At 42.2% G+C, this 112,198-nt stretch overlaps 6 protein-coding genes across 21 annotated transcripts; 3 read left to right on the top strand and 3 right to left on the bottom strand.

The window, feature by feature from the left end:
- Nucleotides 1–3,576: 3,576 nt before the first annotated feature.
- CELF1 (CUGBP Elav-like family member 1) lies at nt 3,577–43,449 on the bottom strand. 15 transcript variants are annotated; one of them, XM_033147880.1, is made up of 15 exons: nt 43,271–43,449; nt 29,238–29,351; nt 23,629–23,816; nt 21,855–21,937; nt 21,074–21,122; nt 19,780–19,914; nt 19,524–19,603; nt 18,995–19,156; nt 18,373–18,454; nt 16,100–16,228; nt 14,261–14,374; nt 13,947–14,132; nt 12,956–13,111; nt 11,060–11,228; nt 3,577–6,414 (listed from the first exon to the last, which is right to left on the bottom strand). In XM_033147880.1, the coding sequence occupies exons 2-14, from the start codon at nt 29,306–29,308 to the stop codon at nt 11,101–11,103; spliced, it is 1,563 nt and encodes a 520-aa protein (XP_033003771.1). In that variant the 5' UTR covers nt 29,309–29,351; nt 43,271–43,449; the 3' UTR covers nt 3,577–6,414; nt 11,060–11,100. The 15 variants fall into 15 exon arrangements, with proteins under 15 accessions (XP_033003771.1, XP_033003765.1, XP_033003778.1 ...); XM_033147874.1 differs by lacking the exon at nt 3,577–6,414 and adding an exon at nt 30,321–30,407 and having other exon boundaries at nt 9,722–11,228; XM_033147887.1 differs by lacking the exon at nt 3,577–6,414 and having other exon boundaries at nt 9,722–11,228; nt 14,261–14,371.
- Nucleotides 43,450–43,615: 166 nt separating this feature from the next.
- Nucleotides 43,616–47,783, top strand: PTPMT1 (protein tyrosine phosphatase mitochondrial 1). The gene is made up of 4 exons (XM_033148015.1): nt 43,616–43,853; nt 45,715–45,795; nt 46,550–46,741; nt 47,450–47,783. Exons 1-4 carry the CDS (start codon nt 43,635–43,637, stop codon nt 47,663–47,665), a joined length of 708 nt encoding a protein of 235 aa, XP_033003906.1. The 5' UTR covers nt 43,616–43,634; the 3' UTR covers nt 47,666–47,783.
- A 96-nt stretch (nt 47,784–47,879) lies between these two features.
- KBTBD4 (kelch repeat and BTB domain containing 4) lies at nt 47,880–58,968 on the bottom strand. Of its 2 annotated transcripts, none has more exons than XM_033147853.1 (4): nt 58,818–58,968; nt 56,887–57,528; nt 52,305–52,411; nt 47,880–49,424 (listed from the first exon to the last, which is right to left on the bottom strand). In XM_033147853.1, exons 1-4 carry the CDS (start codon nt 58,834–58,836, stop codon nt 48,564–48,566), a joined length of 1,629 nt encoding a protein of 542 aa, XP_033003744.1. In that variant the 5' UTR covers nt 58,837–58,968; the 3' UTR covers nt 47,880–48,563. The 2 variants fall into 2 exon arrangements, with proteins under 2 accessions (XP_033003744.1, XP_033003754.1); XM_033147863.1 differs by lacking the exon at nt 58,818–58,968 and adding an exon at nt 58,402–58,426.
- A 59-nt stretch (nt 58,969–59,027) lies between these two features.
- NDUFS3 (NADH:ubiquinone oxidoreductase core subunit S3) lies at nt 59,028–66,655 on the top strand. The gene is made up of 7 exons (XM_033148014.1): nt 59,028–59,198; nt 60,630–60,692; nt 61,126–61,223; nt 61,748–61,897; nt 63,022–63,147; nt 64,579–64,698; nt 66,386–66,655. The coding sequence occupies exons 1-7, from the start codon at nt 59,156–59,158 to the stop codon at nt 66,551–66,553; spliced, it is 768 nt and encodes a 255-aa protein (XP_033003905.1). The 5' UTR covers nt 59,028–59,155; the 3' UTR covers nt 66,554–66,655.
- Nucleotides 66,656–69,651: 2,996 nt separating this feature from the next.
- Nucleotides 69,652–77,393, top strand: FAM180B (family with sequence similarity 180 member B). The gene is made up of 4 exons (XM_033147838.1): nt 69,652–70,279; nt 74,618–74,685; nt 76,540–77,041; nt 77,180–77,393. The coding sequence occupies exons 1-3, from the start codon at nt 70,192–70,194 to the stop codon at nt 76,996–76,998; spliced, it is 615 nt and encodes a 204-aa protein (XP_033003729.1). The 5' UTR covers nt 69,652–70,191; the 3' UTR covers nt 76,999–77,041; nt 77,180–77,393.
- A 923-nt stretch (nt 77,394–78,316) lies between these two features.
- On the bottom strand, nt 78,317–97,638 carry C1QTNF4 (C1q and TNF related 4). The gene is made up of 2 exons (XM_033147823.1): nt 97,344–97,638; nt 78,317–79,899 (listed from the first exon to the last, which is right to left on the bottom strand). The coding sequence occupies exons 1-2, from the start codon at nt 97,621–97,623 to the stop codon at nt 78,776–78,778; spliced, it is 1,404 nt and encodes a 467-aa protein (XP_033003714.1). The 5' UTR covers nt 97,624–97,638; the 3' UTR covers nt 78,317–78,775.
- Nucleotides 97,639–112,198: the final 14,560 nt, after the last annotated feature.

The following is a 112,198-nucleotide window of genomic DNA, read 5'->3' as shown; positions in this document are numbered from 1 at the left end:
GGAGCCTAAGGCTGTCAGTGGTTACTAGTTATGGTGGCTATGACTGTCAGTGGTTACTAGTTATGGCTACACCATATCTGTGACAGTATGCCTCTTAATACCAGTTGCTTGCAATTATGAGTGAGAGGGCACTATTGTGCTCATGTCCTGGCTGTGGGCTTCCCAAAGGCATCTGGCTGGTCACTGTGAGAAAAAGGATGCTGGACTAGATGGGCCTTTGGCCTGATCTAACAGTCCTGTGAGCAAAATCCTGGCATTCTTGGACTCCAGTGGTTGACTAGTTACTAGCTGAATTAGGGCCACATGCATAGCGGTAGAAAATTCTAGTAGCATGTTCACAAGAGATAACCATACTAATTGGTCTAGAAGAAACCAGAAGAAAAACATACAAGTTTCTCCACCTCTCACAGCACAGCGACATTAATGAAAATGGCTGAAATGTGAAGGCCAGCTTTTTCAGTAGGTGGTACTATGTACATGCAGAACTCTTTACCTTAGTGCAGGGGTGGCAAACCCTCAGCCCATAGACCACACACAGCCTCCCCAAAATCTTTTTGTGGCCTCCAAGATGCCTTTTTTTGTGGGTTAAGAGCTGGAAAAAAATTCGCATCAGGCAACGCCTTTGACCTCTGACAAGTGTTTGCTTGTAAATCAGAAAGAGGGGGCACATTTGATCTCTCCATAGCTAGAGCAACTGTGAACAACAAAACAATCTTTCTTGAAGCTCAGAAGGATTGAACATGCAGCCAAGGTAGGACGACAGAAAATGAATAATACAGCCAGACTGTTTTAATACACAGGCCTGGTTTCAGTTGATCTTTTATACAAGCAATACAGCTTCACATTGGTAATAACACACAGTGAGCATAATGATGCTTTGTTCCCATTTCTCACTGAAGGGAAATGGGTCATTCAGTTGCTTCCTCCATCTTCTACTCACCCTTCTTGGACTTTAAACAGCTATTCATTTTTTTGCTGTTTTGTGCACCACAAAAAGGTGATACAACCCTCTGCTGTATGCTTAAAAGGCTGCACTGGATGGAATGCATGACTGAATAATTACTACCTTTATAGTCAGTTACAGTAATTAAATTGACAACACTGCTTTAAAAATGCTTAAAGGTGTTGATCCAGTAAGAGGAAAAACTATTAATACCTCCTAAATTGTTCAAACAAGAAGACCCTGATTCTAAGAAAAGTAAGATGTTTCATTTTAACTGTACTTTCCTTAAGGGCATGATTCCTTATGTCCCAACTGGCTTCTAAATGAAATTCTGCCTAATGCTCATATTTTTATGCAAGTCATTTTGTTGTAAAAGAGTCTACTTTGCTTTACGTTTGTGGGGAGCACCCACAATGTACTGAAATCCATTTTGTAAAAGAAAACAGCTGGTTTAACATCCATGTTCAATAAATTGAGAACCTGGTAGTGATTTGAAGCAGAGGGTGCAGTAATCAGCACAATAAAAATACAGGTGGTCTCCAGACCAAGAAATTCAATGCAAATCAGAATTGTTCACTTGCAGGATGTATGATCCTATTTGTACATGAATACTGATAGCGGTTATGAACTGGCTAACTACTTGCTAAAGATGAGAGTTATAGTAGAAAGCACTCTGAAAACAAATGTGAGTTGCTGTGGTATTATAAGAAGCAAATGCAGTATCTGAAATGAGGGAATAGATGGGGAAAAACAGCAAGCAACAGAGTGTCATTATACAAGTTTTTTCGTGTATCCATACCAAGGATGTGCTTGTTTGTTAGAGATGCCTGACCTAAAGTTCTTGATAGAGGCGATGCAGAAAATTGTAGAGAAACAAGAACTCAGGCCACAACGATTTTTTAAATGATTCAAGTTTTTCAAGTCTCTTATGGATAGATTTATTTCTTAAAAGTTTATATGCCAGGTGAAAGTTTTAGAACTCTAAGCAACCAGTACACATCGACCTTAAAACTTTAAGACTCTATTAGCTGAAGAAGAATCTCTGAAACAGGGCCTTGTCCTGGCGCATTAATTTCACCTGGCATATAAACTTTAAGAAATAAATCTATCCATAAGAGACTTGAAAAACTTGAATCGTTTAAATCATCGGTGTGGCGTGAGTTCTTGTTTCTCTACAGAGATGCCTGAACTGGCAAAGCAATTATTATGCTATACACTGCCTCATAATAATAATAATAATAATAATAATAATAATAATAATAAGAAGAAGAAGAAGAAGAAGAAGAAGAAGAAGAAGAAGAAGAAGAAGAAGTTACAGCAGAGTTCATCCAGTATGATCAGGGGGATGGAGTATATTTTCTTGTAAGTAAGGGTTTAAGCATCTGTAACGTTTTACTTTAGATGGTTATAAAATCATCAGTAGACATTAATGAGAATTATAAGATCATGAGAGTTAGGACATTAAATCACTCAAAATGAAAATATTCAGTCATAACCAGCATACAGTGGTGCCCCGCTAGACGAATGCCTCGCTAGACGAAAAACTCGCTAGATGAAAGGCATTCGCTAGCGGAAGGCTGTCTCGCAAGACGAAATTGTCAATGGGCTTGCCTCGCAAGACGAAATTTCCCCCCCGTCAAATTGCTATTCTTACATTGGTGCTTCGCAAGACGAAAAATTCGCTATATGACAGCACTTGCAGAACGAATTATTTTCGTCTTGCGAGGCACCACAGTATTTGAAAAAATACTGCCTCATGTGATCAAGCAGTGTTGTGATGGCCTATTATAATTGCTTTAATACAAAACATGGAGAACTGATACATCAGTGGCTACTAGCAGAGGTAGCTTTTACGTCTATATTTAGAAATGCTATACCCATTTCTAATAGGCTGTGGAGATGAAAGACAAAGGAGGAAATATCACTATCTTGCTTCACTTATGTACTTCTTTGTGGCATTGGAATGGCCATTGTCAGAATATAAAATGCCAAGGCTTAATGAATCACTGGACTGAAATAATCCGGCATACAGACAGGGAAAGGTAAGTGTGTGAGTGTATATGCGACCACATTCACACCAAGTATTCCAACTGCTGTGGGTAAAGAGCAATGCCATTCTTTGTATCCCTCCAAACCAACTCTGGGGTATGACTGCATTTGATGTACTAGCTTTCCAGAAAGCCCTAGACAGAACTCATCCTTAGTCTGACAAACTTACCATTCATGAAAGGAAGTAAACCTCACACACAGATAGGAAAAGTGATCAGAAAGAGGTTAATTTAAATTAAGAGAGGAGGACAAGGAAAAATAAAGAACCAAAGGACAGATTACAAGGTGTATTATGAACACTAGGCCACTGCTTTATACAGATGGATGTAGCCAAGGCGAGGGGCAGCTGCCCCCTAAATCAATCAAAATCAATAAACATCAATATATATCTGAGGTTCTTCCTTCCTAACAAAAGCCTGCTCCCCCCTAACATAAATCCTGGCTACACCCATGTTTATACAATTAAGAAATTTTATTCTGTCTTCTAGTCTTGGCATTCAGAGCAGTCCTCCTTCCCATATTCTAGAATTCATGTACCCAACTAGCCAGTCATGTGTAAGCAAAAACAAGAATGACACAGAAAATTCTTCTCAAACAGTTTAATAGCAAATAAACAAAGGGAGGTACCACACTTGGCATATACAAAATGACTTCTTGTCTGTGTGTCTGTGCAATTAAAACGGCATTAGGTTCCCCAGTGGGACAAAAAGAAACCACACACAAAAGGAAGAAAATTCCTTAATACATACTCGCTTGTTCCAAACTTTAACAAAACTTTCATTTTTAAATCCACTACACAAACTCCGTGATCAGAAAAGCAACATGTGCTTCTGTTTTTAAACCATTAAAGTAAAAGCCATAATTTTCTACAGGGTACAACACAATTTCACACAAAAAGGACATTTTGCAAATCAAACAAGAAAAAAGGAACAGCTCAAACAAGGAAAGAAAAGCATTGCTACAACAGAATCACAAATTTGAGTTGATTAAATCCTGTTACTGCAGAACAGACTCTACATTTGGTCATAGTGGCAATTTGTTTTCTTGTCACATTTGTGAATCACTTTACATTGTTTTCTAGTAGAAAAGGCAAAAAACTGTACAAAACCCCTAGTGTTAAATACAATGTGTGTACCAATAAAAAAGCCCACAGGTTTGTTTCCAAAATGTAAATTTTCTTTTCTTTTTTAAATTATTCACAAAAAGCAGCCAGAAATAAAAGGCAGCTGCTGCGTTACTGTCTCAAATTCATTAAAACCACCACAGAATAATTAAAACAACCAAAGAAAGAAAGGAAAGAAGAAAAGGAACATCCAACGTTTGGCATTTTGGTTTTCTCCAGAGATTTTTTTCCCCACAGGCTCCCCCAGAGTTCCTCATGAAACTATATGCGCATTGTAAAGAAATGTATTGGCAAAATTAATCAATACACTGCAGGGTCTCACATTCCCTGCCATCAGACATCCCTGTGCATTGCGACTGTGAGCCCAAGAGCAACTATCTCACAGCTGTGTATACCCAGATATTGCAGCCATCTCTTTGCAAGCAACTCTCACCCTCAAAAGGTGACGATCACAAGGTTGAGGGAACAGCTACCTATGCATATTTATCTAACAAGCATGGAGAAATATTACCCACCCAACAATGGAGCAGGATTTTTTTTGTCCTAAAGACTAGAACACTCCATATGGCCTAGAGACAGGTCTCCCATACATCCCTACTCTATGAAGTTTTGCTCACATTCCTTTCTCCTGTCTGAAGTTCCTTTATAGCTTCCCCAACCCTTTGCCCCTTGTGATTAGGCACCTACCACAGGAGTTTCTTGCAGGTGCTGTGAAACCCAGTACTAAGTCTCAGCTTCTACAGTAGGTTGTTTATGCAGGAAGGCTGAAGCATGCTTCCCAGAGAAGGATAATCCGTGCTATTTCTTCATCAGGCCAGAAAAAAAGAAAGAAAGACTGCATGACTCCTTACCCAATTTAAGAACTTAAAAAAAAATCTCTGTAGAGATCATCCCCCAGCTAAGGCCCCTGAGAAAAGGAGCCGGGGTTGGTACCCTGTTCAGGCAACAGCTATTAGGCTGTTATATTGTGCTTGTCGCATGGGGAAAGAGTCAGCAGTTCTGTGCCTAAACTTACAGATTCCTTCTATGGGATATGCAGAACGTGATACTTCAAGTGTAAAGACTGGAGAGCAATCAAGCTTCCATCCACTGAGCTTTAATGGTGCCAAACCTCACAAAGCAAGCCACATATTAAAACAAGAGGTACAAATTAAGGCTACCCCAAAAGAGCTTTAGCTCCAATGGATCTTAGGAGCAATATTACTGCAAACACCCCACACCTTTCCTTCTATCCCTGCCGCCGCCACCACATGAACAGTGCAATCAAGCCCCCTGAGACCTTTCAATAGCTGTGATGATAGAGCAAGGTGCAGATATCGTGTAAAGCAGTCTAAATGCACAGGAGATGTCATTACGTGACATATGACCACAAGTCTGGCATCCAAAAAAGGATAGATCTGAAACCTATTGAATTACTCAGTTTTTGCACAAACTATAGAAAACAGAGGTGAAGGGTGTTTATATACACAAGGTTGTGAAGAACACAGCAGGAAACATGCAAAACGTTTACAAGGGCGTTATTTGAGTTTTTAAAGAAAAAAAAAACAAAATCTCACATTTTAATGAGGATACTGTAGTTACAAAAAACTAAGCATGCTAGGGTTTAACAAAATACAACATCAACTTTGATTAAATTTCACTGCAGACAAAGGCTGATAATCACACAGGAAGGAAAAAACAGTAAGTGCCAGGGCAAAAATGCAGCTACAATCAGGAGAAAGTGTAGTTCAAGTGTTTTCTGCTGAGGCTACTCAAGTCAAAGAATACATGCTGTCTCCTCAAGCACAGAAAATAGATTCAGCAAAATGTGACCAGAAGCCTCCTAAAATTTTAAAGTCGCATCATTTTACCTTTTCCTTCAAAGATTTGTTTTAAAACTAAGCACACAGAAAAAACTAAGCCTAGAAAGTGATTGGCTGTATGTTCACAGAAATACAATACTCCACGAGGTATGCTAGCAAGGCTGCTCTGAAGACAGTTACAAAGAATCAGAATCACAAAATCAAGTGGTTATCTTACGAAGTTCTAGAAAAATAGAATTCTTTTATATTCAAATGCAAGTTTAAATATTCCCCTTCAGCAGTCTTTCTAGCAAAACCAATTTGGCAGCACAAAAAAGAAAAAAAAGAAAAGAAAAGAAACAAACATAATAAAAATACACATCAGCATCAAAAAGTCAACACAAGGTCAAAGGTGAGAGTTCAAGCATCAGAGAAGCTGAAGAGACAAGGATTTGGACGATGTACTTGAACGCCACATCGACATGCTTTAGGCACAACGATGAACAAACGGCAGGAATCTAGAAAAAAAAACAAACCAGAAAGAAGGAGACCCACTGAGTTACACAGAGCAGTACATCCAAACAGAGAGAGAAAGAGAGTGAGAGTGAGAAAGAGAGGACAAGAATGGGCACTGTACAATGAGACCTCTTGGGGAGGGGAGTTGACAGGGAAGGGCAGCACATGCCAACAACAAACAAGTAAAAGTTCAAGTGCATAAGACACCAAATAAATATCAAAACTACCAGAAACCAGATAGAAGTAGAGGCCTGGGATTTCCTTTTAGACACTAGCTACAGAATGGACTATGGCTTAGTGGCATACAGACAGCTGTGCATTCACCACAGCCCTGAGCCAGTGTTCCTGCTACCTCTGCTTGAGGAAGACAACACAGAACTCCCCCTCTGTTAGATCTTGAATCCATAAAATGTGGTTCCAGGGTGATTTTAAGAGATGGGTTTCACAGGAGGAATCACTGGGGTTGATGGTTGATTATACTTTCTTCTTTCCTATCATGCGACATACATAGGCAGTAGTAGCCTAAGAAATCCATCCTCTGTTTCAGCTATTCTTTAGGAAACAAGGATACTGGCTGTTGGTTTTAGAACCAAAAAATGACATAAGATACATAAATAGAAGTGAAACCCTTATGAAATAGGAAGGAATTAAGACTTTATTGCAAGTCAAGACTTGCCTCAGCTGAGCCCTTTTTATTTAATACCTACAAATAAACGTTTGCAACTTTTTCAATAAATAAATCCTTCTCCCTGACTTTGTGAGGTGGAATTCTGGGCTCTCATAAGTTCTACAGTCACTGTTACCAGTTTGAGTGGAAGGAATTTTGTCTGAGCATCTTGACATTTTCTCAGAATTGATAGAATCTCCAATAAGGGCACAACACAAGAGATGTGATTTGCATGACAAATACATTTAAGCATTTTGTTAATGACATGGAAAACTGTCTGAGGCAGCATGTGATTACTGGAAAAAGCAGGCTTCTTAGGTTTACCTAACTTTTATTCCAATTATAATTAAAGGCATATAATATTCTGATTAAAAACATATGGTTGCATTTCATTTCAGTGTTAAAAAGTTTATTTTTCTATTTGTGTGCATGAATTCCCAAATGAAAACTGAGCTTCTGTTTACAAGTGCTAAGCTATTCTACTGTCTTAGATTTTTGATCTTAACATGTACAACAAGCAGAATCTGAAAAGTAGATTCTGTCTCTCCCCGCCCCCAAGGACACACTCACAAGGCTGAAGGATATACATATATTTACTCAAGTTAAAATGTTACAGAGGAAATGCAGTGTTTTGTGAGGCAAATTCATCAGCAGTTGTTGAGAGCCTTTTTTATTACAAGAATAAGGCTTTTTTGGGGAGGGTGCTGATATGCCACAGGAATGCCAAAGTCTGCCCAAAATACTTTTCAGTTCAACGTTTCTTCTTTTATTGATTCCAGATTTGTCTCTGCATGTTACCAGACACTCAATTTATTCTGAGAACTTGTTTTAATCTAAAATACATCTATGGTTGTTTTAGGTTAAACACAACTTAAGTTGATACATAGCAGCCTGCATTTCTTAATAAAGAACAACTAAAATTGGTTGTGCTTTCCAATTTGATTCCTTTGTCAAATTGAATCAAACATAGATAATAATCTGGTGTCCTACAGAGAGATAGGCCACAAGGTAACATTCAGGGTTTTATGTCAAAGGATCTGTTCAAACTTGGAAAGGAAAAAGGATGGAGGAAATTAAAAACTATGCAGAACCACCCACAACGTGACAGATAGGCCCTAATCCTAAAAGTGGAAAGCTGAATTTGTGTGTGTGATTTCCTTGCCAATAGAGAACCTACTCCAGAGACTTAGTTTTATTACTTGTTTTGAAAAGTATGAATGGGCAGATCAGAATTAAACTGAGGGAGGGGAGAGGCATGTGGGGTTAATGTCCTCTAGTTAAAAGTAATTCAGAGCACCAGCATGGAAGGTGCAGCAATTTTGCCAAGACACACCAGAGTCCTGATTTCTGGAATTTAACCTGGAAAGCTTACTTTGGCAATTCTCATGTGGGATGAGAGCACTTGCATAAATCAGATTACAAAACCATCTATACCCACTTGCTGTCATGTTAATTTAACAGGAGGTGATTTGCCTCACAGTTTCCATGATGAGAGCATATATACTGTTTAGGAATATTATAGACACTAAATAAAAGGGCGACCAAACAGGTAATTCACAGAAAACTAACTTGGGTAGTCAAAAGAAAAAGAAAAATGTAACTGAGGGAGCAGGGGAGAGGAAGTACTGGGAGAAGTGACTATAGAGAAACTTGAGCACAGCTTTCCCTCTCCACTAGTTCACAGCATTAATTCTTTTCCTACTTAGCAGCTTTTCCAACTGCAGACAGGTCACTGAAAGTCAGTAGTTTCACTCATGCACATTGCTGTATGTATGTGTAACACAATCACATTCAGGATTATGCAAAACCCTGTTTTTTCCAGTGAAATAATTTAGATAATAAATATTCTCCACCCTGGAGCAGTATAAAACTTCTATAAAAATAGAAACAACATTCTTGGTTATATCAGGTTGCAAATGGAGCAGCTGCTCCCAACCATGACCCCCCCGAAAAGTATATTTATTTATTTTTTAAAAAAATCCCATGACAACTCTGGAAGCCTCAACACTCCAATTCTCCCCCCAACTCAGAATATCAGGACACAACTTTTCCTAGTGCACAAAATTCAAATGTATACAGTTCACCTAAATGTATGCATATGCTTCTGAATAGACCCAAATACTGAACACAGAAGGGTACCATATGCCAGCATAAATGGGAAATTTGGCAATCTGACCATTCAACGTTTTTGCCACCATTCTATGTGCTTTATAATACTGACAGTTTGCATCAACAATACTTCCAAATTCACGAGAAAAATATTACTTGAACCTGAGAAGGAAGGCCCAATACATCTTATACTTCTGAGGTTTGATACACCAGGGGACCCAGTCCCTGGTTATGTTTGATTTCCAAGTTTCTGGCACATTCTTAAATGGCATTTCAGGCTCAACAAGCCTTGTGGCTCTTCCTGACAGAGTGAACTGAAAGCCTTTAAAAAAAAAACAAGAAAAAAACTGCTCCCTGCTCCCCTAAACACATGATTCCCAAACACAAAATTTGTGGGTTGACTGGGGTGCTGTGAAAAAAAACATTGTAATCAAATGGGGCCAAAGAGACGAATAAACTGAGGACACAGGAATGCAGTGAATCTATATATAACACCGTTCATTTCCTCACAGGTAGAGGTGGCTTTTTGTAGCTTTAGAGCTAACTTCTACACTGACTTCTTGCCATGGCTGAGGCCAGAATGTCAAAGTTCCCTTTAGTCCCATGTCATCAGTGTGTACAAAAAAACCAAAACCACCCTTTAACATTTTGGCAAATTCATACGTGTGGAAAAAATTAAGCGTGTATTAGAAGGGGAAGAATTCTGAATCTGAGTTGTGAGTTAAAATATACTGGGTATAAACAATAGCAGGATCAAGATCCTGTGCAGCAGATTCAGCCCTTTGTGTTTTATATTGGCACATGCACTCAAAGGAAAACTGCAATGTAGCAAAATAGCAACATACGAAAAATCAATCTATATAAGCAAAAAATGTGATCTTTGGGGCAGAATTATTCTGGATGTTCAGCTAAAGAGTGTGCGCAAAAAAGCAGAATGTCAGAAATCAAAGAACCATGAGCTTATTTAGAAGCCATCTGTCAGTTTAGTACTTAGGATTTAAATAGTGCTTTATGAACATTGATTCTAGTAACATCTTTATGTACAAGATGTAAAACTGGGGCAGAAGCCGCAAAGGAAATTCAATCAAGACAAAGAATTTGCAGCAGATCATGAGCAAATCGTGTGACTAAGATGTATACCTCCATTATAAATTGCCTAGTTTCCATTAAACAACAAATACTGGAAAATTGGAAGTATCCAATTTTTAAAAGGTTGTTCTGGCTGGAGTGTAAATGTTTGCTCTAGAAACATAATTGGATCATTTTGTAAGCTGACCACACACTCATAATTACTGCAGTTTTCCTTTAATACATGAATCTGTTCGCCCAATTACTTTTCTCCCACCCTAGTGACTGATTCAGTATAACATTCTCCCGTAAGGCATTAATTAAGTAAAGCTGGGCAAATGAGGATTTGGCAATGTTCCTTGAGGGTCTGTTCACTAACCAGCCACCAAGTGATTTGGATTCAGATTTTCTCCCTCCCTCTTTTCATGAATATAACTTGGGGTCTGGCAATAGGTCTTTTCTCCTTCTTAAGTCTAAGTCATGCAGTGTCAGTTCCAATTGCACCTGGTATCTCCCCATCTCCCCAAGGTGACTGGCATTGGTCCTTCTCAAAACACACTGGTTACAAACACAGCAAACTTAAAAAAAATAATAATCAGCAATATGGCACCTAAACTCCAAAGTAAAACACTGGAAACAGAATCACAAACTCGTCCTCCATCCGAAGAATTCTCAGTAGAGGCTGCAGCCGAGTCTTCAGGGGAAGATGTGCCAGTTAGAATGACATCAATCAGCTTCTGTGACTGTAAAAATACAGCCTTAAAGAGTTTTTGAATCACCAGGCGCACTCCTCCCCAACTTACCAGAAGATCCTTCTCACTCCAGTTCCAGAGGGGAGGGGCGCTCAGTATGGCTTGCTGTCATTCTTAGAGCGCTTGAGCTGTACTTTCAGTCGCTTCATGCCAATTTGAAATCCATTCATTGACTGGATGGCAGCCTGTGCAGAGACTGGATTGTCATAACTTACAAAACCTAAGAAAAGGAAAACATACATTTAAAACATTTATGGTCAGAGTGGAGTGGGAATAACGTATTCCGTTTTTGAATATTGACATCATCATCTGTGCTTGCATTGGTACTGCAACCATGAAGTGTATGAACTGTTCATAGGTTTATATTTAGAGAATATAAGACGGCTATGATTTTTTTAAATAAAAAAAATCACAAGTGAAGCCAGTTTCCTTATGACTCAAACGAAAAAGTACTCAGGTGCTTTTCTGAGCTATTGTAAATGACTTCTTACATAACAATGATATTTCAAGTGTAAGTGTAAGTTGCAGAGTTTGAAGCTCTGCTCCAGCTGCTTCTAAACATTAAGTTCAGTACGGTATTTATTAGCCCAGTACAGACAGGGATTGTGACCACCAGACAGGGTGCTGTGTTAAGAAGAGCTGAGATGACTAGTGGCAGACAGCTGGTAAAACGTTAAGTGTTAGTGAGTATAAATAGGGAAATGGCTGAATTCAGTACAATGCTGAAGGCTACAACCATGTAGTGTGTTTGGAGATTGAACAAATAGGCATTTTAATCACCAAATTGCAGAGCATAGGAGGATTCTGTCAAGTTCCCTTTAAAATTCTGTTCCCAGGAAGGCAAAACACATCAGCACTAAATATACCTGCCTGCAATTATATACCCAGTTAAATACATGCAAGTACCACCAATGTCAATGGGAATTGCATAGAACTGAGTAAGTAGTCAGGACTCAAAGCCACAAGACTATAAGATAATGTTAAGCAAGGCCAATAGTGCACTGCAATAGAAAACTAACAGTTTATTACGTAGTGAGGTGTGAGTGTGAGTGAGATATGGTGGTAGTGTCTATTTTCTCTTTTGGAAGCAGCCCCTGGTGCCTCCTGGAGTGCCATTCTCAAAGGCCTCTGACAGACTACTGTGGGATGGAAGGAACTGAAAAGCTCCGTGAAAACATAGAACACCATATGCTGATCCAAAAGGGTTTCATAAACCTTGTTTTGCTACCTACCTAGGTCTGGAAAAATCTAGGAATTGTGTTGAAAATGCCAAAAAGAGGACCTGTCTGATAGCACAGAAATTCTAGTATTAAGAAGGTAATTGAAAGGGTAACTAGGATAAAGTTTTGATGTCATACTAAACATGTACCAGTTATTAACTGTTCTTTTCATGTTTACTTCTGCTAGAATAAGTTATGTTACATACCGGAGGACATCACCGGCCTCCACAATGAATCTACACATAAGCCACTGTGTCAAAACAATCTACATTAGAACAGAAGGGGGGAGGCAATGATGTGATAGGTTGGTTCAAAATTGGCAGAACAAGACTCTTACATCTACAAAAGGTGTTTCATGTGTTTGAAATAAGTTAAACACATGAAGAAATATTGGGGTGGGTTGTCAAGCATAGGTCAGGCCAAGCTTTATGGTTCGTGGGCTGCATACCAACTGGTGAGTAAAGATATCAATGAACTGGTGAATATCAAGTTATCAAAGAGGTTTCATCAGATATTACTTCATGAAGGGGCAAAATCCTACAATGTAGCAAAACAAATCTTTATGGTCTGAATCTCATTAAGCTAGGTATCGAGAGATACAAGTAGTTCATGTTATTCTATCATGCTCACACAGCAGTGAAGAGCTAGGCACACAAAAGTTGATTTTATATTATTTTATCTTAAGGAAAGGAATTAAGAACATTTATGCAAAATATACCCAACATACCAAAACATTTGCTCAGATTAGTCTGCTTGTCAATGAAAACCTTGGCGGAGACAACATTCCCAAAAGGCATGAACATCTGCAGCAAATCTTGGTCCCCAAACTCCTGGGGGAGGTGGTAGATGAACAGATTGGCTCCCTCTGGACCTTGAAAATATCCATTTAGAGAAAAATTCAAAGAAAGCACAACTCTTTGGCTATTAATATTGAAGCAGAGATCAAAACCCATTCAATTCTCAAGAGCTAGGGATAGTTCCAGAGTACTAAGAGTCATTCAACTCAAACTTGGCTCTGTCAGTGAAAAATCTGTCCACTTCCTGCCAAAAAGCTGCAGCTTTTAAAAGTATGTCTTTTCAGTCTTAGTTTCTAAATCATGTCTTCAGCAGGTAGGGGGAAAAAATCTCACAACTTCATACAAATGTGAAATGAATCTTTACAGCTAATTATGTGGGCACAAAACTAGCTTCCAAGTTCCTACACCTTCCTTTCAAAGCCAGTCATCAATGATGCATTTACCATGAGCACACCAATATGCTCTCTACATTTTCAATAAATTCAGTGTCCTACCACCTTACTAGACTGTTGTACAGACTGAAGTTATTGTGTATGAAATGCACTGCTTGAAATATAAAAACTATTCCCTACTTTCCCAGGAATCTAGAACTGTTAAAGATTCTAAAAGAAGGGATAAAAACAAAAATTATGAAGGGTTTCAAAATTAAATGCACCTGTTAGCCCAGTGAAAGGAATATGTATGTATGTATGTATGTATGTATGTATAGAAAGAGAGAGTGTGTGTGTACCTGGATGTGTAACAATAGTCAAAGGCTAGTAGAAACAGTCTATGTACATTAGCCATTTGAGGCCAGGGAGCCAAAATATTTGATATTTTAACATAATGTTTGTCTGTGGTTTCTATTGTTTCTCTCTCTTGCAAAAGTACAGGACTCTAGCTCCCACAGGACCAACCTTCCCGCCACTGTCTTTCACCTACCTTCCTTTTGACTTCCAGCTGCACCAATACTCTGCTGCGTTAACAGACTCTGGTTGTAAAGTGTGGGCAAAGCTGCAGCGGCATATTGCTGGATCCCAGAGTAAGCCTGAGTTAGGGCCTCCATAGTGCTCCCTGTGCCATTTGAGAGACCACCACTGCCTAGTCCACCGTTTAAGGCTGCCATTCCTAAGCAGAAAATTTGAATAAATATCAGTGATTGATTTGTCAACCAGTTTTAAAATCATGTTATTATTAAGGGAAGCTGAGAGGCAACCGGAACAAAGGGCTCATTCTTTTCTTCATGCTAAACATACCTGCTAAAGAGCCAACGTTGAGGCCTGCAGTAGCCCCTGCCAGTGTTTGTAGTGCTCCAAGAGAAGCCATTGGGTTAACAGAGGAGCTGCTATTGGAACTGGGTGATGATCCTGCTATTAAAATGAAAGCATTAGACACCAATAGCTGCTTCCAACACAATCACATCTTACTACTTTCTCCAAAATGTTCATTAAAAAATGTTGCATTGAAGGTTTCAGTAATTTATACCAAGGATAGTTAAAATACCAAAACTTAAAATTCCCCAATTGTGTACAGCAGTGTATTTTGATACAAAATGGAAGCCCTGGAATCTGACCAGCTGTAAACTCATATGACCTCAGAAAATTCAGATTTAATCATGTTTTACTTTATCGTATGGAACTCTGAGCATATTAGTACATGTTAATCTTGGGGGTGCAAACCTCAAAGCCTGTTTCACTGGTAACACTAAGGCAGGCAGGGGTCCACAAATGTTGGCATAGTTTACAAGCCAGCTATTATTTGAGGTCATCAACAATTTTCTCCTCAGAATCTCTGAAATGAACAGATGCCTTGAGAGATGGAGTCTCTCTCATTTGTATGGTGTATGGAGAAAATAAAAAACCAGCAGGACTGCTGAGAAGGGACCTTTGTTGTTTGGTAACCTGCTTGAAAACCACAGTAGAAATGAGACCTCTGGGTAGGGACCTGCACAGTATTGGGTGCCTTGCTCAACAGAGGCTGGGCATACTTGCCCTGATCAACTGGCAGCTACACATGTTGATGCATGCACAATGGAAGCTGATCTGACATGAATTTGTACCAGGCTGCATTACTGACATTTGAGTTCTACTACCTCAGAACAGCTGACTGCTCAGTAGTTGATCATGATATACCCAATCAGTTCCCAAGTACTCCCCCTTTCCTACACTCTAGCACAGAGGTGGGGGATGTCTGGTACAGGACCAATGTGGCCGTCCAGGCCTCTCTATCAGGCTGTTAGGGCTCTTCACAGGTCACAGACCTTCAAAGCCTTGCTCCACACCCTCCTCTAGTTCTTCTTGCCTAGCTGGAATGTGTCCTTAAACTGTAATAATACCTCTTGCTTGACTGGATGGAGAGATGCATGTGTCGAAACATCTGACCTTTTGCGTGACTGGACTGTAGCCTACTGTACAAAGATAAAGAGTCACATCCATTATCCCACTCATCACTGGTATGCAGGCCCCAGAAGGCTGCCCATGAGAGAATGTGACCCTCAGGTTGAAAACCGTTTCCCACTCCTACTCTGGCATCAGGCTTGCTAGATAACTGAGACCACTTTAGTTTCCATTCTCTCTCATGAAGTCCTTGAATGAAATCCCTTAATTTCCTTCAAAGTCACCATTCATTTCCATGTATCAAAGTACAGCACTGCACTTAGGAAATGCCAATATGTGGCCTAATGTGCCTACATCTGTGATCAGAATGCAAATTATCTTCTCCCAACTAATTATGATATGCAACCCTTCTCTCAATTCCACTTGACCCTGCAATAATCTAAAGCAAGCTGAAAATTGGAGAATCAGAACACAGGAGAACACCTTCTTGTGTGGCTTCGATGTTTGAGGACTACTTCACATATTTAGCAGAAATGCATTTTATTTACAGATGCAACATATACCCACTTCTATCACATATGCTGAAGGCACCTACACTGATTTGTTTCATGTTGTGTAAACAGCAGAAAGGTGCTTTGGGGAGGCAGAACTAATCAAGTCTCCCCACAAAAAAGCTTATGATTTAATGAGTAGCTGGCTCATTGTGGTGTGGCCTTAAGATATGCAAAACTGTATTATATCAAGACATGGCTCTCTTACCTGAACTGGTGAGCACACTTAGAGGGCTGTTAGAAGAATTGAGTGCAGTGGTACCACTTGGCGTGCTCTGAGCTGCGCTGGCTGCAGCTGCTAATGCAGCTAGGTTCTGTAACTGCATTGCATTCAATCCTGCAACACATCAATGAATAGTGTTTCTGTTCTGGTACCACTAAGCACTAAATCACTGGTGAACCCAGCAGCCTATTTCTCCAACAGCATTCAGAAGTTGCTTTATGGAGGAGAGTGAAGCCTAACATTCTCAAGCACCACAAATTCCTGATGCAAGATTTTTTTTAAAAAACTAATATTCTCACCTACAGGGCAACAACGTAAGGAGAGCCTGCTGGATCAGGCCAATGACCATTTCATCCAGCATCCTGTTCTCACAGTGGCCAACCAGGTGACTGTGAGTAACCTGCAAGCAGAACCCGAGCGCAAACACACTTTCCTCTCATGCAATTTCCAGCAACTGGAATTCAGTATACTGCTTCTGACCATGAAGGCAGAATACAGCCATCATGGCTAGTAGTCATTGAAAGCCCTATCTTGCATGAATCTGTCTAATCCTCTTTTATAGTCATCCAAGTTGGCGGCCATTACGACTTCCTGTGGGAGTGAGTTACATATTTTAACTATGTGCTGAGTAACAAAGTACTTTCTTTTATCTGTCCTGAATCTTCCAACATTCATAGCAAAGGCAAAGGTCAGACAAAAGCAGACTTTTGCAGTTAGTAAAATGATAAGGAAATGCACTAAAAAGTGTGGGATTAATGGGAAGATATTTCACCACTCTGCAAGCAACTCAAGATGAATGCAGGATGAATGTTCATTGACATAAAAACTCATCACAAATAAATCAGAATGAATGATCAATGAAGTCTAGACATTGTCTAACATCTGCGTAAGCCTGGTGCAAGCAAATCGGGATGAATTGTGGGCACTACAATTTAAGGATACTGACAGGCTAGAACATGTGCAGAGGGCAACCAAGATGATAAAGGGTCTGGAAATCAAGCATTATGAGGGCACTGGGAATGTTTAACCTGATAAAGAGGAGACTGTGAGAAGATATGATAGCCATCTTCAAATATCTAATGGCAGGTTACATGGAAGATAGAACAAGCTTATTTTCTCCTGCTACGGAGGTTAGGAACTGAACCAATGGATTCAATTGACAAGAAAGAAAATTTCACCTAAACACCAGGAAAAACTTTCTGACGGTAAGAGCTATTCTACAGTAGGACAGACTCTCACAAGAGGTGGTGGACTCTTTTTCCTTGGAAGTTTTTAAGCAGCAGTTGGATGACCATCTGTACATATATGATCTAGTTAAGATTCCTGCATTGCGAGGGGTTGGACTAGATGACCCTCGATGCTCCTTTCACCCCCCAGGGACTTAACCTAAATGGTGCAGGAGTTCTTGATCATGCTGTCCTACATTTCCCAGTTACAACTGCCAATGACTTGAGATCCCTTTGAATGCAGCACGTTAAAGAGGAACTCTGTAGTATCTCGTCTGGAAAAAGCAGAACTCAAATTATTCTGATTCATAGAATTGCAGAGTTGGAAGGGATCCTAAGGGTCATCTAGTCCAACCTCCTGCAATACAGTAATCACAACTAAAGCTACAACTAAACCAAGACACCTACATTAATTTGTTTCATATTGTGTATACATTCAATGCTGACCACACAGTTGTATGTTCTTCCCCTTATTCACTGTATTGACATTAACCTGTCATCCCACCTCTAATTCAGTTTTCTGGTGCTTTATTTTTCTGTGAATATTCTTAATTTTATAGGTTCATTAGTAACAATGAATTGATGCCATTTTCTATTTTTTAAAGCTATATTTATGAAATACAAGTAAAAACAAATTAAGTTACTCTAGAAAATTTTCTATTGCAAACTCAATCCCCCCTCCCAAATATAAAATAAAAAATTCCAATTGATTCCCCCCCCCCAGAAAATCCACACTACTGTGCTAGACATATGTAGATTCTAAAATTAAAGAAGCACAGCTTGAAATTCACTGTATAAAGTGAAGCAATATTTTTCCTATTATTAAAATCCCTAGAAAGAATGAAGAGGCACTGGAGAGAGAAGAGTAAAAATTCAACTCCGGACTCTTCTCTGTCATAAGCAACTAATAGCTATCTTCACTGATATTAGTATATCATACCACACTTTCTTAACAGCTTTCTCATGATTCTTTTTCAATCTGACATTGAACCTACTTTCAGATTCCAAGGGGCAAGGGAAGAAAACACTCACCTCCCATTGGGTGGAGGCTGCCCAGTGTGTTCAGATTTCCAGAGGAGGCAGCTGCTGTCTGCTGAAGGAGCTGTAAATAAAGCTAGACATTACACCAAAAACAGAACAAGAGTGAGAATGAGGGCTGGCTCCACTTCTGGGAGACACCGCACTACACCACAGCCAGAGCGCCGTCCTAAGTGGAATAGCCACTGTTCAAACATGACCATATCAAGCAACACACAAAGCAATGGCATTCCCAAATACCATTAAAAGGGTGAAATCTCACTGCCCACACAACTGCATGCAAAATGTTCTCTCTCAATTCATGGCTAGTGGGTCACTGATTGTGTAATTGCAAAAATGCCTCACACCACAGAAAACACTACACACATACTAAACACAGAAAATAAAGGATCCTTTCTGTATTTATGCCAAATGAAAACCTTGTGACAGATCCCTCCTCACCAACCTGAGCATATGAATGCTGTTAAATTATGGCAACTTAATTAACTACACTCACCAACTTGCCCATGAAACACTGAGTTTTGCAACAGAACATCAGCACAAGGATTCTTCTGCTACAAGTAATTATTGTGGATAAACCGAATGATTTTGCACAGAAACTGCCAGGGAAACTCACTGCTAAGTACTGGGGTCCAAGTGTGTTCAGTCCAGCCAAGTTTCCCCAAACTGATGCAGCACTGATTTGTTGCATCTGCTGCTGGAGCTGCTGTGCAATTCGCTTCTGTTCTTTATCCTTTTGGGTATCTGCAAATTTCACTACGATGGGAGAAGAGCATCCCTGCAATATCAATTCACATAATTAAACTTTATACATTACCTCCAAATGCCACAAATAACTCTGATCATTTAGAAAAAAACACACCAATCTTATTAAAGCAATCTCCTAGCTTCCAGAGTTCCAGCCCAGTTTCCCCATGTTTTAAAGTTAATGTATCTTATCTAATTTCTCATAAAATTGGAGATATGTGTGGGCATGCCAGCAGTGGGGGTTCAAACCAAGAAACAATACCGCAACACTTTGAAAACTTCAAAGTTGTAGAAATCTGGCATTGCTGCACATACAGAACCTTCTGCTCTTTCCAACCGTTAAGGCCTGTGAATGCTCAATGCAAACTATCTCGGTTACTCTAAATAACGTTTCTTACCTCCATGGTCTGTGCTTGGTGCATTGCTTTGATTGCTGTTTGTGCCATAGCTCTTGTTGTAAAAGTCACAAAAGCACAACCTGGGAAGATAATAGGATCAAATTCACTTGCTAAGTTTACACAAACCTTTTACAAAAAAAAGCGCAGGTGGACCTTCTGCTGACTTCAAAGATTTAAAATGCTTTCCAGTAAGATACTTTGGGTGTGAGAGATCTCTAAAACAATCAACAGTTTCATACCAGCTCCTCATGCTTACCTCGACTTAGGCCATCAGGACCCCGTAGAATTCTGCATTCTTCAATCTGCCCAAAGGAGGAAAACATCATTCTGATATCATTTTCATTGCACTTCTTTGATATCATCCCAATGAACAGTTTTCTGTCTTCCACAGCTAAGAGAAGAACAAAAAGGGAAGTCACTTATCTGCCCTGACTAAAGAAGTAAGCAAAATTATATAAATAGATTTCTTCAGAGTTTATCTACAAGCACACCCTCACCGTATGCACCCAAAATTTTCTCCAGCTGGTCCCCCAAGCCCTTGGAAGCAGATCTTGAGGGGGCAGGGGGGCTGTAGGGGAAAGGAAGTCAAGTTCTGTTCTGTAGTGTAACTCCACTAGCAGAACAGGAGCACTGGATACTGTCACTTAGATTAAGAACTGATTACATAGAGAGATCTTCTCATTGTACAGTGCTACTTGGCATATTTTTGTTGGCAATATTAGTAAACTGTTCCAGTACACAAAAATGTAAAACCATATTTAAAATTTAAACAATGAATTTCAACCATGAACAACTTGTTCATTCTCGAACAAGCTGATAGACAAATGAGCACATATTTGTATTTTATAGAATTATATAATTTGTAACAAAGAATGTATTACACATCAATAAACCACAGAAAATGAAAAGCTTAAGTAGTCTACAGTGCAAAAAACACTGACCAGCTTTTATTACTAAGAAATTGATCATCCTTTTAATATAAATATAAGACAGTGATTTCTCCTTTAATATAGGTGGATTTTACAAGGTAATTTCCAGTATGAAACAAGCTTGCAAGCCTGAATACAATGCTCCATTTTAAAAAAAATCTTCATATGATGTAAGACAATAATCTTCTTTCAGAACAGAAGGGTTTACAGTAAGAGAAAAGAAAGTTGTGTATATAGAGCAGCCTTGTAATTCTAGATGCAAAACTATATGCCAGAGATTATCTTCATTCACTAGGCAGCACAGATAACAAAATCATTCCGAGAAAGCAAATATATTGCTTTCCCCCTTTTCTTTTAGGACCACAATGAAGCCTTTGCAATGAATATGTTTTTTAGAACTTGAAGCTGAACCTGTAGAAGTATTATTAGCATTTCCTCAACCAAGGGAGAGGGATCAGCTTCTTTCACTTCTTAAGTGCAAAGCAAAAGGCACTGCACAAAGGCAGTAGTAATATAGGATGCTTTAGTAACTTGGATGCTTTTTTCTAAGTCAAAATCAATGAACTTTCCATATAACAGACTGTTATTAATTTGAAAAAAGCCTGTTTTACATACACTTACCATTATTCTTTTCACTGTCGGCTGGCTTCATTTGGATGGGATGGTGCATCTGTAACACAGGTAAAGCAATTAGAATTGGGAGTGGTGCAGAGGTGGAAATCAAGTTTGGGGAGTAAATCATCTCCAGCCACAACTATACATTCCTTTCAAAGCTGTTGTAATCAGGGAACCTATAAATCCATTTTTACAGATACTAATTCAGAGGACAGAGAAGACAGTACAGATGTCTTCCCACTTATGCACAATCAACTCACACGCGGTGCCGGGAAATAATTCAGTAATTCAATTCAAACCGGAAATGGCGGGAGAGAGCTGGAGAGTCCTCATGGAGACTCTCCCCGAATCCTGAAGAGGACGTCAGTGAAGGCAGAGGAAGCACCTGAAATGCAGCAGGGCTTTGTTTATGCTGCTCAGCGTTCCCACCTAACAGCTGATGTGCAGAATAGCTCAACAGCAGCTACCCCTTTCCCGTATGTCCTCCTGCCAGCCTAAGAGCTTCAATTCTAGCTGTGGATACATTATTTTTGGTACTGACTGAAGAGAGAGCAGCAGAGAAGGTGTTTAGAGGGTGTTTAGAGGGTACTCCCCACTTTACGTTTTTTCACTTGTGCACGTGGGGGCCCAGAATGTAACCCCCATGTAGGTGAGGAGTCGCCTGTATTTATATCAGTCAAGCCAAGGGACTCCACATACCCCATCCCAGAAAAGATGGCATCCTGAGTGTGGATTCATGCAGAAATATTGAAAGAGCAGATTAAATAGATGGTGCCTATTGTCTTACCCCTGGGAGAATCTTCATGTTATGAAGAGCATTCTGTGCTTCTAGTGCAGCTTTACGGGTATAAAATGTAACAAAACAGCATCCTGTAATGCAAACAAGTTACATGATGCATAACATATAAAAATCATCCATTCCAGCATATATTATTTGATAGCGGAATGCATTAAGCCAAAAGGTGCCACTAACTGAATTCTGAATCTTTGATGGGTAAGATTCATATCAAAATTAATGTTTCTAATGCCTTCACCATTTAACATACTTCAGCCCCAATTATATAAGTGACTTATGTATGCACAAGACCCAAGGTTGAAGGTATGCAGAACTTGAACTAACAATAAATCAACTATTTGAATAGTTATAGTTAAATATGCAGGAAACTATGATATGTAATGGGAACCATGGAAGGAGAAGGGAAGTCATTGGATGTTTCAAAGTTTGTAAAATGTTTAACTTGATGTGTAGAAAACCCAATAAAAATTACACACAAAAACAGAAATCAACTATTCTTGTATAAAGTAAAGCATAAATGTTTGAGCCCATACAAATATACTTTCAGTTATTTTACTATGGAATGTAAAGTAATACCTAACCACCATATTTTAAAACTGTTGGTGATATCCAACTTAAATCCATTTATTTCAATGGGTGTAAAGGTACTTTTATCTTCAATGGGTGTATGGAGAGTATGACTAAAGTTCCATATTACCCTGTGTGGAGATGACTTCATGTATTAACCTTCATGCTTGAAGAATATAAATAAGTTAGGCCTTATCTAACATATAGCAGAATAAGATGATAAGATGTACTGTGCAGGAGAATCACATTTTTGAACAGCTTGCCATTGGGGGGGGGGAATCACAAGGTGTGCTACAAGTAGAAAGTTGGTACTACAGGGTCCTGAATACAATAGTATCTTTTCCCAATTTGCAGGGAGCTTTTTTTAGTGAGAGAGCAAAAGTGTCCCCTTTATCTGCATCTTGAAGCAACATCCTTCACTATGAACATTTGGATTTTAAGGTCTCATTCTATTGCATGACACTTTAATTTTCAGAATTCACAATATAACAGATAACCCCCCCCCCCCCTTTTTACTATTGCAAGTTATCTGCTCATGGTTGCACCTTATTCTCACTCATCAGATGCTTCGTAGTAACACTAAGAGTAAACCTTTCCCTACAATCTTACCTCCTGGCCCAGTCACTAGTTCAAGGCAGAAGTAGATGAGGGGTCAGGAGCTTACACCTCAGGAGCTTACACCTTTTGTGGCAACGTCCTAAAACTCTTGAGAGCCTTGTTTCACACTTTGAGACTGAATTGCACAGGTCAAAAGACAGATCAATCTTGTAGAAAATTTTTCAATGGACATCAAGTGGACACTCCTTGCTTGTGAATCTTATCAGCAAGACACCCAAATGGAATAACAGTATGTGAATTATGCCTCCAACTTAGGGCTACTTCATACATTTATGTTTTTTTCTGGAGAAAACCTATAAAATAAGCAAACTATGCAGGTACAGCTCAATAATAAAACTGTCAACATGTAGTGACATGCCCAAGTTTGCATCTGCATGTGAAGAACAACAAACATCTAAACTAACCTTCCTACTATCTGCTTTTCTTGCTACCATACCAAATACAGTAATATGAAGATCATGCATGGATTGTGGTATCAAAACAACACAAAGACATGCTTTCTCAGAGTAATAAGTGTCAATAAGACGTATAGTGATTTTGGATCAAAACCTCCAGTAAAAAGAAAAGAGAGAACTCTCACCTTTGCTCTGAGGAGGATTTTGGCTCCTGTCCCGCAGGACATTTATTTCATAGACAGCACCATACTGTTCAAACAGATCTCGCAGATCTTTTTCAGACCAACTCCGTGGGACCTGGCCCACAAACATCTTGATGGCATCAATGTCCGGTTGGTCAGGGTGGTCTAGTGTGCCATTCATTTTCTTTGAGCTGCATGAGTCAATGAGAAACATATGGTAAGTGTTCTCCTAGACTCTTTCCCAACCAACCCTTCTTCAAATGTATTAGAAAGATAATAATTAAAACTCAAAGTGTTGCTTATCTGAGATATTCAGAGAACATATTCTGTCCACTGAAAACCAGGCACGTGGTAGGAAGAGAGAAGAGACACTTGATTGCCTTCAGATGTCTCAGATGAATTTGCCGTTTTTTGTCCCAGAAACGTTAGCATCTTAGAAATAGAATGTATTATAGTCTTGTATAAAGGGTAAATAATCATTTATTGAAAAAGGAAAACTGAGCTAAAAGTTGGTGTACTTAAAACTAGTGAATTTAGTAGTAAGTATAAAGATAAAAAAATTCATCACTCCCTCTAATAGCAAACTAAAGTGCTGGGTGTCAACAAAAATGGGACCCAAAACGGCCTCTGAGAAACAAAAGGGAGGTGTCAACCTGCCTGGGAGAACCCAATGTTTGCAGACATATAGAACTTTTAAAAATTCCTGAATGGGAATCCTAAAAATAGACCAATGGTTTGGTTTGGGTATAATACTCTGCATGGAAGAAAAGACCAGCTGAAACTCTGAAAAGCACTCATATTGAGAAGTGATGACACACTGCAACGTTTTGCTGCAGGTGCCACATATATATACTAATACCAAACTCAGCATCATCCTTACTTAGGATTCCTCACTTAGGATCACCGAGTTTACTATTTGCACATTCTTGAACTATGTATGTATACTTTGGCAATTCAATGGACTGAGCAGACATCTAGGAGCAATGATAGGTGAAGATCAATTCAGCATCAGTTAGAAAAAAGGAAGATGGGGAACAGATATGCCTCTATGGCAGAGGTGGGGAGCCAGGAAGAGGTTTTTGCAGACAATGCTCACCCATCAGCTGCTGGCAAAGATTAAGACCCTTTGTTCTTTGAAGAGAGGCAGAGAGCGGCTTGGCCAACTGCTCTCTGAAGCACCTCCACCCTCATTTTAACACTGCTCCAGCAAGGGTTCTCCACCAGTCAGTCATGTGATGTCATCTAATGAGTTGATACTAAATCCTGTTGCCTAGGCAGCAGGATCCTGTTCCCTACAGACAGCAGAGTGGCACAGCCAATGCAGGATAAAATCCTGTCCTCCTGCTTATCAACGGATGTTGGTAAGATGGGCGGGCAGGCATGGTTTGGGGTAAACAGCCTCATGAGCCAAACTGGACCAGCAGCAAGCCAAACTTGGTCTGCTAAGCAGAAGTTGCCTGCCCCTGCACTATGAGGTCACATTCAAACTTGTTTCACCTTTCAAGCTTAAAGGCAGCATATTTTGGGGGGACGAGAAGAAAACAGCAACATCCATTCACTGCACTGCACCACTCAGATTTGTTGCTAGATGAGTAGCTTCCTTCCTGCTCCCCTAGCCCCAAACCTCAGTAGTCAGCACTTTAGGGTAATTGTGCTACAATGGTAGATTGCTGAGTTTCAGGTTTAAATGAGCAGGGCATTGTACAAAGGAATTTGAATTTCCCATTTGATCATTCCACTTATAGGCATTCAGTATCTTCCTATTTAAACCAGTATTTCATAAGCCACAGGCATTGTGACATGTTTTTTTTTCAAAACTGAACAAGAAGTCAAGAAAAACAGCAACCTTGCTTTAATATCAAAATGAACAGATTCAACCTAGTAATTTAACTGTCATCATCAAAACATTTAATACTTACATTAATTACAAAAATAAATTAACTTATTGTAAAACATTGAATTTTTAATAATAATAATAATAATAATAATAATAATATAGTTATAACTTTTGACCATGTCAAGTAAGATTTCTACTGACTGGAATAATTCACTGAACAGTTCTTGTCTTTTTACTTTTACCATAGAATGCCAGGGCCAGTGTACAGTTGCAAAATTTAAAATAACAAAACCCACAGTGGCGTTCTTAGCTTTACTGGATCACAGTCAAACAACAGTCAGTCAACTGACTGTCAATCCTATTGATAATCTGTGAATTTGAGACAAAGGAAGAAGCACTATTCAGAATACTGGAACATAGACTGTAAATAATATATTTACTGAGACTTCCAGGTTCTTCCATTCTGTGGAATTTTGTATGAACATATGGACTGCCCCTACTAGATGTTGCTTCCACCATGGACTTATTGTTTAGGAAGTTGAGTTTCAGATCTCAGTGTCAAAGAATTAGGCATCTGGACCACCGGCCACCAAAAACCTGCCAAAGCTTTCCCTTGCCTATGTGGTTTCTCTAGATAAGGACTAAGGAATCTGCAACCCTCCAGCTGTTGCTGGACTACATCTCCCAACATCCCTGACCACTGGCCATGCTGGCTGGTGCTGATGGAAGATGGAGTTCAATGACATCTGAAGAAACACAGATTTTCATACCTACTTTACAGTCTAGCTACAGGGAGGAAAAAGGAGAGTAAGGTTATGGTGAAGGGACAGGAGGTAGACTTGTATTAACATCATACTGCCCATAGGCATACACTGTTCACTCCAACTTCATACAACATACACAGGGCTAATCTTGCAGAATCTGAAAGTCATGCTGCAACAGCAAGAGAGTAACTTTTTGTAGAGTTTTAACTTCAGTTGTTATTTTTGTCACTTTCCTTCTTGTGAACCACGTTAAGTGCCATTATTTTCAAGTGATTATTATCAGGCGATGGCTGACCCATTTATTCATAAACTCTATAAAATGTTTTTAGTTTTACCCAATACTGAAAGTAAGAATTGCCTCCAGGCAACCAGACAGCAAGACTTTACAAAGTGAAAAGCATTTATGTTTCTTTCAGGCTGCTGCTGTTATAGTTTATACAGATTTATCTTTTCCACTGCAAAGTTTTATAAATAGATTTGGGTGGTTTTGTTCTTTTTCTTATTTTATATATGTAACTTATTTTAACCCCTTTCCTATCAAAAATGGTATGATTTTGGTGTTTTATTTTGCTTTTAAAGGGTTTGTGACTGTATGTTTTTTATTTTTTAAAAAAATTCAGCTAATATTTCAGAATAAATTCTTTTTTACTGCTAGTATGTTTTATGGACTTGTATGCTACTCTGCCGTAGATATTGTTGTATGAAAGTATCAGTAAGTGTGGATATGCTTCATTTAACTTGATCAGTGACTCCTCAGGGGACCACACCTTTAAAAGATTTTTTGAGAAAGGGACAGAGAGAGATGAATAAAACCAAATTTGGATTGGGTGTGCAACACGCATTCCCTGTTTGTGGACTGCCTTCAATCCCACTTCTAGGACATCCTCTTATAACTTGATCTGTGTGATCTCACTGCTACCTCGAATGGTTACCCACCATTCCACATCTAAGAGAAGAATAAGAAATATCAGAACAAGGCAGGCCAGTTATTTTTCAAATAAATAAAACTGGATTTTTAATTATGCAGACTTTACGTAATTAAGATGGCATCTTATAGTGATCCAAAATGCCAAACTGAATAATTAAAAACATTTTGAAAATGAATCTTGGAAAAATGAACTTGATTTCCTCATATTAATCCTTGAACTAAAGGAACTAAGGATTTGAGGTAAAAAGATTTGAAGTATTCACCATCAAATAGTTATTTTTTATGTTACAGGTCCGCTTTTCTTTAAAATGCATTTCAAATTCCTCTCTTTCAAGAAAATTAAAACTGCAATAGGTTGTAATAGAGCAATTTATGCAGTTGCCCTAGAAGTGTGAAACTCAGTCCTGAGGGACATGCAAATGTGAATTATCTTTACTGATTATCAAAAAACCAAGGAAGGCTTTTTCAACAGGGCTTTGAAGCCTAAGAGATAATATTATTGCTCTTTCAATATTTTATCTCATTGCTGTGCTGCTCCCTAACATTATATTTACAATGAGTTTGTTTTATGTGCTATTAATTTCTTATTTTTATTTTTAATGTTAGAAATTACCGTAAGCTTCCCAGCATTTTTCAACAGGGAAATATTTGATTTTTTAAAAAATTAATCTGAAGCTGTAAACTCAGTTGAGAGAAAATAACTTAACTTTTTATTCTTAAGAAAAGAGAGAGGGGCTAAGTTCTATAAATCATATCTAAATGATTAATAAAATCAACAGCCCTTATTTTCACATATTGGTTGTGATACGGTACATCAAAGTACTGAAAGTGCAGCTGATACAGATAGCTGATTCTCAAAAGGCTTAAGCATCAGGATTTCTGGCATCCATAAATTAACAAGTGTAGCCAGTTGTGCAAAACTGGCTGGATTACAGACTCATAGGGTTGTATCCAATGCAAGTACTACTAAGAGTTACGAATGAAACATAAACCAAAGTCATCAATAAACATAACTAATTTAGGTTCATTAATTTCAAAGGGTCTACTCCAAGTATAATTAATTGGATACAACCCCCAAACAACATGTTATGGATGTAGGTATAAACAGGTGTGTCTCCATGCCCTTTTGTAACCAAGTCCAAATAAATGTTACTGAAATAATACTATTTCCCCCCATTTACCCAGACTCCAATGAATACACTACATCAGCACCTAGTGTTGAATTAAGAGTGTTTGTAAGTTCTCTATGTAGTTTGTTCTGTTGTACTCTGAAACACCATGCACACACATGGTGCAACCATCCATGCTAGTCGCTTTCTACTAAGTATGTTAAATTGCTATCCCAGAGCAATGTAGGATATCGAAGGGGCCAGAAGTAGCTCCAATGCAAATGTAATAGGGATCCTTTGGGATTAAAACACACATTTGGGATCTTTCTGGATTAAATCAAGAGAATAGATGTCCCACACTTACCTGAAAACAGTTTATTCCAATGAAGCTAATACCATGACCATTAAATGCCTATGAATGATGCTTTGATAGCTACATGCATCCATACCATATAATTTTGATCAGTAAACTTTACTATTGTGTTTGAAGTATATTAAGGTGTCTGCACATACAAGGAGCAGAAGGTTAACTTAATGTGTAAAACTGCAAATCTAGTATGCTAAAAAAGTACAATAGTTACAAATCAAGCTTTAAAATTTCACAAGAATGTATTTGGCATTCCCTCCTGAACTGCAAGGATGTGCCACATATAGTGCAGAATTTAATTTAGTTGTATCTTAAGGGCTATGTGAACCATAAAGTGTATTTCTCTAAAATTAACTCACCCTGGAACACAATCCTATACTGGATAGAAACTTAACATACTGTCCCCAATTGAGTTCTTGTTCATGGAGTATCAACTCCAAGCATTTTTAGGCTCTCTTCCATAAATTAATTCTAGGGTCTTATATGCCTATTTTGGTTCTTCCCTTAATACAGAACAATAATCAAATCCCCCACCAATTACCTTCAAAAGAACAAATTGAAAGCAATCAGCATTAATGTAGATTAGCTATGAAAACAAAATACTCACATAGGGCTGGCATTCAAGGAGCAATGATCCACCATCATTTCTGGGAGGAAATCCAACTTAAAAGCAGCCATCACTTCTCTGCTTACCACAAACCACTAATGCTAGATCACTGTCCTGTCGAACCAATTGAACACCACCACTTAATTTCTGAGTCTTAACACAGTGATCCACACAAAATAACACTCAAACCACAAGAACACAAGCTTGGGGAGACCAGCAACAGACACCACAAAAACAGGCTGGACTGGGAAAGAAACATGAGGACCAGGATTAAAAAGGGGATGTGACCATGTGAAGAGAGACTCAGCTCAGTACACAATGAAAATGCTGATGCACTGGGCTTGTATTGTGCAATTTTCCCTGGCAAAGCAGTACTGAGTGCACTGTCAGATAAACAGAGTGTCAGATCCATGAAGATAGTTGTGTGCAACAGAGCAGAAAAGAACACAAACTAGCTTCATAGCTTCCAATCAAACTCACTACCACAAAAGTATGAGCCCTTAAATATTTCTTTAGGTAAAATAGTCTTAAACCAAGCATCATTACACTGCTTTCCTGGTTTGAGGTCAACTAATCACATTTTATGAGATGGTGGAAGCTTATTAAATCCTGGCTCAACATATATATAACTGGGCTCAACATGCTTGCTATGTGGGGCTAGGCAAGATTTCTACTTCCTTCAATACCGTAGAACAACATTTCACTTCAGCCTTGAGTATTGCATATAGAACAGGGAGAAATCCCAATTGAACATATTGGTAAAATTCACCTTGTTTTCACTTGGAAAACAAGGTGAACTTTAGAAACTCAAGGCCAAAGAAGTCATTTCTTAATATGCTAGCTACAAGATATGAAAAAATCAATAGCATTTTTCACTGCTATGCACAATTCAGTCTGAAATTCTCACAGTGTTAAACTCTAAAGCCTTGGCATTAAGTTAAAGTCCTTTTTCCTTTTCCAAAATTGCTTTCCCACACATTAGTTAAAACCTTCTTCAGACCCAAGTTTTACCAAGCTGACACACAGTTCTAAAAAAAAAAAAAAAGCTGGGTAAATTATGCATATTAACTTTCCTGCACCTACCATGGAGTGTCCTCTTTCATATGAAGTTCGGGTTCCTTAGTGCCTTCAAGGCTAATTCTGAACTACCGTAGAAATCAACTTTGATACCTGTTGAATGTACCAATCTCCATTTAGTTAACTTGTTTATTTCCTGGCTAGTCTCTATTACTTCTATTGTTTTTACTTGTAAACCAGGTCAGAAGCTAAGTGCCTGGTAATATAATGGCTTATATTTACTGTTTCAACAACCACTTCTGGAGAATGACAGTCATGTTAAAGGCAGTTGTGTGCTCATTGTCCTAAAAAGAAGCAGTAGTGCTCAAACGTACTAGTTATACACAGATGATTAACCGCTTATTGATTTCTTATAATTTACCTCAATAAAAATAAATGAAGATGGGAACACAGAGAACCAAAATGATTAGGAGGTTGAAGCATCTCCCCTGTGGGGAAAGATTAGACTTGGGGCTTTTTACTTTAAAAAATGACAATAAGGGGGGCATGATGGAGGTGTGTAAAGTTAAAGTGTGTAGAGAAAATGGAAATAGATCTTCCTCTCAGAATCCAGTCACCCAATGAAACTGAATAGTGGGATATTCTGGACAGACAAAAGCATTTTTTCTACAGCAGAATTCACTTGCACAAGATGAAGTGATGACCACCAACTCTGATGACTCTAAAAGGAGATTACCGGTAGATAAATTCATGGACGATAAGGCTATCAATCACTATTGGTCACAATAACTATATTATCTCCACTATCAGAGGCAATATGCCTCTGAACATCAGTTGTTGGGAAACACAAGTAGGAAGTGCTGTTATGTGTCATGTTCTGCTTGAGTGTTTTTCACAGACGTCTGGTTGGTTGCTGTGAGAACAGAAAGTTGGATTAGATGGGTTTTTGGTCTGATCCAGCTAGTCTCTTATGTTGTTATGATTATGTAACCCAACTTCTTTAAATCTTCCCCCCCCCCCAACACACTCAATACTCCTCTCTTTTGAGGAGTGTAAATCAGCAACTGAGGTTAAAGACAGAGGATTCTAAACTCAAGAGGGGGGAAGCAGAAGGATGAATTGGTTGTGCTTCTGCCATTACATGCAAAATGGGGGATGACTATAATTAACAGCAGCAAAAGCAGTAAATAAGAGTCCCACTTTGCATGTTACAATAGAAAGCAAGTGTGCTTCTCTGTGATATATGAGCCATCTCTCTGAGACCAAAACTTATAGATCCAGTGATGTCTCCAAAGCCACTTTTCTGACACTGGTTCATGGTAGTCTACAACTTTACAAACTACTCTAGGCATCCTTGGAGCCACAGTAGCTCTGCTGCTTATTAAATTTACTAAACTAAAGGAGGAGGGAATGCAACACTCAGTCCAATATCCTTGGCAGCATAGGAACATGTCTGTCCACAAGAGATAATGGCTTGTTTACGTACAAAAACTAAAGAAGATGGCAACCTGCAATTCAACCAAGTGGGTATGGCTCCATGTGGCAGGTTGTTCGTGTTAAGAGTCCCCCATGAGGTTTGGGCAATGCCAAAGAAATCCTTCTTTCATGCTTTTATAATACACAGCAAGAATGGTCAACTGATAGCTCATGGATCACATCCTGCATTTGCAGCAATTTTATCAAGCCCCCAGTGATTTGACTAAATTTCAAGCACACTAAATGGGCAACAAAATAGCAAATGAGTAGCAAAGGGATATTCATTGCAGCGAAAAATCTTAACTTCACACATACAAATAATTTATTATTATTAATATTATTATTATTATAATAATACAGTAGTACCTCGGGTTACAGACGCTTCAGGTTACAGACTCTGCTAACCCAGAAATAGTACCTCGGGTTAAGAACTTTGCTTCAGGATGAGAACAGAAATCGTGCAGCGGCGCAGCAGGCCCCATTAGCTAAAGTGGTACTTCAGGTTAAGAACAGTTTCAGGTTAAGAACAGACCTCAAGAACAAATTAAGTTCTTAACCTGAGGTACCACTGGAGAGCCAGTGTGGTGTGGTGGTTAAGAGTGGTAGACTCGTCATCTGGGGAACCGGGTTCGCGTCTCCGCTCCTCCACATGCAGCTGCTGGGTGACCTTGGGCTAGTCACACTTCTCTTAAGTCTCTCAGCCCCACTCACCTCACAGAGTGTTTGTTGTGGAGGAGGAAGGGAAAGGAGAATGTTAGCCGCTTTGAGACTCCTTCGGGTAGTGAAAAGCGGGATATGAAATCCAAACTCTTCTTCTTCTTCTTCTACCACTGTACAGTGAGGGGTGTCCAATCTAGCTGTAATTCAGGGCCATCTTTACCCGGGGGTGCAGGGCACCGAATTCTGGGGGGGACGGGGGACCAAATGTATACCTACTGTATACCGGTCCCTCTCGATCGGCGGCAGTGAAAAGCAATGGAGCGAAAATCCCCGCCCCTTCCTCCGTCACTCTGTGGTGTCAAATATTCCTGTGTAAGCTCAACAACTTTGGCTTTCTCCCTCCCCAAAAAAGCTCAACAACTTAAGAGTTTGCCCCCCTAAAAAATTGGGGTTGGCTAAACTAAATTTGGGGGTGCCAGACAGACGGATCTTTGCACCCCAGCGGTGCATATGCTAAAGACAGCCCTGCTTCAATTACTCAAATAATGTAGACAGGGGTCCTTAACTTGTGACCTCCACATGTTGATGGACTTCATACTCCCATCAATCCCAGCCAGCACGGTCAATGGTCAGCAATTACAGATCGACTCCACCTAAATCACTGTGTATGCAACTTCAGTGAGCACAATGGAACTCCCTCTCCCCTTCCTCCCCCTGCACTGCCACCAAATCTGCTCTGAGGCTTGGGGAAAACCCCAAATCAGACTGGGGCTTCACACCAGAGAGAAGAGGGAGTGGAAGTTCTGTTGCACCTGCAGAAGTCGATTGACATGCAAAATGATTTGGCTGGATACAACCCCTATGTAAGTTGTAGCCTTACAACATCTGGACGGCCACAGATTAGTCATCCTAGTACAGAAAATGTGAGCTGACCAATGGTGTCCACCCACTTGCACAACAGAAATCTGCTTATGCCCCTGGACGCCTCCCCCCCAAAAAATATTTTCTGGGGAGTTCCCCAACTCATACCACTAGAACTCAGAGTCAGGTTATGTCACCAATGGATCAAACAACTTTCCACATGGATCAACAACTTATGGAATTCATTACAATGTGGTGATGGTCAATAGCCTAGATTGTTTTTTAAAAGAATTTAAAGTTAACAGAATTCAGCCATGAAAGCCAAGCAGCTTTTTCATAGTCAGAGGAAACATACCTCAAGATGCCAGAGACTAGAAGATTAATAATACAAGAAGGCTGCTTGCAATCTTCCTAGGACTCATTTGGTTTCATAGAATCATAGAGTTGGAAGGTATCCCAAGGGTCAGGGCCGTCTTAAAGGGATCGGCCGCCCTGGTGCGACGATCCCTCGGCACCCCCGGTGGGCCACCTCTCCGCCCACCTCCCTCCCGCGCTGGCCACCCCTCGGGAGGGGGGGGTGGGTGAGCGGGGGATGAGGGGCATGGCGCTGCAAGCCGGCTGCCCTCCGGAGCCCCAGCTCACCAGCGCCACGCCCCTCACCAGCGGGGGGTGAGGGGCGTGGCGCTGGAGCGGGGCTTTGCGCGCCCTTCCCAGCGCTCCAGCTGGGGCTCCGGAGGGCAGCCGGCATGCAACTCACCCGCCCATGGGGGCGGGCGTGGGTTGGGAGGCGGCGCCCGGTATGCCGGTGGGCTCGCGGGGGCACCCCTGGGGGGCCTGGTGCCCTGGTGCACCGCGCCACCCAGCCCCTATGATGAGACGGCCCTGCCAAAGGTCATCTAGTCCAACTCTCTGCGATCATCCGTGACAAATGGCCATCCAAACTCTGCTTTAAAACCTCCAAGGAAGGAGAGTCCACTACCTCCCAAAGGAGTCAGTTCCACTGTCAAACAGCTCTTACCATCATAAAGTTCTTCCTAATGCTTAGTTGGAATCTCCTTTCTTGTAATTTGAATCCAATCACTCAGTCCCTACCTTCTGGAATAGCAGGAAAAAAGCTTGTTCTATCTTCCATGTTTCTAGCAGGGCAGTGCCTATGGCTGGAGAAAGTGGGTCACTCGTAAATTTACTGGAACAAGGAGCTCACATCCCTCAGGACAACTTACCACATGAAGTTTATGCAAAGCTAGAACACTAAGCTCCTCAGATGGAATACAACTGTAATGTAGATAACTGTATCAGTGCAATACCTACTGATAAGTAAATCCCATTGATCTCAAAGAAAACGTACTTCCAGGCAAGTGTGTATAGTATAACAACATAAGACTGCCAGTCACGTAGCAGATTGGCCACACCCAAACAGGACATCTTTATTTGACCTAGTTAAAATTCTCTACAAGTGGTACCTCCGGTTGTTGACGGGATCCATTCCGGAGCTCCGGTTGGATCCCTAGGTTACCGCAACCAGAGAGACCGCTTCTGCACATGCGGCAAAAACCTGGAAATATTCTTCCGGGTTTGCCACTTACGCATCCCAAAGTTTACGTAAGCGGAGGTATGACTGTATTGTTTAAGAGAAATAAAACATTTCAAACTGGGTAAGTAGAAGGCAAATATTTTTATAAACACACACAGAGCACTCTATCTTCATACATACCTTCAACCAGCTGCACTGGGTATGGAGAGTGTTGAAAATAAGTTATGATATTTTTAAGTTTCATGGTTGTGAATGCTTGCATGTTTGTGTGCAAATATTCATGTTATGATTTGTATATAAACAGTTTTTGGTCTGAAGGCCCCAGATGTGATAAACAGCATGTTAATACAAAAAAGTATAAAAGTACTATAGTCACACCTTGAAAGTCAAATGGAATCTGTTGTGGAAGTCTGTTTGACTTCTAAAATGTTCAAAAACCAAAGTGTGGCTTCTGATTGGCTGCAGGAAGCACTTATAGCCAATCGGAAGCCCTGCTAGACGTTCGGCTTCCAAAAAATAGTTCGCAAACCGAAACACTCACTTTCAGGTTTGTGGCATTCGGGAGCCAAAATGTTCGAGATCTAAGCTGTTCGAAAACCAAGGTACGACTGTAAATGCCAAACAATATAAGATCACAATATCAACAAATATCTCCAATCACACAGGATACGTATTTGTGAACTGCAATCTGCTCTCACAAAAGATGCAATTCCCCAGCATTGCATTTCTAACTTGGAAGCCAATACAGTGGTACCTCGACTTACGAAGTTAATCCGTTCCGAAGGCGTGCTCATAAGTCGAAATCTTCGCAAGTCGAAGCCGCCATCTCGGAGCGGAAAAAAATTCATACGTCGAAAAAAGTGCATTAAAATCTTCGTAAGTCGAGGTATCGTGCCGCCGCATTCACTTTGGAAGTCAAAAATTTTGGAAGCGGCGGCCATTTTTTCGCTTCCGGAGGTCATTCGGAAGTCGAAAAATGCGGAAGTCGAGTCGCTCGTAAGTCGAGGTACCCCTGTACATTCATATCCATCCCTCCTGCCTCGCTTGAATCTCTCACTTGGGGGTGTAGGAGCAAGCCCATCCATACCCAACTGCCTTCACCATACACCCAACCCAAAGGGGCAATCTCTTCTTTGGGGCCACACCACTGCAGCTGATTCACAATGAACAGCAGCAATCAGCTAAACAGAACTCTCTCCTGGTCACCAGCTACAGCTATAACAAAGTTTTTGTTCTTCATGGGCAAGGCTTACAGGCTAAACCTTCTGGCTCCTCCAAGAGCCTTCCAGGTAACATGTAACATAGGGGAAAAGATGTGAGGAAAGTAAGTGTACATGCTTGTGAATGTTTGTCTATATACAGAAAGTGGGAAAAGAGCAGCCTTCCCCAACCTGGTGCCCCCATATGTTCTGGACTACACCTATTTAGCCTGCTTTTGACACTTTATGTATATTTTTAGGACACATTTTATTTGTGTAATTTTAAGTTGATTTAAACTGTTTTTAATATTGTGGGAAATCGTGTACAGCGGTACCTCAGTTTACAAACTTAATCAGTTCTGGAAATCTGTTCTTAAACCAAAACCATTCTTAAACCATGGCGCGCTTTCCCTAATGAGGCCTCCCGCCGCCGGTGCGCTTCCACGCTTCAGATTCTGTTCTTGTTGTTCAGTCGTGTCCGACTCTTCGTGACCCCATGGACCAGAGCACATTCATAGACCAAGGTAAAGTTCTCAAACTGGGACACTACTTCCGGTTTTGCAGAGTTTGTAAACCAAATCGTTCTTAAACTGGACTGTTCTTAAACCAAGGTAAAGGTAAAGGGACCCCTGAACTTTAGGTCCTGTGGCGGACGACTCTGGGGTTGCGGCGCTCATCTTACTTTACTGGCCGAGGGAGCCGGTGTACAGCTTCTGGGTCATGTGACCAGCATGACTAAGCCGCTTCTGGCGAAACCAGAGCAGCGCACGGAAACACCGTTTACCTTCCTGCCGGAGCGGTACCTATTTATCTACTTGTACTTTTACATGCTTTTGAACTGCTAGGTTGGCAGGAGCAGGGACCAAGCAACGGGAGCTCACCCCATTCTGGGGATTTGAACTGCCGACCTTCTGATCAGCAAGCCCTAGGCTCAGTGGTTTAGACCACAGCACCACCCGCATCCCTAAACCAAGGTACCACTGTATTAATATTAATGTTGCATTTTAATTCTAGGATCTTAGGATAAAGGGGCCAGGGGATAAGTGTAGTAGTAGTAGCAGTACAGTGATACCCCAGGTTACGTAAGTGATCCGTTCTGGGTCGCAGTATGTAACACGGGCGTGTGTATCACGAACACATGAGGGAAAAAACCCAAAAGCGCGATTTGATCGCTTCTGCACATGCGCGAAGAGGGGTCACGCACGCTCCGGAAACACTCCTGGGTTGCGGGCATTCGTAACTCGAACGTCCGCAAAACAGGAGGCACGTAACCCGGGGTTCCACTGTAGTAGTAATAGAACTCCCATCAACCCTGACCATTGTCCAGTCGAATTTGACTATGGAGTAAAGTGCTCATCTCCACTTTCAGGCCGAGGGAGCCAGCATTTGACCACAGACAGCTTTCCGGGTCATGTAGCCAACATGACTAAACCACTTATGGCACAATGTGACACCATGACGGAAGCCAGAGTGCATGGAAATGTTGTTTACCTTCCGGCCACAGTGATACCTATTTATCTACTCGAGCCAGTATGCTTTTGAACTGCTCATGGATGTTAAATCTCTCTGGTTATCTGGGAGATAATATTGCATCAAAATGAAGCACACCATATTCCTGAGATACCATCACAGGAAACAAGCAGTAAAAATATGTGGTGCAAAACCTTAGAACACAGTGTCCTATGGGGCAGTGCCTTTCATTTTGCACTGGGCTTCAAAAGCAGAAGCAGCACAAGTCTCCCTGGTTTGGTAGCTCCAACCCAAGCACAAATTCACCCCTCCCCCAAGTTCTCTATGTATAATAATGGTCGGTGTGTGTGCCAACTCAAAGTTTATGGGCCCACATTATCAAATAATTACAGAATTTATAATGCCCTCTCATAAATATATTCCTCCCAACCGATGACAGGGTTTTCAAACACGCCTGATGAAAAATATTCATCGTTTCAAAGTTTAAATCTCTGGTATTCTGAGCCAACCTATTCACAGACTAGTTACTTTATCAGCAAGTTGCAGTGGTACCCCATGTTATATACTCGATCAGTTCCGGGTTGCACCACGTAACCCGGGCATACATAACACAAATGAACAAAAAAATAAAAAACAAAAAACCTGAAAGTTTGTGTGTTTTTGTGCTTCTGTGCAGAACGATTCTGCGCACCCGCGTGCACCCCCGCTCCGTGAAGGACATCCGGGTTGCGGAGGTCCGTAACTCGAACGTACACAACACAGAGCATGCGCAACACGAGGTATGACTGTATATTCCAAGTCCATTAGCACTGCCAGAGACCAACATTTTCATCTTTTGCTTGGGCCGCCAGTTGTACCAAAAATGCATACAAACTAAAAAGTTGGCAAACGCAGAGACTGGAAGCCAGGTTGAAATACAATGTGACACACAAGGCCATCCACTCTGCAAGCTAGTCTGCAGCATTTGTACCAATACAGAAGACATGAAAAACTGTTTTAGCTCAACGTTCTCTTGAGGAGCAAAAAATTCAGCAGTTTTACCCTTACATGGTTGCTAAAAGAAACTAGCCTCTGCTCTGCCCGCTAATATATACATACCCAGTGAGAGTTAATGGAGCTATTTCACATTTAGAAATGTATGTTTAGTGAAGAAAATGTGCAATTTATATAACCAAAAATCTTGATGCCATGAACAGATGCAAGGAAACTTAATTGACATGGGGAAATGTGTTAAACTCACCCACTTTTCAAATGTTAATGGACAAGTGGATACTACAGAAAAATTCTGAACAATGGGACAGACAAGGATCTGCATGCATGCAGACTAGTTATAATTACATTCATAAAAAGACAGAGAGATACAGTACAGACATATTCAGGAGCAAGGTGACAAATAAAGACATAATTTTGACAGCTTGGTCTAGGCATTATGATATTCACTTTCCTGTGAAAAATAAATGGGGGGCAGAAATTAAGGTAACTGTCTTTCTTAGCACATGCATAAATTTAAAAATAAGGTTAGGTTGAACAGCATAAGAAAGTTTTACAGTTTCACAATGGTAAAATTAAGAAATGAGTGGTACTTCGTAATAATAATACTTTTAAAGATACATTATTAGTTCTGGGGCCTGTACAGATACCACAGTTCTGGGCCATTTCTCGGCCTTGCAATGAGATTATCACTGCCATGCAACTCAGAGACAGCCAGCAAGAAAATCACTATGCAGCAAGCCAAGAAGAGGAGCTCAAGCTAGGGAAAAGATGAAGTAGATGGTAGGCATGAAAAATTTGCTGGAAAACAAGGCAAGATTTAAGCTGATAAGGATGGGCTTTTAGATAAGTTAGACCCTGGGTAAGAAGAGGCCTTCAAGGACCAGGCTGACTTCTTCATAAACAATGGTTGTGTATTTAAGTTAAACAAGCATTGCCCAGATACCCAGAAATACAAATGGTGGTGGAATAGCATATGTCTGGAAAAAAAGTGTCCAGAGACATCTGTAAGATCATCCAGAGATGAAAAAGTAATGAAGACATCTTCAGGACGGTGCATTTTTGAACTAAACAAAATGGGCATTTCCAATTTTGCAGCTACTCTTACAGCAATATACTGTATTAAGGACAAGTACATATGGAAAGCACCAGATTCCATATGCTTTAAAGTGTGTCAAGGGATGATACACACTCTGGTGTATCACATTTTACACAGGACAAAAAATCCCTTCATGAACCCACCAATCAGCCTTCATTCTGAGACACGCAGATTGGATTACCTCTATCTTTGCATTGACAGCTATGCATGACAGCAAGCAAAAAATAATCAAGCCTCATTTAAAGCAAAACAGGGACACATGATTTAATCCATGCTGCAGGAACAAATATGTACTCAGATTGTGTATTTGTTTCTGGTCCTACCAATATATATCTTTTTTATTGGGACGAGGGAGAGGGCTTTCTGTGGCTGCATGATAGATGCTTATAGAATTATGCATGGAATGGAGAAAGTGCAGAGAATTTTTTTTCTTCCTGTCTCATAATACTTATCAACATCCAATGAAACTGAATGTTGGAATATTTAGGACTGATAAAAAAGTACGTCTACACGCAGCACATAGTCCAACTCACTCCCCCAAGAAGCGATGATGGTGAACAACTTGGGTGGTTTTAAAAGAAGATTATTAGACAAATTCATGGAGGAGAGAGCTTTCAATGGCTACTAGTCATAATGGCTATGCTCCACCTCCAAAGGTGGAGGCAGCAATGCTTCTGAATACCAGTTGTTTGGAATCCTGATTTTTAACAGGCATCTGATTGGCCATTGTGAGAACAGGATACTGGACTAGTTGGGCCACTGGTCTGCTCCAGCAGGCTATTCTTATGTTCTTAGAGATGGTGGAAACTGCAGCCAACCAACAATTGGAGGATACAGATTAGGTACCCCTGGCTTGAACATGACATGCAAATCAGCTCAGTGTGTTTTAACACTCCACTGGGAATGTTTACACTAGATGAAACCAGTATGGAAAGAAAAAACCTAACGATCAGATGCACACAAAAATGCAGTCAGGAATCACACTAAATAATTTTGCAAGGGCAGCAAAAATCTGCACAAACATTCAGCTGCCAAATGCAAGCAAATGTATATCAAGTGAATAATTGGGCATTTACAGTTTACAAAAATCCAACTACAGAATAGTAGACAAAGCCACCACAAAATGGTATAGCAATCAACTAGCAGAATGCCTATGATTTTGGAGTGGAAGGACTAAGGAATTCTCCCCCACCCCATAGGAGAGAGGCCAGTCTCCACCACCATTCAGTAATATATCTAAGTGTTTCATATTTATTGACTGATGGGTTGAAATTATACCTTACCCTTCCTCCTGAAGGAGTCCAGGGCAAATATATCCACAATTTAAAATCAGTAACATTCAAAAACCATTAAAACATTCAAAGAGCAATTTCATTCAAAAACATTCCACCCAGTGATCTCAGGGTTACCAGGAACAGTATTCTTCAAGATAGCCACTCCACATATCTGAGAGAAAGTAAAAAGGTATGCAGTTTTAGACACCTTTAGAAATAGGAACCAATATCCCATTTTCCTTTGGGGTAGAGGAAGTGCTCTTTGCTCATTGCCTTATTTCCCTTCACTCCATCCCTTCCCCCTTCAAATCAGTTTCTCAAGCCATTCTGTGCCCTGTCCTTTCTGTTCATCTACCCCAATTCTACAATTTTCCCCCTTGCCTTGAAACAGGTAGTGTGACCCTGGAGGAAGCAGAGGGACCACTCTGTCTGACAGCCAACTTCAGTATGCTTCCGCCCCAGCAAGGGGCAAAGTAAGCAGCAGCCATCATAGCAGTATAGAAATAACGCGAACCGTGAAAGTATTCAATCATATATATATGTGCAACCGGAGGGGGTGAAATACTTAGCAAATACATATGTCTCTGAAGAGCCAGATAAGGCTCAAAAAGTCCAACATACAATGTGCAAAGAGTCCAATGTAATTAAGTGCTAAAGTCTCTCAGGCATCCTTGCACTTTTTGAGCCTTATCCGGCTCTTCAGAGACATTTGTATTTTCTATGTATTTCACCCCCTCCAGTTGCACATATATACATGATTGAATACATTCACGGTTCGCGTTATTTCTATACATCTTGCTATATTACCGTGTTGTCTGTTGTTGTTGCTGATCATAGCAGTATAGTATACTGCAATAAAAACACATTATACAGAGGCATAGGATAGATAATGCTCTCTCTTCTTGTCCACCTTGACAGCCACTTCCCAATATCCTGTTTCTCTATTGTACTCAGAACATAGTAAGGAAACAAAACACTAGGAACTACATGAATGTTTTATGTAAGTGGCAAAAGTGAATAGTTCTAGAAGCATTTGAAGAAGAAAGACCAAGCTATAGCAAACTGAAAGAAGTAAATTCCAGACCATGTAAAATTGTACAGAAAATGGTCTCCCAGCAACACTTCCCTCTTCTGCAGCAAGAGAAACTGTTCTAGTATGTTCCTGCAACCAATAGAGCTGTACATGGAACAAAAAAGCAGCATATACATGCAGTATTTTCTCATATATTAGTATCCTAAGAGTAAGTTAATAAATTCACGGAAGAAAGTGCAGTACAGCAATTCCCACACAAGAAACCACATATATGAACCATGCAAGTATCCATGTACAGTAGTTTAGCAGTGACCCATATCCACATAACATGGCTAAAGTACTGGTACAACCTGTACTTTACTGTATTACTATTTTTTAAAGCATCTCCCTCATGTCCCTCTTTCCTCCATTTGTACTTCACTGACTACCTTTTCACTCATCTGCCTCTGCTCTAAGTTTACTGCGTTTATTTCACCCCTACTGGCAAAATGCCTTTCGAAACACAACACCCCAACTACTTGTGGCGCACTACTCTGACTGAGCCAAGTGGCCAGGGGAGAGCTAAGGGGGCTGCCATTATAAGCCAGGGAGACGTTTCACAAGAGTCAGGGGGTCGTCATTTAAATCGCAGCACATGGCCGATCTTCCAGGGATTCCGACCTCCTCATTTTCCTTCCACTTGGGGCCTATTAAACCGCCAGGAATACATCGCACATCCCCTCCCTCGTCGGAATCACTTTCCAGCGGGTCATCATCACGGCCCGGGGGATTAAATTTGCCGGCGAGCGAGTGGAAGTCGAGAGTACAGTAGTATCTCAAAGGTAAAGCAGAGCTCTGTAACGGGAGGCGAGAGACACAGGCGTGTGGCGTCAGACCCTCAGCCTCCAGGAGGCGAGCCCCGCCCCCTGGGCCCGGGGATGGCGACGCCAGCGGCTTGCGCTGTCCCGGGCGATAAAGCGCGCCTGCGAAATTCTTCCCCCACCCCGGAATGTCTAGCCAGTAACTATTTCAGGAGAAGCGCAAACACCAGAAGAAGGGAAAGCGTCAACACCCGCCGCTGCCCGCCACCCAAGCGCTTGAGAGCCGCTTCTCCCTCCTTCTCACACACCCAAAGGGCTTGGGACAGTCGCCGGCTAGTCATGAGACGCTCCCGCCCCGCCACCCGCGGAAGGCAGGCAACCCACGCAGCTGGCGGCCCGTCAGCGTCAAGGCAGCGGCCGTTACGAGGCAGAGAAAAGGGGCAGACAGCGCAGCTTCCCCTCCCCCTCCCCCGCCCAAACTCCCGTCTCGCCAGCGGGGAAAGGAAGCGAAAGTCGTTCGGGTCCTAACGAGGCCCAATTAAAAGAGGGAGAAGAGTCCTAATAAGGCGGAGAAATTGACGTCCCGTCCGCCGCCGGCGAGCTGGACGGAGCGGACTCACCGTCGGCTGCGCGCCTTCCCTTCCTTGCCCTTCCCGGGCTCCTCCTGGCGGCCACCGCCCTCGCGCCTGCCCCGGGGGATCCGCCCGCGCCCCGCTCGGCTCCCTCCGCCTCAGGCCGGTTTCGCAAGATGGCGGCACTTCCGGGAAAGACCATCCCAAGGCAGGAGGCGCACCAACGAGAGAAAGGCGCGCGAGAGAACGAGCGGGCTCGTCGCCCCTCCCGCGCGCGCCCCTCCGTTGGCGAATGAGCACGCTCACTGCTCTCCCCCGCCCACCCGCGCGACCGTTCTAGCTGCGTCTGGACGCGCGGGCTCGTCAGCGCCGCCGAGATGCCTGCGGCCTGGCCCCCTCTCCGTCTAGCGCAATGAGCTGCCCTAACGCCCCGCCCCGCCCCGAGGAGGCCGGAGGCCTGGCGATGGTGCTGAGCACGTTGGGTCCCGGAGCCGCGCGGGTCCTGTTCTACCCGACCTTACTATACACGCTGGTGCGGGAGTGGCTGCCCGGCTCGCAGCGGCCCTGGTTCAGCCGCGTCGACCGCTCCGTACTGCTGGGGGCGCTGCCTCTGCGGGGAAGGAGCCGCCAGGTAACGGAGGGGAGCGGGCGGGCGGAGCAGGCGTATCGCCCGCGGGTGCTCTTTCAGCTGCTGGGCGGGAGCTGCGGCTCAGCGCGAGGCACCGTTTCCTCACCTTCTCCCCAAGGCTGGACCTGCAGGTCACTGGACTGGGGAGCGGCGTGGTACCTCGGAATAGCTCCCACGGCTTACGAGGTTTCTGCTTCTTTAGCTGCATCCTTCACTTTAGAAACTCAGGCTGTAGCCCTTCGCCCACCTCTATGTTGAACTCGGCGCGGGCTTACTCCCGAGTAAATCCTATGGGCAAGCCTTTACCTCTTTGATTTCTGCTGTTGAAAAAATACCAATGTATCTACTAGCAAAAATTCGTAAGGTAGTGCTCTAGAGACCCCATCAACAAGAGGGTAGCCGGTGTAGGATTGTCAACATGGAGATGGAGGCTGAAATCTGCAAGAAGCTCAAGGTTTGCAAGCACATCCTGATTCGAACCCAGCAAACAGCTGGGGCTATTCTTTATGGGGCACACAAGCTACAAGGTATCCTGGCTTCTGGTGAAGGGCTGAGTAGTGGGCCCTGAAAAGGTTCCAGAGCAAGCCTTTCTCCAGCTTTGTTTCAACTCAAGCGGGGGCAGCTGCCCCACTTGGGTCCAAGGCCTGCTGCAGTGAAGCATTGAGCAGAAGGAATAAATTATCCCTTGCCACTAACGGTACAAATCTATTTGTAACCTGCAACAGTAGATTTATAAATCAGATTTATAGACTGTTCTGTGGTGGTTCTGCTCCAGCTTGCATGATGGATCTCAGAGAATAGCATTGAGGGACTTTGCTGGTGAAGAGCACCTAGTCAACTTTCCTGGAGTCTGGACAATGTAGTTTGGCCACTGTGACATATGCACTGGTAACCTCCTGTTTAGACTACTATAATGCACTCTGAACTTTTCTGACAGCTGCTCTGGAAGCTGCAGCTGGTATAGAATGTTGAGGTCCAGGTGGCAAGTAGTGCCCCATATTGGATACTCCTCATGCCAACTGTGAAGGGATCAACACTTACTGCCTATTGGCCACCAAGCCAGTTTTTAGTTCTTTGATTGATTGATATAAAGCCCTAAACAACCCTGAACCAGGTTACCAGATTGAGCTCTGCTCCATTGCCAGGTAAAAGCATTAAGATCCCAGTTAGTCCTGCCACAACCTGATGATTGTTGGCTTGTGATGATGCAGAGATGGGCTTTTTAACTGCTGGCAACAGTGTTGAGGCATGTATACCTTGCAGAAATACACGAGGCCCCCATCTATATTGACATTCTACTTCCTCTAGTCTAGAAGATGCATCTGTTTTAATTGCTGTGCTGTTTGAATGTAATTGTTTGATTGCATATTTTAATCATCGTGGATGATTATATTTTATTGCTTTAATGGGATTGTTTTGCTGTGTATTTTAACAATGTTGTACAATTGGTTTTTATGTTGTGTAAACTACTCAGAACCCATCTTGGCATTAAGCAGTATATAAATGTAATAATAATAATATATAATATCATAACTAGACTGCTATTCATTTTATGGTAATCACACAGCAATTTCCAGAATAAATGTATAAAACATTATACAAAAGAAAACTGAATAATAGTGAACAGAATAAAATATAAAGAAATGATAGCTAAAATGGCAGAACATATTGACAAAACTAAAGCATGTTAAAATCAGAGTAACAATTTAGATTCCACCAAAAGGGAGTGGTTACCTGCTTCTATGGCCTTCTGTCTGCAAGCTTCTGTTTATGGCACAGACTGAGTGAGAACCATTAGGAGGATGGGCTAGCTAGATACTGAAATATATTGAGACCTGGACTGAGTTATCTGTTCTTCCTGCAGTTGGTAGAGGAGCAGAATGTCCGAGGAGTGGTCACCATGAACGAAGAGTATGAGACTCGCTTCCTGTGTTATTCCTCTGAGGTGAGTCCCCCCACAAACTCCATTGTGTCCAGGAGAAGAGGGGATCCAACTGACAAGCTCCCTCAGAAGGGAATATTCAAACATCAGTATAGAATGCTATCCGAGGGGGATATAGGACAGCCCCAAATCTTACTGAATCAGAACTGCATGTTATGCTGCCAGATCTGTGCATGTTTACAAATAAGTTGTTGGCACACATCTGTCTTGAGAGACAATGGAGTGTGCCTCTGGGGGTGAAGTCAAACCGCTGCATTAGCACCAAACTGGCCTCCCATGGTGCACAAGCCTCAGGCCATGTTTTCACTGAAACGTCTTGATTGACTTGGGCTGCAATTCTGTGCATGTTTACTAGGTGGAAAGGCATGTTGAACATAATTTGTTCATACTTCTGAATAAATGCAGAGGTCAGTGGGAATTATGCTGAGATAAATTTCCCTTTCCCCACTTAGTTACCCTTACTGTACTGCTACCTAATTTTACAGCTTTGTCTCCCGCATTATTTTCTTAGCCCCGTTTTTGCAGTCTTCCTTTCAGCTTTCCTCGATAACTTTTAACTGTGCAATTGTATGTGTGTCTACTCAGAAGTAAGTCCCATTGAGTTCAATGGGGTTCAGAAGATAACTGCAGCCCAAATTAGCAACTTTTTCTTGTGGCATTTTCCCCTTGACTTTCATTGTGCCTAATGAAAAGGTGACAGTGGTCATTGCCTCTCTTTTCCAAATGGATGATTCTGTGTTTTCTGGGTTAATTGCAGGAATGGGCGGAAATGGGTGTAGAACAGTTGCGCCTTAGTACTGTTGATTTGACTGGAGTCCCATCATTGGAAAACCTGCATAAAGGTGTTGAGTTTGTGATGAAGCATCGTGCATCTGGGAACTCAGTATATGTGCACTGCAAAGCTGGCCGCTTTCGCAGTGCCACTATGGTTGCTGCGTACTTAATTCAGGTAAGAAAGCTACCAGTACACTGAGAAAGTGGTAATGGATCAATTGTACACAAACTGCTTCTGTTAAACAAGACTGCTATTCTGCTTCCAACATGGTCTTAATTTATTGGCTTTAATTAGGGTATAGCACTTCATTTAGTACTCATTGGGAGAGAAAATGAGTATGACTGTCAGCTTCCTTGTGACTGGGATGGACTTGGGAGTAATTTCCACTTCTGTATTAAAGTTGGCAGTATGAATGAAAAATGCTTGCAAGCCCCTTGCTGCCTGGAAAGTGGGGAGAAAATGTGTAGGATATTAGACTACTATTAGTGCATTTTTTCCTTATCAGTTGTACATCATTTAGTTTTGAAAATAAGATCTTTGTCTAGGCTTGTATGCATTGCATCATGCTGGGATGCTTGGATAGTGTTAGAGCGTATAGCCCAAATATAATCAATTATGCTTTGAGATTGAATGGAAAGCAATGCAGAAGCCATTTTTCCTCCAGCAGGAGCAAAAAAGAGATGGTTAAGTATAACAGTTGTTGAGTAATCTGCTAGGATCCGACAAGGCAGATTTTAGCCGACAGACTCACAAATGACAACAAATATTTGGGATTCTTTTAAATGTGAGGGTATTGTTTTTGAACTTCCTTTCTCACTATCTGTTTAAGCTAGTTAGTTCCCAGCTTAGATAATTTTTCATTTGGATTTTCTGCCTTTGCAGCTCCACCACTGTACCCCTCAACAAGCAATAGCCACAATTCTTAAGATACGTCCTCATATAATCATACGTGAAAAGCAAATGAAGTTGCTGGAGGACTTTCATACATGTGTAGCTGTTGGAACTCCTGCACAGCAAGAGCCACCAAAGATTCAGCAAGGAAAGAACAAGCCAACACACAACGTGCAGAACCATCCGCGGAAAACGTCTGGTTCCTAACATATTGTGCGGGGGTAGACTGTTGTCTCAGCTACCACAAAGTTTCTTGAAGCATTGAGAGCAAAGGAGATCTGGTAGCTCCCAGCTTTATCACTGCTAGGTAAACATGGCTTGCCTCTACTGCTGGTCTCTATTATTACTTATCTCAGTGCACCAGCATGGGACCACTGTCAGCACGGCTCTGTCTCAAATACAAGCAATTATAAACAAGTTGTGTTGTTCCGGAAGGCCTTTATTGAGACTTGCACCCCAAGGATCTTACAGTATCAACAAGTAGGCTTGACATGATTCTCCTCTTTTAACATGTTCTTTCCCCCTGTATGTCACAGAATGAGCCCTCTAAATATGAGGGCAAGGGTCCAAGCTTTCCATTTTTTGCCAGGTCAGGGATAGCTGCCTCCTTTATTCCTAGTTCAATCATATCCAATGCATTGCTGATGTTACTTTCAGTACCTCTAGCTAGATTTGTCCTTCATAGCCCTAATAAAGGAGGGAGCCTTCACTTTTATCTGCTAGCTGCAGCTCTCAGGAATGTTTTGTACCTTGACAGATTGCTGCAGTAGATAGCCTACAAAGTAAGACTACATAAATACTTCATCTATTTTGCATAGGGCTTGTTGGTAAAGGGATTAGGCCCAATAAGCCTCTTGGCTGTGGGGTTCTGAGACACAAGAAACTAACCAGCAGGGGACCACAGTGATAGCAGTAATCCAGACAGAACGCGGGTGCCACCTATGTGTGGCTACAATGCTGCTGCTTGTGAGCAGGAGTTGGAAGGTGGGGCAGGAAACTCTAAAGTATTGTGATCTTTCTCAAGGAGCTGGAGCTATGGGGTCTATACATCTCTGAGCTGTTTAAAGGAATGTCTTTGTTGTTCTGGCACTGCACCTTTCTTCCTTCATGCCAACACAAACTGCAAATTTGTGAGTAGTACCTTGAGGCCACTGGTGACAGTCACCACAGAAGTGGCTGGATTGAGTTTGAAGGTGCTGGCATCTCCCTTTTTGTAACGATCCCGGAAGATGTAGATGTTGCCATTACAACTAGCAATTTTCCAAAGAGATGGTACTGAACTCCAGGCATCTGGCAAGCAAAGCCGCGTGAAGCTATCCAACAGGGGGTTATAGCACAGCAGCGAATCCCCCTCTGCTACAATGAACACCAGGTCCTTGTGCACAGCAGCATGCATGCGCCCTGCAAAGGGTAACACGTAAGGCTTTACATGACACTTCTCTGTATTGGTATCATAACACTGGATAAGCCGAGAGGGCTTGGTAAAGAAATCAAGGTCATTCTCCTCCCCGCCTAACAAATAAATGACACCATTGAGATTTACACCTGTAGCCCCAGACACTGCAACTTCCAGCTGGCTAGTCTCTGTCCATACATTGTCTCTTACTCTGTAGTATATGATGGCATTTGAGAGGATGTCCTGCAGTGTCTTGCCCCCCAGTGAATAGATCGCATCCTTGCTGGGCACAGAAACCAGAGTATGTTGTAGCCTATCACGGGGCAGCGGGGCACACCATTCCCAGTCTATCGTGGTGTTGTTGCATTTCCACATGCGCCGTGGAATGGATCCTCCAACAACATAGAGGTCACTACCATGCTTGCAAGCTGCAGTGATTTGGTGACACAAACTGTTCTGACCACTAACACTGATGGAGTCATCATCTGCACAATGCAGTGAGACAGCAAGGGAATGTGTACGGGATGTCTCCTTTCCAATCAGGTAGATATGAACGTTCTCTCCAATTTCCTAAACAATAAAACAAAATTTCATTAAAGTTGTGCATAGGTCTACATGCAGAAATTCAGTCAAGAGGCAGCATGCCAATGATAGGTGCAAAGAAATACCTACAGCAAATTAGCTTGGGTTTTAACTGCTCAAATTACTAGTAAGCTATTCCACAATCACCACAATATATTAGGCCACTGATAGCCAACATGCTGGGGCTGAAGTTTTTTGTGACCCTTTTATTTTTCATTTCATTTCATTTCATTATGTATACAGTGGTACCTCGCTAGACGAATGCCTCGCTAGACGAAATGCATTCGCTAGCGAAAGGCTGACTCGCAAGACGAATTTTCCTATGGGCTTGCCTTGCAAGCCGAAAAATTTTCGCGATTTTTTTTTTTGTCAAACTGCTCTTCCCCCGTTGGTGCTTCGCAAGACGAAATTTTCACTATACGACAGCACTCACAGAACGAATTAATTTCGTCTTGTGAGGCACCACTGTATAAAGTTTTCCAGCCCAATGCTTGGCATGCAGAAAGCCTCTGGTTCAATCCCTAACTGTTCGTAGGAGCATCCTACTCTTGTGTAGGACCCTGGCAGAGACACATGCCCGACTGGCATGTTCTCTCCCTCCTGGTCAGTCGGTCAGGAGCTTCAAAAGCTTTCTTCTGCCCAAACATGACAGTGACTGATACCAAGAAGCATCAGCACACTCAGGGATCCACAGAGTCTTCGCAGCATGCATAAACAGACCTCAGCAACTCAGCATTTTGGCTAATCTACTTTATTTACATATAAACACAAACGGAGCACTGCAACACGGCTCCCTCTATCTAGCATCAGACAGCAAAGAGAAAGAGCAAAGGACAATAGTCCCACTTCACGGAACACAGTAACAAACATCCTGTCTCAGTCTCTTCCCACTCTGTGGAATGAAAACACACACCGTCATGTGATAGATAACAATCCCATGACCCTAGACATGGGAAATGAATCTCCAACAAGTAGAGCTGGAAAATACTTATTTCTGAAATTTTTGAGACTTTCTGTCAATCATTGTAGACAACTTCCTATACTACTAGCAAGATGAAAATTAGATAAACAGTTAAGAAACGCAGGTTCAGTTACTGAATTATGAAGCTAGCAAGTTTAAACTAGCATTTCAATTGAGTATTTTCCAGCAGCTGAGAAGGGAATCCATATATAGGTAATCTGTTTGTGTCCTTAGTCAACTTCCAAGGTGAGCAGGTTATAAGCATTTCCACCCACAACCATGATCTAAAGGGTTATTTGAAGGGTGTGTGCAGAGGGGGTGAAATTGTTGTTTGTGTCTCCCTTCTGGTTCAGCACAGCTTGGTTTTCCAATCTGATGGGACTGGGATCCTTTTGGTAGAGAGAAGAGAGATCCCAGGGACACTTTCTCCACCCAGACCTTGTACCTTCCTGTTTAACAACTGAAAGGTGTCTAGAACATAAAGACTCTGACCACAGAGCAGTCATTACCTTTCTAAACTTCGGTAATATAAAACTCGTGCAAATTGCACCTATGAGATAATCTGGAAGGCCTTTGTGAGGTGCAGGAAAAGATGAGGATACATTGCTGCATGCAAACATCAAAGTGGGTGTTCACTTTCCTTCAGGATGGTCTGGATTGGGGCTTGACACCTAATACTCCAATGGGCAGCTCTCTTCTGTCTCAGGGATGCAAGGGTTGCAAATCCTCACATCCTTGTATTTTAAGGAGTTACTTGAAACGTCCCCTGGTATATCGCTTTTCCACCTGGGACCTAAACAAGTTTTTAGGCCCTAGCAAAATCACATTTCAAGCCTTTGTAACCATAACCTTAAAAGGTGGTTTTCTTGGTAGTTACTGCCTCTGCTGTAAGGATTTCAGAAAGGAGAGCCCTGTCATATTGGAAAGCACTTTGTATCTTCCACTCAGATTCAATGGCCTTCACCCTACATTCATTCCTAAAAGGAATTCTATTTTTCACAGGGCTCAGGAAATTAATCACTGTCATTTTTGGCTAGGTCCTAAGGAAAAGGAGCATCACTGTCTAGATGTTCATAGGCTAGTGTGAATTTACCTGGGATGAGCAAAGGAGTTGAGGACAGTCTAATTCTGTTTTAGCCTCAAATACTCTTGTTTTGATGGATATGGACACACATAGCTAAGTGCTATGTAGCTTCTGGATCATGCTGCCAGGAGTGCTTTGACTGCTGCCAGCACTAATGCCCCTTGAGTTGACATCTGTAGGGCAGCAATGAACACCTGTTTTCACATTTTTGAGGCGCTACAGGAGGAATATGTTTGATTCTGCTGTGTTGTCTTTTGGCAGGAAGGTGATTTGGCAAGTGGAGCCAAGGTAGGAGGTCCCTGCAGTGGCCTCCTGGCTACTGCTGTTTTATATCCCAACCACAGATCCCGTCCTCCACTGCAGGAAAATAGAACACTGGACTTACAGTGGTAAGTTCATTTTCTGAACCACCATAGTAGTTATCCACGGTTGGGTGAAATGAGGTTATGATAGTGCAGTTGTTAACTTTCTGCAATTCTAATCTTCTGTTTCATGGGGTATTTTATGTTTTCCTTCTTGAGTTTGCCATGCTGCTGCTGCTGCTGCTGCTGCTGTTGTTACAGCTAGCTGTTGTACCTTCTGGAACTGAAAGGGCAGGGCTGATTATGCCTAGTGGATCGAGTGGGAGAAGCAACCCATCAGTGGATCCTCCTCCACCCCCTGTAGAAAATGAACTTACAATTCTATTTTCACATCAGACTAATTGCCACTGCTTACATCACTCTAGTGTCAAGGGCAGCCCACGTTTCTAACTATGGAAACCTTTCTACACTGATTACAGTTAAGGGAGGCAGGATGAAGCACTGAGTAGACTGTGATGTACCTTTAAACTTGATCGCAGTATCTCTGAGAAACCTGCACGCTCTTCTTTATTGAAGCCAATCCAGGTTTCTATGGCAGCTGCTGGATTCTGTGAACATGGAACCCCATCTGTATGGTTGCAGATTTATAAAAAACATGTTTAAAGTATTAAATTTTCATGGCATGGGCATAGCAAGTACAGTATTCCCTTTCCCCCCAATACATACCAGGTTTCGCTGGTATAAACAAGAGCAGGAGCCCTTGCATGTTAGCATTCCTATTCTACAGAAGCAGCAAAAATATTTCCTGCCCAAGGCTATCCACTTAATGAATTTGTTATCTGGTAAACATAGCCTCAACATTATTAACAGGACCAGACTACATTCTCTGCTTGCCACAGTTAAACAGCGAGGCCTTCATTTTGTCCTTAATTCTGGAATTTTTAAATATATATTTTCTTGTCATATGTCTCACAAAGAACAACATTTAAGAAGTGATGCTGCAACAGACATGAATTTTGTTGTCATTTTAGAAAAGCTATTCACCAGAACATTTAGTATATTTTTTGGTGACGGTATTGCGTACAAAGAAACTTTTAACCACGTTCCAAATCCTGCCATGTTTTAAGCTAGTGCATTGCTTAGGGATACTGGAAATAATTTTAAATATTCAGTGCTCTCAGTACAATGATGTAAGTCCAGTCAAATACAGCTCCACTGCCTGATTCAATTAAGTACTCCGCTTCTTGCTCTTCAGGATAGCAGGCCTTTGCTTCTGTGGGAAAGCTGGTTCTTGGTTAATCCCATTACTAGTAATAAGATCAGTGGCTGTAGAAACCAGAAGTAGTTAATAGGGATTTTAGTTGAAAAAGTGGGTCAGTAGGCCAAACAACAGATAAATCTTAAACTTTATTCAGTACTAATGCTGACTATTAAGCTTGCTTTTTCTGAGTTTCCTCTACCTCAGAGTTCTGGCATTAGCTGTTGCTTAAAGGGAAACTACATATATCATGTGCCATCCTGGGCTTTTTTGGGAGGAAGGATGGGATATAAATTGAATAAATAAATATTTAAGACTAAGCAATGTATTGTCTCAGTTCAAATTTTTAATAAACTTTGTAATATAACTATCATGTTACAAATCATAACTAATGATAACCTTTGTGAGTATTAAAAACCACCTAGAGTACATAGCTGCATAGAATATTTGAGTTGTATGTCAAGAGGCCTTCTGTCTCTAAATCAATTTCAATCTAGTACATAATTATTTAGGAAGTAATGTCCAATCCCTTCTAGGTTCTTCAGCACACTGTTCCTCCACCCTCTGACCTAACAAATTCCAAATAAAGTAAACCCTAACAAACTGCAAAAGTAGATATGCAGGTAGAGTGCCAGCAGAGGTGGGGGTGCTTTCCAGTGTATTACACAATTTGTCACATGCACCATCATGGGTAGGCAAACTAAGGCCCACGGGCCGGATCCAGTCCAGTCGCCTTCTAAAGCCAGCCCACAGATGGTCCGGGAATCAGCGTGTTTTTACATGAGCAGAATGTGTCCTTTTATTTAAAATGCATCTCTGGGTTATTTGTGGGGCCTGCCTGGTGTTTTTACATGAGTAGAATGTGTGCTTTTATTTAAAATGCATCTCTGGGTTATTTGTGGGGCATAGGAATTCATTCATATATATTTTTTCAAAATATAGTCCGGCCCCCCCACAAGGTCTGAGGGACAATGGACCGGCTCCCTGCTGAAAATGTTTGCTGACCCCTGATCTATGTGGTGGAAAAATAGGTTTGTCCTTGATGCAAATTCATTCCCTTGAGGCCAAACTGGCTGACCAAGAGAAGCTGAGAGAGGAAGAAAGTTTGGAGGACATGGCCTTCACGAACATGATAGCTCTTGTCACGCTCCAAGGATGACGGCTCCTTTGCTGTCATGGAAAGGAGGATGCTGCTCCTTGGGCGTTGTTTAAAATCACAATATTAGATGCTCAGATTAAGAAAGGTTCCACCAGAGCCAAGAGGATGCCCACTTGGTTAACACGCAAGTGTTATAAAATGGAAGCTTTGTTCAAATTAGGAGAGCAAAAAGGAACACAATCTTCAGCAAAAGAAATGAAAGTGGACAAAAAGTGATGCAAAAAAGAATTGGAGGAGCACATTGCTAAAAAGCAAGACCAAAGGCAAGAAGTTCTGTAATGACATTAATAGCAGAAAACCAGATAGGAGGTGGCTGGACCTTTAGATGACAAGAGAGCCAGAAGTGGTTGCCATAGGAAACAGGACATTTATCCTAACTATTGGGGGATCTGGGGATTTCCCTTTCAATTCTAATTCTACCAGAGCTGCGGTCAACAAATTTCATATTTATTCAATTCCTCACAAAGATATCTTGACATATGATTTGTCTTCTTGCATGACCACCCAGAGCTGCATACAATTCGCCCTCCCCCGGCCAAACCTATTAGGTGATGTTGGCTCCCCCTGACATGTTTCTACAGGCCTGGCTAAACATATAAGGCAGGATGCGAGTAACTTGTTTTGTCAGTGCTAGGAATTCCACTTGTGCAATGGAACTTCCACGGTGTGCCCCCTATATCTGTTCTGGGTTTTTCTCCAGCCCTCTGCAGCTGATTTGGGGAGGGTGCAGGGTGTGCATGGGGGAGAAGAGAATTCTGTTGTACAAGCAGAAATTCTTGCGCTGACAGAACAAGTTCACTGCATTCTGTCCACAAATGCTTCCTACAGAACAATTTTGTGATAGTCAAAATAAAAAGCAGAAGAAAAGGGGTACACCCTTACTACTTACGAGCTGTGTATTACTTTGTGTACATGATTGAAATTTCAATTTACTTTAAGAGAGGTACTATATATGTGTAATGTATTGTAAGACTATTAATAAAGAACTTTCGTAACAAAAAGGTATTTGTGGTTATCAGGATTGAACTATGTTAAACTCAAATGTGAAACACATTAAACTTAAGAAATTTAGATTTAACAGTATAAAGCATTATTGAAGAACACATGGATAGTGTAAAATCTATCTCCAGAAGGAGCTATTTTATTTTGACAAAATGTAATATATTGCTTGACTGTAACAAAACCTCTTGAGCAGCTAGAAAACAAAACACTTTGAAATACATTTTACAGCTTATCAAAGCATACTCCTAGATAACATGAATCAATATGTAGGTGGTTCTTTCAACAGCAAGCAAAATGGATTTCTGCTATTCCTAGAGATAGCAGACTGAAAAAAGAGCTCCCTCAAGAGAGGATAACAGAGCAGAGCTCTAAGGGTCCGTTTCATGTTCTCCACAGCAGAAAAGCACACAACCACCAAACAGAGTTGCTAGATCTTAATCCAGAGATTGAGGGGAGGGGGTAATTAGAGCTGTGGGTTATAAACAGCTTTCATAACCTTGCTACTGTGGGGTTTCTGAAGGTGTAAATATGATAGGCAAGACATAGCATGCAATCTTGCATTCTAGGCCTAGTGGCTTCAAAGCAAGATGCTTGGCATTGGCGATTATGGGGTTGCCCTGCTTGAAACAACAGAAGTCAATGTCTAGAGCTCTGCTAACCCCCACAGGCAGATAACCCATAAACTACAACAAAGCCCAACAAAAATAACAAGACAGCCAATAAAAGCAATTAAAGAGCAGCAATAAAATATATATGAGACAGAAAGATTACATACCAGTAGTATAGTACAGTAGTATAGTCCAGCTACTAAAGGCTAAAAGCCCTTTTAAATGGAGAGTTTTGCACTGCAGATGGCCAAAGAGAGGACAATATCAACATCCTTAGACAAGGAGTTCCAACAAAAAAACCTTCCCCTTCATTCCAACCAAATGTATGTAGAGCCAACAAAAGGCGTCTGCAGAGCATTTGAATGCACAGGTAAGCTAATGCAGGAGGAATTTATCTGTTCCCAAACCATATAGAGTTTTAAGATCTTAACTAGTGGTTTTACTTTGGAGGATACTGCCTCCTAGTTCTAGGTTGGATATACTACTGGCTATTATTTAGTTGAAGCTTCAATTTACTAGCTGCCATCCAGCCCATTTCTACTAATGATTTCTATTTCTATTAAAACTGCTAGTTTCCCTGTAATGTGATGAATGAGTAGGGTGTAATCTGCACACTGATTGCATAGACCTCCAAATTTCCATATCACCACTCCTAGTGGTTTCGTGTAGATACTAAACAACATGGGTATAGAAATGTTTAAAACAAATTACAATTGGGGAAGGGGGGGGGCAGAACAGAGCCCAGTGGAACTTCATAAGCAAAAGAGATGAGGAGGCACCCAGTACCACCTTAAAGAATTGTTACTCCAGGAAAGACTAGAATGTGTTTAAAAAGTGCTTCCAAGCCTCATCTTCACTAAATAACCTGGAATACAAGTTATTGTACCAAAAGCCTCTGAGAGGTGCAGCAGATCCAACAGGAAGGTGCTCCTCCTGTCCACTTTAGAGCCATGTACCAGGGCAATCAAAAGCAACTCTGATTCAAAACTAGGTCTGAAACTGAAATGCCGTGGGTCTAATCCATATCTCTCAGAAAGGCCTTAGTAACCACAGGTCTCAGTAACCATTCTACCTACCTGAGACAATATCTGTCAGGAGACGGAGAGGAAGGTGCAGAAACTCCTCAGTTTCTTGAAGTTGTGATAAGTAGGACTTGGCACAGTGCTTGGCAGCCGTATAGAGCTCCACATCGCTATGCTGATCAGCCAACCACATAATTTGCAAACAGTTTTTCACTTGCACCGTTCGAGCCAAGAAACGGGAGCATTCCTCAAAGAGGGCAGTTAGTTGGTACATATCTGCTACTTCGTAAGTCTCCTGCAAATCTTCTGCCCTCAACTTTACAGTTCCATAATAAATGTAGTCCACAAGGAGCTGAAAGACACTCTCACTAACATCTTGTAACTCAATCACCCGGTTATGTGCCTCCTTCAGATTGGAAGTGAACATAGAACGAAAGAAGCAGCTCTGAGCTGAGAGAACTAGCCGGTGCAGTTGGAATTCTTTGCCTTCTACAGAGATGGTGACATCTGCAAAGAGCTCATCCTCTAAGCACAATTTCATAATTCCTTGGGCCACACGGCCTGAATGAGAACGGTCAGTGAAAGTGTAATTTACAAAGTAGTTCTCAGTTAAGGAATTTCCAGTTTCCTCTGTTGAGGAACCTCCAGTCTCCTCCAATGAGTCCATGTTGCCGCTTAGATCTGACCTCCAGTAATCTGAAATACAACAGACATTGGAGATTCTTTTATCACAGACTTGTGCTGTACTGTATCTCAACTAATGCAAACAAATCTTTAAAAAAGGAAAGGAAAAAGAAATGCTACAGATAAGGAACACATGTCCTATCATGTAGAAATAGCATCCAAAAGATTGTGTACACTAATAGTTACTTCCTTGTGTACCAGTGTTTTGTATCCAAGTAACACCATAACAGGATCAAGTCATTTATGTAGTATGTGACATAGTGCACCATATTTACAAGAACTCAAAAGTTAGACCAATCCTTAAATGGTGGGTGATCACAGATTACAAGACTTTGTAGAGTATGAGGAACTTACTAGGAATACACCCCAGTATGAGTCAATGAAACTTGGCTAACCTGAAGAGAAATACGTACTCTTAACAAGGGTTCCTTGTTCCCATGAACTGCAGGAAGTTTATGTTGTTTTTAAAACAATCCCCAAAATACTGTACAGATAACACCAGAACACTAAAAAGCTCCGAAGCCTTTTGTGCTCTGCCTATAGGATGAGCGAATTACAACCGCAATACTGTATATGAAGAATTACAAATGTGCGTTTTGAAAGACGTATACAAGTTGTACACCGACATCGGGAAGTTTGTGATGGTTTGGGTTTGACTGCGGTGCACACACCATCTTAAAAAAGGTATGTTTGGTTTCTATAGTGCACGAAGAGGCCCTAAAGACCACGGAGGCTGATGGAAGGGGAAAGCTGACCACTGGACAGATCAACAACAAGGCAGTGCAATTCTTCGTGAGGCTACTCAGAAGTGAGATCCCTAGAGTTTCAATGAGACTTAGACCAAGCAATGTAATCTATAGCAATGCAGCCTCGGTCTAAAATTGCCTGCGGTTGTTTCGGCATCTGCTTTAAAGCAGCTAGGGCTCAATGAGCTTCCAGGGATGGTATCGATGCATTTGCTCACTGAGCGGAGGCGCCCAGTCCCAACATCGTGACATCGAGGCGAACAGAACTTGAACAGAGATCCAGGGCGATTCTGCACCGAGTTCGGCACCCCCGAACTCCCGAGCGAGCTCAGCCTTTCACGGGGCCGGGGCGCGAAGGGCCTCTCGCTCTCGGGCCGGTCCCCCCTGAAGCGCCTCGTTGGAAGGCGGCTCCGGCGCCGCCCCCTCCCGCCGTCCGTGTGCGCTGCCCCACCCCCTGGCGGACGGCAACCGAACCTTCCCGCCCCCGCAACGGGCAGGGCTGAGGACCCCGAGGAGAGAAGCGCCCCGGCCTCGGCGGGGGACAGCAGCTCTTACTTGAGGCTCCTCCCTTCATTCCGCCGGCTCGGAACTTCGCACCGGGAATGGCTCAGGGGGACACCAGAAGGGGCTGCACTTTCCGACGCCGCTCTTTTAAACGCTCCCGGAAGCTGGCCGATCACCCGATCCGCGCGCGCGCCTCTGATTTCCGGATCATTTCGTCCCGCCCCGCTCGCGCGGATTGGTTTTCCGGTGGTGGACGCTTGCGCGAGCGGGACGCAGCGCTTTCTGCTACGTCGGACCAATAGGAGAGAGGGTTCGATGGCGCGCGTGCGCCTTACGAGTCCGCTCGGTGTCCTTGTGAGGCTCCGGCTCCGGACCCTGAGCAGGCAAAGATGTTCGCGGCCGCGCTGGGGCTGGCTCGGGCCGGCCTGAGAGGTGAGCCTGCAACTTGGCGGGGACAGTTGGGAGAAGGAGACTGAGGGCCTTCCGTCTGGTGGGGCTGTGGCCATTGCTGGTGAGGGGACGCTGGGGGGTTGTCTGCAGAGGGCATAGCCTCCTTTACACCCTCATTCCTAAAGGATCCTGGGAGCTGTAGTTCCGTCAGGAGGGGGCCGGGCTCTGCAGCGGTGTTCTCAGCTCTCTCACAAAACCACAGTTCCCAGAATGCTTTGGAGGGCGCCATGATGGGGAAAGCGAAGCAAAACAGTTGGCATTCTGTCTACCAATTCTCTGCCTCCTGCTGTCTCTGCCGCTACTGCACACTTTGCTCCTCGAAATCCTGGTTTAGCTTATGCCAAATAAATGGACAAACCACAAAATGAGCGCACGGTTCAATACTTACCGAGCTAGATCGGTAAGTTATCGTTCTTGGCCCGAGGCAGTTCCTTGCTGGGTTTTCGGTTTTAAACTTTTCAACAGCATCTGGAGGGACACTGATAACTGCCGTTGAGCCATGTTTTTTAAAACAGTTCTCAGTGTGAGTTCACAGTGCAGTCCTTGGTTTTCTACAAGCGTAAGGAGAACCTTGCTGGATTAGCCCAAAGCCCCATCTATAGTTCAGTATTCTGTTCTCCCAGTGGTCAGCCAAATGGCTATAGAAACCCTGCAAGCATTTGAAACCACTTGCAGTTCCCAGTAATTAGTGCTCCACTTTAAAAAAAAAATGCACGGAAGGGATCTATATGAAATCCACACGTGCTGTCATCACACAATAAAATCTATACATAGGTTTTTAAACAATTTTTAAATAATTCTCAAATGGAAATAGCTTACTTTATTTTTATTTATTATATTTTTATACCACCCTTAATCAAAAAATGAAAAGATCTTATGTATAGGTGCTAGGAAAATGTGGAGCAGGCCTGAGATAATATGTTTCCAAGTATTCTTTTGGGCCCTGAGTCTGTGTATCCTAGTCAGCAGCTTCCTGCTGAGCAGAACATTAGTCTTCAATCTTTTCAGACCTAGGAACCACTTTAAACCCAAACAGTCATTTGGGGACCCATTTCTTATTCTTTTACTATACATTATATTTGCATGGTGGTAGTGCTCCTATCGCAATATACTTTAGATTAGTCCACCAGTGGGTCTCAACCCACCAGTTGAAAACCAGTGCTGTAGATGCTATGTTTCAGCACTCCATCCTAAACTAGATTATCTTGACTGCAGTCCTACTCACAACTGGTCTGCTTAAATACCATTAATTTCATGTTTATTACTGCTTGCAGAAATGTATATTAACGTACCATCTTGTTTTTATTATTTCTACATTTTTATGGTATATTTGAAGCTACTTCTTTGTGGAGATCAGTAGATGCTATGACTGTAAATAATGGTAATTTAACACTTTCCCCACTCTCTTTATAGTTACTGGGCGACCCGCAATGCTGCTGCAAGCTCGGTTTGAAGGGAATACTGCTGTGACTCAACGTAAGACTGACTTGCTTAATGTTTGATCAACTCCTCCTTTACTTTGCATTACAATAAGTACAGTTTTGTTAAGTGAAAACTATGTACCACCTGATTATAAGTGGATGAAGTTTGATGTTAAAAATGACATGTGCAAAGGACTTCATCTCATTAATTTTTAAGCTCCTGGTAAACTTCTCTGTCAGGCATGCACTAATCTGCTGTAGAGTTTGAATAATTACGTTTCCTATAGTGCTGTTTGGCCCACTCCCCCCCCAAAAAGAACCCCACTCACAGCAGAAAAGTTAATGGTACAATAGGTATATCTTACCATGTTGACCAATGTTGAACTGCCCCCACGCCTGTGGTAGCAGCTGGAATAACATTGAGATGGCTTTGGCTATGAGCTGGTGTTGTTCTTTTTAGAATTCACCACAGTAAACTTTCTTTTCAGCTACTGTTAGACCAAAGGATGAGGTGACACAAAAGCAGCTGTGTGCATTTGGAGAATATGTGGCTGAAATTCTGCCCAAATATGTTCAACAAGTCCAGGTGGGTTCCATCAACTGTATCATTCTCTCTTGAAACTGTAATAGGCAGTACCAAGCCTTTTCTGAAAGCTAATGAGTGCTACAAGGAGCTGGAAAGGAATACAATTGTTCCTTGGTCTGCTGTTATGCAGCCTGAACTGCTTACAGTTTTCAACACATCTACAGTGGTACCTCTGGTTACAAATGGGGTCTGTTCCGGAGCCCCGTTCATAACATGAATGGTCCGCATCCTGAAGTGCTGTGTCTGCATGTGCATGGCGCAATTTGGGGCTTCTGCGCATGCGCGTGCCGTCATTTGATGCGCATGTGCGAACCGCCGAACCCGGAAGTAACCCGTTCTGGTACTTCAAGGTGCGGCGTGTTCGTAACCCGTGACCAACGCAACATGCAGCATTCGTAACATGAGGTACAACTGGATTTGAAAGTCATTCCATTGGTTTTAATGAGATTTCTATCTAAGTATGTGTGCTTAGAATTTGGATGAAGTTGATCCATACAAAATTTTACTGTTTCTCATTTTAACAGGTGACATGTTTCAATGAGCTAGAAATCTTAATTCATCCAGATGGGATCATTCCAGTTTTGACCTTTCTCAAAGATCACACCAACGCCCAGTTCAAAAACTTAGCTGATCTGACGGCAATCGATGTTCCATCTCGACAGAACCGCTTTGAGGTAGGAGCTGCTCTTCAAGCTATGCTACAAAGAAGATTCTAAGGAAGACGCAGTCTTCCAAAAAAATTTCACATGGCTAAATAAGAAAGTGAGGGTATCCTAGTTTCCCCCCATGTTGGTGCCCCACCCCTCAGTTTTGCTGACTGCCTTGACTTTATGCTCACTGACTACTAGTATATTACTTCTGGGTTACTTTCTCAGTTTTTGTTCTGCTGCTGTATGTAGTTGCTGATCTAGAAATGGTTGTTGTGCTTAACAGTGTGATAGCAACATTTGTCGTAGGAGAGAATTGTGTTGCTTAAACAGCTAATTTACTTGCTTAGTCATCAAGCATTGTCTTGGGAAGCACCAGCACCTTTTTCCAGAAGGGGATACTTATAAATATACCTGAAATATTTTAGTTTGACAGAAGGGAAGCTATAATTTGCTTGTGGGACCCTCTTAGTAGCAGAAGCTGGCAGCCCTGTACAGTCCAATAGAATTATAACTTCTTTTTTCTGTGCCTCAACCTTGTTAAAATATTTACACATATATAAATGTCTTCATAGATTGACCTAAATGTAGCATTTCAAATTATTCTCTAGCTCAAATTAGTTTAAATTGTGTTTAATCAGTGTAATACAATATCCTACTGAACAAAATGTATTTAAATTTGTATCACATTTAATCTACTATGTTGTGGGTTTGTAGTACTTCTGGCTGCAGTGCTGCAAACTTTGACAGATGGGCTCTTAAGGAATCTGTAAATCTTGGGAATAAACCAGAGATATTATTTTAAGATGCATTTTAATCAATTGTTTGATTTATGTTTTTAATGTATCATACTTTGATGTTAGCCTCCCTGAGCCCGGTCCTAGCTGGGGGAGGCGGGGTATACATTTGTTATTATTATTATTATACATGATCATTATCAGAAGTAGCCGTTTCTTCATGTATAGACAAGACCTTTTGTTGCATATACTGTTCGTTTTGGAAATCATTTCACCATTAAGGAACTTTTAAAAAATGTTTTTCCCATGTCTTTTTTAATGTGGTTGTACTATAATCATACACGTTATCCTTTTTTGTGTTGTCGCAATCTGTACTAATACATGACAATGCTGCTTTTTACCTTTACCTTTTAGATTGTCTATAATCTCTTATCCATAGCCTATAATTCCCGGATTCGTGTGAAAACATATACTGACGAATTGACACCCATTGAATCAGCAGTCCCAGTGCACCAAGCAGCAAACTGGTATGAAAGAGAGGTAAGCTGCAATGTGGTTGACATTTGGGAAGAGGGGACAGATCTGGTATGTTTTCTTGGAAGAAGAGAGAGCCCACTGTTTAATTTGAGTTGAACAGAGTCAATGTGGCCCAGGTTGCCCTATAGGGCCTGGTGCTGCTCGCAGTTTTCTGTGTGCACATTCCTTTTCTGCAAACATCACATTCTGTCCCTTTTAGCTTAATGGCCCTTTAGGTGTTGGATCAGTGATCACTCCTTCCCAATGACATGATCTCAATTCTATAGGCCTTAAGGTCCTGGATAACTTCTGTTTGGCATTATTTGGAGAGTGTTCGTTGCCATTTCTGGACAATTTAAATCACTTAGATGTTTTATTACAACCAAGCAGCATATAAATGTTGTAAAATAGTAGAGAGGTCAAGCAAGTGATTGATGTATTTTTAAATCTTCAGCATTTATACAATTGAATCTCACTTGCTGCCTTGCCTATGAGGTGTCTCAGCCAGCTAGCAATGAGTGCCTGATGCTTTGTATTTGTGAGGTAATAAAACAGTTCATATAAATCAGTCAGAGCTTTGTTTCAAAACTGATATACTTTGTAAAAGGCGAACAATTTATACAATCTGAGGAGAAGCCAGGGAGAAACTTTGGAAGAATGATTTGAAATTTACTGCATGCTACACACTGACAGAGAACTATATGAAAATGATCCATAGATGGTATCTAACTCTGGGTAGTTTGGCTAAAATGTATAATGTGGAATTGGATTTGTGTTGGAAATGTAAAGAAGTAGAAGGAACTTTCTTTCATATGTGGTGGGCATTCAAAAATGTAAAAGAATATTGGGAAATGATAAACAATGAGATGAAAAAAATGTTCAAAACAACATTCTCCAAAAACCTAGAGGCATTTTTGTTAGGAATTAATCAGACAGAGGTTCCCAGGAGTTAGAAAAATTTATTCATGTATGTAACAACAGTGGCTTGGATCTTGCTAGCCCCACAATGGAAAGTGAGGGAGGCCCCCAGCAAGGAGGAATGGCAACTTAAGATGTTAGAATATGCAGAGTTAGCGGGTCTAACAAGTAGAATAAGAGAACAAGAAGAACAAGTGTTCAAGGAGGAGTTGAATTTTTTTGTCTGGTATATTGAAAATAATTGTGAACAGTTGAAAACGTTGGGAGTATTAAAGTAAATTCAACAGTCTAATAAATATTGAAGTGATAAGTGATGTAAGATAGGAAAATAGAATTAGATGGATATATCAAAATATGCAGGAATGGTGGGAAAATTAAATGAACCTTGGAAGGGGAGGAAGGGAAGTCAGTAAATGTATCGCATAATAAAATATGTTTAATTTGTAATGTAACATTTGAAAATTTAATAATTATATATATTAAAAAAACAAAATTGATATACTTTGCCATTTCTTTACTTGATTCCAATATTTTTAGGTTTGGGATATGTATGGAGTGTTCTTTGCTAACCACCCTGATCTGAGGCGAATCCTCACGGACTACGGGTTTGAGGGTCATCCCTTCCGGAAGGACTTCCCTCTTTCTGGATATGTGGAGGTATGAGCATTTGGAAAAGCTAGACTTGACTGCAGAATCCTTCCAGAGGCCCAGTATAGCATAGTGGTTCGAGTGTTGGACTAGGACCTCGAAGAGAGAGAGCATGATTCGAATCAGCCAGGAAGCTCAAGGAGGTCCTGTAAACCAGTCAGCAGCTCTCAGCCTAATTCTCCTCACAGGGTTGTGGCAGAGATAAAATAGACAAAGGAAGAAGCATGTATGAGATCTGTGGCTGAAAGGTGGGATATAAATGTAATATTAAATAAACATCAGACCTTATAACTGAGTTACATTGAAGTCTTATTCTGCTGTACAGGGAGCAGAGAATGCAAGAAAAGGGAAAGGGAAGTTAACCTGTTTGTCCATATGTTCTCTTTCCTGATATTTGTTCATTAGCCTCCTTAGGGCAATGATTTTGCTGTTGCATGTTGTACTCTTGGTCTATGAGTTGTTATTTTGCATGGGTGAAGTCATGTTCTGAACATGAGAGGAACTTCAACCTCAGAAGGGACATTGAATCTGCTGGCAGTGCTTTTGATTGGGGGATGGGTTAACTCTTTCCTGCCTAGTCTCCTGCCCTGTGACGAAAAATCCATGTATTAAGCACCCTTTGACATGTCTTTGATGCTAAATAATATAATGTCCTGAGAATCCTACACTTTATGACTTCTGTGTTCCACAAACCAAAGGGCTGTACTTCCACTTGAGAAGCTTTAGCTTGACTCCAGCAGTAAGGATACTCCTGCTCTAAGAGCTTCTACCCTTTACTTTTTTCTTTTACTTGCCCCTGGATTATTCTAATTTTATCCCTAGAGTTGTGCTAGAGATGGACTCCTGTTATCTGTGGAACACAACTGGTTATGCCAAGCACCTGCTCACAGCAGAAACACAATCTGACACTTGGCCTACATACCTGAGCATACAGCAGTTTCCCTTAAGCAAGAGGCCAGTCAGGAGGGATTGTACTGTGGAGTAGCCCAGCTGAGTCTCCAGCCCTTAATGGTACTTAAACACAATATATCTTCCAGGCTATACTGCATAGCACTGAAGTTGGGGTTAAAGATCTTGGGCATGATAGTCCCTGAAGCAGGACTGCAACCCAGTTAATCACCTAAACTTCATCTCCGTCATTAAAATGCATTTAATTCTGTTGGTTTAAAATTTGCATATGATATATCTGAATCAATAATATTTTGGGTTTTATCTAGTGCTGATGTTCCATTCACACAACAGACCTTCCCCCTCCTGTTCTCTGTGCCTCCCAGCACCCCCTCAGTCTGTTGCAGAGGGTTGAGGGAACCCAGCACAGGAAGAACTTTTTAGCTCTCTGCCTTGCGGGCCTTCAGTTTGTGTGATGTTAGCCAAGCAGGCACGGCTGTGCTTGCACAAATTAAATACGTGCAAGTTGTGAGTCAAATATAATGTGAAGCTGCAAATGTAGACTGGATGAAGAAGCAGAGAAGTAGAGTACATGAAGACATAGATAAACTTCCTTCCAGGTGACAATAAGGACTTGGTCTTCGATGGGAGGAGACATTGCTTTTATTGCCTAACTGGAAAATTTACTGTTGATCTATACTAAGCAACCTACAAACATGGAGGAACCTTAATTCTAAAATTCCAGGTATGTTTTTGTAGTTGACCACCATCGCCGTTGCTCATCTTAATGCCCTTTCTCCTCCTTCAGGTCAGGTATGATGACGAGGTGAAGCGAGTGGTGGCAGAGCCTGTGGAGCTGGCTCAGGAGTTCCGCAAATTTGATCTGAACAGTCCCTGGGAGACTTTCCCTGCCTATCGCGAGGCTCCACAACCCATCAAGATAGAGGCAGGAGAGAAGAAAGGAGATGCAAAATAGCAACAGGAAGGAGAGGATGCCGGGGACATCCCTGTGTCACCACCTTCCTGTTTGATTTAAGTATTTATATATAATAAATATCAATAAAAAAACTTGACATAAGGTTTCTTGTCTGTCCGATATGTGCGGGAAATGCAACTTTCAGACCGTCTGTGAAACATGCATAAGGTGTTATCAATATCCAGAAGACTGGAGCGGGGTTCAAGGTATACAAAGGAGCAGCAGAGGGATGTACAAAGAACGGGTGGTAGTGTTTTTTTTTAAAAAAGAAGAGCAGTATGAGAACAATGGACTCTGCTTCCCTTCAGGAAAGATACAGAAACCTCACGAAAGGAGGAGATATCCCGTGCTTTATGACCATCAACTGTTTGCAAGCACAGACCCACAGTTGCCCTGAGACTCTGCAGGCACCAATGTTCCAGCCTTGCTTTTTCACTTTTAGTAAAAGGCTCCATCCTAGAATTGTTGAGTACTCTGTGTAGCTGGAAAACAGGGTTTTGTTGTTGTTGTTGAAACAAGCAAAACGGGTTATATCCAACTGCTTGTGCAGACAGCTTCCATGTGCACAGTGGAACTTCCCTTCCTCTTCCTCTTCCTCTTTCCTGCCCCGCACCCCACCCTGCACACCATCAAAATATCCAGAGAGACCCTCAAGCTGATTTTGAGGCCATGGAGGAGCAGAGAGGAAGGAGAAATCCCATGGAACTCTGCACACACAGTCTATTGGATTGTTAGGCCTATTTGTGTGTCTTAGAACAAGCTGTGGTCACGCAGCTGCTGTTGGAAGACACTGGCAGCAGTGTCTGCGGGTTATTGAGAAATTCTCTAGGCCATGAAGTTGGATACATTTTATTAATGTCTCTATCTGCCAATTCACTTGTGACCCTCCCCCCCAATATGCTGCAGTAAATGTGACCACAAGCATATGGCTTTGTTACTCCATAATGAATGTGGCCATAAAGGAGGCTGCTCCTTGAAATGTGGAGCAATATGAGTTGTGGTTTTCTGGTTGCCCCTCTATTGAGAATAAACATTAAAAGACCAAAAGTGAGCTAAACATTCTACAGAAGCAAGGCGTAGATCGTTGCAGGGCTTAGGACAGGAATGGGGAGGCTGTGGCCTTCTGGATGTTGTTGGACCCCCAGTTCTCACCAGCCCCAGCCAACATGGCCAATAGGGATGATGGGAGTTGCGGTCCAGAAACATCAGGAGGCCCACATGTTCCCCATCCCTGAGCATAGGATGTAACATAGAGGACTGGGAGTGATAAAAGAGAAGGGGGGGAAATGAGCGGGTGGAGGGCTGCAAACAATAGATTTAATTTAATTTGACCTCAGATATATTATATGGAAAGTTTCCTTTCTTGAGGGTTTGAACCCAGAACAATGTTTGGAATCCAGATGTTTTAAGCTTTTGTTCTAGTTAAATTGCATTTGTTTTTAGAAAGCTGCTGTTGCAACAGTACGGGGGATTTCTGAGAGACAACAGAAGTTGTGCCAAAGCTCGCTGCAGAGATTTGAGCAGCTGGAGTTCAGCACATGTGGAGCTAATCAGCTACAGAGTGCTTTCCACTTTGCATTGGAGGGAGTAGGGTGGGTGAATCTTCCCAAACAGATTCCCCTTTTCTAGATAATGGGGAGCATTTTCCATTTTCCTTACAATGGATTTGTGCCTTTGCAACACTTTGCAGATTGTCAGAAATTGCTGGAGTGAACTTAAATGACAAGTCCAGGGCCATTTTTGATGTTTCAATGATCCTTTGTCAACAAGATATGTTCTAGAGCAGGCATCCCCAACCTGCGGCCCTCCAGATGTTTTGGCCTACAACTCCCATGATCCCTAGCTAACAGGAACAGTGGTCAGGGATGATGGGAATTGTAGTCCAAAACTTCTGGAGGGCCGAAGGTTGGGGATGCCTGTTTTAGAGGTTGCTCACATGCATCTCTAGGTAGTACCCAATTTGGTAAAATTTCCAGAAAACTGGCTTAGATGCAATGAATTCAACTCCATGGATTAGTGTGTGCTTAGACCTGTTTTGAATTATTTATGGAAAGAAGGGTAGTGTTAAGATACTGCAGCACTTTTATTGCCTCTCTTCCTAATGAGAGGAAGAAGAGATTCAGCCTGTGGAGGCCCCAAACATGAAAATGATATAGTAGCTGGGAAAGATGAAAATGAAGAGGATTATGGGCAACAATACTGTTTTGACTTCAGGTATCTTTGTAGGTTTGAAATACACACAAAATCAAGGCCCTCTAGATATTGGTGTGTCAATATGGGATTTGGGTTGTATTTCAACGCTGCACAAGTAGATTACCATTTGCACACTGGCACTTCCCCCCTCTCCTTCCTCTGAATACTGCCCTATCTGCTTTGGAAGGACCCACATCCCTCTGGGATACATGTTGAGGGTGCATGAGGGGGCTGCAGGGGAGAAGGGGGAATTCCATTGCACATGCAAACATCTGTTGTGCAAACTGGACCACAGCATTGGGTCAGACTTGATAAGCTTTTGATATTGGTACAAGGGGAAAAAATTGGGTAGGTGCAGAAAGTTTTCTTACCAGACCCCCCACTCCATGAAATTATTTAAATATATAGAATCCAGCAAGAGAGAGATTCTATAGCAGGGGATGGGGAACCTGAGGCCCTCCGGTTGTTGGCTCCAGCTCCCATCAGCCCCAGCCCACACAGCTAATGATCAGGGATGATGGGAGATGTAGTTCCAACAACAATTGGCGTGTCGTAGTGGATTTGCAGGATTATAGGTCATAAATCCTGTTTTTCCTGAAATCCAGGGGGGTGGGGAAGTGCTGTGGAAAATTCCTATGAATGGCTGAAACGGATGATAATATCAAAACTTCCTTAAAACTGGTCCTCCCATGTGGAGATAGCTGGCTGATGGAGAGGTTTGGGTGTGTGTTGGTTTCTGACAGGCCACTGTACTCCTCTTCCTCCTCCAAGAGCAACAGAGTTGAAGAAATGACCTTTCTTTCCTCTCTACTGAATACATTCTGGCATAGATTTGCCAGCTCCACCCTCCTGTGGCATGTCAGAATTCCTGTTGGATTTCAGTGCTGGAAAGCAAACATTAAGGGAGGAAAAAGAATGATTTGAAGCAAAATGAAACAAAGCTGCACTTCCATTGTCCTTCAGGCAGCATCAGTGGGCCTTTCTAAGGAGGACTAGTTTATGGCCATGCACGTTTCAAATTGTCAGTGTAAATCCTTGGTTATTAAGAGCATGTTCTTTCTTTTCTTAAAAGCTAGCAGCTGGTTGGGGGAAGGAGCAGAATCATAAAGTCTTAACCTGGCGAGCCAAAAACCAAATAAGGAACAGCCCGATGCTACAAGTGGAAATAAATGGGACTTGTGTTGGCAGAGCATTTGGAGAATCTTGAGCCTCAGCCTTCAAAGATTCTTTTTCTTTTTCTTTTGCATTATGATGGAAACTATCTGTTAGGAACTGGGAATTGAACTGGAGGCCCTTCCCTGGGCTGGAATTGGAGAAGGGCCAGCTGTCTCAGCAGCAACTTATTGGACTGTAAAGAGACGAGAAAGAAACTGCACTGCAGTAAACAACTTCAGGTTCACCCAAAGTGCTTTTTCCTTCAGAAGGGGGTAAGGACTCTTCCTGACATGGCCCAGCTGTTGCGGCTGCACTTTGGAGCATGCCTGTGGGCAGCTCTGATGCTCTGTGTGTTTGCTGGATCCCGGAGACAGACAGGTAGGAAGCTCACCCACAACTGGAGAAGGCTGCTTTGCAGTGGGCAGGCAATATATTTCTGTTATTATCAATGCAACCGTTCGGACTATTTTGTGCATGAGTGCCAGTGAAGGGTTTATCATGGGATTTCTTCAGGACTAAGGTTATCTGATAAAACACAAGAAAGGACTGCTACTGTGCCTAAGAAAGTAAGTCAGGATCTTGCTAGAGTGAGACAGTTAAACAGACACAGATACTTTCTACTGAGTTTTCACACACCCCTTCCTAAGGAATGCTATAAGTATCAAAGACTTTTCCCTGAAACAAGCATCTGTTTGTATGGGACACTCATGCAGCTCTTCTCTCTTGCAATTAATAGCATGTTAGCATCACCTGGGAATTTTCCAGCAGCCTTCAAACATAGGTGGCAGTTGTGAGGCAGGTGCTTTGTGAGAAAATCTTGACTTTATTATTATTTCTGCAGTGGTTTACTCTGTTGCTGTATTCTGCTTCCGATTGCTGCTCACACTGTTCCATTCACAAAATGGCAAATGGTTTTGGACTAACAATTCCAGAGAGGGCTAGTTTCTGACTGGTCTATTTATATACTGAATTTCAGTAGCCGTTTTCTTGATACCTCACTCTCAGAAGCAGGAGTTTGAATTTACTGTAGTGATATGATTGTGTTGGTAAGGTAATAAAATGTGAAATTGCCAGATCCTGGTTAGGCAAGCAGCTCTTGTTCCTTAAAAAAAGTGGCAGGGTTATTATTATTATTTTCAATTTATTATACTTCACCACAAGGATTAAGTTAAATGTTAAAGGTTAAGTTACAACAATTTAAAATACAGCAGTCTAAAACAAACCACATTCACAATAATTGGATGGGTCCCAAAAACATACACCTCGGGTGGCAATGGCCAGGGGAAAAGCAATATTTTTAAAAGGTAGCACAAAATAGGGCTTTTCGGATCATTTACTGAAGGCATAGGATGCCTGCCACTGCCAACAGTGCTTTTTTTTTTTTTTAAAGGCTTGGAAGTCACTTGGATGAACTCAACAGATGTTGAGAACTATACTACCTTCACCATTAGTGTTATTTTAATGGAATATTTCTGTTCCTGTCTGTCAGTCTCAAAAGGCTTCCTGAATTATGTATTATGGAGAAATGAAATCCAGCTGCAATCTGAGCTTTAATACAAAATTGAAGGCAGCTGGCTTTGATCAGGAGACTGCAACCTGGGTGGAGGCAGCATCTTTTCTAAGCGAAACTGCACAGCTTCATTCTCCAAGCAACTTCTGTGAGTTTTTCTCCATGACTCTGGGGAGAATTACTCCAGAAGGGAAAGCTGGAAGCTGTCTACAATAAGAAAAGCTACAGAAACAGCAGATGTTATATTTCTTGCAGGCACCTCCTTAGCTTCAACTAATAATCCCAATGATGAAATTCAGAAAATACATTTATAGAGCAAGCCTAACCTCTATTTTAGTTCTTATCTTGCCTCTGTGAGTTGGGAACCTTAACTTTCCCTTTTTACCTCTGTGCCAAAAATGAAAATATTGTAGATCAGGAGTTCCTACTGGATTTTTCATTCCAACAATACACTGAGCCTCTCTGTGCCTTATTCCCAAGGGTACCTGCCTAGATAGATAGATATATATAGATATAGATATAGATAGATATAGATATAGATATAGATAGGCTCTTTAGAGCCTGTCAACTTCCTTCCCTCCTGCCTCATGGCTTTCAGAATTAACCTTTATGTCATTGCATTTTGTACGTTTTCCAATTCTAATTACACACATTACAAAATAACTCAAAATTTAAATAAGTATAGAAAGGTAGAAAGTTTCTCATTACAAGTCTTCATTACTCCAGTCCTTTGGGAATACTTGATCTTGCTTGTTTTAGATTTTTCCTCCCAGCTTCATGAGTTCTGCAAATTTCATCATCTTCATCTGCCACTCTTCTTTTGTTGGTACTTTGTTGCTTACATAAACAGTCTTTTATCTTCCCTTAGTATCTCTTCACCCACTATACCCAATAAAAAGGCTTCTGGTTTTTTAACAAAGGTATTTTTAAACATTTTCTTTAACTCATTACGGTATATGTCATTTCCCAGAAAGCCTTTACCTCTTTACAAGTCCACCACATGTGGTAAAAGATACCTTCCTTTTCTTTACATTTCCAGCACTCATTAGTTCTGGAATGAACTAATGACAAGTTTAGCTGGTGTTAAATACCATCTATACATCATTTTCATAACATTTTCTTTAAGTGCACTGCATGCAGTAAAATTAATACCTTCCTTCCATAACCTTTCCCATGATTCTAATTGAATATTATATCCAAAATCTTTAGCCCAATGTATTATCACAGTTTTAACCCCTTCATCTTTGGTATGCCATTCCAGGGTACTTGCCTAGTTTTGGACTCCACAGTAATGCACTCCAGACCTGCTTCTGTATGCAACTTCACTTGCAAAATATGGCCTGGTGCTGCTGCCTCCCACAGTCCCTAGCAAAGAAATCTGGGAACAGCTGAACTGTTGTGTTTGGGGACTCGTGGCCCTTCAGACATTGGTGAAATGCAACTCCATCATTCTTGAGCACTCACAATGCTTGTTGCAGCTGATGGAAGTTGTACTTCAGCAACATCTGGAGGGCCACAGGGCTCCCACTTCTGGTCTAGCCTACGGATTGTAACAATGGCGCGCATGAGTCCCTGCCAGGGAAAAATGCAGGTATAATAATACCTAAACAGAGAAAAAATATTAGCCTAAATGCAGAACCAGCTAAGTATGAATACATAAAATAATGAGATAACTTCAGTATAACTTAGCATGCTAAGTTAAAACCATATACAACAACATGAAATGGAGGAAGCTCTGTGACCTTAAAACAGGCTACCTCACTTACAGCAAATTTCATTCTTTTGAACAAAATAGTTCCGAGTTTTACTGTGATCATTGCAGTACACTTTATTAGCTTTATCAGCATGCAGCGGAGGCTGGTCCACTGGGAATACTGGGGCACAGACCTCCCACTGAAAATGCCTAATAATAATAATAACAACAACAATATCCTCCCCCAAATCTCATATTTCCTTTCCCACACACATGGGTGTGTGTGTGTCACATGTCAGTAGTGGTGGGTGGAGTCAGAGGCAGAAGTGGGTGGAAGAATGGATGTGATGCTTGGCTTTACACAGCACAATCCAGCCTTGCCAAAACCAGAGTTCCTACCCACATGCCTCTTCATCCTGATGGGAATGAGGCATTATTGCAGATCAAGCAACACATTCCAGTCAGACAAAGCACCCAGAAGGGTGCAGAAGTAGGGCAAGTGAGGAGCATGGTCTGGAGAGGAGCCATTGTCTAGGGAAAATCCCTCAGGCCAGCTGGAAAGGCCTTGAGGGCCTGAGGTTCCCAACCCCTGGATTAGTCCAACCGGCTTTAAAAGGCCTGTACAGTGGTACCTCGCAAGACGAATGCCTCGCACAACGAAAAACTCGCTAGACGAAAGGCATTCGCTAACGAAAGGGTGACTCGCAAGACGAATTTTTCTATGGTCATGCTTCGCAAGACGAAAATTTCAATGCATTCCTATGGGAATTAAATTCCTATGCATTCCTATGCATTCCTATGGTCGTGCTTCGCAAGACGAATTTTTCGCAATACGAAACGACTCGCAGAACGAATTAATTTCGTCTTGCGAGGCACCACTGTAATGTTTCGAAGGGGAAGCCCACTGGATGGAGCCTCAGCCAGAGGCAGATTGCCTGTTGGAGTTGTGTATGAGCAAGCTAGGAGAGAACAGGACCACGATGAAGTAAATATCAAAGCTATCCTCTGATTGTTGAATAAATGAAACAACATTATATTGAAGAAATTTGACACCTGTCTTTACTGGTGCACAGATTGTATCATTGTTGCTCCCCATTTGTGGAATGCTCTCCCCAGGGAGGCTTGCCTGGCACCTTCACTACTTACCTTTAGGTGCCAGGTGAAAACGTTTCTCTTTCACAAGCTGTTTGGCTGATTAACATTCTATGGCCTTTTAAATGTGTTTTTGGGAAGTGGGTTATTAGTTTTGTTTTTGTTTTATTATGTATTTTGTGTTTTTATTTTGTATTTTTATATTGTGAACCGCCCTGTGATCTTCATATAAAAAGTGGTATATATTTTTTAAAAATAATAATAATAAAGATTATTTTATAATAAGTGTTATAACTGAGATTTTGACCTCTGGTTAATATTTAACACAATAAAAGAAATCTCAGAAAATCAGGCATATATGTGAAGGAGGATAGGTGAAGAGATGTTGATTTAAATATTGTTTTCTCTATTGTTTTTCCAGATGAACAAATTGACCTCCAGGATGCTGCAGATACAAATGGGATTGAGAATGCTGGCATCATACTAGAGGTAATTTAGGCAAAAGCAAATCCACAAGGAAAAGGGTGTGAGTTTCCTTCACCTTTGGCATGCCCTGCCGATATCACTGCAACAGCTCCAACTTATTGGCTTACAGCTACCCAACCTTTCAGGAGCTTAGGAATCTACTATATATTGAGTTGGCAGCAGCTTTTCAGAGTGACAGGGGAAACCCAGCCAGATGGGCAGGGTATAAATTATTATTATTATTATTATTATTATTATTATTATTATTATTATTAATTAGTTTCATGCAGGGGACATTCCAAACCCTACCTGCAGGTGCCAGAGATTGAACTTGGGACCTTTTGCACACTCCGCAGATTCTCTACCACAGCAATTGGCTACTGTTACCAATGCCTGAGGCAAATGTCAAAATTTTTGTATAGGGTATGGTAGCAGTGATCAGTATCATTAGTGCTCCAATTTGTTTTTTCTTGGCTCTTCAGTTCTGACAGAGGCCTTTATACTGCACAATGCACACACACACTTTTTTTTTTACAGCAGCTCCACATTACTAAGGATCTCAGGTTCTCTTTTACTTCAGCTAAGACATTGATTGAAGCTTCAGTGAGGAGAAATGGAACTCCGGAGAAACCATTTTTTCTGCTTATGTAAACTATGGTCCACAAGATGGCAGCCTTGGGCTACTTCTGCTCATTAGACTGAGCTAGCTGGCTGGGTATAGGAAGGAGATATGGAAAGATTCTGAAGCCAGTTTAGCAACAGAGAACACATTCAGCACTGGGCTACCAACATTTGCTGTTTCACCACTTTCTTTAACAGCAGTATTTCTTAAGGCAATAGTCTTCATCCTTCAGAACTGGAACCCACCATTAACCTTCAACAGGGAACCCATGCTTAATATTCATTCTCCCTCTGTATGTGTGAACCTTCCATACCCTTTCCTTTAAAAAAAAATAGTCATAAATACACACACACCATTGCCACCAAAACAGTGGTAATAGCAGTGATCACCCTATTATATTGGAGCACAATTCGTTTTCAGGTCTCGAGCAGCGAAATGCAGATGGGTATCTAAGCAGTAATCTTCACTTAATGTTCATGAGCTTTTCTTAGCCTGTATCAGAACTTCCTGCCCTTATTTGTTTCGAAGAGCTAGAATCAGGAATGTAGGAAACAAATCTCCTCTAGGAGCAAGAATGATGTGGCACTGGATAGTTCCACAACCCTGCCATTGTGAACCATTTTCTCTTGATGATCCCTCGCTCTGTCTGCCATGCAGTGGTCCATCACAGGCTGGCAGTAGAAGGCCTAGCAGTCTAAAAGACATCCAGGTTTGATAACATGCCTGTGGATGGGTACAGGCTATGTTGGAAAGGAAACTTTGGATAAGGAGTCACAGGGCTAGAATGGAGATAAAATTAATCTAGCTCTAGGCATGGGGAATTTGTGACCCTTCAGATGTTGTTGGACTTCACTACCCAATGGCCAACGGTTAGGGATGAATGTGCATCATGAAGGGAACTATAGCTCAACAACATCTGGAGGTTGGTTCTCCATCACTGCATTGGCCCAAAGATAGGACTTCCGAGAGTCCTTTTTATGACCAGTTAATTCTCATGAGCCAATCTAAGATGGATTGTGAATAGAGAAGAGTCCACAACAAGCCATTTGAATGGTGTCAGGAATAGTTTACTAATATGACCCGGATGATGCAAGCGGGTGAGTCAAGTCACATGCAAGAATAGAAGACAAATTTTTATCCTCCTGGCCATTAGCCAGTTTGCCCTGAGCAAAAAATTAATTCTCAAGCATGATCACTTCTTACCACATAGAAAAAACTGTCTTCCGATCCTCACAATTCTATTCTTTTTCTTTCAGTTACTTTGGAGAGGAATTGAAATTATGGCCAACGAGACAATCAAGATTGAGGATGAGGAGTTTGCCTCTCTTCGTCCCACCAAGCGATTACTCCGGGTCTTTCAGCATGAGATTCCAAAAAACCCAGACAGCATTGAAGAGTACCTGGACTTCCTCTCACAGTCTGACACCCCTATAACTCCACAGGAATTCAAGAAACTCATCATTACCACTGTCTACTGTGCTTACCAAATTCGCTCCATTCAAGGCCTGGAGAAAAACCTCTGGATCAACCTTTTCTCTCAGCTGGTTATTGAAATACTCCGTGATCTCTGCAAACGATTCTGTTCTAAGGAATCTATGGATTCTGTTCAGCTTCTGGCCTCTAGGCCTTGGCAGGAAATGCCTGTCTATATTTCTGCACTGAAGAAATTCTATCAGTCTAGCCTAGCCAGGACCCAAAGAGACTCTCATCCATAAAGGGGAAATCTTGGTCCCTATAAGCAAATTAATATGCAAATATATATTTTTAGTTACAGGTGGGTAGCCGTGTTGGTCTGCCATAGTCGAAACAAAATAGAAACTTCTTTCCAGTAGCACCTTAGAGACCAACTGAGTTTGTTCTTGGTATGAGCTTTCGTAAGCATGCACAATTCTTCAGATATTTTTAGGTTCATTCTCCAGGAATGTGCACAGAAGTGTCACCCTTCCTGTTTTCTTATCTCTAGTGTAGCTGCTGCTTAGCTTTTCACTGGATTTCTATGATTAGCATGTTGCGCCCAGGCTCTCTATAGGACGTGCAGTTCAGATGGCACTTTGCTGTTGATTGGAATTGGGTTAATGAGGAACATGGAGTTACATGTCCCTGCTCAGTGACAGTTCTTGGCATTTTTATGTGTTACACTTCAATTTTGTGTGTTGCGAAAATTTCAAGAAACCAGATCCATGTTAAACACTAGGGAGATCTTGCAAATGGTAAGAACTCTTCACCAACAGAACGTGTAGCTTCTTAGAAGGAAGCTTTTAAGAAATTATGGACAAGCATCAGTTAAGGGGGCTTTATGTCAGAAAGAAAGTGATGAGACTGAATGCCCAATGGGGGAGTCCTTCCAGTTTAGTGTTTCTTCTTGTATAATATAAAGGTCTTCAGGTGCAGTGTACAATTTACCCTCATAGTCATCCATATATGCAATAGCCAATAATACATTGTTGTGTTAACAACACAGCTGTGCATACACAGAAGCCAGAAGTGTTAAGTGGGTGACATTCCACATCACGCGTGATGGAGTTTCACCCTTCTCCTGTCTCTCATGCAGTCTTTTGTGTTCCCTCCAGTCTTCCTCTGGGCAATGCCCCAACCCTCTGGAGCAGATTATGGGGTGCACAGAGGAGAAAGGGGAATCGTTTCCACCATCTGTATTCTGCTAGTGAATAAATACCATTGGATTTACCCTACTTAGTTGATTACTCAGAGGGAGGCATTTTTAATTGCAGGGGCCAGCTAAGGGCAGTCGTATTCTTGGGTTTAAGGCTATGTTGGTTCCAGTTTTCTAATGGAAGTAGTTAATGCTTATTAACTCACACTTCCTTCAATACTGAGCTTTTTTTGCAATATTCATATTTATTTTAATTAACAATTGCCTGTTTATTAACTGACCACCTCTCCTTTTAACCAATCTTCCACCCATTATTTAATAATTGGCAGCTCAAAAACATACCACCATGTTCCATGAACTGGTGATGGAGGTAGCTAGATCTAATCTCAATCTAATACATCAAAACAGACAAGGAAACCAGGTACCTTTTCTCTCAGGATTTTATTGAGTTCATTATTTTCATTACATACGCCCCTCTCTCAGAGTGTTGGTCTGCATTTGCAGTGGATGTTATCAACTCTCAAGTGCTTTGCCGAGTCTTTCATAAGTTCTTCCAGTATTTCTGTAAGCAGTTCCTTTATTCACATCTCATTTCACTGCCCCTACTTCTTCTACTCCCCAAGCTACCTCATGCTTTATGCTTAAATCGAACATCAATAATGAACAAAACACACATATCCCGTGAAGGTCATTCTATGAATGAATGAGTGGGAGAAACAACAATGGCTCTGCAGTCAGAACACAAGCGTGCAGCATAAGGAATGCACTGGACATACAATAGCATGCTCTTAACATTGTCATGTGAAAGATGACGTCCGTCCAGGACCTGCACCAGAGCCTACTGCATCTTGGCTTCTCTTATGCTCTTTTCATATATCTGTTTAGATTCTTGACCCTGGAGACATGTTGGCATCTGGAGGCAGTTTTGTCTTTGTCTCGGGATAGACCAGGAATCCAGTGAAGGTGATGTACTTGCCATGGTTGCTATAGGCACCATAGCCATCGTGCTGGTGGCTGTAGAGCCAGACGGTGTCACCATATTGCAGAGGCAACATAATGCTCTGGCTCTGCATCTCACGCCTTTTGGAGTGGTTGTCATCGTAGATCATAGCCTGAACCTCGTTGTGGTTCTTCATCAGTTTCACGGACATGGTTTTGAAGGGCATCTTGCCGATGGTGAAGGAGAAATAGTAGGCACCTGGAACGCGACACGTAAAGATGCCAGTGGAGAAATTGAAATCTTTCCCAATGTTCACAAATTCTGTGTCAAATGTGATTGGCTCGTGCTGGGTTTGCTTCTCATCTGACCCTAGTAGGCTTTCTGAACGGGCAGCAGAAAAGGCTGAGCGAGTATCCTGCGATCTGCTGGGCTGGTCCGAAAAAAGGTGTTTCTCTGAGATTTCATTCTGGTTCGTCGAAAGTTGCTGAATTACATTAGGTGAAGAAGGCCCTGAAGTTTCTCCTAGCTCCTGGGAACCGACACTGTTTTGAAAATAGCTGGACGTGTCTGGATAGATGAGGTACCCATTGAAAGTTGTATAGGGACCTACATTGCTGTAGAGTGCATACTTGGGATCTCCATGTAAGCGCAGCCAGACTGTGTCACCGTAGTCCAACTGCAACATGGCACTCTGGCTTGCCACTTTCCGCTCTTTACGGTGATGCTCATCATATACAATGGCTTGAACCTCGTTCTTGTTTCTCATCAGCATGACGGACAAGTTTTTCTTGGGGTACTTTCCAACCGTGAAGGAGAAGTAATAGGCCCCAGGGATACGGCATCGGAATAATCCAGCTTTGGGGTCAAAGTCCCCGCCAATGTTCACGTAGACTTTGTCGAAGGTGATCACCATTTCAGTGCTGCCTTCCATACTGCTGGTTCTAGCGACGGAGAAAGCAGACCGGAACTCAGATCCAGAATCAGCAGGGAAGCCGTACACAACGGAGCAAGTGATTTGACACAGGAAGCCAAACAAAAGTTGGATTTTCAGTTGAGTCGTCATATCTAAAGAAATATTTTAAAAAAGTGAAGGGGACAACATTTTAGTTGAAGTATTTCAAAATGAGGTAAGAGCAGGTTCAGCGCTGCAGCTTGATCACACTCAAAACTAGAACAGATTATCAGCAGGGAGGGTAGCATTTGAAATCCAAGCACCAAAGATCCTGTGGCAATCCATGTAAGACTACCATACCTTGACCAGTCTCAGCTGGCATCAGCACACACGCTTATGTGTGGCTACTTGGTACTGAAAACATGAAGACACTTAACATGCACAGGAATGAACTCCAAGGGCATATCCAACTTTGACTGTTTAAAATCAAAACCATCCAGAACAATACCCTTTGATGTGGGAAAATGTGGCATGGGGGAAGTTGGGCTGGCCAACTTTCTTAAGTGCCAGCTGTGACATGAGTCATCATGGATCAATGTTGGAAGGTGGGGTGATAGTGGAGGAGACTGCTAGAGTTTCATGTGAATCCAACCGTTCAACATGTATCTGCAGACAAGCCCTGCAGACTTCTAAACAGAGCTCTATTTGTTGCTATAGCAACCTAATTCTGTCCAATATTTTAGTTGTTTCTCCATTTTTAACCAGTATTTGTTCACCTAAACCTACTATTGACATTTCTCTCCCTTTTCAGTTGAACACTGCTGTCTGGTTTTAAGGAACACCGATTGCTAATTCAAGATGCTTTGTCCATTGAGAGCAAGAAACTATTGATAAGAGGACTAGATTCAAAAACAGAGCTTGGGGTGGTGGTGGAGGGAAATGTATTTTAAGCATAGAATTCTTTATTACAATAAAATAAATTATCACATATACAAACACTCCGGAAATAAATCCTTAATAGGCCAAATCTGCTTAAGGGCTCCACCAAAGCATCAGATAAATGAGTTTGGCTCATCTTCAAAGATATTGCATAGGTTTTAGCCTATTAAGGATTTATTTCTGGAAGGTTTGCTTGTATACTAATTATTGTGATAAATAATTCCTTGGTCTAAAATGTATTTCCCATTTAATTCTGATTTTGACTGCTAGTCTCCCCTGCCTCCTTTTCCTAAGGTGCCTTAGTTGTTTGCATGCCAGGGCTGGATGTGATTTGGTCACCAATCAAAGGGTTTAGGTGAAGATGAGATGTGTGGGCTTTGTCCTGCTTAGCCTATTAGCAGCTCTGAAGTAGGCAAATGTAAACGGAGCTGCTGAGATCTAGGGCTCCTCCCTGGTTGGTCCCAGAAAGGCTACCTCACCGCCAGCACAAACAGTAGGGGCATCTCACTGGGAAAATTAGGGGGGGAGTGGGAGGGGGCACAACATAAAATGAATACAGCATTGTTCACAAACCTGATTTTATCATTTGGTAGGCTAAAACTCTAGACAGATAATCCAGCCCCCCCCCCCCCCGTTGAGGCAATCTGCATGCAGCTCCACACACAGGAGGGGATGGAAACCAGAGAGCACAAAACACAATGTCTATATTAGCAGTAAAAAACAGACCTTTCATGAAAGGAAGGGGGATCCAAACTACGGGATAGAAATAGACTGGGTAGCCTACCATAAACAACCATCGTTGGTCCACGAGAAACACAGATGAGAAAGAACTAAATGCATTCCCCCCCCCCCCTGCTCCAACATATATAATCCTAATGGCAAGAGGCCAAAGCATGATCTATTGGCACTTTCAGTCTGAGAACAAACCTGGCAGTCACGGCATAGACATGGAGCTCTTTTCACTGTCCTTTCTTTCTTGTGCTCATTAAAACATCACTCAGCCTGAGAGCTGAATGGCTGGGGTCTCTTGTCTGCACTGTCTGTCACTTCAGAGCTGGCCCACTGCCAGGTGGCAGCCTATGAATTTAGAAGGCTGTGCCGTGGGCATCAAAGGGTTTCAAAGGCAAAGTGCTAGAGATACTATGAAAAAGATACGGTTCGCCATGTGTGCACGTGTGTGTGTGTCTGGAAACTCTGAAGCAGAAGCAGAAGTAAAGCAAGTGGCCTACAGGTGTTGGGATCCTCTTCTAGGGAGAGAATAGATGCTGGTAGGATGACGAAATACTGCCGTGAGAATTTCAGTCCTGGTTGTCTTTACTCTCAGGCTTGTGTCTCAAATTACAGGCACAAATCTGGACTTCTGAATAGTTTGATCTTCTGTCTAAATCAACAGTTGCATAATTAGAAATAGAGGGAAATATCAGATCTCTTTTATCCCCATGTGCTGCAAACAGCAAGGGCTTTCAAGCAGACCCCTTTCCTGTAAAAACCTTTGCACCCTCATTGCCCCAAAGCTATGAAGACTGTGTCTACAGTAAGGTTTCCTCTCAGTTCTCTGGTACGATGGAACAGTAAACACTTTCACTGTTTTCACATTTGCAGAGCAGGGGGAAAAATACGCCTTCACTCAAAGCTGCTTGATGTACACTGTCTTTCTTACTGCAAAGCCACATGTTTCAGTTTTTATCTAAGTAACTGCTTCTAAATTAAGATATTATAAGGTTGAAACCAGATCCTGTGAGCAGTTTCCACTTGTGAAATGGGACTCTCTCCCTACACCCCTCTCCCATAATGGTTTAACAATTCCCAGAGTTCTCAGAGTGGTTTACCAGCCAATCCCTCTTTCCAGAGAACTTTGGGAATTGTAGCTCTGCAGGGGGAATAGCGGTTCTCCCAACAACTCTCAACACCTTGACACACTACAGTTCCCAGGAGTTTATTTTTTTTGGGGGGGGGGAGCCATGACTCTTTAAAGTGGTACCATAGTGCTTTAAATGCATAGTGTGAGTGAGGCCTACATGGGACTTAAATTCATTTAACAGGAACCGGCTCCATTCAGGAGCTCTGAACGACGCAGAAGGACAGCTTCGTATCCACCACACAATTGTCTCTATGAGCATTAAAAGTGGTATGAGGAAAGACTGTGTGCCTGTGTGTATGCAGAGGTGTTTTGAAACAATGCAAAACCCTGCAAAGCATGTTTACCAGAGGTGAAAATGGGATGGATGTACATGTCATGAGAAGCAATCTGTTTCAAACCACCTTCGACTGTCTCCAGTCTCGGTCTGTGGATCCTTAGTGCATTCAGATATTATGGCCACAAGATTGCACTGAAGCCCCGGAGGGCTGCTACGTCTTTGTTCATACTCAGGCTGGAGATGACAGCAAAGGACTGAGCTTGACAGCATGTAGCCAGCATTGTTCCAAAGCATGTCTTATTCTCTGGGACAGGTTCAGCATTTCTCAGAGAGGCAGCTGGTAGCTGCTATGCAAAAAGGGCTTGCGGACTTGAAGACGTCTCCACTGAATGCTGACCCCCCCCATGGTCCCTGAAACAACAACTGCCCTGTTACTGCTTCAGTGTTAATTTCTGGATAAGGTCATTATAGAAAAGGCTAAATTTAGCCGCTTTGCTGCAGCTCTTGGATGAAGTAGCCACTTAGTTTCATTTTAAATTAGAGCTCTTCCTAAATTGTCAGCAAATTATTTGCATTTTCTCAGAATTCAAAATCTCCCTTTGACAAAGACGTCAGAATGGTTTGATCTTCTGTCTCAATCAATAGTCATTCATCAGAAATAGAGGGGACTATTGAGCTACTTTCATCTGCAAACATTTTTAAACCACACAAATATCATGAAATGCCTTTGTACATGCGTGTATTCAGTTCACATTAAAGGTAAAGGTAAAGGGACCCCTGACCATCAGGTCCAGTCGTGTCCGACTCTGGGGTTGCGGCGCTCATCTCGCTTTATAGGCCAAGGGAGCCGGCGTTTGTCCGCAGACAGCTTCCGGGTCATGTGGCCAGCATGACAAAGCCGCTTCTGGCGAACCAGAGCAGCGCACGGAAACGCCGTTTACCTTCCCGCTGGAGCGGTCCCTATTTATCTACTTGCACTTTGATGTGCTTTCAAACTGCTAGGTGGGCAGGAGCTGGGACCGAGCAACGGGAGCTCACCCCGTGGCAGGGATTCGAACCGCCGACCTTCTGATCAGCCAGCCCTAGACTCTGTGGTTTAACCCACAGCGCCACCTGGGTCCGACAACCTACTTAATCCACACTTTCTTAATCCACAGCCACCCTTTCAGATTCATACTTCTCTGAATTTTGCAGTGCCCTTCTCCGGCCAAGTAATATGGACAAAAGTGTATATACTAGTGTGAAGTGTGAAAATGTCATATAAACATGCATTACATTAGGGAAAACATGCTTTGCAAAAATGATTATATTAGGCAAAATTCCATACAAAGATGTGTGTATTAGGACAAATTCGTTCTAAATGCCGATGAATTTTCAGAAGGAGTTCTTTTTCAACACACGAACTAATGTGGAAATGCAGGGAACTGAATTCAAAAGTGGAAAAATGAAAAATGGATAAACCAACATTGACATATTCACCCAACTCTAAGCTGACTGAGCTGGAGGCTCACCCTGCGTGCTGACTGGAAGGGAGCACTGAGCAAAGCCTGGTGATTTTTGACAGTATGTTGTGAGCTAGGGGTAAAATGCAACATCTTTTCATGGCTACTGGTGGGAAAGCTTGGGAGCTGGAGAAGCTGTTAACAATGTTCAGTGTTCCAAGCCACACACCTTGGCAGCACTGCAACACTGACCAAGGTGCTCCTTGGCCAGGGCACTATTTATCCTCAGGCTCACCCAGATCTGAATGTATCACTGGTTTTTGTCTTCATATATTAATATTGTTTCTCAAACCTTCCCCAGATAAAAAACAATACAAAAGTAAAAGTGGTTATGTGATTTGTTTGCATTGGTTAGAAATATTTAGCTATTTACTGCATTTGATGGCTATTTCACCAATCCTTGTGTAGTTAATGTACAAAATGCATCCCCCCATCAAAATGTATGAAAGAAAGAAAGAAAGAAAGAAAGAAAGAAAGAAAGAAAGAAAGAAAGAAAGAAAGAAAGAAAGAAGAGAATTAAATCTATAATGCAGCTCTGGAAGTAGTGTGTCCCATTGAGAAGACTCCTATGGAAGCGCAAGGGATGAGAGATTCCATGTGGACACATTGCTCCAGGGGTTGGAAATCAGGCACTTGAACAACTAGATCCTTCTCTGCTAAGCCAGGCATTTGCTAGGTTCCATCATTAGGTAAGAGCCCACTTCCAGACATCAACAGGATCACCTTGCCTGCACTATCTAAGAAGATGAGGGGCAGGAGAAGAGAAATTTCAGTTTGAACATCCATAAGCTCCTCCAAATTAAGGTGCTCCCCTGAGGGTGCAAAGCGTACCTTAAATCCTTGGGCCAACACAGCTGCACTCAGGTTATACAGCTGCATATCTTCTGAAGCACACTGGGGCAGGATATAAATGAGCCCAGAACATAAATTAGATAGTGATTTCTCTGTAAATGTTATTTATTAATGAAGTCAGCCTCTCGGCCATCAATCACGAACAGATGGCCATTTTTATGTGGTTATAGGCACCCAGAGTGTACCCACATGTGGCTCATCTTATTTCTATTAAATTAATGACCGGGAAGTCAAGAGCTGAAACATTTAACAGTTCACATATCCAGCCACTACTTTCAGCCCCTCTCAGAAATTAAGTATTTCACCATTTTCTCAGGGAAACGAATATCAATAGCCTCACATTGGCTAGAGAGGACTTTTTCTGACCTCTGGCAAAGTCAAAATGGTAGATGAAGTTTATCCTTGCATTTTTATGTTCATGGTGTTAAGACTGCAGGTGGTGTCCACAATGAATCTGAGGCTATGGAAAGGTGAGCCTTTTTCTAATTAAGGAGGCCAGAATTTTATGAGGAGGCACAGCATAGTTCTGTATTTTAATTTGGACACCACAGATGTTCCACAAACACAGTCCCTTTGGACATATGGCTAATGGATTAGACCCATGGTTGAAAAAAGGTGAAATGCCTACTCGCATGAAATGATGTAGCTGCACGGAATGATATAAGTACTTCTCAGCATCTTGTGAGTTGCATTTAAAAAAGAAAAAATCCTGGTACTTTCTAGCCGGCTGTACTGTAACACATCACCCTAATGTCTTAGGACAGCTGCAAGTGTCTCAATTATATGAATCATCAAAAGCCTGTACAATGAGCAGCCTGCATGCCCTGTGGTTAGCAGAGACGTGATAAAGCTTTTTCTTTGATTTGGCCTGATACTGTGTGCTCCCTGTTCCATTCACTGGATGCTGATCACAAGTATCAGATGAGGATGAGGATGCAATTTATAATTTGCGTACATCACCACAGGAAAAAGTTAATTATACCTTAAAAGGGCTGAATCCATATGAAACTAAGGCTTTGTTTGTGGTAGAAGATTTTGCCTGCCTGGTTGTCTGCATTGCCAAAAAAGAGGACACACTTTTGCATAAGCCTTGCCTATGCTAATCTGTACGCATGGATCCATTTGTAGAAATAATAACTACAACTGAGCGAGGAAGACTATGAGAAGGTGACCTGTGTACCTACCCAGTCTGCTGTCCAGGTATTAACTCTGGATGGTCAGCAGCATAGGAACATAGCAAGCTGCCATAGCAAGTCCAACTATTGGTCCATCTAGCTCTGCATAGTCTACATTGACTACCAGTGGCTTTCCAGGGTTTCAGACATGGGGACATTCCCAGCCCTACCTGCAAATGCTGAGGACCTGGGACCTTCTGCCACTAAGTTAGAACCCTTCTGCTTTCGAGGCACTTGTTCATTCTTCTCAGGGTTCTTTGTCTTTAAACCAGACTTGGACCCTTCAAACAGAAGAGTGGCCTCTGTGAAGGTGAATGCCCACCCTAATGTGGAGCGTTAAAACTGCCCAGTATGTGGACTCTATTTCAAGTGCCAGTGGTAGGGTATTCACTATGACACTTAGCTCAAGGTTGATTATATAGCAGTATGGGTCAGCACTTTTTGAGGGGGGCACAAGTGGTGATTTACAGCGTTTCCCATTCCACTATACCTGATCCTTCTGCACTCCCCACCCCAATAATATATTCTTACAAATCCCAGAGAATATGAGATCAGGAATATTCTGTACAATTTTATACATTCTAACAATGCATAAACCTCATGGGATTTCAGTGTTAATATGCCACAATCAAATGGGCAAAGCCTCAATGAGAAGACTTAAGTATAGGAGTCTAATTCCTCAGCTTCAGTTTATGTTGTGCAAGCATTCAATAATAATAAAAAAACACCTTTCCAGCAGTTGCTCTGCAGCCTTTGGGTCCCAGAGAGATTTCCTCCAGTTCTCAGCTGGTGGAAGAAATGCACTTCTCATCCTCCTGGTACCTTATGATCTTTAACTTCCCCCAGAGCTGTCTTTTTAGGTGTTTGTAAATGGCTAATACCTGCAGAAGAAAAACTACACACTCTCTCAAGAGCCTTTCAAAAAACCAAATCAAAACAGGTTTGTACTAAAAATTATTTCCCTCCCTGTGCCTAATCCCTTTGGGACCTTAGAGTGGGCATTAGCAGCAAGTTATCTGAAGACAACTGCCATGTTTCCTTTGTAATTTACATTACCTCCTTCTTCACATGGATCCAAACATTTTCCAGTTCGCATTCATGCCATGTTATATGTTATTCATGTCATAAATATGACATGACATTTCGAATGGCAGATATGACCCATTAGGCAATGCAAAGCAATGCACAGCAACAATATATAGATCAGAGCTAGCCAGAGTGGCTACTACAAACTCCCACCATCCCTGATGATTGGCCATTTTGGCTGGGGCTGATGGAAGTGTAGTCCAACAGCATTTGGAAGACACCACATTGGATATCTCTGCCACAGATCCAGGTATTAGGTTTGCAAACTGCTATGAACTTGCTACTGTGTTATTGTTTTGCTATATTATTATGACATTATTTATTATGAATTTTTAATGTGCGTTTGTTTGAAATGTATCCCAGTGGAAATGTATTCCTGTTTTCTTTGGACTCGGCTAGAATGGTAAAGAAAAAGTGGTTTACTGTATATGCATTGTATATGCAATATAACATTGTTTTACCAGATGGCGACGTGGAGTCCCATTTTTCTCTACCCGTTTTCCCTATTTAAATTTACAAGGCTTTAAACTGAAATGCTTTTTGATGTGTCTAGTTCCAACCTTCGTTGTAAGCTGCTTTGAGCGGCAGTGGAGGGCCTTAAAATATAAGGAATAGAAAATTTAATGAAAATATTAAATAAACTTCCATATACCGCTAACACATTTAATATATTTTCAACTAATTTAAGAGTAGTTTAAGTGATTTCCTGGGACGCGGGTGGCACTGTGGGTTAAACCACAGAGCCTAGGGCTTGCTGATCAGAAGGTCGGCGGTTTGAATCCCTGCAACAGGGTGAGTTCCCGTTGCTCAGTCCCTGCTCCTGCAAACCTAGCAGTTTGAAAGCATGTCAAAGTGCAAGTGGATAAATAGGTACTGCTCCAGCGGGAAGGTAAATGGCATTTCCATGCACTGCTCTAGTTTCACTAGAAGCGGCTTAGTCATGCTGGCCACATGACCCAGAAGTTGTACACCGGCTCCCTCGGCCAGTAAAGCGAGATGAGCGCTGCAACCCCAGAGTTGTCCGCCACTGGACCTTTTTTTAAAAAAATAATTTTTATTGATTAATTAAATTTAACAAAAAAGAACATCTTAATCCAACTGTTATTGTATAACGTTACAAAATAAAATTTTACATACAACATTGGACCTAACAGTCAGGGATCCCTTTACCTTTAGCTTTAAGTGATTTCCTATTCAAGTTGCATCTTGAGAGATCTAAGTGGAATCTGTGCACGCATAAGACCCACTGAGTTCAACTAAACTTTCTTCTGCTTTCCTGAGAGTAAGCATTGCATTCAGTAGGGCTTGCTTGTGAGTAGACAAGCATAAGCCCCACTGAGTTCAACTAAACTTTCTTCTGCTTTCCTGAGAGTAAGCCTCATTGCATTCAGTAGGGCTTGCTTGTGAGTAGACACTCATTTGCTTGCACTGCTTACCTCCCCATCATTCTTACACAGTACCCAACCTCCCATTTCAGCATAAGGCAGCCAGCTAAATGTTATTCCCTCCATTCTCATCCTCCCAGAAGTCCCCCACCACCAGAAATCTCTCTCATCCCACCAATCTCTCCTTTTTATCAAAGGGAGGGCAAGCAAGCAAAAAGAGTCTCCTTTAATTTAAAAACAACAACACCCTTCCTTTTTAATATGGGGGAAAGTTATTTCGGGGGAAACAACAGCATAAACACCACCAGAAAATAAAAATAAAAACTTCCCCCTGCTTTACAGTTCTTTGTTTACATCTTTTGTTTACTTTGCCACTGGATCTTTGTCTAGTCCTGGTGGGTTCTCTCTAAGGTGCTACTGGAAGGAATTTTTTTATTTTATATTTTGTTTTGACTTATCACCATGTTATTTCAATACCTGTATTCAACCGATAGGGCCCTACTTTATACCCAATAATAGCATAGTTTAAATTTACTGCTTCTTCGGGCAGGGGGGTGGTGGAAATCTGCTTTAAATGCATGGTGCATATGGAACCTCTGTAGGGCTAAGTATTTATGTGCTAATTGGCATTTCTTGGTTGGAATGAAAAGCATTTTTTTTAAGTGGGCCTGATATTCTCTATCACATTTGTATCTTAAAGGTAAAGGTAAAGGGACCCCTGACCATTCGGTCTAGTCGTGTCCGACTTACCCTTCCTCTAATAACCCTGCAGCAGCATACCCTGGGGTGATCTCATTTTCACAGCAAGCACCTGAGGTAGGTTAGATGGTGAGACAGGAATTTGCCTAAAGTGATCCAGTGAGCTTCTCATGGCTGTCCAAATGTGTTTTTATTCAAACAGAGTTTACAACATGGAAAACAAATTGCAAGGGTATTCGATGGTTCAAAAGGTGCCATTCAGACCAATTATTCATAAGATTATCATTCTGCTGTCAGCGTTCTGACAAAGATAGTGAGTTTCACTGTGATAGCCATACCTGTCTTCCAAATGCTGATCTCTTTAAATGTGGCTCCCCTTTGTTTCCGATTCACATTCTTGCTGCTATTTGTAAATTAACCATAAATTCTAAACTTGAATAGTCTGCATGATGCTGAATTCAATGGCGCGATTCACTGAATGGGTCCTGTGGAAGAACTTCTGCTTGCACAATGGGGCTCCCCGCCCCCTGTCCTGCATGCCCACCCCCCTGAAATTGGTTCAGGGAGGGGTCAGGAGAACCCTCAGAACAGCATTCAAAAGGAATTGGCAGGTGTTCCATTTGGCAAGCTGAAGAACATTATTTTGAATTCTTCCCAATGTTCTTTCCACTAAACCACACTCATTTGTTGACTCCACACTCTTATTGAGTCATGTTCCACCTAGAGAAGACATCCCTTTGACTAGTCAGTCTTCAGGGTTTAGTCAAAGGATCTCAGTCAGGAGATATATATATATATGCCTTATCAACAAAGATATTATCTCATAATTCTCCTCCTCATACGGCTGGTTTAATTTTGTCTCCTTTTCTGTTAAGAAATGCATCAAGCATCCTCTACATAGCCAGGATTATGATAAGCTCAATGCAGATAGCCTTTGATTGCTGATATTATCAATAAGGATTTTGTTCTTTTCTGAGATTTAGCATGTAATTTTTGATTTTTATTCATGAGAGAGGGAGACTGGCTGTGATCCTCAGGGTTCATTTCCTATAAAAAAAATACAAAGTGAATGAATCTCCTATAAACACAATAACTTTCATGATCAGTCTGTATATCATCAGGTTCTCTGCAGCTGCAGCTCTGAGTCTTGCCAGATTCTGCATCCCTCCAGTTATAATATTGTTTTTTAAAGACTGAAAACATATGCTCTGGAATCTTTGGTTTTTATTTTATAAGGCACTGAACTATGTAGAATTACCATTCTGAAGATAAACTTCAAAGTTTCCTGATGATGGTTTGAGTCACTCATGGTATCTGTCATAAAAGAGGGCTTCAACTCATTAACAGAGTATTAAGTGTGACACCATGGTTTGCAACCGCTCCACTATTGGTATTATCAGTTGATCTTACGTTCACTGTTCTCATTAAACTTAGGGCTCATCCAGATTTCCTTTTGCGCCACACTTTCCAGGCACAGGTTTGTGCTTTAAATCTCTGTTTCCAAGTAGCTTTTTGGTATATCCCCAGTGCTTCCCCTGGGAAAACTGAATCGGAGCAAACGGCAATGGGGTTTTCTGTGGGTTGACATTTGCTCAGATTCAGCGGCAAAATGAGAGTTTTCTTGGGGAAAGTGCAGGAGCAAAACAAAAACCACTGAAACATGGAGCATTAAGCCTCGACCTGTGTCTAGGAGTGCAGCACAAAATGAAATCTGGATGAGCCCTTAGAATGCAGTATGGATAAGATACAGTGCTCAGCTCATTGTTATCAGGTTTGTCTTAATAGAAAATGAAATGCTCAGAATACTCCACATTCCACATTTTAATGCCTTTTACAGGTCTTGCTGATATTGACAAAGGTGCAGATGGGATTTCTTCTTCAGACACATTCCTCATGTACGCTTCAGGAAAGCAAAACACCAAAAACTAATCACATGCCTTCTAGATCAAGATACTTTCCCTTGGCAACATATATATGCATGACACAATACCTCCCCATACCTCCAGTTAATATTATTGACTTCAGACTCCTTTTTCAGCAAACACCCTCCGTAACTGCTCCTCCAGCGAGAGCAAATCAAGATATCCATATGATGATTGTTCAAAATTTCCAGAGTACCGGTAGTTCTGGAGGGCAACATGCTTTATACAGTAATTCTCTCTCAATTTGTTCCAGGAGCAGGCCTATGAGTTAGGTGGCTGCCATTTCTCTGTCAAGTATCATAAATCAAAACAGAGAAAGTTATCTTCCCGTGGTAACTTGATGAGTTCATGGCTGATGAGAGTTTCAGATTTAGGACTCACATATAATTCAAATATGTAATCTGCTGGAATCTAACTACCAGTAATCATCTCCCTAACATGATTAAGCAGGTTTTGACCTGCTGGCCTCCTTCTGATCAGTGGGACCACATGAGGCTCAAATTCATGTCAGAGATGCAAAGGAAGTAAATTATATAGTTTGTGTCATAAAGTTTATGGGAGCAGTTCCCCTTACAGTAAGAATACATGGATCTTTTTAAAGCAGAGATGGGGAAACTGTGGCACTCCAGATGTTGCCTGAAAACAACTCCCATCTTCCTTGACCATCGGCCAAGCTGGCTGGGGCTGAAGGGAGTTGGAGTCAGCAACATCTGGAGCGCTACAGGATCCCCATTCCTGATTTGAAGATACCACATTACCTGCTTTGTATTTCAGATGCCCTTGGAACAAATACAGCCCTTTGTAACTGGATCAGGAAAAATTGAAGCAAGGAAAGGGGTAGGTGGGAGAGGCAGTACATCATCATACCTTGAAGCCCTGATATTGATTTGCATAGGTTCAAAAATGGCTGTAATTTCCAGCTAATATTCTCTCTACAGTCATTGCCAGTCTCTCTTTGCCCCTCTCTTGAGTCTTCATCTCAGCACCGCTAAGGTAGACATTCTAGCATTTGACAAATACAGGAGGCTGAGGGGGAGGTTGCCACCATGAACTCATCTCTCCCTGCTCCTCTCCTGTAGCCTTTGCAATCAATTACCAGCTTCTAGATGGATATCTCTGCTGCTTGGCTCTGTGATCAGTTCCTGCTCCTAGCAGGGTGATTCCTACTGGAAGCCTCAATCCTTTGATCAGGCACAGCAAGGATTTTCTCTCTTGTTCTTTACTCTTGATTAGAGCATGCCAGTAATTTACAAAGCATTGGTGAGAGACAGCAAAGGACTACGGAGGTACCAGAATTGGCACGCGAAAGAACACACAGAAAGGGGATGAGAGAAATTTCCAGCAGGCTGCATGTGGCTGCATAAAAACAGCTGGACAACACTGAAGTACTCAAGTTGCAGTGAAAAAAAGTTAAGCAGCATAAAATTGCATGTACTGTAACTGGATTCTTAAGTTGCAGCACTGTGGCCTTGTTCTAATGCTACACTTACTTATACTTTCAGTGAAGCTGCTGGTCCTGCTATGGTGGCTGCCTCCAGCCCCCCACATAGAAGAGTTACATAAAGGCACTTATAGGGCCAGCCCACCCATGAGGCAAGGTGAGGGGACCGCCTCAGGTGGCAGGATCCACAGGGGCAGCAGATGCCAATGCCAATCTTTCTACCTCCCTTGTTCCTGATATCTTCCTTGACCTCTCCTTCCCTGGTGGGGAGGGACAGTTGTACCTGAGCAGGTACAACTGTATCCTGGCTTCAGGTAAGCTGGAGCAAAGGCTTTCCTGCTTCTTTCTCCCTTGCAATGCATAGGCTGAATATATGTATAAATGGAACCACAGGCTCAGGCTTTCAGTGAGTAATGAGCTGCTAAGTCATATAAGATAGGAGCCAGGATCTCCGCCTCTCCTGATTGCTGATTGCAATCAAGTGATCTCTGAAATTTCTAGGGAAATCCAGAAAGTGAGGCAGATAGCAGATGTGAGAGTGGGCATAAGCCAGGTGTATGCCCACTTTATGTTTCCAATGCAAGTATTTCATGCATGCACTACCATGTCTAACACACTTACCATGTGAGTTGGCCCATACTCATGTAGGGTTAGCATGCCAGTGATCAGTGACCAGGGCAGGTGCCACTGCTAGCATGCAAATGATAGTGCTTTCTCTGTGGTCACTATGTTGTCTGTTTTAGACCTCATTCCTTCACTCAAAATCAGGCATAGGCAACCTTCGGCTCTCCAGATGTTTTGGCCCACAACTCCCATGATCCCTAGCTAACAGGACCAGTGGTCAGGGATGATGGGAATTGTAGTCCAAAACATCTGGAGAGCCGAAGGTTGCCTATGCCTGCTCAAAATGCTTGGTCTTTACTTTTAAGAACTGAATATTCAAGGAATACACAGAACAAATGGGTGGAGATTAACAAGCTTGCCACGTTAATGGTATACATATCATTTTTGTTATTTTGTAACTCAATTAGAGATTGTCTCTCGTTTTAGGCAGTATATAAATATATGGAATGAATGAAAGAATAAACCTGTGAAATTTAGATTTGCTACTTCTAGGGAATAAAGCAGAGTTCAGACTTTAGATTCTTGGACTGACTCTGCCAAAATATTATAGACTGTCTTCAAAACTAATGCAGGAGAGGCATAAGAATGGGATGAGAAGGCAATACCACAATATGATGTTTTTATCAGGGGGTCTCTTTGCTAAATAGTGGTAAAATGAAATAAATCCCACATAACATTCAAATCAGACATAGCTCTGATGCTTGAATTTGTTGAATTCAAAAGTAGGCAAATAGCTTTGAATCCCATAAAACTCAGGCTTTGATGATGAAATGTTGGTTTTAGGTTTTTGAGCTTCGACTTTCTCTGTTTTTAAAATCCAACAATGAAGCCTGAAATGGTCCTGGAATAATGTCATTTGCATTTGAAAGGGAATGGTAGATTAGAAGTTGTTGTTTTAAAGTGGCAAGGGGAGAAATATATCCATTCTTGTTCTATGTCAATTTGCATCACTCTAAGCATGACCAGGTGTGCATATTTCATGTACTGTATCCACAGACTCCTTTGTTGAAATGCAAAATTTGGTTCCATAAGGATCTCACCTTTTATATTGAGGGAGTAGGGAGGGGGGAAAGTCCAGACCACAAGGCTGTCAAGAAAGGCTTGGAAACATGAGGGCAATATCTACTAATGGCTCAGGTCCTTCCCAGATTGTGCAGAATGTAGAGTAGAAATCTGATTGCCATACACGATCCAGACGTTTTTCTATGATGAGCTGATCTGTTTCAGCAGAAACCACATTTTCTAAGTGCTTAAACAACAGCACAACGTTGCTGAAGAAGTGTGTCTCACAATTCTCGCAAATGCTGTGTGGAGACTTGAGTGGTTGTGCTGGTGTTGTGGGCTGATATTGGGACAGTGCCTGGACATCATTGCAACAGATTATGATTTAAATTCCTCCCTCGCCATTCTGGGGGTTTCAAATGCCAGCCATTAAGCTACCTTTCTGCCTGGTTCTTCCCTTCCTACATTTGAAAACTGTTTACTCCACCTCTTTACTATGTGGGCATTAAGAGATGAGTATTTTTCCACTGCAACTGCGGTTGCATCAAAACCAACCCGGATTGTCTAGAAAGGTCCTCAGAAACCAGGAAAGAATTGTGGGGGCTTCCAGTGGCCAGGCAGAAGTTTATCAGTCATGATCCCATGTGCTGCTATTCTGCAATGGTTGAGCCCCCTAACCATGGCCCCCCCTTCCTTCTTTCCCTGCACATATTATTCCCAATCATTCAACCCTGCTTTGGAAAGAAAATTTAAATGGATTCAGTGTCAAAATATAAATGGGCAAAACACAAGAATGTAGGAAGTTGAGAATATTTGCATCTGTTTAATCTTATTGCATAACTGAGTCAGGAGACCAAACCTGGAACTCAGGGGTGCATGTTTTATGTACAGGAAAAAATGGGAATGGTTATTGGTATAAGTAGCATGCAACCAAGATTTTATGGCTAAAATTGCAGGCACAGAAAGGAATTGACATCCATGAACCCTGATAAAATTCCTCCATTACCTCTGATGTAATGGACAGAGCTTGACTGAATTTACAATCTGCCATTCAAAATTGTGAAGCCAGCAAATAACGTCTGAAGGCTTGGGGGGGGGGCTGTTTTGGTTGGTGTTTTACTGTTAGTTACTTGCTTTATGGTAACGGCAGGCTATTAGTGCAGTAATCCCACCATCCTGCCCAAAAGATGGAAAAGGTTGATTTAGATGCGACTTCACCTAGCCTTGCATTGAAATGCTAGGATACTTCCTTCCCACACTTGTTATGATTGAGACCCTTGATGTATTCAGACAGATCCGGAATGATTTTCCTGTTATTGGTTACTTATCCGATATTAAGCACAGAAATAAAGACAGCTGCCATGTGGCTAAATGGGATGATATCCTCAAAAGCAGAGTATGTTAAAATCTTGTTACGCACCAGCTCCCTGGAGAAGAGAAGCTGCAGGAAATTACTGTAGCACCAAAAATGAATAATTGAAGCAAAGCGCATTCAATATGTGCATAAACACAGAGGCCAGAGTGCAGCCTCCTAACCAGCTGGCAGTGCAGAAACTCACAAAGAAAGTGCCAGATAGATAGATTTCTCAGGAGAAGCTGACCCACTTTCCTAGGAGCTTTGAGGAGGGCTCACGAAGAGGTCACAGCAAGGACTGTGGCAACATTGCACTGGACCGGGATGGCATCTTGATCAGAAGGCAATTGCTTCACAATGTTAGGCAAATAAACAAATGTTAAGAAATAAGCCTCAAGACATGTTTCCTGGGTTTAACACCCTCCTCCTCCTCCTTCTTACCTGCTGGAATAAAATTGGCCCAATAGAACTCCATCCTCAGGTTTCAACTCTCCAGAGACTGACTAGAGAGATTCTCTGTATGCCTTCCCAGATAATCTTGTGCCATGAACTGAGATGCCCACTCACCTATAGACACACGCACACGCATACACACACACATTCCAGTATGCCTCAGTTTCTAACCCTAGCCCCATAGAGAAAGTGGTCAGGGAACCCAAAGATTATGAGAAATAGAACGAGGGAGCAGATGATATCCCATCCTCGTGGTGTAGAGAGATGGTTAGCAAAACAGCGCTCCACTTGAGAGATCTCCGGGGGCAAATATCCCAGACTGAGGAGGTGTTCTTCATTTTTAAAAGGCTGGACCTTGGTTCGATTGACATGAATCGATCCCTTTCGCCCCATTGGCATTAATTGATTTTCACATTTCCATAGAAAACAGGGGGTGCCCCCGCCTCAGTAAGCACAACTCTAAAACATCCCCTCTTTTTTACGTTTTGATCTGGCGGCTTCCTAGATCAGTGACAGGTGGGGAGGGTGGGTCATTGGGGAGAAGGACACCTGGAGAAGGGGGTCACCTGTAAGGGCCTTAAAGTGGGGATGGGGGTGGAGCTGACCAAGAAAACCCACAAGGCTGAGGAGTCGTTATCTATATCCAGGGCTACACCATCTATATGCTCTCTGTCTCCGTTGCCAGGATTCTGCACGGGGCTTTAGCCCGCAGGCTCCATCCAGACTCCCCCTTCCGGACCAGAACAAAGCTCCATAAAGATAAGCCATGCATCAAATAGGTAATCCCATCTGCCCCGGATAATACTTGACAGAGACCCCCCCTTCCCGCTTCACAGTAGGACAACCCCCTCCTCCTTTTCAAACCCTCCATATACAGCATTCATTGCCCCCTCTCCGGAGGAGAGACCACTGTATCAAAGCAGGGGGGACAGCGAGAGAGGAGAAGAAAAGGTGGGAAAAGCAACCTCGGGCGGCTGCCTCCCTCGCGCACCCCCAATGGAGGCTGCCCTGGGGGCGCTGCTGTAGGTGGCGCTTCGCCATGTACCTGCTGTTGCTGCCGAAGTGGCCGTCGTCGCCGTCTGCTGCTGGATGAGGCGGGAGAGAGCCGGCTGGACGGCGGCTGCTGTTGCCGCTGCACTGACAGCTCTGGAAGCGGCGCCGCGACTGTGAGGAGGGCAGGCGGCAGGGAGGGGGCGGGGTGGCTGGCCAGAAGGGGCGCCGGCGCGCGCGGGGCTCCGGCGCAAAATCCGGGGCCGGAGGAGGAGCCTGTGGAAGGAGCCGAGGAAGGGCGCGCGCGGAGGGCGGGGCGGCGCCTCGCTTCCCATGCCCAGGCAGTCATGGCTGCGGCGCCTTGCTCGTGGGGGTGGTGGGGTGGCTCTTCCTCAGGGCTCCTTCCAATGGTGCTGCGGCAGGCGCCTTTGATTCAGATATTCAACAGGTGCGGCTTTTCTCTCGCAGGGAGCTGCGGCGATGGGGGGGGGGAGAAGCTAAACCTGATGGATTTCTGCCTGCCAAAAGCAAGCACAGGTCCTTGGCAAGTAGGGAGGGAGGAGGAGGCTGTATCCTTCCCCGCCTCCATCCGCCAAATGACTAGCCCTTCTGGAATGGAGAAGGGAGGGGCAATGCCCACGATCCAGGTCTTGGGAGGCTAATCCTTAGGGGCACCTGGGTCCACATTACCTGGGAGGGAGTGGGTGGCGCTGTGGTCTAAACCACTGAGCTTCTTTGGCTTGCTGATCAGAAGGTCTGCAGTTCAAATCCGTGTGATGGGTTGAGCTCCTGTTGCTCTGTCCCAGCTTCTGCCAACCTAGCAGTTCAAAAGCACACCAGCACAAGTAGATACATAGGTACCGCTGTGGCGGGAAGGTAAACAGCGTTTCTGTGCGCTCTGGTTTCCGTCACGGTGTCCTATTGCGCCAGAAGTGGTTTTGTTACAATGACCCAGAATTGTTGGTAGCCGCCCAGAGTGGCTGGGGAGACCCAGCCAGATGGGCAGGGTACAAATAAATTGTTGTTGTTGTTCTCATCGTCTTCGGACAAACACCGGCTCCCTCAGCCTGAAAGCGGAGTTGAGTGCTGCACCCCATAGTTGCCTTTGACTGGACTTAACTGTCCAGGGGTCCTTTACCTTTACCTTTTTACCTTACATTGCCTGGGAAAGAACATGGTATTTGCATTAACAGCTACCTACCCTACCCCTCGACACATGCTTTGTAATCATGGTGGGACCTGTTGAATTTCTACCTATCATTGATGCAGCTGTTAAAGGCACAAGAAAGTTAAAGGGTGACAAACTAAGTGAAAGAGAGAGAGAGAAAGAGAGAGAGAGAGAGAAGGAAGGAAACTGCCTCAAAGCAAAGGCCGAACTAGCCCAGCATTCTGTTCCAACAAGGAGATTCATGTAGGAGCAGCTGATGCAGAAGCCTTCAGAGTGAGGAGGAATGCAGTGTTCTTGAGGATCAAACTTCTGCTTACATTCTTCACAGTACTTGCTTTTAACAACCCTTTCGGATAGCAGCACCTCTAAAGTCAAAATCTAGTGTGCAGATTGAAACAAACAAGTTCTGCAAGGTAGAACTTTTAAGATAAAACTATTATTCCAGATTATTAGAGATGCAAAGCTGAGGCCTGAACAAGAGTTTAAAACAGGCCATCGTTTTAACAAAAGGAGAACAAAGAAAGACAAATGAGTGGCCAACTTTTATTTGTATATGCCACTTTGCTGTGGATTGTGCCACCTACTACCCACACCTGCCACATGGCTGTGTGGGGAATCATGCTTGTGGCTTTTGCACAAGTGTAATATGTCTTACAAAAAAGAAGAATCCATCCAAGATTACTGTTTGGGGAGAAAGTGGGTGCCTGTAGAGATTCACTTGCTCAAATCCAAATGACTGAAGTTGGAATTCCAACCCAGATTTCACACATCCAGTTCCAACAATGTCCCCCAGGCTACTAACACAGCCATGGAAGCATTCTCCAGAGTGATCGCTGTAGTGACAAGCGGATTGCAGGGGCAAGATATTTTTATTTTTATTTAATTATTGCATTTATATCTCACCTTTTCCCCCAAGGTGTTCATGGCAGCACACATAGTTCTCTCATTTAATTCCTACATCAACCCTGTGGCGGAGAGGCAGTGACTGGCCAAAGGTAACCCTGTGTGCTTCATGGCCAAGTGGGGCTTTGAACGCTGGTTTCCCAGGTATGACACTCTGGCTCTGAATATAAAGAGGAATGACTGGATGGATCAGTAGGTGTCACACACTGGCCTGGTACAAAGCTTCTCGGCACCTTAATATACACAGGATGTATCAATTAAGATGTTGACAGTGGTTAAGGGTATTGTGAAGTTTAATTCAATTCATTATATGGAGCTCCAGAGCCTCATATTTCAGATTGCTGTAACTATCCAAGAAATAATTCAACTTCCTGATACTCCCTGGAAATTAATTATCCAGTATTGATCTCTGTTGGAGCCTAAAGACTTTTGTTCTTGGTTCATGTACAGCAGTTTTCTTTTATCTATTCATATGCAATTCCTATTACAGGAACTATGCTGAACATTGCATATAAACAGAAGAATATAGAAGTCTCAATAGTAAATGAATCAACCCCAGTGGGTATTTGTCATTTCTGTGTACCCCTACACCTTAGTTTTTGCTCAGCACCATGGACAGTCTACATTTGAACCTTACTGCATTGTCTTTGAAATGAATGACACAGTCATTGAGTGCTGGATCAGTGTCCTAATTTCCACATACTAGACTACAGGGATTTAGGGGCATGTGTAGATTGTGGGTCCTATAACCATCAAATGAATCAAAACCAAAGATTTAAGATATCAAATGAAGCAGTTGCTAGATCTTCTCCTAGCCCAACAGCACCATGTGGGTAGAAAAACAGAGGCAGAAAATCTTGAACCACTCTCTTGCCTTACTCGGGTGGGTGCCATTACAAGAAGGTCTTAGAACGCCTTTCATTTTCCTGACCATTACCTTCTTTAATGGCCCCATAGCTTCCCACTAATTTTGACCAAGGACTGGCAGACCACCAGAAGTGCCTTCAAGGAATGGATCTGGCCCAGGGGCTTGTCACCCCCTTGCTATAAATTTTCATGTCCTCGGCTTCAGGGCCTCCTGTTTTGTCCTGAGGAGGACTGTGATTTGGATAATAAAACAGTCACTTCACTTGAGGGGGAGCCCTTCAGCAGCACACTATCTCCAGCATGAGAATGTGATTCTTCCATCATCCTTTGGGTCCGCAGAAGCTTCTCCTGCTCTACCACCTTGTAGGACCATGCAACTGCAGATCCCAGGAACAGTGCTCCTATTGAGGTGCAAAAAGGGTTTGTCTCACAGAGTAGAAGCCAAGCACCCTGAACTCATAGATTCGGTTGAAATCCTTGCACATCATTGCAGAGCGAGAGAACATGAGAGAGAGAAAATCTTGGCAAATGGCACACCAGAAGCAGTAACTCCCTGCTTTTGGTGCTGTCATTTCCTGCGTGAACATAACACAATTGCTTCTGCTGTCCATCCTGAATGCAGCTGAGTTTTGCTTGCCCTTTGCCCTGTCCTAAGGGGAATACCGGTATTTGAGCAGTGTTGTTTGAGCTTGCCTTTTTATTTTCTAGCTAAAAGCAGTTATTCTGGTCAATTGAGCTGAGTGTGTTTGACAGGTTTGCCCTCCGTGTCGCTGTATTGCTGGTGTTTCAGTGGTGCCAAAAATACAGTGTTTTCCACTATACTTCAGCAGAGAACCAATATGCAGTAGCAAAAGTACAATGATTGATGAGCAAACATTGACTGTAATTAACAGCAGACAAATGTGAGCACAAAAAATCATTTGCCCAAAACGTGCATCTATTACGGATGTTAATGTGTGATTAAAAATTCAGTTAGCTGCATCTAGATTCTAAATTGGTCACATATGATTAGTGACTAGAATGTTAGACAATTCTAATTTGGTATACCTTGAGTATAATGATATTATTTACTATTGTAGTTTTCCTTCATCCCAGAGCCTCTGGGTAGAGAATAACAAAACATCGATTCAGAGATTTCTTATGTGCACATTCCTTTTCCTGGGCAAAGCCATGAAAATGAAAGAGGCACCCTACATGAGGAAGACATCACTGATGCAAATGCAAATCACAGGCCTTGATAGATTGGGATGTGAATAAGATAAGAACTACCGGTACCTGTACTGTCAGTCTCCAGTCATCCATAAAGGCAGGTGTTCAAATTATTTTATCTGTTTTTATTTATAAAGATATTTATATACCACTGTATCATAAACACATATCACAGAGGTTTGCAACAATATAAAAACAGAAACATACAATAGAATCATAGAAAGTTAAAAACGAGTTAAAAGCGAAAATAAAATTAAAAACAAACATCCATCAACCATTGTAGGGGATGTACTCTTAATTTCATCAGGCATTTAAAAGTTGGCACAGAAGGCACACTCACAAACACTTTTTTATAATGGACAAAAAGTAGGAAGGGGAAGACATAACACAGTAATCACAAAGATTTCTGGGCAAGATGCCTAAAGCAGAGAGCACGCACAGTCTTCCTAGGACAAGGGTTCAAGGCCGACCCAAGGAGGGAAATGCACTTTTGCCAAGCAATCAAATGGGAGGGAGGGGCCAGGGCAGACTCAGACACACACACTGTGAGTAGCAACCTCCAGTGGCTCAGCAAACAGAATATCAGAGGCAAAAGAGAAGGAACCCAAACCCACAGAGCAGTTCCTTAACCTTACAGCCACAATAGCAGACCCAGATCACACTCATAATGGGCTATTTGCCTCTCTCACCTCAGTACCTGGCCATAGATGCTAAGGGGTACAGTGGCTGCAGGAGGAGCTAAGAGCACATGTTTTACACATGTGTGGTACCCCAGGTTCAAATCCAGAATACATAGCTGAGCCAGTCAGGAGGAATGCTTTATGGACCAAGAACAAACTTAGTTGGTCTCTAAGGTGCTATTGGAAGGATTTTTTTTTTTTACTTCTGTTTATATTACTGATGTGGGCATGCCTGTGGATTGAAGGAGTATAGGATATGGTCCCTCCCCTGTGCTGCCTACATCCCACTCATTGTTCCACCCCATGTTAGCTCTCCTGCCTGCATATGTATCATGATCACAGAGTCCAGCAGTGACTTGGGCACACTCAAAGGCTGAAGGACCAGTGGATCCATAAAAGGAGGGCTTGAACACCACTACAGAAAAGGAGACACCAGAGGCCAAGTTGCTTATGTAACTGAGATGCTGGAGACTCCTAAGCCTGGAACGGAGACTGCAGCCCCTATCCCTAGAACCAGCAAGGGGCCATTATGTTCATCACCAGCATACACTCCACAGAGCTGATCAATCACTTCCCAACACAAACTCATGGAAAATGATGGAGTGCTAGGTTTTGGTAATCGTTTTATCTTGCCCAAAGCAACTTAACAACCTCATCGGAAACAATTATTAAGTTCACCACACCGAGCACTTAACCTATTTCAAATACCACCTTCATGACAAAGATGGTATTGCTGGAGACAAAATACAAAGGAACCGATCAATTGTGCTAGAACACAAAGACTATAAAAAGAAAAAAAGGATAAAACAGAATTAAAAAGATTTTTTTCACTCCCAGCTGCTCTACTTAACATAACTAATAAAACGACAATTCCTTAAGCGTCACATAGCACTTGCATTTTATATTCAGTGAAGTAGGGAACCCAGTTCTTTTCTTGCCTGCCCTCTGTTTACCTCCTCAAGTGGGTCACTGCGACTTCTTTTGTAGTAGGTGTATGATGTCTTCTCTTGCTGAGACACCATATGGGACTCCTTCACTTTCCTGGGGTAATCTACAGTGCATAATACAATCATGTTGTTTAATGCCATTAATATGCATTTATGAGGAGCTCATCCTGTTCTCCATCCTTAGGAAGAAAAATTGTGTCCTCTTAATGCTAATTAAGCAACTGTATAAGGCTTCTCTATTACACTTAATCATTTTTCTGATTTATTTTTAAAACAGGGATAGTTGGGCCTGTGGCCCTCCAGATATTGGATTCCAAGAGCCATCATCCCCAGCCAGCATGGCCCATGGTCATGGATGATGGGAGTTATAGTCCAGCACACCTGGAGAGAAAAGGCAATTCTAGGCCCATCCGAGATCTTTCTTGACTCTTTAAGCAAGGATGAGGAACTCCATTGTCAAAGTCTCTGATGGCTAACCCAGAGTGACGAGATGTAGAATGTAGAGAAGGAAAGAGCTCTGTGTTGGATCCAGACTTTGCTGTGATTGGAATTGGTCCACCGAAATCAGTGGGGCTTAGGCTATTCACGATTAACTTAAGCCCCATTGATTTCAGTGGGTCTCCTCTGGATTCAACCCTCAATGCATTTATGATTCTTTTCTTGGGGTGATCTTGCTTGGATTGCAGTCGACGACTCTAAATTTCTACTTTGCACTGCAAAATTATATCAGCTTTATGCTTTTAAAGAACTGTCATGCCTTTCCCTAAAGAATACTGAGAATTGTGTGATGATGAGTTGCTGAGAATTCTTTGAGATCCCCAGCCACCTTTGCAGAACTACAGTCCCAAGGGTTCCCTGAAGAGAATGAATAACTGTTAAACAACTTTAAGTCTGTGGTGTAGAGAGATATGCTCTAAGGAATGCCACAGAAATGATAAGTAATATTTACAGTAGTTCAAAGGAGGTGAAGCCTCACCTGCTGTGTTCAGAAGTCTACAGGATTATGGCTCTCTAAAGCAGATGTTGCTGAGCTCCCCTAATCCCTTGCAATGGGTCTTGCTTGTTGGGGCTGTCTAGAAGACCCATACTTCTCCACACCTGCTCCAAAGTCATTTCTCCCCCTAGAAACCTGTTCTCATCCATGTTAGGTTGGGAGTGCCAGCATTCCACATGCCATCCCTTTTAGGACAAAACTGATGAAAATGTTAACTGAATTTCCTTCATATACACCTGATGAAGCAGATCTGGTGAGCTGTGGAGGTGACAACACAGGAACAACCAATTTTGGTGTTAGCTCCTTGTCTGTGGAATGTTCTCCCCAGAAAAATACACCAAATGCCATCATTATTAATTTATAAGCTATGGCATTCCTGTTTCCCCAGGCTTTTGGCTGTTAGCTTTGGATGATGGTTAGTATGATTTGGGCCTCTTTTGTGGTTCTCATCTTTTAGTGGGGTGAGGTAGGATGTTTCCTTTTAAGAGTATTGCTGCTTGGGCACTCCAGGAAATATTTGTTCACTTTATTTTGATTTTCTCGTCGTTCTTTAACTAATATTTGCATCTTTAAAATTTTATGATGTTGTAAGTGTCAGTTTGCATTTATTAGTGTAGAAAGTATGGATCTGATGTGTAGAGATCTTTCCTATTCTAATTAATTCAAGAGGGTTCTGGAAGCTTCTGGAATCATAGAATAGAATCATAGAGTTGGAAGAGACCACAAGGGCCATCCAGTCCAACCCCCTGCCAAGCAGGAAACACCATCAAAGCATTCCTGACAGATGGCTGTCAAGCCTCCAATTAAAGACCTCCAAAGAAGGAGACTCCACCACCCACCTTGGTAGCAAATTCCACTGTTGAACAGCTCTTCACTGGAAGCTTCTCTGTGTGAAAGAAACAAGTAGAAGGTTCATGGTGTTTGGGTTATTCCTTCAGAGAAGCTGAGTACAGCTGGTTTAAACTGGTTCTCTTATGTCTATCAGTCAAGGTCATGCTGGTTATAAAAGCAGGGCCTGAAGGAGCCTAGGTTTCACTTTCACTTTCTATCTCTCTTCCTTCTGGTGTGGTGTTCTGTACATAGTATGCTTAGTGTTAAAGTTTAGACTTATTATAAGTTATTGTAAGTTTAAGTTAAGTCTGCTGCAACTGGATTTGCTGGATGAAATACAATTGCCTCTGGTCTATTTTTTGGAAATCCTGAAACGTGTTTAAGTTGTTACTCTGCTAACTATACATTCGAATCTACTCTGGATCAATATTGAGTAGAATTCCATGACAGTAAGACACTTTTGAGACTTTTTTGTATAATGTGTCAAATAAATAATGCTAATAATAATATAGATGCTCTCTAATGAAAGCTTAAGTTTATTCTTATATGTCGTTATAATGCATAATTACCTCCTTATATTCAAAAAACAAAAATACCATACAATTAGAGCCATGCAATTTTGTCAAGACAGCCACTCTGTCGTGGCTTTGTCCCTTGTGTCAGGTATTTTCTGTCAACGAACTGTACATTAATTCTCTTCTTAACATTTTCAGAAAATCATTGGGTTAGTCATGCCATCTGTTACTTCAAGTACAACCACACAGCTTTCTGGTGGGACCAAGCATATGCTGCCCTTATAGATTTGGAAGTCACGTTTTGCTCCATGGCACAAATTTTTAATTTACTTCTCCACATCCAGCTGAGAAAAATGTCCATGGAAACAAAAAACAACTATGTTTCAGTAATTTTAAAAGTGATGGCTGCCAACAGAAGAAACTGTGAGTAATTCAGGCCTTCTTCTCTACATGAATTAAGGCAACAAAAGTTGAAAGACTTCCTCCTACATGTTGGCTCCTGAAGGCTGGAGGGGGAAATTGAGAGACCCGTTTCTTACCCACCTTGTATCACAGGGGTAGGCAGTGTGTTGCCTTCCAGATGCTGTGGGCTACACCAGTCACAGGCAGCATGGCCAATGGTCAGGGTTGGTAGGGTTTTCAATCCAACAACATCTGGAGGGCACCACTGTAGTGATTCCTGCTGCATCCAATTTATACTCTTGGGACTTTTCCAGTTCTGCCAGTTAATTTAATTAATCAGCTGTGGTTGATATTCTAATTTCCTTTTTCCAGAATACCTCCCACAAAAAAATGTCTGGAAAGACTTTTGGAATGAGACTTTATTTGTGAAAGTCCTGCTGCTGTTTAATTTTTGGCCAAGTTGCCAGTTATCTAATTGGAAAAGGATCTAGGATCTCTATCTTAAATAATGCTTTTGGTTGTCTCGTCAATCTCTGCTCCATAGCCATGGAATCATAATTTTATTTACCTCTCTATTACACTGTTACTCATACTACTTGGGTATGATTCATTGTCCGCTTCCATGGTTCTAGTCCCTCAGTGGGAATAACCTTGAATAGGCTCGTTGATTCACCATTTTTAAACATTAACTTCTATCGGATGAATTGTATAGTAACTTTCATTGCCTTCATTCTCTGTTAGCTAGTCACTGTGAAATCTCTTCATTTCCTGCATCCTTTCTGTATTCAACTATATGCAGAACAGTACTCTGCAGAGAAATGCCTGCATTTTCCAAATGCAGCCCAATCAGGCTTTAGTCTGGTGCTGGGATGACTCTCCAAATGACCTGCCCTTTGGCTCCAGGCTACCTGAGCCTTGACGTGGCCTTTGGCTCCCATGGTGCACCAACCCAGATACTGATGCTGGATTATCACCATGTGCTCTCTGTGATCTCTTGGTCTGCTCAACTCTGCAATCCAGCCATAACCAGGACGGCACATATTCATAGCCCAGTGCTTTTCAACATTGGGTCGCATCATCCCAACCTTTTAAGACATAGTCAGAAATGATGAGAGCTCACCTGGGGGTTCCAGGTAGAAGCACACTGCCATAACCTTCTACTGTTCCTTTTTAGGGCTTAAGGCACACAGGTTTTCTGCATGTGGTTATATTTCTTGAAGGTACTCCTAGCTTTCCAGAGGTTTTCGTTTGCTAGTTTTTACAAATGAGTGTTCAGACCCCTGGGCTCTCACTTGGGTGCCTCAGGGTTCTGTCCTCTCCCCCATGCTTTCTAACATCTACATGAAGCTGCTGGGAGAGATCATCAGGGGGTTTGGGCTGGGTGTTCATAAGTATGCGGATGATACCCAGCTCTACCTCTCTTTTAAATCAGAACCAGTGAAGGTGGTGAAGGTATGTGTGAGTGCCTGGAGGCAGTTGGAGGATGGATGGTGGCTAACAGATTTAGGTTGAATCCTGACAAGACAGAAGTACTGTTTTAGGGAGATGGGGGCAGGTGGGTGTAGGGGACTCCCTGGTCCTGAATAGGGCAAATGTGCCCTGGAAGGAGCAGGTGCACAGCCTGGGAGTCATTTTGGACTCACAGCTGTCCATGGAGGCACAGGTCGATTCTGTATCCAGGGCAGCTGTTTACCAGCTCCATCTGGTATGCAGGCTGAGACCCTACCTGCCCGCGGACTGTCTTGCCAGAGTGGTGCATGCTTTAGTTATCTCCTGCCTGGACTACTGCAACGCACTCTACGTGGGGCTACCTTTGAAGGTGACATTGGCTCCCAGTATGTTTCCGGGCACAATTCAAGGTGTTGGTGCTAACATTTAAAGCCCTAAATGGCCTCAGCCCAGTATACCTGAAGGAGCATCTCCACCCTCATCGTTCTGCCTGACACTGAGGTCCAGCACTGAGGGCCTCACTGCCAAAAGTGAAGTTACAGGGAACCAGGCAGAGGGCCTTCTCAGTAGTGGCACCCACCCTGTCGAACACCCTCCCATCAGATGTCAAAGAAATAAACAACTATGTGACGTTTAGAAGACATCTGAAGGCAGTCCTGTTTAGGGAAGTTTTTAATGACTGATGTATAAATAAATAAATAAATTATTATTATTATTAGTCTGTTGAAACAAAATAATATAAAAATCCTTCCAGTAGCACCTTGGAGACCAACTAAGTTTGTTATTGGTATGAGCTTTTGTGTGCATGCACACTTCTTCAGATACACACCAAATACACACAGACCTCTTGGTCTGTGTTAGGCTGAGATACATTTGTTTTGATTCAACTCTGTTCATTGAATTTTTCCTGTGCCTGATTTGCATTGTTAAAGCGAGCATTGTATGTAGCACACTCTCAGTTCTACTCAGCCAGCCAATAAACTGGTGCCTTTTCGCTTGCTTTACATGAAATCATTCCCTCACAATGGAAACTGGATCAACTGTATCAGGTTTTTTTTTTTTTGCAACCCGAGATATAACCAAATAACAAGCCAGATTTCAAAGCCAAGCAATAGCCAGGACACCAATAAGGAACCCCTTCTAGGACAATGAGAACGGTGGGGGCTTTTGTGTAGGGGCAGCCAGCTGACAAAGGAGCAGTTGGGCTCAGATCCAGAAGTTCATGTGGAAACCCCGTCTCATTAGCCAAATGAGTTCCACTGTATCATCCAAATGAAGCAAATGGAAGGTTTCCAACCAATAGACTAGTAGCATTGTAAAATGCTCACAGGGGTCATTTCCAGGTGACCTGTTCATTGAGCATTCATCATTTGTTTGAACAAAATTTGCAGGGAGGTTAGAAGACACCAGCTATTTATTGAGCATTCATTCTGATTTGTTATAGGGAGGTTAGATAATGCTGTGCCAAGCAAGAGTACTATGTACACTTCTAAGGGTGGCTCCAGTTGAGTTGGAGGGTGAATGTCTGCAGTAAGAATGGAAGAAGAAATTCAGCTTGGTTCACAATTTAATTCAGACTCACCTAATTTGTACTTCCCATAATGATACATGAACTGAAAAGCAGCTCCTGAATTCTGACATGCAGTTTTCAACCATGAGGACTTTTAACTCATCAAGTGATAAAGAAATGTAGAGATCTGAACTTAAGATTGGGAAAATGGGCAGATTTGTCCATTCCTAGCCTGTTCTACCATGCAGACTCCTGTGCATTTTAAAAACCTGGAAAACCAGGGTCCTAAAATGCATGGGGAACTTTCACTTGCAGAGTTGACTCCCCATTGCAGTGACAGTTGCCCTCCAGCTCATGGAAAGCGATAGAGAATGAGTGCTCCTATTCTCATTTCCCCCTCCTCACGTGGAAAAACGGACAGCCGAAGGCGGCATGTATGATGGTGACAATTTATTCACCTGCAATAATAGTTCTCCAGATCCTATGGGTTTTAAATCTGTTCAAAGATGTCATGGTTTTTATTATGGAACCGCACATAACAACATGAACTCTAGATGTATTACCAGTTTTCCAGTTAAGTAAACCTGTAACTTGCACTTGTCACTCCGCATCCATTTCTACACTCGCAGAGAGTAGATTCTTTCAGATATTCTCCTTGCAGCTCTCTGCTATCTTCAGACATAAATGGTTATTCAAGCACAAACACCACACCATCCTAGTCACCGAGCCTTTCTCCCCACCACACTACATGCGCATGCGCACACATACAGTTTCTGACTCACAGCCATCTGCGAGATATGTGATTCAGTGGTCACAAGGAGACACTGTTTTGGGAGACCACTGACTACAGTTTGGGTACTTGCTTAAAATATGTATGGCTCTCTGAATTGAGCACATCATCTACATACACCTTCCCCTGTACTTTTGTGATGGATATAAGGAATTTCCCTAATCCTCGTAGGTGGAATCTATACACATATAAAAAACGTTCTGAAAATACTTTTTAAAAATACATTGAATTTTCCATAAGGCTCACAATTGCCATCTAGTGTCACATTGTATACTGCACGTAAAACATTTTATTTGCAGCTGTACAGTTGAGTCCTATTAGTGTGTTTTTATGTGAAAGATCCTGAAGTTGAGGCTCCAGTACTTTGGCCACCTCATGAGAAGAGAAGACTCCCTAGAAAAGACCCTGATGCTGGGAAAGATGGAGGGCACAAGGAGAAGGGAACGACAGAGGATGAGATGGCTGGACAGTGTTCTCGAAGCTACCAACATGAGTTTGGCCAAACTGCGAGAGGCAGTGAAGGATAGGCGTGCCTGGCGTGCTCTGGTCCATGGGGTCCATGGGGTCACGAAGAGTCGGACATGACTGAATGACTGAACAACAACAAAATGTGAAAAATCTGTTTACATGCAAAGAACACCCAAGAGTAAGCAAACATTGTTTACTCCAGTGTAATTATGAAGGCCACAGTAGACATTATGTGTGGGAAGCTCCATGCACATGTGTGCATGTGGGATTCAGATCAGGGCCATTGTGTGATTTCCTTTAATGGTGTTGTTGTTTTACTGATTCTCCAGTGCAAATTCACCCCCCCCACACACACACTCTGAGCTGTTATTAGCTGCAGAGGGGAAGGCTTACAGGCACCCACTCCCAGTGGCGGAGCTTCATGCTCCGGCACAGGGGGCGGAGAGCAGATGGGGGTGTGGCAGGCGCGCGTCCCGGGGGGTGTGGTGCGCCACCCACGGGGGGGGGGTGCATGTCCTGTTCTTGCTACTAGTATGCATTTGTGATTGCTGTTCAAATGGAATACACAGTGGAAGAGAGTGATTTTTAGATCAAACATACATTTTAGATATTATAGATTTGGTTATAGTGTCGACACAGGCCAAGGAAATGCAAAGCACATATATAATGGGCCCCAAACTCAGTCACAGAGCACATGCCTTCTGTGCACGATGTCTTGACATTCAATATCTCTGTGTAAATAACCTCTGGTAGCAGAGCTGGGAAAGACTTCTGCCTGAGAACGTGGAAAGCTGCTGTCAGTAGTGCCAGAACTGAGTGAGATGAGCCAGCTCCTGCCCATTACGGTATACTTTTAAAAGGATTGTGGAGACTCATGGAGGATATTAGGTCTATCAGTGGGACAATAGCTAAATGTACTGTGGCAACATAGCACTGAATATCAGAAGCTGCAGACAAAATACCAGTAGAATAGAGTTCTGGGGTTACATCAAAAAAATCTCTGTGCCCCATGGAAGCAGAGCTTTAACAGGAAGGTGTCATCAGTAGGTCTTAAAAGTCAAGTTGTTGGATATGTTTGAAACAAAGAGAAACAATCTGCCCACACATTATTATTATTTTACCAAGCAGGTAAAATAATAAATGATGGGGGTAAAAACAACAACACAAATTTGACTAAGGGCCCCTCCAGATTGATGTTTTATTGTGGGTGCATTCTTGGCACAATAATTGTGCATTAGTTTAGTGCTAGATTTATTCTGCTTCAGTATGTTCTCTGATGCTTCCCCAAAGATATCACATTATTGCTGTCTGGAGGGGCAGTACTGCACAACAAAAGTGGGGGAAAATAAACTGGAACATCTATGGTACAAAAAGGATTTCAGCAGGAAGCTGTGGGATATGTACTGATTGGAAATGAAGGTGCATGCCTTTAGATGCTTTGATGAGTGACCTTTACAGAGGACGGGGACAAGGGGACTGTGACTTTGCTCCTGCTTCTTGACCTCTCTGTGGCTTACAGTACCATTGACTGAATCACATGGTTCCAGTCTTGCCTTTGGGAACAAATCCTGGTTATTCTCAAGCATTGGAAGAGTGCTTTTGGAGATCATGGCCACTGGTCCCATCACCTCCTGGCAAATAGAAGGGGAAGAAATGGAGGCAGTGAGAGATTTTACTTTCTTGGGTTCCATGATCGCTGCAGATGGTGACAGCAGTCACGAAATTAAAAGACACCTGCTTCTTGGGAGAAAAGCAATGAAAAACCTAGGCAGCATCTTAAAAAGCAGAGGCATCACCTGGCCGACAAAGGTCCATATAGTTAAAGCTATTGTTTTCCCAGTAGTGATGTATGGAAGTGAGAGCTGGACCATAAAGAAGGTTGATTGCCGAAGAATTGATGCTTTTGAACTCTGGTGCTGGAGGAGACTCTAGAGAGTCCCATGGACTGCAAAAAGATCCAACCTATCAATTCTTAAAGAAATCAGCCCTGAGTGCTCACTAGAAGGACAGATCCTGAAGCTGAGGCTCCAATACTTTGGCTACCACATGAGAAGAGAAGACTCCCTGGAAAAGACCCTGATGTTGGGAAAGATGGAGGGCACAAGGAGAAGGAGACGACAGAGGATGAGATGGTTGGACAGTGTTCTCAAAGCTACCAACATGAGTCTGACCAAATT

This window comes from Lacerta agilis, chromosome 1 (genome assembly GCF_009819535.1).
Source record: "Lacerta agilis isolate rLacAgi1 chromosome 1, rLacAgi1.pri, whole genome shotgun sequence".
NCBI classification, from domain to species: Eukaryota; Metazoa; Chordata; class Lepidosauria; order Squamata; family Lacertidae; genus Lacerta; species Lacerta agilis.
Note: the sequence above shows the minus strand (reverse complement) of the source record. Positions and strands in the feature narration are given on the sequence as shown.

Bases quoted from the DNA above. Each gene is read 5' to 3' on its own strand.
- FAM180B (XM_033147838.1), top strand. From the start codon at position 70,192: ATGGCCCAGCTGTTGCGGCTGCACTTTGGAGCATGCCTGTGGGCAGCT. The intron at 70,280-74,617 runs GTAGGAAGCTCA...TTGTTTTTCCAG, and splicing joins TGGATCCCGGAGACAGACAG to ATGAACAAATTGACCTCCAG. The intron at 74,686-76,539 runs GTAATTTAGGCA...TTTTTCTTTCAG, and splicing joins ATGCTGGCATCATACTAGAG to TTACTTTGGAGAGGAATTGA.
- CELF1 (XM_033147880.1), bottom strand. From the start codon at position 29,308: ATGGCTGCTTTTAAGTTGGATTTCCTCCCAGAAATGATGGTGGATCAT. The intron at 21,123-21,854 runs GTAAGACAATAG...CCTGTGTTACAG, and splicing joins ACATGAAGATTCTCCCAGGG to ATGCACCATCCCATCCAAAT. The intron at 16,229-18,372 runs GTGAGTGTTTTC...GATGTGTTGCAG, and splicing joins CAGCCTCCACCCAATGGGAG to GATTGAATGCAATGCAGTTA.
- C1QTNF4 (XM_033147823.1), bottom strand. From the start codon at position 97,623: ATGGGAAGCGAGGCGCCGCCCCGCCCTCCGCGCGCGCCCTTCCTCGGC. The intron at 79,900-97,343 runs GTACATGGCGAA...ATATTTCTTTAG, and splicing joins CACTTCGGCAGCAACAGCAG to ATATGACGACTCAACTGAAA.
- NDUFS3 (XM_033148014.1), top strand. From the start codon at position 59,156: ATGTTCGCGGCCGCGCTGGGGCTGGCTCGGGCCGGCCTGAGAG. The intron at 61,224-61,747 runs GTGGGTTCCATC...TCATTTTAACAG, and splicing joins AATATGTTCAACAAGTCCAG to GTGACATGTTTCAATGAGCT. The intron at 61,898-63,021 runs GTAGGAGCTGCT...TTTACCTTTTAG, and splicing joins CTCGACAGAACCGCTTTGAG to ATTGTCTATAATCTCTTATC.
- KBTBD4 (XM_033147853.1), bottom strand. The intron at 52,412-56,886 runs GTAGGTAGAATG...GCAACCATACAG, and splicing joins CCTGACAGATATTGTCTCAG to ATGGGGTTCCATGTTCACAG. The intron at 49,425-52,304 runs GTACATCACAGT...TTTATTGTTTAG, and splicing joins TACTGCGATCAAGTTTAAAG to GAAATTGGAGAGAACGTTCA.
- PTPMT1 (XM_033148015.1), top strand. From the start codon at position 43,635: ATGAGCTGCCCTAACGCCCCGCCCCGCCCCGAGGAGGCCGGAGGCCTG. The intron at 43,854-45,714 runs GTAACGGAGGGG...TTCTTCCTGCAG, and splicing joins TGCGGGGAAGGAGCCGCCAG to TTGGTAGAGGAGCAGAATGT. The intron at 46,742-47,449 runs GTAAGAAAGCTA...CTGCCTTTGCAG, and splicing joins TTGCTGCGTACTTAATTCAG to CTCCACCACTGTACCCCTCA.